Here is a 144,179-nt window from a genome sequence, read left to right as displayed (position 1 = left end):
TATTGTTGGAAGTGACTCGAATATGGATTGATATCGAACCCGGTTTACGACCCGCGAACGCGCTTATAAGGGCTGGTATGCGAGGCAGAGCCAGACTCCGAGACAAAGTTGGAATGCGAAGCTAGGCTTATGTCGGTTATTAGTGTTAGCGTATCCATGTGTAATTCAGATTTAGAGAGAGAAAGAGGCGGCGAGGCGGTGGGATTAGGGTTTAGTGGCTATATAAACTAAACCCTAAGGAGATATCAGTAGCACAATCTCACGAAATCTTTTGTGTAACTTGTTTGCTTATCATAGTGGAAATCATCGCGCCGTTGTTGCCGTGGAGTAGGTCTCACCAACCGAACCACGTAAATCTATGTGTTCTGTTTCTTGATTGTTCTTTATTTCCTATTGCTTCTGTTTGGTTACTCGTATTGATCACATTAAACCCCAATTGGCATAACAAGTATTTAAATTAAATACTACTTGACTTATTTCCTTTATCTAAGGATACATGTTTTTTACTAATAAAATTGCTTTTACTACTACATTATTTTCTACCAAGTTAATTAATCTTCACCATATCTTGTTTTTCCCACCAAATTAGTTGTAAAGTTACTACAACTATATTGTTTAAACTAAACCACCACCATTTCTGATAATCTTCATTTGTTTATGATGAGTGATTTAGTTCCCTTTTCTTTTTTGTGATACATTGCCATCATCAAGTAGATTTTTGGTAGATTTAACACCTTAATGTGTCTTCCATTATTATCTGCAAAATATTTACTACAACAAAGAATTAAACATTTAACATGGACTAACATTAAATATTTTTAGTTGTATTTTGTACACTTTTCAGTATACAACAGGGGTCCACGTAAGCAAGACCGATGCATTACGCCTTGAACATGGGAAGATAGAAGCGCGCCGCTTGCTTACCGACTTAATCCCGAATTTTCTTCAAGATCTCAGTCGGTTACGATCCTAAGTGTTTAACTAACTTGGGATTCAAGAGTCTCAAAGGAAAAAACATCTCCTAAAAGATCTATCAACTCGGCAGGATATCTACGAAGTATCCTTGAACATAGGAACTTCTATTTATCCAAGATACGAGATAAACTTAAAAGGAATCTCTAAATCTCCTAACTACCAAAGAGTAGTCTTAGTCCCGAACGGTGGATCAAACCTGCTTCATCTACATCGTCTATCACAGTCGGTCCACAGTAGTCCATAAAAGGGCATTGCATCACCTTCGTCAAGGTAAGTTGAATACGTTCCCTAAGGATCAACCAATACTCAATCTTTAAACTACAAAGGGCAATCTGACTGTCTTGAGCATCAGAGGGGTTTCTGAATTCTTTACAGGTTTTTCCCCTAGGTTTTCAAGAGCGGGAGCTAGAGGATAAGTATCATTCATCCAGACAAAGTATCAACCACTCAGAATAACTCAGACGCGATTCAGCATCAAAGTCTCTATTCCCTGACTGATATTCATAATTGCCATTTTTGACATCAGTAATTGGCGCTAGAAGGAGGGCTGAACTCCAACAAATATCATCAATTCGGTATCCCGAACCTTTGTTCAATTCTTTTTCAGAATTTTTTTACTAATTTTTTCTGCTTCGACAATGTCTTCGCAAGATGATCTCCTCGTGGGCATGAAACCGGACATTACCTTTTGGAGGAATTGAGAGGTGAGGTCAAACGCCTCAAAGCTGAAAAGCTTCACGATGAAGAAAATACGCGAAGTCTTCGCGAAGACCTTCGTGATGTGGCGTTTAAATGCCACATTTGAATCACTTAACTTCGATGAGTTAGCTCCTTTCGGATTTTATTTCTAACCATTTATGTGATTTTCTTGTTAGGTACCTTATTTGGAGTCAGACGCTTAATTTGGAATAAAACAAAGCATTTATCACATTTTCATCTCATGTGGAAGAGATCGGAAGGAAAGAAAAACACGGGTATTTTGGTCATTTTGAGAAAGTCAGAGGTTAAATGGAAAGTGGAGTCAATGGTGAGTCTGACGGCGAAGACGGAAGTCGAATCGGAGTTCGAACGGAAAAGTTATGAAACAAAGAAGTCGAAGGACATTTTGGGACTATTCTGAAAATTATAAAATGTAGAGACAAATTTGAAGTCACCCTTTTCGTTTCTAAATGAGAAGTAAAGCCCAAAACTCAAAGTTCAAAAGGCGAAGAAGAAAAAGAAAGAAAAGAAGGAACTTACAGGCGCCCATTTTATGTCCAAGTTATATAGTCCAATTGTGTTTACAAAGTCAAGGGTCTGTGTGGGTCTTTAGAAAAGAAAAGAAAATCAGACTTCAGATGATCTTCTTCAACCAACACTGAAGCTAGGGTTTGGGAGGTTTTGGAAACTTAGAGAGAGAAAGAGGAAAACAGAGAAGAGGAAGGTTAGTCGCCGACCAAGCTTAGGCCGACCAACACATTAGCCGGCCAAGCTTCGACCGGAATAACAACCATGGGACAGGAAGATCAGAGCACGGGACAGAGAAGCTCGGGCTTAACAATGGGCATCTCGGGAGCAGCTTGGAGCAGTTCGGGAGCTCAGGATTCATCACCTGTTGGACAGAAGCAGCTCGGGACTAGGCCGGACTGCAACAGCAACTAGCCGGGTCATTTCTTTGGCCGGAAAGGCCATTCTCTTGTCGGAATCCTCATGCTTCTGCCCGGTTCTATTTAGACTGATTTCGACCATCATTTTTTCCGGGAAGTTTAGGGGTTTTGTTCTCGAGTCTCTTGCCTTATTTGCCTTCGCATTTAATTTGGCTTTGGATTGGAAATTTTTAGAGAGAGAAAGCTTGAGCAAGCTTCAATGGTGGATTTATGTTATGAGGAAGAAGATGATTCTGCTGCTAAGGGGAACTCTGGTTCTTACTCAGGGGACACCTAATCTGCACTATTAAGGGGAAATCAGGACATTGCTAAGGGGAGATCGACAACACATACATATTCATATTTTTCGACGATCCTAGCCTTGCGCCATCATCTAAAAAGGGGGGTTTCAACCTTAACTTTTGTCTTTCTTTATCTTTCTCCCGTTTAGTATTTGTTTCGCCATCTAGCTAGCTCTTGTATTCGGGTACTCGTGAAACATGATTCGATATGTGATGAATGACTCATTGTTTATTAAATGTTAGTTTGATTAACTTTGTCTAATTTTATGAATTAGAAGCCTCGATCTTAATCGACTATTGACATATAGTTTCATAATACGTGCTTAGTTTGAAAATCAATGCTTAGTAACTATTGATCGGTTATACTTAGTTTGACGTATTATACTTATTAGTGCCATACTTGTTCATTGTCAACTTATTTGATAGTGCGTTATTAGTTTGATAGTCGATGCTTAGTAACTTTTGATCGACTATGCTTAGTTTTACACATTATGCTTAGAATTATCAATGTGGGTGATGTTAGCTAAACTTTCACGCTCTAGATAATTAGTTATTGTCATTATCGATCTTGTGGATCGAAGTATCCCTCTCAATTGACTCTTGCCCGATTATTTTTGCATCTCTTCTCCCGAATCTCTCTCACATTTAGTTTAGTTAGTTTTATTTATTTCTTTATTTGAAATCATTTTAAAAAACCTAAATAATTATCTTTCCATTTTTAGTCTAAGTTAGTCAGTGACACCTAGACCAGTAGGCTAGACTCTCTCGATATCCGAATTACGTCCCTATCCTCTAGGATCGTTCCCGGTCTTACCGGGTTATTACTTGACACCCGTATACTTGCGGGTGGATACCTTTTAGGGTAACCTATTAGGACCATCACTTCGCAAAGCTAAAGACTTGGGATCATATTAGTTTCTTCATTTTGAATTTGTAAACATGAAGAAAGTACGCGAACGCCTTAAAGCTGAACGCATCAAAGCTGGAGTATTATATTGGGACCATATTTGTTTCTTCATCTTGAATTTGTAAACATGGACTTTGTTCATGTAAGTGTTGGGAATTACATGTCTCTAAGACTACCCTAATCATCTAACTAGTGTTGGTAGCAGAATCTCAAACATCTAATGTTTAACACTAAGTTATCCAGGATCATATACATGAACTAACCATGAACTAGAAGGGAAGAAGAATACCTATATTCGTTTTCCCACGAACTAAATTCCGACAAGTATTCAGAAGATAAAGAGCTTCAACTGTAGCTCCACTACTTGAGACACCGAATGTATAACTTGAACTCCCTCCTTTCAGTCAGCTAGGACCTTATTGAGGTTGAGATGAAGAACTCCTTCTTCTAGACTTGATAGATAGAATGAGAACATTTTCTCTAAAATCTTCTTCTCTCTCTTAGATGTATGAGAGAGATGATTTTCTTCTGAGAAAATTCCACACCTTTTCTGAACTCTAAACTGGTCCTTATACAGGCATTACCTTAGTGGAGTCCCACTCAAATAAGGAATCCTAAAAGTCCCTCAGAAAAGATAAGCTTTAGTTAGAGTCCTATCTAAGTGGGATTCCTAATTAGAACCAAAGTCCCATTAGGCTTTCCCCTTCATGTGGCCGACCAGACTAGCCCTTAATGGGCTTAGTCTGTCCGGCCCATATCCCTCTTATGGTCGGCCAGGGATCTCCCCTTAAGGGATTTCTCTTGTCGGTCCAAAAAGTGGGTTTTGCTCCTTTTCGGGCTTCTATTTCGAGTCCAATTCTTTTCTATCTTTTAAGCACTATTAGACTGGATCATATCCATCTATATGCTAGTTCCCATTAGTTTATTCTCGGTGTTCAAGTTACCATTCTTATGTGTAACCCGTTGTAGGATCTGGTCTATGTTAGCCGCGGATAACCGAAGTGAACCGGATTGATTGATCTTCCAAATAAGGTCATCATTATCTTATGAGCCAAATCGTACGCATTGCCATCTTGGTCGAAAGAAATTCCTTCAAAAGGATATAGTTTCAGACCTTAAGGATATATATCCTTCAGTCTCCTACTCGTACTTAAACAGGTGCAATGCTCGATTCCCATGTATTCTCATATCTCATCTGATACGTCACACTTATCAGACTTTCTTGATCGAGAGGACAAACTATCAAATCAAATTATTAATTATTAATCTATTTGAGCACAACCATGCATTTCAAGTTGTCAAACCTCAAGTGGCCCAGAGATACTTTATCTTAACTTTCGTTAAGAAGACATATTCCATTCTTGTATTCCCACTCAGCTTCATGTCTATCCTATTTCACCTGGCCTCCGTTTTTATAATCTCCTTTTACGGCGCGACGTTTGACGGGACCAAGGCTCGACATTCCTTACATAAGATGAGTGAGTACTCATGTTTTGAGGAATCTCTCCAATTTGCTAAATGAGAGTCATGACGTTCATATCTTCAACTCTTGAAGCACTCTCACTCGGTGGGTTTCCAGTGTATCTCATACACCCATGAAGTTGACTTGAATACTCTTATTCCCATAGCCGAAGAAGCAGCGCTATCTTGTCAATCATTCATGCTAATCTTCTCAAGTCACTGTTGTCCAACCAATGACCTGGACTAGGGATATTATAATGGAATGTTTCCATGTTCACTTAGTAAGGTTTCTTTCATTAGATCACGTATCTAATAAACCTACCTGGAACTTCCCATTATATAGGACTGTCGTTTAAGTTCTAAACCACAATTTAGATGACAAAATAAATTAATTTTATTTCGGATAACAAAAGTTCGTAAAAGTGAGTTCCCCACGTAAACTCCTTCATGTGCCCAATTTTATAAGTCTCTTAGTGCAGTTTTTCATGACCCTTACTCCTTAAATTCGTGCATCTTCCATGTTCGATCTAAGGTGGCAGTTTAGTTGTAGATTTAATCCACATATCGTTTCACTTTGCTCATTATTATCATGTTGAAGAATGACTTCATCAACCTTTTATGATAATATCAGTTCCTAAAACTAAAATTTCCTAAGTCCTAATTATACTTTCTTTACTAGTAGAGTTTGCAACTTTTCATTGTGAAAACCCCTTTTCCACCTGGTTGTCCTTCCTAAGGAATTTCTTATCTTTCAGAAGATTGCTTTTATGACTTTCTTCAACTTTTACTTTCAGAGACTCACTCCTAGATGCTCCAAGTATCTTAGGAATCTCTCTGTTATTTATGGGCGACAACATCAAATACTTATGTATTTTTAGATGTGAGGGTACGCATCGATCATCTCGATAATTGATCTCATGTCTTGTTACACAAATTGCTCCCTCATGTGTGCTTTTGCTTATCAGAATTTCTAAATTCTGAGTTCTTGCTTAGCAGTGATCCATAGGAGATGGGTAGAGTTTTTCTCTAAGAGTATTTCTAGTTAGATCTCTTCAAAACTTCTTTTGAACGATTCTTATCATCTGTTAATCTATCAGTATATAGATTTCAATGCCCATTTAATTTTATTTACCCTCGTCTGGTGTCTTATTGAGTCAGTTCCTTTAACTGTTTCTCAATTTTGGTATGTCTCACATACAGGACGTAAAACTAACTTGTTTCACTCCCACTTACCCTCTTGTCCAACAAGAGTCTAACAATTCTTGTCAGAAAATCAACCCTTGAATTTCTTTTACGAATGTTTAGATACCAACTCTTACTTCTGATCCTTTTGACTCTTGGCCAATTTTCAGAGTCTGATTCTGCTATAGTTTTTGTTGGTCTTCTTAAGACTCGCTGGGATTTTTGAACAATATCGTAAAAACTTTTTAACTCTTCTAAGAAGTTACTTGGCGAGTTTTTCGTACTCCCATTTGTTATTCTTTTTGTTGCTTGCTTCGAATCAGATTCGAATATTTTCTCCCACTTGTCTTCTTCAATAACATCTTTCAAGGAAGACACCATCGAGAGCAACAATCTACTTTTGTTTCGATGTTTTAAGGGAAAACCCCATATTTCTTCTTTTAAAGAAGAAACTATGTTTGAAGTTCTCAGACTTAAATAAAAGACCTTTTAGAACTTCTTCTAAAATCCATACACGTATGGAGTTCTTTTATTTTCTATAGCAGTTTTAGGTTTAGTGGCTATGCAGCTTGTTTTAGACACTTTTGGTTTGGAAGACTTGTCATGACTAAGACTTTTGATCTCATCGGAATCTCCAGTCATGTGGATTCATTACCTGATTAGTACAAGTTTCTAAAAGTTTTCTAAATCCAAGTACTTAGTTGATTCTAGTCAGATTAACCATAATCTTATGTCTAACATAAGTATTAGTGATTAATTGACCTCTGTTTTGTCATAAGAGATCTTGTAAGACTAGTTAGTTTGAACCATGTTCATTCTAGTTGTCTGACTAGATTAGAATAACTAATTGAATCGTTTGGTGTTTATGTTTGTAAGTTGAAATAGGCACCTTTCTAAGAACATCATAAAATATTGAGACCAAATACTTTATTTTCTCATAAATCCAATTTTAGAGATGATGTTCAAAAGGAAAATACTAAAATCTAATAAAAGTAATGCCTATAGGAGAATTAAAAATCCTTCTTGAACCTTCTCAGCAACCGTTGCTTCTTCTGCTCTTGACAAGTTCGTCTCCTTTCAGTTAAATACTCAGTTTCCACTTGCTCCTGTCATTCATATTGAAATGAGCATTAGGTATCCAATACCTTTAAGGGAATGTAATTAATTGAATCAACTTTTAACATTTTTACCTTGGTCGGAGCTTCCAGCTCCGTTGGTTAGCTCTTCCTGGTAGCGTGGGCAATCTCTTGTCCACATATGAGATTTGCTACCACAGAATGTACAACTATGGAAGGATGGTTTTGGATCTTGGGACTCGCCTGCCCTTTCTTGTCCTAGAGCGTCTCCTTCTCCTAACGCCTTCCGTTCCCGGATTGGTACCTTCTTGAATAATAAGAATTTCTTCTGTATTTTCAGGTACTCTGTTTTTGCATTCGGCTACTTCCAGAATTTTGAGCAGTCTTTCGAGGGATATTATGCCAAACTTTTTGTCAAAATTGCATCTTACCTCGCTAAATCCATCATGTAGGGAAAACAAGATCGAGTCGACTGCAAAGTTGACTTCCATAGTTGCTCCCAACCACTTCAAGTCATTGATATGATAAATCATTTCTAAAACATGAAGACAGACAGGTTTCCCTTTTTCCTATCGCTTTTTCAGCATAGTTCTGGATATCATATATCTTTTTCTTCGACATTGTGTGCTAAACACTTCTCTTAGTTGTTGAATAATGTTATATGCATCAATGTCAATGAAATTACCTTGATATTCCTTTTCCATGGACACTAGCATCAGTCATGTGACTGGTGCTGACTTTATCATGATAATGTCAGCTTGTTCACGTTCCTCTTTAAAAGAGGTTTCTGTAAGTATCGGGATTGGTGTGTCTAATACTCAGCTCCTTTCCCGAGAACTTTTCTCAGATTTATTTCCCATTTAACGTAGTTTGTGTAGTTCAAATTTTTCCATCACCATGTAGAGGTTAAAGATATCGTCGAATGTTATAATTAAACTACATGTAAAGAAAGCAAAGTGACTTAAACTTGTTATCCTAGCAAAATTCTAATTCTGCCATATTATTCATGAATCTTGTACCTATTTGAATAATACGATTTCAAGATCCCAATTCTTCGAAGTTAAGCAAACTAGGGCACTGCCCTTAACTCCGTCGTCTTGGGTGAGTAACATCTTTACTGATCATACTCCTATGACTCTTGGTTGATCAGTTTCACACTTGACTGTCAAACTAATCCTTTGCCTCGAAATTCAAAACCATTTTGCTGACTCGTTGAGAATAACCAGTTAGACGCGTAGATCTTTTCATAGATCTACCCGTATTGTCCCGAGGTAAAAGATGGCACCCTGCGGAGGTAGACCCACCACCGATGAACAAGGGCTCAACAGATGTCTTATGCTGGGTAGGCTTATGCTCAAAATTCTTTTTAGGGATTATTACGTATTTTATCAAGTTTGCGTTACTGTGAACTCTATCATAACCATTCGTGACGTATACGTAAGTGTTTTATGTGGATTCTCGTAAGGTTTTAACTGAACCCTAGTATAGCCCCTTAAAAGATCTAATCTTTTAGGTTACTTCTTGTTCGCCTAATGGTTCGTTTGGATTATCATCCTTGAACCACCATTGATTACTCCCACTCGAATCATGATCTCATCATTCGATTCATCAATGGTTTCTATGGAACCTATACTCTAAGTATTATTCGGGCACATACTCGTTTGTGCTTAGAAACAAGAATCGATAACTTATGTAAAGGCAATACTATTCTAGGCATTCACATATACATATATACAAAATATGACAATCATAAGATAAAGTATGTGTCCTAGATTCGTTTATAGGTTTGCTATGTTCTATGTAGCTATTAGTGGGATATTGTAACATCTCTATGTCTTATGGGCTTTTAAGTCTATTTTCTTGAAATTCGGACTAATGGCCCATTTTCTTTCTTCTTTAATAATTTTAAAATCGATTTGGAAAAAACTCTGTTTTGGGCCCTCGAATGTCCCGGGTCAATGTCGGAAAAATATGTTTGGAACCAAAAAAGGCAAGAAAAATCTCCCGCTCAAGTCATGGCCCAATGGGCCCAAGCTAAACTCAAAAAGACTCAAGTCAAACTTGGTCAAAAGCCCTTTGACTAGTCTTGGTTAATGTTAGTCAAATTTCCAGACTTTAGGGACGGATGCCTAGACCGTCTCGGATTTTACATGCTAGACGCGTCCTGTGCATGGGACAATATTGTTTCATCAGGTCCAGAATCATTGGATTTACTATTTCATCCTGAGTTGTATGGAGTTGAGCTTTGAGTTCAAGAACAGAAGAAGGTCAAACTCTTGCAATGGCTTTGTGTTTCTTCGGCATAATAGATGATTCTGTTAGCCATCCTAATGACTCTACTATTACCACTCTCTTCTTCTTTCCTTCTTCTACCGCCATTAAAAACTAATGAGTATAAAATGGAGCGAAGTGATTATAAGTAACAAAATTGGCCTTTTTCCTAACAATTCGATTCAAAACTGGTTGAAACCAAGTAAGGGAGACGAAAAATTGGAAGAAATTTTGTTGATTGAAAGACAAGTAGCAGTTGATTAAGAGTAGATACATACACTTAGGTGTATAATTTTTTTAAGAATTAGGGTATCAGGTTGAAGGAGCATCCATTTTCTCTCTCTAGCACTGTGATACTTAGCAGGAGTCCAAAAGAGAAAAAAAGAAAGAGGAAAAAAAACGTTTTGCTTTTCCTTATTGATCCAACTCCCACATACTACTAGAAGAACTAAGAAGAAAGAGAAAAAGGATTTTTTTTAGGTTGCCGACCGACAAGTCAAACTTAGATCGAGGCATTGCCTCCTAAATATACATTGTCTTTAACCAGTGGCGGATTTAGGATTAATGTTTAAGGGAGGCTAAAGTAAACAAAAAAAAAAGACAAATTTTTATGGGGTTCGACGATAACTTAGAATTTTATAGGGTTATTTCCCAAATGGCCCCCAACTTTGTGACCAGCTTCCTGCCTGCCCCCCTACTTTAGCAATAATTCCCGTATGGCCCCCTTTTTCTGTTATCTTTAACTTTAAAAAAAAATGTAATATTTGAAGGTCGTCGGCCGAAAATTTGGCCGGCCGACGACCCCTGTCGGAGAAGATGATGATGATGTGGCGTGATAGGTGACTTGACAGAGAGAGAAAATGAGATGGAGGAGAAAGAGTAACGGAAAGTTAAAGATAACGGAAAAAAGGGGGTCATACGAAAATTATTGCTAAAATAGGAGGTCAGACAGGAAACTGATCGCAAAGTTGAGGGGCCTTTGAGAAATAATCCAATTTTCTATACTGCATTTTTAACTTGAACTTTTAACCTTTTAGATAGTTTTAAATTTTAAATTTGCAATAAATCATTTTGGTATGATATACTTAATTTCCTAAAAGTAAATTTTGAGATTGTTACAATTCCCTCTTTCAAAAAAACTTTTGGCTAAAAAACCAATAAAAAGAATAAACTTATATAAAAAAAAAAAGTTAGGAACTTTTTTTTTTTTTTTTTTTTTTGTTAAGGATAAATATATTAATAACTAAGCATTCAGAGTGGCATTACAATACATATGTAAAAGAAAATAGGGAATACAACTCCACGTTTTTTATCTCTCCTTCCTTCGAGCCCATTTAGCGAGTTTGTCCGCATGAGAATTTGCATTTCTATTTGTGTGACTAAATTTAACCTGTTGGATGTCACGCTTGATGTTTCTTATACTGCGAATATGTGCCAAAGATTGTCATTGCACTTGATGCCTGGGGTTATTAAGGTGTTTGATCAAGTTGATGTTGTCGCTTTCAATTATGACCTGCATGTGGTTATTTTCTTTAATCCAAATAAGACTGTTGAGAATGACTAATGCCTCACTTTCCTCACTGTTCCTGGCTCTAGCTGTATGCACGCTAGCAAATACAAATTTTGATTGAGAGTCATGTACTATGAAACTGGTACCGATGAGTTGTTCAACATTAACAAAAAATGCATCAACGTTTATTTTAATGAATGGATGAGAATGAGGTTTCCATCTGGCTACAGTCGCAGGGCGAGCCTTTAACTGAGCAGGATTAATCCTGGGAAAAGTTTTAATAAGATCTAAAATAGTGTTAACATTGTATAAGGTTTGCTGAAAGCAGTGATCACACCTGGTTTTCCATATGTGCCATAAAATTGTAACAAAATGTGTATTATCCGCGGTACAACTAAGTTGATTCGGATTCTGCCACGAAAGTATCCATTCAGATAGACAGGGGATATTAGTCGAGATAATGTTAAAATGAAACCAAATATTTTTCGCAAGGGGGCAGTACAAAAGAGCATGTTCAATAGTTTCTATTTCTAAACAATTTGGACACTTAAACATATCACCAATATACTTACCTATCCGCTGACGAACTGGAAGCACTTTAGTGCAAATTTTCCAAATGAAGAGCTGAATGCGAGGGATGGTGGGAATAGACCAAATAAAATTCCAGTTCACTTCCTCAGGAGGAGTAGACTGGTTAATCAGTTAGGAACTGACTTGGAAAACAAACATTGATAAAATGTAGTTGACGGACTCAAACTCGTGATGTCTGTTTAGAAGCCGAAATTACACTATAGCTCTTACCATCTGAGCTACAACAGATTCCATGTTTGTTTAGGAACGTTACATTATTTAGTCCTTTCAAGGGGCTAGATCTAACTTCTATTCGACTTTTGTGGAGGTGAGGTGAGGCTATACCATCGCCTCCACATAGATCAGCCACTGTCTTTACTCATATCAGGGACTGTCTTTAGCGAGATTGTTTTAACACCTTCGGGCATTGTTTATAAAACATCCTTATATTCATTGCAGCAAGAAAATCCCTTTTAAAAAAAACAGTCCACTTAAAACTTAAAAATCGGGAAAAACTCAGCATTTTTCTCTCTCGACTAGTATTCTCTTTTCAGACCCAAAATTTTCTCAAATTGTCTCTCTAGATCCTCCATTACCCTTTTCTTCCGAATCTCTCCTTTGCCCTAAAATATGATTCCATCTCTACATAACCCATCCATTGATGCCTGTCCTTCGAGACCCTCTTTCCCATCCCTTTCTCTCTCTCTACCTCTCTTTACTGTCTCTTGTCTCTAGAAAAAATTTCAGCTTCATTTGGGACGAAAATCTGACTTGGGTCTTCTCTATTTGATGAGATTTTTTGTGGGGAGGGGATAAGTAGATTGAGGGAGAGAGAGACCTTCAGCAATGGCACCCAGTTTTGATTTTGCAGCATCTAGTCTTCTATGTGGTGAAGCTAACCTCAGTCTTATGTGTTTTGAGGAATCTGAATATGGGTTTATAAATGATGATGGTTCTGATAGAGAAGTTTGTGAGGAAAAACCCCATCAAACTGATAATCAAAACCAGACCTTTTTCAATAGTGGGGGTTTTTCTTCGATGGGGTTTTCTTTACTGAGTAATGAATGTATGGTTTTAATGGTAGAGAGAGAATCCGATCATGCACCAAGAGATGATTACTTGAAGAGACTGAGAAAGGGGGACTTGGATATTGGGGTTAGAAGGGAAGCTGTTGATTGGATTAGAAAGGTGGGTTTTAAGCTTCTGATCTTGATATTTATGGGTTTTTCCAGAAATGGTGTATTTCATTCTTAATTGGTTCGTTGATTTTCTTAAATGGGTATTTTGTTTAGTGTTAATTGACATGATCCTGATCTTTCTATGTCTGCTTCAATGATGTTTGTGTAATTCACTTGATTTACTTTGTTATATCAAGTTTGGGTTTTTTCTTCAAATTCTAAATGAGGTCTAGTTTGATCTCATTTTCTTCATTATTTTTGGTGATTTGTTCTCTGATTCTGAAGGTGATCTTACTGCTCTCTCAGATTTGATTGTCTTTAACTATTTTGATGTAATTTCAATTGGATTTGATCTTCTCTAATTCATCTAGACATTCTTGTCAACTTGATGTGGTTTGTGAAATTGAATTTGCAGGTTCATGCACATTATATGTTTGCACCATTGACTGCGTATTTAGCTGTAAATTATTTGGATCGATTTCTTTCAGCCTATGAACTTCCTGTAAGTAATTGACATTCAAGTAGCTGCACAAATTTGTCAACTTTCTCCATCTCTAGCTCTTTCTTGTTTTGATGTTCATAATGTCTTCCCATCTGTAGAGAGGAAAAGTTTGGATGATGCAGTTACTAGCTGTAGCTTGTTTATCTATAGCAGCCAAAATGGAGGAAAATGAAGTTCCATTGTCTTTAGATTTACAGGTGAAGAAACAATCATGTCAAATTAGATAATAGTATTAGTTTCAAAACTATGGCAATAGTCCCACATTGGGAATGGGCACTCGGACAACCAAGAAAATAATGTCTTGGTCCTCCCCACTCACTCATTGCCAATTGGTTTTGAGTTGGATGACCACAAACTTAACCAAAAACCAGTATATGTTATTGAATTGATGAAAAATTGCTTTCTTTCTATCTATATCGGATTGTCCTGATAATATAAATGGGTTTATGATCAGATTTGTGAATCCAAATTTATCTTTGAAGCTAAAACAATTCAAAGAATGGAACTTCTTGTTCTTAGCACTTTAAAGTGGAGAATGCGATCAATTACTCCTTTCTCCATGGTAGATTATTTCCTTTTCAAGATCAACAATGATCAACCTCCACCAAATTCATCGATCGAGCGATCAGCTCAACTCATATTAAGCACAATTAAAGGTTTGTTAATTAGTTCTATTTGTAATGTGATGATAAATCACAAATCTAGAAAGAGTTAGGAAAGGGTCTGAACTTCTATTGTTGGTGATTATTAATGCAGGAATTGAGTTCTTGGAATTCAGAGCTTCTGAAATTGCTGCATCTGTTGCTATATCTGTATTAGGAGAAAACCAAGCAATGTTGGATTTTGACAAGTCTGTATCATCTTTCACCCAATATGTAGAAAAGGTAAAACCATAACTCTTTCTTCTGAGAAATGTTTCTTAACCTTGATTCTTAGTGAGTCAGACTAATATAGGCAATGGGGAAGCTGAATAAACTTGAGAACAATAAGTAGAAGCAATGGAAAACGATCATGAGTATCAATTAAGAGTAGAAGGCGAAGGAAATTTATGTAACCAAGATTTATTAAACTTCAATTAAGAAAAACAATTACAGGGAATCGGCTGCCACAAGCCTTCCTAAATCAAGAGAAACACTGATTTCCTAATTCTAATTAACTTTTAATTCCTAATTTACTTTAAAAGGGAAACTCTTTGGTTGCTGGTCCTCATCATTAACCTAGAATCTGATGTAGCATCTTCCTGACCCTCGTACTTTTATCGCCTGTTTGTTGAAAATCTGCATGATTTAAAACCAAAGGTGCAGACTGTGACATCAAAGCATTAAGTAAGATCTGGGTCAGCCTTTAAGTGAATGTAGCTCTTTTTCTGAGAAAAGTATATTGTGCCCGAACAGTCGTCTGACACTAGTCTAGTGGCTCTTGTGCCGAGTTACCACCTCCTGATTCCTGAAATGTGCGAAAAGAAGATGTGAAAAATGAAATTTGTCTAATTGCTAGCCAGGTAGTGCCCAAGTCCAAGTCAGGCATCTTGTTCAGGCACTATAACAAATCGGCCACATTAAAATTACCATCTGGGGAGGTCCCGTTTGATATCCAAAAACTGCTCAGCAACAGTCGGACAAGTGGGTAATGTTGGGTGAAGCAGAAAAGTTTGGGTAGAGCCGGATCTAAGTTCATTGGTTTTTTAGGGTGGTCCATAAAGTGTTACTCTTCTGATCTAGTTCTTGTGACCAAGTTGATAAATTTATGAGTTTTGTTTGTTTTCCTGTATGGGTTTGCAGGGAAAAGTTCTGAAATGCGTACAAGTAATCAAAGATATGTCGATTAAGGAATCTACTAAAGTTGGGACTGGTTCTTCAGTACAGTCTGTGCCTCGGAGTCCAATTGGGGTCCTTGATGCTGCATGTTTGAGCTATAAAACTGATGGATCAACAGGCGAGACATGTGGAAATTCGTCGCATTCAAGTCCAAATGCTAAAAGAAGGAGATTAAACAAGCCAACAGAAGTATAGTTCAAGTTATCAGAGATATAGTTTTATCATCTATAGCGAGGCAAGTAGTGGGTTTTCATTTCTAACCAAAAATCGTTTCAGCGTTTACTTTGTTTGAAATTTGGTGTGATTGTGAACATATGTAAGGAAAAGATAGGTTAGATTTGGATTAGCCAAAAAACCCAATAAAAAAGAAAGATAAAATTAGAACAGAAGAATAAATTGTGGGGATTGGTGTCAACAGTTCTAGTACTTATTTTTCAAACGGAAAGATTCGAACTCTGGTTTCTCCGGTGGAGAGACATATGTTACCACTCAAAAAAAGTGAGTTCACCCGTTGTTCTAGTGCTTTTTAGGGTGAATGGAGTTGCATTTTGAGCATCCATAGGAGAGAGTAGAAATATTTTGAAAACTGTTTGGAAGAATATAGTTTGTTGTAAGCTTCATTCCAAAAGAAGCAAGGGAAAGCAAATTGTGTGGGTGAGATTGGGGGAACATTTGCCATTTGATGGTTTTAGGGTTTTTTATCTCATTCTAGTTTTTTCTTTTCAATTTTTAGTGTTCTTTTCTTTACTTCTATGAAATTTGGAAGAAAAAAAAAACTCATTTCCTTGAGGAAGAAAAAGGGAGAGCACCCAAATAGTGAAATCAGGATAAATAGGGAGAATCTTTGTTTTATTTTATTTGATTTTTTTGTTTAAATTTTCATCTTTGTGGGTACAATATTATGGAATTAATACTATATGCCATTAACTTTGAATAGCTTCTTTCATCAAAAAAAAAAAAAAAAACTTTGAATAGCTTCTTTCTTTAATAAGTATTCAGGTGGCAATCTGTCATCACATATTTGTTTGATTGTGTGTCTGCTAGGAATCTGGGGTTTGCTGCACACTCTCTCACTTTTATGTGATAAAGGGTTAATTCTGTTTTCGCTTCTAAAGACTACTAGCTCACCAAAAAACAACTCAACCTGAGAGAGAGAGAGAGAGAGGCAAGTTCTTGTAAGAGAACCTGGAGTTCTTGTACCTCCATCACGACAGGTTTAGAGCAGGGGTGTACATTTAGTATCTGAATTGATTAATCTGATCCAAACTGGTTTGAGCAGTTTGGAGACCAATCCAATGATTATCCAAATTGGTTCGTATACTAAAAATTAAGACGGAGGGGTTTGGTTTGGTCCATGGATTTGTTTGACGGATGACCGACAAAATCGAACCAAACCATTTATCATTATCTTTTATATATTAGATATGTAAGCACATATGATTGCGCATGATGCGTGGTGGAGATTCAATTGTTTATCATTTTTTTAGTCTTTCTCGAATGTTAATAAACTATGTTGAATTAATCAAGTACATATAGACTTAATGGTTGGTGAAATAATACTAATTTTTAACACGTTCTGAATATAATTATAGCAGGTTTTAAAATCGAAAACTCAAAATTTTGTTCTTGGCAAAATTTTAACCTTTGGTTCATTCATCCAACCATTTATAACCCAATAAATTCATAGAGGGGTCAGGAGGAACAAGGGACCATGTTGCATTTCTTTGTAAAGCCTGAAACTCCTCTTTCATACTCCCTCCGTCCCATTTTGTTTGTAGTTTTGGGGAATCCAACTTATTAAGAAGACCTTATTTATTATTGACAAAAAAGATGCAATTTCCTAAACTACCCTCATTTAATATAGAGTATTTCATTAAATATTTCATTGGTAGAAGTGTAGAACCAATTAGAACCTTTTATTGGTATTCAAAACAAAGGGTAGTTTTGGAAGTCCCATGATTTTATTATTTGAATGAATGTTATAAAAGGAAAGTTAACAAACATTTTGGGACATCCATAAAAGGAATAACAACCAAACAAAATGGGACGGAGGGAGTAGCATTTACCCATTTTGGATCAGAAGCAGCCTCCTTGAAAGTTTAGGGTTCCTTATGATGAAGTAGTAGGGTAAGGAAAGATTGAGAAAGTGGGTGTCTGATTGAGAAATGAGAAATGTAATCAGGAATGCACTTGGGTTTAGAAATACCATTTCTTAATCTAGTAGTCATTCTATGACTTGGTTCAGGTGCAGAAGACTCATTTGCTGAGGTACTGAGATGTGGTGACTCTTCAATGATTGGAACACTAGCAACACTTGGAGCTATAGAAGCTAAAGGCAGTTGCAAAGTAATTGGTGGCTTTTCAGAAGTGGAAGTGGATAAGTTAGACTCAGCAAATGGAAAAGTAGTTTCCTCAAAAACCACATTTCTAGAGATATAAAGTTTTTGAGAATAGTCTAAACACTTATAGCCTTTGTGAGATGAACTATAACCAATGAAAACACACCTAGAAGACTTTGGACTGAGCTTGTCCTGCCTGATAGCTCCTAAATGAGGATAACACAAGCAGCCAAAAGTTCTTAACAGAGAGTAATCAGGAGTTTTGTTGAACAATACCTCATATGGAGATTTGCTTTGAAGAAGCCTTGTAGGAAGTCTACTTATGGTGAAGACAACAGTTGAGAATGCCTCAAACCAATAGCATTTTGGTGAGTTTGACTGACATAGCAATGAATTTCCCATCTCAGTGATTTGTCTATTTCTCCTTTCAGCTCTTCCATTCTGTTGAGGAATGTAAGGACAAGAGCTTCTAGGTAAAATACCACATTGATCCAAATAATTCTTGAAGTCACCCTTAGTCAATTCCAAAGCACCATCACTTTGAAAATACTTAATAGAAGTTGAGAAGAGATTCTCATTAGAAGACTTGAATAACTTAAAGTATTTGAGACTGTCTGACTTATATTTCAAAGGGTAAATCCACAAGAACCTACTGAAATCATCTAAGAACAATATGAAATACTTTTCACCATCAATACTAGGCTCAGGAGAAGGAGCCCAAATGTCACAATGAATTAAGTAAAAGCGGGATTCAGTATAGCTTTCTGAATTAGGAAAAGGTAGTAATTTACTCTTAGCTAATGAGCAAGGATGGCATAAGCTTTTAGAAGGTTTATCTTGAACTGAAATCAACTTATTCTTTGAAAGAAGATGAATAATGGTATCTGATGTATGACCTAGTCTAGTATGCCATACTGAAAAAGGAGCAGCTAAAGAGACTACATAAGCACATTAGAAATCATCTTCTTGTATCCCAAATATAATAGGATATAGATGATTTCTTACTGACCCTTCATTTAAAATGTCATCAGACCATAAATCTCTTATTTGATATCCCCATGGAGTAAATTTCATTGAACATTGATTGTCATATGTGAATTTTGAAATAGGAAGAAGGTTCCTTTTGAGTTTAGGAACATATAGCACATTGAACAAATCAAAATTGTAACTTTGAGTATGGAGTTGAGCATTACCTGTAGCAGCAATAGGAATGGACAGATCATTACCCACCATTGCAGAATCCGAGCCCTTATAGACTTGTTGATCAATGATAGTAGTAGGATCATTTGTCATATGGCTTATGGCACCAGTATCAGCCAGTTAAATTTTCTCAGTGACAGTGTTAAGAGCCTCATTAGTAATCAAGTCTTTTGAAGGTAATATGACCACCATATTAGCTTCTTCATTAGAAAAATCATCTGAATTATAGTCAAAATATGACTCATATAATTCCTCCTCTATTGGAGAACATTTTTCCCTTTTATCATTTTTACATTCTTCTGTACTCTCTTACAGATGGATTCCAGCAAAATTGCCCTTATTAGGCTTGAATTGCTGTGAAAATCTCTTTTGAGATTGATTGTTATCATTTTTACTTTGTGGACTTTTGATAGAGTCATCAGGAGCATATCTATATCTACATTTTGAGGCAAAATGTCCCCATCTCTTACAAATACCACAAGGCACAGTAGAGAAATCAAATTCAGAGGCTGTTTCTTCTGAATTTTGACTAAAAGAGGAAGATCCTTTACTAATATGAGGAGAAGATTTACCTTGATCTCCATGATATGAATTCCTATAAGGTTGATGAGATTGAATAGCTCGTTTGGAATTATATGTTTTCATATTTCTCATGTTTTGGTAAGTAACAATGGGTTGTTCAAAGAGCAGTGGTTTTGAAGATTGATGTGAATCCTTCAAAAGAATGTGGTAAGAGGGTGATGAGGGCGTTGATGATCAAGTTGTTAAGGTTGTCGGCAATGCCGATAAATTCAAACTTCAGATATATGACATCTATTTTTCTTAGCAAGTTTAAAACCCAATATCTTGTTGTGAAGTTGCACGACGAGAATCTTCTACTATTTGTAGGAACCGCCTCCCTTCGACAAGAAACAGTTCCTGGCATACATGAAAAATCACAAACCACTCAAGTCATTTTTAAAACCTTTCATCTTTCTCTTGATGAAGTGATTGAAACCCCAAAAGAAATTTCTCTATGTCATTTGATCAGTCCCTTCTACTAATGTTCTAATCAATTCTTCAAAGTCCTCATCAAAATATCTCTTTCCAACTTAAAAGGCAAAGATGATGATACCCTGTCACGTAGCACCGCTGCGACACTGAAATCTCAGAGTCAGAAAACCTCAAAGTGAGAAGATACCTTGTTGAAATTTTTATCACTGTATTTATGAAGACTCAAGAGAACAATGATGTCTTAGCCTATACGGATTTAAATTATAGAAGTTATAGTATATATGGATTCAAATTATTGAAGTTAATATTATTTTTTGTATAAGATGGATTCTTTTTTCCCTCTCAATTGTGTTTCAGTTGGAGCGTTACAGACGCAATTACGCAATTTTCATCCTTCCATTGCAATCATGAATGACAATTGGTCAATTGCGAGGCAATAGTAAACCTTTATCAAATCTTCATTCTCTCCGTCTTCACAATGCACTTTTTTCGCTCAATTTATGCTTCCTTCTTCAGCTTATGGCACCAGTATCAGCCAGTCAATATTTCTCAGTGACAGTGTTAAGAGCCTCATTAGTAATCAAGTCTTTTGAAGGTAATATGACCACCATATTAGCTTCTTCATTAGAAAAATCATCTGAATTATAGTCAAAATATGACTCATATAATTCCTCCTCTATTGGAGAACATTTTTCTCTTTTATCATTTTTACATTCTTCTGTACTCTCTTACAGATGGATTCCAGCAAAATTGCCCTTGTTAGGCTTGAATTGCTGTGAAAATCTCTTTTGAGATTGATTGTTATCATTTTTACTTTGTGGACTTTTGATAGAGTCATCAGGAGCATATCTATATCTACATTTTGAGGCAAAATGTCCCCATCTCTTACAAATACCACAAGGCACAGTAGAGAAATCAAATTCAAAGGCTGATTCTTCTGAATTTTGACTAAAAGAGGAAGATCCTTTACTAATATGAGGAGAAGATTTACCTTGATCTCCATGATATGAATTCCTATAAGGTTGATGAGATTGAATAGCTCGTTTGGAATTATAAGATCTATTACCATATTTTGGAGGAAGATTTTTCACATAATAAGCATAAGACTCATCATCATGAGATTGAGTCTTCATCCATTGTTCATGATGAATGATACGAGTTCTAAGTTCAGCAACGGAAATAGGTGTTTCTCTTTTGTTATGAATGGCAATAACAAAAGGACTATACTCCTTTCCTAAACCTTTGAGAACAATATGACTGAGTTCCTTATCGGACAATCTTTCATTAACAGCTACTAATGAATCAGATAATATCTTTACCTTTCGAAGATAATCTGTTGCAGAAGAATCGCCTCTTTTAATATGTTGAATTTGTTCTCGAAGTGAAGCTATCTTTGCTTCATATTCCTCAACATAATTTAGCTCAAGATATTTCCAAATTTCTCTAGATGTTTGAAGACCTAGAACATCAGTTGAGATTGAATGAGTAATAGTTGCCTTCATACATGATTGGCAAAATTATCAGTTTTCCTCCATTGAAGATAAAGAGGATTTGGAATTTCAATATGATTATCAACAATTGATTTTACTGGAATAACAATGGATCCATCAACAAAACCAAAGAGATCAGTACTAATCAAAATAGCCTCGAATTGATCTTTCCAAATCAAGAAATTAGATCCATCGAGTTTCTTAGAAACAAAACTAGCAATATTAGCTATAGATGTATTCGGTGAAGATAAATTTGGAGAAGAAACCGAATGTGATTGATGCAGGCGCATAAACGTGTGGGCCCACATCCACGCGTGCCCACATCCTATTTGGTATAATAGTAGTTTATTTAGTATAGGAGAAGTTACTTTAATTTGATATTTCTTTATTTTTAAAGTTTCTATGTTTGAGTAGTTTATTATTTTAGGAATTCTAGTTTGAGTCTATCTAGGAAGGTTTATTATCTTATAAAAGGAGATCTAGTCTATGTTATTATTCACCTTGAAGAGAAAAACCATTGAAGTTATTAAGAATTTAAGTTTATTTTATCGTTTCTTACAGTTTTCTTTAATTATTCTTAGTTTATTTTATTGTTCTTTAATTATTCCGCTGCGTCTACATCAAGTGGTATTCAGAGCCATTTTTTTTAACCAATCACAATGGTTAATCCTACCGTTCCTACTCCAACAATCAAAGAGAAGACACCAACTTTTGCCTCCGAATGGGACAACATCAACAAGAAGTTATTCTCGGTTACAAAATTGGAAGAAGCTTTCGAAAATTACAAGAAGGAAAATATGGAAAAATTCGATCAAGTCAATGATTCCATCATGAAGTTATCTAAACAACTCGAAGGCATATGTAAGTCTCCCTCTTTTACCACCACTCCTTCATCTTCTACTTCAATTCAAACATCATCACCACAACCACTCCCAACCACCACAAACTCAACCGTTGCAACCACCACACCAATTTCAATACCCCTATTCGGTCAACCTATCACTAACCCATACCCGACCACATTCCTCCCACCGATTCACATCAACACTACACCACCACTCTTACCGGTTTTCCCATTAACATACATAAACCCTACAACCACTCCAACCACACCACCTTTTTCCTTCAACGACCACCAATCTACTACCAACCCAAGTATAACCCAACCATACCCATTCCAGACCCCTCGGCAATATTATTCACCAAGCACCATTCCACTCGAAACCCACCACCAAAACCGCAACCCCGAACCCTCATCTCTACCGACACCACCACCATCCACCGCCCAACAACCCACTTCTTACCCGACTTCCATTAGTCCACCAACAGTACCCACCAACACTTTCAACATCCCAGGAAGTTCCAACACTTATGCCACTAATCCAACTACACACACACTCTTTGGTTTTACAATATACAACCCATGTCCCACAACACCCCCACCATTCCACTTTACCTACAACAGTATACCACCCACATCGTCTACACCAATTCAGACCACCAATAGAACTCCACACAACATTACTAGCCCCCACATAACCGCACCCTACCCTCCATTCTCAAACCCACTCTTTCTCGAATCTTCCGCAAAAATTGGAACAATTGGCCAACCCATGCTAATATACCATCACATACCCGACCATCAGCCCCCAAACCCTACTTTTTTCGAAAACTCACTACCCACTGCCACATACCCTACAACACCATTAACCACCCTGGGCCACTCAACCCATAACCAACTCAGCTTCTCCCAATTCAACTCTTATAACCACCCACAAGTTTACAATGAGGAACAACAACTACAAGCACCTCCACATCATCTTTCTCCACATTCTCTACAGGAACCCTTCTCCAACCAAACATTCCACCACACATATACAAACCCTAGTTATGTAGGCTACAACCCAGATTCTATAGGCACCCCTAGTTTCCCTATACATAATATTCAAATCCCATCTATAGCCACCACCCAAATAACCCTACCCCAATATCACCAACATGTTCCTGTTTCCCTCCCAATCTTTTGGTGTCAAACACCATCACCAACACAACAAACCTCTCCTTACTATTTCATATACCCAACACTTCTACCAGAAAATTTTGAATCTTCTCCTCAAGTTGAAACTCAGTTATCAACACACCCAAGTAATCAAAACCCAGAATTTAGTGAAGGAAAAGAAGAACAAAAAGCAATTATCAAAACCCATCACAACCAAGAAGAAGAACAACAAGAGAAACAATTAAGAAAAAGAGGAACAAGAAGAACAACCCAGAATTTTCCGAATCAATTATATCCCACATCGCCGCTTTCTCTATCAAATCTCTTCCTACCAAATTTTCTTCAAACAATTAAGAAAAAGAGGATCAATTTCCCAATTCTTATAATGAACCTATACTCAATGGTCAAAGATCACATACCAATTGAACAACTTCAATCTAGGTTTCACATATCAATTGAAGAAAATAAATAGTGGGCTCCAGGTATTGATCACGTTAGAGTACATAAACTACATGAAGATGAACTTGGAAAAGTCAATTTTGCGTGGCATATCTACACTACATGGTTCCATATCGATATCTTAGTTAGCGATGGTTATACTTATACTTTGGCTATTGATGAAGTATTTTGGAAATTTGTTACAATTACTCTTACTTCACACTTGCTCATAGTACTTCACACTTTCTTGCAGATTAAGTGGTTGTGCCTACCGTGGGAAGATGACGAGATGAACATTATTTATTCACTAAGGTTAATTTTGCGAGAATCATTGGCATATGAGTTTGGGTACGAGGTTGACGATTACTTGCACATTAGTATCCTTCCATTCCCGTGCAAACTTCGTTCGAAGTGGGAATTACGGATCGCCATGACAAAGTTCATCGTCTGCGGGTGCATCAACTTGTTTTCTTCATCGAAATCGGTTCGGGACGAACCTTCTGGGGACCAGGGTGCTGATGCGGCGCATAAACGTGTGGGCCCACGTCCACGCGTGCCCACATCCTATTTGGTTATAATAGTAGTTTATTTAGTATAGGAGAAGTTACTTTAATTTGATATATCTTTATTTGTATAGTTTCTATGTTTGAGTAGTTTATTATTTTAGGAATTCTAGTTTGAGTCTATCTAGGAAGGTTTATTATCTTATAAAAGGAGATCTAGTCTATGTTATTATTCACCTTGAAGAGAAAAACCATTGAAGTTATTAAGAATTTAAGTTTATTTTATCGTTTCTTACAGTTTTCTTTAATTATTCTTAGTTTATTTTATTGTTCTTTAATTATTCCGCTGCGTCTACATCAGTGATGATTGAGAAGCCATTTAGAGATCAAAGAGGAAAGTTCGTAGTTTCTAGCGAGAGAAAGTGAAAAATTGAAGAAGAACAGAAAAAAAAATCATTGGCTCTTATACCATGATAGAAACTAGAGAGAGAAAGATTTATTCTTTAATCACTGAAAAAGATTGAATCGAATTGTTGAAGTTATGAGCTTTTATAAGCTCTTACATTTTCAGTTAAAGAGAGAGAGAGAGAAACTGATTCGGTTATAACAACCATAACTAACTAGTTTGTTAAGATTAGTTAGTTATGGTTGTTATTCAGTTTCGGCTATAGGCACCACATGCACTTTTATTATTGTTACACTCTAATAACACCTTCTCCTTCATTCTTCTTAAGTAGACCAAACACCTTGCTTACACCTTCATAGTGTTCCCTGTCACCTTTTTTTCTAGTTTAGCCAATCATAGATAATCCGACTTTCCTATCGAGAACCATGAACATCGTAGAGATGGTGAAAGTTTTTGGATTTTTTTCAATTAGCTTCACTCGTGCTGACCTGGGTTGTGAGTGTATGTAAAATTTGACTTTGTCAAAGTAAATTGACTAAGTTAAGTGGAGTGTGAGTGTGACAGGTAAAAATGGAAAAAAGAAGATTTCCAAATTTGAGGTGCCTATAGTATTTCCCTAGAACATTTTGTTGATTGAAACTGATCAGATCAGAAGTCAACTTGGGCTAAGACTTTATATTTCATGATTTTAGCTCATACTGGAATTCCAATATTAGCTAACTTGTGAAGTTGTAATGACTAATGAGTGACAATGATGATGTTGGTTTCTTTAGTTCCAATGTAATGAGATTTCATCATGTAGATCTAGTATCTCCTCCAAACTACTTTATAAAAGCACGCTAAGTAGCTTAACAATGATGATGTTCAATTTTGTTTGATTGTTGCATTCAAGTTGATAATGAATCCAAATAACTCTGACGATTTAGATTCATGCGACTTACACGAATCAATCTCAAACACAAACACAAATACAAAGACAAAGATATAAAAAATCAGACGATATTGGTAGTAGTGGTTAGAGAAAGAAATACTTTTTTTAAGCCGCGGCTTTGGAGAATAAAAAAAAATTTCTAGGGAATAAAAATTCTCTACAAAATTGGTCAACCGAGATTGACTTTTTTTATATTTATTTGTTGTTATAGGGCTCCCAATTTTAGAGTTAAACAAAACTAAATTTTTAGAAGATCCTATAAACGAATTTAGAAATAACTTTTATAAATTTAAGCAAAATCTTTCTAGGGTTCTAAACCCTAAACTCTTTCCAAATTTCTTCTTTTCTTCATCTTATTTTTCAAAGCTTTGTTTTCTTCTAATCACTAAACCTTAAAAACATAGGAGAACAATCTAATGTTTAGAAGTGAATATGTTTTAGGGTTTCAAAATTAATTGATTTTTAGGGTTTATAATGTGTTTATCTTGGGGAGGATTAATGGAGGAAGAAACTTGCTTTGGACATCCCAAGGAAGATGTATTAAGAGCTTCAAAATATTTTGTTTGCTGATTTGTAGGGTTTAGAATGTTTTTTTCCTCTTTATCTCTCTAACTTTGTTGTTGATTTTAGAGAAATAAGGTTAGTATGTATTTGAGATTTGGGGAAGATAAGTAAGAGAAGTGATAGAAAAGAAAAAAAGATGAGATGATTAAGTTTTTTTTCCCGAAATGAAGAAAGAAGAAAGAAGAGGGGGACGAAGAAAGAGGTGTAAGTTATAAAAAAAATTGTATTCCCCATAAAAAAAATATTTCCTAGAAATTTCACAAAGAAACATGGATTCCCAAGAGAATTTATTCCCCGGAGATTTTTCTTTATTCCCCAAAGCCACGGCCTTTTGTTAATAAGGTAAGAAAGAAAATATCGACTAACAAAAATATATTTTTGGAGACTAAATTAGAACGGTGAAAAAAAATTTAGAAGTGAACTTTTTTTTTTAATGGTTTGAAAAGTCAAATTTTTTTGTTAGCCATATATTGAGAACCAAATTGAAATCAAACTGAAACTTAACTTATACTTATTAGAGGAACTCCAACTCCAGCCTGTCTTATTCCGAAAAATCACTTTTTTTATTCAAAATTTTCATCCTCAGCTCAGCCTAAAAAATTCAACTTCAACCCCAACCTCCCTTTAGGTCTAAATTTGTACACGTGGGAAACACATGTGTCGACTTTTTGTGGCAGTGCGAAAAACGTGTGTGACTTTGTGTATGTACGAAACACATGTTTGAATTGTTTTCGAAATAATTTTTTTTTCCAAGGTTGAAAATTATTCGGAAAACGACACGTTGGTGGGAAGTATTTTAATTATTAATGTATGATTTTTTGTTAGAGTGAAAAAAAACTAATTAAAGTTTTAAAAGTTAAATTAACTTAATTATATTAAAAATAAAAATAAAAAAATTGGAGAAAATCTTAGTCGTTGGATAAAATTCAATGGCTAGGACGAAACCCAACATGATCGTATGGGCTCCCAACAAAAATGTTCGGAAGCCTTCAGTCGACCCTAATGTTAGGGTCCACTGACCTTGGATGACCTCACATTAGGGTCGACTGAAGGCGTCAATTGGGGCTTAGCCCCAACCAACTGATCTTGGATGGCCTAACTGAGGCCAAAAATTTAAAATTTTAACCTCAGTCAATGTCTAGATTGGATTTGCTCTTAGTTCTTTAATCTTTAACTTTCGTAACAATTTTTGACAACAAAGAAAAAAAAACTTTCCGCAAAAAAAATGTTCAAGAAATTAGGCGGAGCCAAAAGTACAACTTTGTGGATCAATTTTGTTTGTAACAAAAAAATCAATTTTCTATTATTAGTGTTCCAAATCTCCCCTTAAAATTCTTTACAACAAATTGTCAAAGGCTAGGACGGCAGAATAGATTTTGTCATTAGATAGAAAGTAAGCCAAAACAAAAAAGATTAATGAATGGAATTAGAGAGCAAGCAGTTTAATTAGAGAGAGAATCTGAGAATCAACAAGAAGAAGCGTTCAAACTTTTGAATAATAATAAAAACAAAAACAAAGAGAAGAAGAAGAGAGAGAATGTTTTGGGGGTTGTGTTAATGATGTCTTTCTTCACGATCAAAAACCTGCCTGCCCAATATACCTCCTCTCTTTCTACCCTCTCTTCCTCTTTTCTTCTTCTTCTTCATCTGTGCTAAAAAACAGAGACTGGGTTCAGCCATTTATAGAGAGAGAGAGAGAGAGAGAGAGAGAGAGAGAGGAGAACAACCTGAGCTGAAGCTGCCAATGCCCTTTTATCATCTTTTAGTTGAGAAAGGATGGCTGACGATCTTGCTTCCCTCAATAACAAGGTAAGCTTCTCTTTATATTTCATTTTCTGATTCATGATTTTCTTGCTTTGATCTTTTTTTCTCTCTCTCTCTTTTAAACAACATTTTAACCTTTCTGGGTATATTTATAAAGATTTGATTTTTTTTTTTTTATATCTGAACAACTTTTGCATAAAATTAATAAATGGGTTATATCCAGATACATAAGTAGTTTTTAGTTCCATCTTTATGTATAAAATCATGTTATGAGTTATTTGAATGGGGATTTTTCATTTCTGATCTGGGTTTATGAAGTTAAGGTCTAATGGGTGGGAATGTTTGATACTTTTTTTTGCTTAAATTACCTAAACTAGAAGAAACCCACATTGCCCTTTGTTATTAACACCCCCTTATGATCATTTCTCTTTGTTGATTTGATAAATTCTGAGTTCATTTCTTCCTTAATTTCAATCTTTCTAGTTCTATCTTGTTGTATGAGAAATTGGTAAAGAAATTCATGTTAGAAAGGAGGAGGGCAAAGGCTCCAAAAGATTGATCTTTTCCTTTTACTTTATTAATGATCTTTAGCATTTCTAGGATAAGCTTTTATGATCTTTATAGTATTTTGTGATTCTATTTGATCTAGTGTTCTTTCTACTACTTTTTGATCTAGTTTATATGTAGTTTAACGACATGGCATTTGAATACAGGATCCCAACTTCATTATAAAACTTCCAAAGAAATCTCCAGTTGTATCAAGAATGGTTCTATTATTGTTCGCCATGGTTTGTAGTATTTATATTTTTTCGATATGTTTAAAACAAATAAACACTCGCTCGAACCCCAAATTCATAAGTATCCCATATATCGAACGGCCTTGTGATGCTTCTAATGTTGAAAAATCAGAGCTTCGCTACCTTCATTACCCAAAACCGAAGACCTATAAGAGGTAATATAAAATATCCTTGCTCTAGGAACTATGTTCCGTTCCGATTTAAATAATTCGAATATCTTTGTTGAAGTGAAGTTTTGAATGTTTGGGTGCATTATAGGGAAGAATGTAAATGCAATCCTGTTCGATTTTTCTCCATCTTATCAACCCAAAGATCTGGCAGTGGATGGTTTGAGACTTTGTTGAATAGTCATATAAACGTGAGCTCGAACGGGGAGATATTCTCTGTTAAAGACAGAAGGAGTAATATATCGTCGATCATACAGACAATGGATAAAGTTTACAATCTGGATTGGTTTAGTAGTGCTTCGAAGAATGAGTGTTCAGCTGCAGTTGGCTTTAAATGGATGCTTAATCAGGTGAGCTATGAATTTCCTTTTGTTCCTCTTGCCCGTAGTGACCTTTGATCCCTCTTGGGAACCTTATTCTTCCAATAAAGTTGATACCTGTCTTGCTTGCATTTCCTTTACACCGCTATTTTGATTCTTGTATCTGAGTAACACCTAAATGATAGACAAAATCTCGTTTTCTGAATCTGAGTTTTAATATTTATGTACAGTTTACTTGTACAATTTGAGTTCCCTTATGCATTTACTTCTCTAGTAAAATCGGATTTAAAACAAGTGGTTCTTCCCAAATTAAGACTCGTGTTTTATAGCTAGAAACACGTACATTGGGTACAAAGACTTGTTTTAATATTTCACTCCTTTAGAATGACAAAAGCATGCAAAAGCGAAACAATAAGTTATACACAAATTTGACTCAGATTTCAGACTTCAAAAAACAAACAACACGTAATGTCTTGTGAATTTTTGCGAACATTCATAGTCGAACTTATGATTTACTTTTCTAGTTCTTTAAATTTCTGAGTCCACTGTCCACATGAATTCTCGTGTGAATATAATTATTCATGTTTAACAATATTACAGATATTCATAACCTAGTTTGTCAAGTTCATGTTGGCTAACTATAACTTTGTTCAATAAATACCAACATAACCAGGGAGTATATCTATGTGAACTTCAAAAGGTATCAGGCAGATTCTTTGTTGCAAAACCTAGACACTTCTACCTTCCTGCTAAACATACTACTACTACATTTCGACATGTTGTTAAACATGCAGATGTACGCAGAAAATCTAAACCATGAGACTAAACATTTAAAATCTTGAACGGTGGTTCAGTGGATATGTTTTCAATGACAATTTAATATCTCAATATCAGTCAGTAAACCCAATTAGCTTTACTTTGTGTTGTTAGTTAAGGCCTGGGTCTGTTCTTCGTTGTTTTCATAGTTTTTATTTGAAACTGCTTGAGAAAATAAAAGGGAGTACTTTTTTCAGAAGCAATTGCTTTCCAAAGCAGATACGGAGAAGCAGCTCGAGGGATACCTGAGACACTGCTTCTTCTTTCTAAGCTTCTTGACAAAAAGGCGAAGTTAGAAATACTTCTATTAATAGTTGACTACACTCATGTTGTAAAATTTTTATTGTTGTCCGAACGGATTCAGTTCCTTTGCCATGGATATATACATATAGCACCATGTTTTACTCTTACATTTGTTTTCCGTTTTCCACTAAAGGCATTCAGTCATGTATGTTATAGGGCTTAATGGCTCACCATGAAGAGATAGTAGAGTACTTTAACAGAAGGGGTGTGTCTGCAATATTTCTTTTCCGAAGAAATCTCTTGCGTAGGATGATTTCAGTACTTGCAAATACTTATGATCGTGACGTAAAGTTGCTAAATGGAACTCATAAGTCTCATGTACATTCACCACTTGAGGTCTCTCTCTCTCTCTCATGTTTCTCATGGAAACCCATTTTTAGTATTACGAAAGATTTTGAACTTCTACTTCGATAAACATTTGCAGGCTGAGATACTTGCTAAATACAAGCCTATAATCAATGCCACATTATTGATAAAGGATCTGAAGGTTGTACAGGACAGAATGATCAAGGCTTTGGAATACTTCAAGAGCACTCGTCATACCATTCTTTACTATGAGGATCTTGTCAACAATCGTACCGTAATTCATCTCTCTCTTTCTCTGTGCGATTCTGTAATTTATGCTGAATTCTAATTTGTACTGGAATATTTGTTTATGTTGTAGAAACTGAAAGAGGTACAAGAATTTTTAAGGATACCACAACGAAAACTTAAAAGCCGGCAGGTGAAGATCCACAAAGGTTCGATGTCAGATCATATCCAGAATTGGGACGATGTCAACAAAACATTGACAGGAACTCCGTACGAGAGCATGCTTTACGCAGACTACAGACTGTAGTTCATCTCGGCACTCTGGTTATGTAAATACATTCCTTCTGTTTCATTTTTCGGCGCATCAAGATTCAGAAGTGCCTACACCTGAGTTGAGAATTTTTGGCCTGCTACGAGCTACTTCCCCATGTTTTTTTTCTTTTAACACGTACGGATTTTTTTTTTCATATTATTTTTTACCTCTTACTGTAAATTCCGAGTTAATAGATCGATTCAGGTGTTGTAATTTTAATTACTCTTATATTAATTGGATCAATTCAGGGTACTTTTGAAGTCACCTCAGGAAATTGTTGTTGCTTTTGTTCAGAAGTTCTATGACAGGCTCCTGGCCTTCAGCAATGAAAAAGGAGACCTAGAATTTACCAAAAAGAAAAAAAAACTTGTGATTTTACCTGCTAGGCGAATTTTAAATACACACCTAAATGCTTATACATATACTTTTCACTTGCCCTGGTCAATCAATTCCGTCCGAGTCAAGAGTTTTGCGAGACCATCTTCTTCCTCGATTTTCGCCAGAGAATCGTCTGCCACTGTCTCTCTCTCTCTCTTCATCGTGGTGATGATCTTATTTGAAAAGCTCAATTGTGTAGGGAGACGACAATCCTCAGTTGTTAGTATTGGCCAACGTACCGTGTCTGAGCTCTCAAATTGGGACACTGGAATGACACGTCGGAACGACGAAGAGCTGTCTATGCGCAACCGTACCTGAGCTCTGAGCTCTCAAATCGGGATACTGGAATGACACATTGGAACGACGAAGAGCTGTCTATGCGCAACCGTACCTGAGGTCCCAAATCGAGACACTTGAATGGCACGTTGGTACGGCAAAGAACTGTCTGTGTTGCGCGACTGTGTGGTGGTCTGTGACTGCTGGCCTTACATTTTAAGCCCAACACCCGTTTTCCCAGCAGCGCATCTCGCACTGCTGGTGCCGTGTGGGACTAAAGTTGGTTATGGAGAATTTGAACATCCAATCTCTATGTCACTTTCTAATCTAATCATACTTAATCATGTTGTGATACACGAAAAAGAGGTAAATTTTTCTGATTGTTCCTTGGTGGTGTGATGGTCGATCTCCAACAGTCATTCTAAATAATAATAATATATTTATTTTCGTAAATTTCCCATTTTAGATGAGTGTGGGTTGATGGAGTAACAGAAACACCCCGCGTAAAACATATGTCTCAAGAAGGCATCTTGTAAACATTTGGAAAGAATTCTTCTAACATATGTCACATCATTATTCATTAAGCACAAAATTAATAACTCATTTAATGTTCTATTTGGAAAGAATTGTTCTAACATTTGTCCTAAAGAAGAATGATAAGTCATTAATAGGAAGAGTTTCATAAGAGATTGGAAAAAAAAATTAGTTATTCAATGTCAAAGTCTAACGTGAATTACATGGTTGTACTCAAGTCAATGGTGGTGGTATTTGTGTTTTTCTTGAGAACTCATAATCATAATGGAGTAAGAGGAAGTAGCATCTTGTCAAAAGAGGAGGATATGGAACTTGAGAAGGAACTCAATAAGCCCCCAGTCAAGACTATTGAGGTTTTAATTTTCACTTTTCTTTTGATATTTTTCACTATAAATAGTTCAAACTCTTGTTGGAGATAATGTGGGAGCTAATATTATAATATTTCAGACAGAAGTAGGCGATATATACGATTGTATCGATATCTACAAGCAACCCGCATTAGATCACTTATTACTGAAAAACCACAAGATTCAGGTATTGCATTACTAAAATCTTTAAGAAATTCAGTTGTCATTGATTCTTTTTTTCCCAATTCACCTAAAACAGATGACTTGATTTAAAATATATGCAGATGATGCCAACTTCTTTGCCGAAAGAGTTTTCCAACACATCGGGATCAAAGTTCGAGTTAAGTAGTTTGTTAAGACCTTTGAATTGTCCGAAAGGAACCATTCCTCTTAGAAAGACTCGAAAAGAAGATCTAATAAAAGTCAAATCATTTTTGGAGGCTTATCCATCCAGTTACCATCAAATAAAAGTCCCTGGTGAGCATGTAAGTCATCAAAGAATTTGTTGTTTCATTCATGGTAATATGTTTCTTTAGACATCCGGGAACTAGTTAAAGAAAAAATAATTGAAGCACGGCCGACTTTTGATGAATTAATGAGACATAGATGAAAGTAATGAATGCCAAATATAGTTTGCTAAAAAAAAGAATACTCTTTTTAGTTTATTGGACGTGAATCAATACAAGATCCTGGAACGGTATTCTACGGAGCACGGGCAAGAATATAGGGGCCGACAATCCAATAGTTGGAGACCAGTACAGCGCAGCTCAGATTTGGGTTGAAGGTGGTCCAATTAATCATGTTAATACCATATATACAAGCCGGATGGGCTGTAAGTAATCGTCCCCGAATGCTTAGTTCTTTTTCATATTAGCACAGTAAGATTTGTTTTACGGAAACCTCGGATCCTGGATCCACTAGCACATATAAGGTATTATTTTTCACGATCCTTCTACTTGTAATATCACTTGTTTGCATCGAATGATAGTGTATCGATACTGTTCTCCATTTTTAGCACCATTGACATCAATATCATTGCTCTCGTCTTTTCTTTATGGACAAAAAGGATATATTGGTTGGCCGAAGGTTTTGGTAGAGTTACTCGGTGGCTAACACATCATACAAACCTCTCACATGAGATGTCTATATTTATAAATGATCAATTGACCGTCCTTATAAATAACGTTTGCTCTATTTTGAATCCATTTTCTCTCCTTGTTTATGTCAATTAGGACGGAGATTGAAGGACTGAAAGTAAATACCACCAATTTGTTGATAATATATTTGGAATTTGACAGGTTGCACCACAATTAATGAGAGATAATCGAACTAGACTTTTTATATATTCAAATGTAAGTGTTTCTTTTTTGTTTCTTTTTCGGATTTGGAGACCTCAATCAGAAAATCATCTTTAACATATACTATATATATTATGAGCAGACCGATGTGGAACATGGTCAGGGGTGTTACAATGATATCGGATGTCGTCGTTTTGTTCAAGTGAATCCAGATTACCCAATCGGTGCTGCTCTTTCTCCTATCTCTTCCTATGGTGGATCTCAATACCACTACCCGGTTTCCATATTTCAGGTACTAAGCACTTTTTTCTTTAGAAAACGAGAGACGTAGCACCTAGGTGTACCATCTTCTTGATCGTATCAAATAAGACAAAGGTTAAAATAGCAATTTCGGTACAGTCAAGAAGATGGTAAATGGGGATAGTATACCTATGGGCTTTGTTTTTCTTTTCTCAGGAACTTCACGGTTCTTAAGTTAAATTCTAACTTTATTTTAAACTTCAATTTCTTTTTTTTACTTTTGACTCTGTAGTTTTTTTTTTTTTTTGGAAATCGACTACGATCGTTTCAACAAAAAAAAGAAATCGACTACGATCAATGGTAGTCGTTACATTTGACATTGATACATCAAAGATGTGATAAACTCGATAACCGCCTACTCAAACTCGAACAAGACCGGGCCTATAGCCCAACTAGACAATGATCTAAAGCCCAACTACATTATTTATACCCTAATAATCCCAATTCAAATAACCAAAGATTCCTCTTTTGACTCTGTAGTTAAGTTATTTAACGAGTTATTTCCCAAATGGCCCCCAACTTTGTGACCAGCTTCCTGCCTGACCCCCTACTTTAGCAAATATTCCCGTATGGTCCCCTTTTTCCGTTATCTTTAACTGTCCGTTACTCTCTCTCCTCCATCTCATTTTCTCTCTCTGCCAAGTCACCTTTCACGGCCACATCATCATCTTCTCCGGCGACCTTCAAATATTAAAAAAAAAAAGTTTTTTTTTATTTTCACTCTCCTCTCACTCTCTCTAGAAATTTTTTTTTCCTCACCCTCTCTCTCTAAAACTCCAGCGAAGGGGTTTCCCTTCGCCGGAGCTAGGTCTGTTCGTGAGTAGATCCACTGTTCACGAACAGACCTTGAAGGTCTGTTCGTGAACAGAACAGCAAGGTATGTTCTGTTCACGAACAGATCTTGCAAGGTCTGTTCGTAAACAGAACAACAAGGTATGTTCTGCTCACGAACAGACCTTGCAAGGTCTGTTCGTGAGCAGATCTAGGTCTGTTCAACAAACATACCTAACTCCGGCGAAGGGAAACCCCTTCGCCGGAGTTTTAGAGAGAGAGAGGGTGAGGGAAAAAAAATTATAGAGAGAGGAGAGAGAAAATTTAAAAAAAAAAAAATTTTTTTTAATATTTGAAGGTCGCCGGCCGGAAATTTGGCCGACCGGCGACCACTGCCGGAGAAGATGATGATGTGGTCGTGATAGGTGACTTGGCAGAGAGAGAAAATGAGATGGAGGAGAGAGAGTAACGGACAGTTAAAGATAACCGAAAAAGGGGGCCATACGGGAATATTTGCTAAAGTAGGGGGCCAGGCAGGAAGTTGGTCACAAAGTTGGGGGCCATTTGGGAAATAACCCTTATTTAAATTGGCCAGCGCTTTGGGGAAAGCAAAATAGTTTCCGGGGTGTGAAGACTTGGTCAAAATTTGGTCAATTTTGTTTGACAATTTTATTTAGGGGGAAAGCAAAATAGCTTCTCCACCTCAGCTATCTCTCTCCACCTCACTTCTCTCCCTACCATTCTCTCTCTCTCTTCTCCGATTATGTCGTCAGTCGGAAAATTTTCCGGCCGGCGACCTAATCGGAGAAGGAGAGAGAGAAGTGAGGTGAAGTGTTTTTTTTTATTTCCCCGGAAAATTTCTAAAATTCTACATATTCCTTTTAAAATTTCACACCCCGGAAACTATTTAGCTTTCCCCAAAGCGCTGGCCTTTAAATTCAACATGTACACGATTTTTTTACTTGAATCATTTTGCTTTCATTGTCTACCTTTGCTCACCACCACCACCACACCTCAACAACATATCATTCCTTCACCACCACCATCACAACCACCAAAGAGGACCTATGGCGTGCCTTACTAATTCTCATATGTGCCACGATCTTCGGATCGGTTTCATTAATATTTTTTGGTTTTATTTGGGAAGGATAATGAAACAAAGCATTGGTGGTTGAGTGTTGGGGAGGATCTGTTTCAAAAGTATATTGGGTACTGGCCAAGAGATTGGTTTCCAGAGCTAAATAGAGGTGCATGGAGAGTGGCATGGGGAGGGTTAGTGAGAGGAAAAGCAAATGGGCCAAGTCCACAAATGGGTAAAGGCTATTATCCAGATCTCCATGACTACAGACGAGCTGGTTGGTTTAAAAAACTTCAAACAGTGTATCCTAGCTATGCTTGGGGTGACCATGACGATTTTAGATATCAAACATATACTGATGGTTCTTCTTGCTACCAATTATATTACCAAAGCAATACTGTAAAAGATGCAGGATTTTCCTTTTTATATGGTGGCCCTGGTGGACCTAATTGTGGCCCTTAAAAGAACCCTAGAACTCATAACTAAATAAAGACTTCTCTCCTGTACCTAAAGGGATGAATAAGTTGCTCTTGTAATGCAACTTCTCAATAAAGTTATCTTCTTTAAGTACTTTTGTCTTTTTTTTTTTTGCGGATATGCTACATGTCGCAGTTGTTTATCCTATTTTCCGTACAACTAACTCCACTAAATGATCATAGTCGGCACACTCTCTGAAAGTTTTGTTGTACGTGACCCATCTAAGACGAACGGCTAAGATATCCTTTGACTACGAAAAAATAGAAGTATTTTTTGCGAAGCCCAGCTTCTAAGTCCCTTGACTTCTATGTTCATTTTGGCACGAACGGCTAATATCGCCGAATATAGGATGATAGTTGGAACAAGAACCAAATTAGAGCCAATTGAGAAACAACTCTAAAAGATAGTAAGATTCCCTACTAACTAATCAAGTAAGGAAATACTACTTATTTGCTTAAACTGGTCCCTGAATATGCACTTCTTCATTAATGTACTAAAAAAACCATAATACCTACCCGGAAAGAGAGAAATGACACTTTCTTTCTTGTATTTCAAGTAAAAAGTAGAAAGGGAGAGAGGACCATAGAAAACATAATAATATACTCCATATATGTTGTTTAAACCCTAAAGTTAGTGATAAAAGGTCATTTTATAGTTCATTGATTAATACTTAAAAAGATCTGTTAAGTTATAAGTTTTATAATAGAATTATCTCAGCAGTCTCTCGGCAAAAAGCTATCTAGCACTAGTAAATCATTCTACGCCCTTACCTTTCACCTAACCCTCCAATTTTTGTCACTGGTGGTTGGAAATTTGAAGGAATTTTTATCGAGTTGTTAGTGAAAATAATAAAGTCTATACGTTGTAGGTGAGGTATCACTTCCCCATGCGATCCGTTTAATGACTTCCAAAATGGTATGGCTAGTCCAGTCTTCACCTATATGGCTAAATTGATGCAGTCAAGGTTAATTAGAGTCACCGCCAATAAATGTTGAGATAAGACTTTCAATTTTATCAACTAATCGGCCGCTTATGTACCCTTGCTATTGATATATAGACCTATAGTTTGTTAGGTTCTAACATATACAAGTTGTCATAAAATAAAAGATAGATACACTCATCTAACTAATAATTTCTTTTCATTCGATACTCAAGATTTAATGATATGACCTAACTAAAGATATATAGGATCCTTCGCCTTTGAAGGGCATGTCAATAGGGCTTGGGCAACTTGGTATCTAGCTAGCTTGTGACCCTCTAATGCATAAAGTTAGTATATACAATGTACTATACCTATAAAATTTGAAGACACTTAACCAATGCTGCTTAAATTCGATTATACAATTAGAATAAAAATAAAACTCTAAACAACAAAAAGAACAAGATCTACTAGTTGAATGTACTTAACCTATATATTTTGTAGACAGAAAGTACTTTTGCAAGCTAGGCTATAACTTTAAATTAGTACATGAATGCAATCACATTTCACTTAGTGGAATTAAACTATATTCCTCAAAGGTAGGATCACATGGTTTTACCTTTATCACTCCTTAAATAGTGAAGACTATTTGAAGGGTTTTGAGTACCCATCTTTCTCTTTCTTGACCTCTTTCTATACTATTGCATTCCTAACAAGTTTGGTGTCTTCATTATGAGTAAGATGACCAAGTTTACTTGCTTGTTTATTATTGTCCTCCTCATCAATTCTAACCATGACTTTCTCTCTGTTGAGGGAAGGCATATGAAGCTAAAGAAGCAAGTAAGCCAAAGCTTATATACTTTGAAGTCAAGAGGCAATAATGGTGTTAAGTTGCAGCATGAAATTACAACCATGGACGGAAATGTTGAAGCTTTTCGTCCCACGACACCCGGTCATAGCCCTGGTGTTGGTCATTCTGTTAAAAACTGACAAAAGAAAACATAAGCTTGCAATATTTGGTCATTTTTTTACTTAAACTGTATGATTCTTTTGTAATTTGTAAATGAATTTGGGTGTTTTCTACTATTCTATTTATTTTAGTTAGGGCTTAGTTTTTTTTTTTTTTTGTTGAAAAGTTAGGGCTTAGTTAAGGTGCCAACAACCATGCATTGTGAAATTATTCCTTTAGAGAAAAATATGATATCCTTCGATCATCAACACACCTTCCTTACCTACCCCTTCACTTCAAAAATTTGGTAGTCGTTAATCCCTCTCAACATCTCATTACAGGCAATCATTCCATCTCTCTGATTTTGATAGAGTGGAATCTGAAGAAGACAACGGATAGTATATATTTTCTCCGTATGTGCATCCCTCCTGCCATTGTATGGGCCACTTGGTTAGAGGGAAACAACAGAGTAATGGAGAATGGTAGTGATAAAGAGGCTTCTATGGAGAATATAATCTCACATGCGAAAAGTTGGATACACTATTGGACTTCTAACCAGCAATGAAGTAGTACCACTCCTTTCGGCCTTCATATTAGGAATTGGGATGCCATGAAGGGGCTCTAAGGTTCATCTAATTGCTTTTATATTTCTCTTCTTCGATGACTGGTTGGTTAATCACCTTGGTTTTCACTATGGTTGTGTTTTTGTTCTTCGTATGAATGAATTAATTTTACCCTCTCTGATAAAAGGATAAATATGCTATACACGTATATGGTAAAAAAAAATACTTCAGATTAAAACACTGTTTCCCTATTTCTGAAGTGATCTAAGATTTTTTTGATATACAAAATAGGTGAGGCAAAATACAAATCCTCACATATGTTGAGATTCCAACTAATGAGAGAAACTATATATTATTGCAAACTTAACCAACTAGTCACCCGCGACTTATAGCGAATTTTGTGGACATGTTTAATATACAAAAAGTGTTCGTGGCATTTAACTTAAAACCAATATGACATCAAAAAAAATATAACTAGTAAATTCAAGGTATACTTCCTTTATTCACGTGGTACCACAACCACTCTCCCTCTAACAACAATGCATCTAAGCTGAGAATCTAGAGGTTTTTTTTTTTTTTTTTGTTGAAAGAGAATCTAGAGGTTGGTGGTTTGATTCTTGGCAGATGAGAAAATCTATGATTTATTGAAATGTCATATTAAGGGTATAAACAATGACATGTAGGATAGTTTGTATTGGTTTTAGGGTGTACGAGCGCTTTTAGGAGAGTTTATGACGGTTATGAACATATTCCATTCTTATAATTTATCTAAGCGAAACGATGTATGATTGTTTTTTTTTTTTAATTGTTCAGCGTGTGCCTCGAACCCTTGACCTCCAAGGTGGAAGATTATACCTCTTACCGCTCCAACCAAGGGTCGTTGGCTACGATGTATGATTGTTTATTAATGTACTCGTACGATATTGTTGTTTCAAAAAAGAATAGAAGTACAAAGTACCAATCAACTCTACCAAAACTTAGTGGTGGGCTGAAATATTAGATTAATCCAAGTCCTAAAGTGCATATAGAATATGCTTGATTGTATCACTAACCCTATAAAATACTAACTTTGTGGTTGTATCTTCCCCAAGCCAAGGAGATTTTTCTTATTTCATGTTACCTTTCTATTAAACTTATATTTGTAAAAGGTTTTTGGAATTAGTTTGTTTTCTTGAAGGGTTGGACCTTGCAAACGGTGCCTATAGACCCTTCTAAGATACCCCTAAACTCATAAAATAACTCCTCCCCATTCCTTGTATCTCAACTAATGGTTGTAAAGTTAGATCTTTTGGGACAAAAAAGGAAAAGAAGACTTGAGTTCTTGAGAACCGCCCAACTTGTTGATTGTTCCGAGTGCCAATTTAGTTTAGTGGGAAGGTTGGTGTGAACAGTATATAGAAGTTCCAAGTGAACAACTTGTTTGATTTTCCTCTTTTATGGAGGTAGTTTGTATATTTAAACCATCTCTTGGATAATAGCTACCTCTTGAGCTCACTCAAAGAGTCAAAGGGAAAAATGTGTGTGGCTCTCTAGTTCTCTTTGATTCAAAATCCTTACTTTTAATCATATGTACAATAGAAATAATAGTTTTTTTAAATAGGAACCTTTCAATAGATTGATCACAATGTCGGCACAACAAACAAAAGTAAGCACTAAATTGTAATACAGATTAACTAAGGGGTAAGAAGAAGACTATGCAACACTTAAGTACTCAAGTTTGATGTTGTGAGAGCGTGTGCCACTGCTGGGAAAACGGTCCGGGAACCCGGGGTCCGGCCCGGACCGTTTTGACCCGCAGCCCGAGTCCTACCCGAGCCGGGCATACCCGGCCCGATGGCTCGGGCTTATTGGGCCGGGACTCGGACAGACTCTCAATTCCGAGTCCCGGCCCGTTAGGTCCGTCCGGCACCCGCCCGCGTAAACCCGCCTGCGTCAACCCGCCCGCGTCAACCCGCCCGACAAGCCCTCATCTAATATAAAAACCCTCCTCTCCTCAACAAAGAAACCCTAATATTAACCTAATCTCTTTCTCTCTCTGCCTCTCTCTCTTAGCCGCCTCCTCTCTCTACTCTCTCTCCCCTTCTCATCAAACATCATTACACCATAACCATTATTCCTTCTCATCTATTCAACACCATTTAGTGATGTTGGTTGATGAAGTTGATAAAATCCATGAAACCCTTGTTCTTGTTGATGAAGGTGAAGATGTGGGTGTTGATGAGTTAGATCTTCTTGTTGTTGTTGTTGTTGTTCTTCTTCTTCTTCGTTAGACCGAGATTATTAACTTGAATCCTTTCAAAAGATGAAGTCTTGAAGAGACAGAAAAACGGTGTGATACTACTTTGCTTTTGATAGATGAAGATCAGATCTATGTTAAAAAGTATTCAAGAGGCAAAGTCAAAGGAGTTCTTAGATGAAGAAAATTGATTTTTTTGAATGTTTCTTTTAATCTTTATTTGTATATATGTTTTTTTTTTTTTTGTTCTCTCCCCCTCTTTCGACCAGATTTGTTGTATAGAAGTAACGTTTAGAGATTTAAAGTGCAGATCTGGTCCTCTTCCAGTTTTTTATGATTTCTTAATGAGAATAACTTTTCTCTCTAAACCTATATAAACTACACAACTCTATTTCCATTCCTCTCATTTTCTCTCTCTCTCTCTCTCTCTAATCTACCCTATCTCTTTCTAGACAGAAAGAGAAAGAGATGAAGAAGGTAATCTGTGTATGATGGGTAGGGGTGGGAATTTAGGGTTTCAGAAATAGTTAGGTTAATTAATAAAAAAATCTTCTCAAAAAAAAAGAAAGGAAGAAAAAAAAAATCTCGAAAATCCGAGCCCGTCCGACCCGAGCCCGTTGGAACCCGCTCAGGCTCAGACGGGCTACGGGCACTTCAATTCCATGATTCACCCGGCCCGATCCGCCCGGCTTACTACCTCGGGCTCGGCTTATCTGAGCCCGATCCGCCCGGCTTACTACCTCGGGCTCGGCTTATCCGAGCCCGATCCGCCCGAGCCCGGCACTCTGTAGCCCGAGCCCGACCGCGCCCGCCCGATTCCCACCCCTAGCCACTGCCACATTGTTACAAATGCGGTGGCAGTTTTGTAATTTTGCATGAGCTGCTGAGATGAGCCCATGTAACTCTCCGATCTCTTCCTCTAGTCTACATGGGGACGTTTGGTAACCGTCGGATATTAAATCGACGAGTGATAAACAATCACTCTCGATTATAAAGCCTTGAAATCGTAAGCTTGTCGCCAGTTGAAGCCCTAGTGAGATACCTTGGAGCTCACTATGGAGCGGAGATTTTGGTTCAAACTCTCTGCTCAGACTACCAATGATCATACTTTCATGGTTTTTCGCCACCGCCGCTGCAGCCCCTCTAGTGGGTGTATATGCACCATTGGTGTTAATCTTGATTGTTCCTGGTGGTGGAGGGCTCCACGCTTCCATCTACAAGACAATAGGTTGGTGAGCTATTTGAGAGTAGTTAAGAGTAGTACCTGATATGATGTTGAATCCGGCGATGGATCAGTTGAGGTATTGTTGGAGTTCGGTTGAAATGAAATGGTTTCGGGTTTTCCACCAAAACCAGAGGAGATAAGTATACCCTATCCAAATTTTTTTCCTTGCTTTTAGCTTAGTTGAGTGTGTCTTTGAGGGTTCCCACCAGATTAGATAGAATGTGGAGTTGTATGTCTGAATCTGTTAGTTCTAGCAGTTCTTTAAAATTTGGTCACTCACTAAATAGATGATACTCTGTTTCAATCTCTGAGGTACAAAATAAACATGTTTGATCCATAGTTGGTATTTGTTTGCCTATATTAGAGAGTACGGCTAACCCATTATGGATGAGACGCCACATAAAAAGTTGGACTTTTGGATACATACTTAGTTTGCTTCTATAGTTTTGGCCATGGAAATTCATCATCATTTAGGTTGTTAGCCAGAGTCGGTATATTTTTGCCAGTAGAGTAACAAGACTTGGTTGTGAACTGTCACGTTATAGTGTTGCACCAGATGAGTCTGTCTTCGCTCGACTAGGAGGGGAGCTAGATTTCCATGATGGATAGTGGTTGAGTTGAAGTACTGATTTAATAAATTCAGATTCCAAATATGGTATGAGTTATCTGAAGGAGTTGAAGGAGATGTCCTTCGACCAAGATGGCAATGCGAGCAATATGTCGGCTAGGACAATTGATGAAGAAGATCATCAAGTCCGATTGATTTAGGGGTCGTAGCGTTTAGCTAGAAACCAACTACGATCGTCGAATTACGAAGTAATTCGCGGCTAACTTCGATCGGATCCTACATCGGGTTACACATAAGAATTGGTATTTAATCGGATGATATGACTAGTGGGAGTGTGATATAACATTGGGAATGTCCCATAAACATATCTCACAGGCCTAAATAGAATTTGGGCAAAAGATAGCAAAAAGGCCCGAAATAAGGGTTTTGGTCCTAGGCCGATTCAGGCACTTTTAGGGCTCGGATTGGGCTGATTTTTGGAGGGACGTTTCCTTATATTATGAACATTAAATCTGCCAATTTTGGCTGGGTTTGGACGTCATCTCCTTAGGGAATTGAGAAAATATCAACTAGTTGCTATTTTCGACTATTTTCCTAAATCTTATTCTAAAGGGTGTTTTAGGAAACCTAAAAGGAGGTGGATTCTTATTAGGGTTCTATATAAACACTCTTAGGGCAGAGAATAAGGTGTGGAATTTCTCTCTAAGCTTTCTTACTCTACCACATCAAGTAGAGAGGAGAAAGTGAGCTAATTCCCAAGCTATCTTCTAGTCAAGCAAGAAGAAGGTCTTCTTATTATCAAACCACCATTGGAGTGCTAGCGAGCTTTCAATGAGGGAGATTAAATACACTATTCGGTGTCCCAAGTAGAGGAGCTACACTTGAAGCTCTCGGTCTTCTTTAATCAATTCAACTAGTTCGAGGGAAAAGCGATTAAGGTAATCTAATATCTCCATTAGTTTAATTACTAGTTTTGCATGATGATCTTGGGGATACTAGTGTTAGACATTAGATGTCGTTATCCGCTATAAACACTAGTATAAGGGTATAAATACCTTCAGTGGCGTCAGAGCCTCTTGTAATTAACTAGTTTTTGCTAAGAATCGAACTAATTGATATTTGATATGCTTGATAGTTTGATAGATTGAGTTTATAAAGTATTTTTAAAAGTGTTTTAAAAGTACTACAAACTCATAATTTGAATACAATGAATATGATTCAACTAGTTTTTCAAATTAAAATCAAAATTGATGATTGAAAGTATTTCAAAACATTGAATTTCATTGATTTTGAATTGGTTTTCAAAATTGTTCTTGAAAAGTTTCAAAAACCTAGAATTTTGATCCAAAATTGGTTGATTAAAAGAGTTGTTTTTGAGTTTTAGGAAACTCCCAAAAACAAAAATTTGGAATTTAGAAGTGTTCTAAAGGAAGTGTTTTGAGTTTTAGGAAACTCCCAAAACAAAATTTGGAAAATTTTAAAAGTTTCTAAAAGTTTAGAAAAATTTTAGAAGTGTTCTAAAAGATTTCAAAATTTAGAAAGAGTTTTAAAATTGGAAGTTAGCAAATAAGATTTGCACAAAAAAAAAAAAAAAAATTGGAAACTAGGGTTTTGGAAACCCTAGTGTCCGGCCAGGAAGCTTCCTGGCCGGACAGAAGCTGCTGGTCGCGTCCACTGGGCGCGTCCAGAGCAGCTGCTGAGACGCGTCCAGCAACTGGGTCCAGAGCAGCTGGGACGCGTCTTGGAGACGCGTCCAGGTCGAGTCTAGGACTCGACCACCAGCTGTGATGGAAGCATCTGTACGCGTCTTGGAGACGCGTCTGGGAGGTTCTGGGTGTCTCGGACTAGTCCGACACACCTAGTGCTGGTCCGGTCCAGCACCAGACACGTCTAGGACGCGTCTGGTACATGGACTAGCGTCCTGGCTCCGGCCAAGATGAGACCAGGCCTTGATAGGCCTCGGCCAGGACATGCCGGCCCTATGGGCCGTGTTATGTCCGGACCTTGTCCGAGCCCTTTTGTGGGCTTGGGCCGGGACTTGTCTAGGACTTGTCCCGGGCTTTTTCGAGGCTTTTCGGACCACGAAAAGGGACCATCATTCGAGTGGGAGTTTTTGCCAAAATTTCTTCCGATTCCAACCAAATAATTCCAAAATCAATCCGGGCCATCCAGAAGGCCAAAACGGATTTCTTTTTAAATTGATTTATGAAATTATTAAAAATCGAACCAATATTTTTTCCGAAATTGACCCGGGCTTTCAGAATCCGAAACGGAGTTTTTCTTAAATATGATTTTAGAAATCATAAAAGATAAAACCGGAACGCACCATTAGTTGAATTCTTCGAATTTAGACTTAAGGTCCGTAATGTGACATGTGATGTCAACAAAAGTATCTCCCAAGATAATCATGCATATATAATTCTTAGCCTTGATATATTATATGATTGCATGTGATGTGAATGCGGGAAACTAGTATGGACATAGATTTATTTCTTTATTCTTGTTTTAAGCACGGATGGGTGCATGCTTTGTAATTAATTTTAATTTCAAGTTTATACGATCTGCGAATCGTTAGAGTCTTGTAATTAGAGTTTAGGGTCTATGAGTCCATTGAAGAAACTCGAGGATGAAATCCAAAGGCGAGTGGGAGAAATCAATGGAGGTTCAAAGATGGCGATCTAAGACGAACCAAAAGGCGAAACAAGAAGAAAACCAAAGAAGATTAGATCTTCTAGGTTAGGGGCCATACTAGGATCCATGTCTGCTTGATTTACTTTCTCGCGCGCATTTACTTACTTATTTACGCTTTATGTCGTGGATGTTAGTTAGGCTAAATAGTTCACTATAACAAACGCCAGACTAGCGTAAAAGTCCCCAAAACGTAATCTTGAGTAATCGCCTATCCAGATTAAGACACTCGTTGCGCCCTTGTTCGAGGAAGGTGGGTCGGCCTTCGCAGAGTACCTCCTCTACCTTGGGACAATGCGGGTAGGTCTATAGAAGAGGCCTACACGTCTAAATGGTTCTACTCAACGAGATCAACAAGAGAGTCTTGGATACTCGAGGCAAAAGGATAGATTAGTCATTCATTAATGAAATCTATCAACCAAGAGTCATAAGGTATGATCAGTGAAGTAGTTCACTCACCCGGAACGACGGAGTCAAAGGGTAGGGCCTTCGTCCGCTTTACTCCGAAGAACTGAGATCTTGGAATCACTTATTCAATCGGGGACGATTTTTATTGAATAATGTGGGAAAACTAAGTTTTTCAAAAACGATAACGAGTTTTAAAACTTTGCCATTTCTTTATGTAGAATTAAAATGACACATGAAAACGGTTTCAACTTTAAAATCACACCTAAGGGAGGTGTTGATCCACTTCCTAGAATGGAAGAATGAATCCGAGAATAGTTCTCAGATTCAAAAGGAAAGCTTACTAGAATACCCAATCCCAATGTTGACTCATACCGAAGAAGGTCAAAAGCCATTTGCAAGCAATCTTATAACATTCTCTTTGGAAGAGTAATGAATGCTAGCATGACCATTGAGACAAACTGAGGAAATAGTTCTTACAGAAGTCATAAATGGAGAGGCACGAGACCTCCGTGGCAATCTGAAAGTCATCCTAATGGAAGACAACAGAATTCATCTATCACCCAATTCAATATCGATTGAACAAAGATAGATAAGACCTTAGATGAGTCACTCAGGTTGTTATGAACAACTGAGCAAAACACACGGGAACATCGAATCTAAGAAACAGTTCTTAAGATTCGATGGAAGGAATCTAAGAAAGAGTTCTTGAGATTCAAAAGGGCAAAGGATCAGTCAAGTGAGACAAATATTTGATCAAAGAAAAGCAGTTGCCGAGTACATGATCAAGAGTATTTCTCATTACTGTAAATGTTTCCAAATAATGGTTAGACCATTTAAAAAGGAAACTACCTTTAGCACCTGGAGGACAAAAGGAATGGAATTATGAATTCCGGTTCCGTATACTTGTTAACAAAGTTAAAAACAAGTATCGTAAAATTCCTTCATCTGGTATTTTAAAACCGGATGTGCGGCTCGGTAAAGCTCAAGGAAATCACATACTTGACTAAAAGAAGTAAAGATCCAAGAGGGAGCAGAAGCAGTAATGCTAAGGTTGCTGAAAGGGATCGAAGTCTTCTCTTAGACACTGATCTAGCTTAAAACTTAATAATAATTTATTTGTTCTTCTAGAAACATGTGATGTTTTAAATCAGTGGTAAATTAACTGAAGGTTAACATTGATAATGGCTGATATCAAGAGATTCACACTCATCAACTTCAGCATTGTCGATTAGGTCTTGAGGACTAATTGACAAAGTCACCCTATCAAAAGGGCATAAGACTAGTAATCTACTAGGACTCATACAGTGTTATGCAAACCTATAAGTTTACTTGCAGAAGCTGACGAGATAAACTTCAAATATGTACTCCGACAACTTCATGAAGTATGGAAACGTACAAATCATAAAGTATAAGCCGGAGTGTTTGAAAGGTTCAAACAAAGTATAAGCCGGAATGTTTGAAAGGTTCAAACAAAGTACAAACCGAAGTAAAAGAATCATTTTTGACAAAAGAGTTTAAGTCATCCGATTAGATTGGAGTGATAAAAACTTGAGTCAAATACTTAATAACCATCAAAGGAGTTGAGAAAACGTTTCCCAACTCGCTTCATGGAACACATCTGAGGGATGGTGGATTCAGTGGGAGTAATCGAACATTGCTATGCATAATTCGATCAAAGATGGGTTTAAGCCAGTCTTCCGAATATTTTGGGACATATTCTTAACAACCATTGTTTTCACACTTACCAAAGTCCGTCTAACAGCTAAGCTTTTAAAAGCATTACAAAACTAGCTAATATCTGACGCAATTTCTTTTTGAAAGAAATTTGGGCTTCTTCCACAACCAATCAAGAGAACAAAGTGTTTATTCCTCATGATAGTATTCTTATAGTAATTAGCACACCTAGTAGTCTGGGAGAAAAGTACTAATTATTACAAGAATAAGTGGGAGAAAAGTACGAGTCGATTTAATTCGATCATGAGAAAAATCATGGAGGGTCATGAAGAACAATCATGAAACTTGTACAAGACGATTAAATTCGACCAAGAGCAACAAACTGCGGCTCCTCGGAAAAGGAAAGGTTAAAGATATGATCTTGTAAACCCACCGCACAAAAGCGAATGTCATTCGCAGGAGAACTCTCAAAGCGAGTGAAAGTGTCTCTAAAGGAATATCTCAAAGTAGTTGAGATAATTCCAAATTGTTGTTCACAAGCCCTGAAAGGTCAAAATAAAATCTTAAAGACTCAGAAAATAAAGGTTATTTCTGAAGAGATAAATGACCTCCGCAGAAACGGAAACTGACTCTAGATTTTGGTTAGAAGCCAAAATCATCGTGGAATCCATATCTCGTCAAGACATGAAGCTTGATAATTTAAGTCAAAAGAAGACCTAAATTGGTTTTCCAAAGTAGAAAACTGAGAAGGATGGAAACATTCATGTTTCCCGAAACTAGACAAGAAGAATAAGGTTCTTCCAATCAAGTTATGTCCATAAGCATGCTTCAGAAATCTATCGACGGATTAAAAGCACGCAAGAGTTAGAATCTTCGATTCAAAAAGGCAATCAAAGAAGTTTGATTCCTGAGGAATGAAGAAAATCTTGAATCACGAGTTTCAAGAAGGTAAGTGGGAGAAACAAACCTTCCGGGTCCGTATGCTGAGTACATACAAAAGATTGAGTACGACATAAGATGTTGTGTAACAGTGAACACACTGACTCAATAAAAGGACCACACACAAGGATGAAATGCCATTTTGGGCATCTGAAGATCTATAAGCATAGATCAAAAGGATGAATAGGATTGGAGAGACTCAGTACGCTGAGATGCTTGAGATCCGAAACAGAAAATCTAAGACTCGGAAAGTCTAAAAGAATTTCGACCCAAAACTCATGACTAAGAGCGTTGCTAAATCGGAGTTTGAAAAGACACCGATGTAGCAAACAAGCATGAGAGAGAGATTTATGTTCGAATACATAAAGTCAATCATATTGGATATGATTAGCATTTGAATATTCAAATTCGGATTTGAAAACCGAAACACTACTTAGAAACATCCTAGAAGGCTAAAGGATGAAGTAGTACAAAAGTTGAATATGTCATCGTAGCAAACTTCCAGACATGGAAGGAAAGTAGGCTAAAAGTGTTTTAAGCCGGGAACTGTTGCAAATACTACATAAAGAATTAAAAACCTTAACTCTAGTAAAAGTTACTAGAAATTATCAAGGTTGAAGATAACGGTCTTCAAATTAATTGATAATTAGCAAAGTTTAAACGGATTACATCCGTAGTCAAACTAAACTGTCACCTAAGACAAAGTATGAGAGTCATACACGAGTCTAAGGCATGAGGTATAACTTGAAACCTCGACAAGTAAAACTGAGTGGGTAAAAAGAGTTTTACGGAAGAGACTCAGATTTACAACTCTCGTTATCAGAAATAATAGAGTTATTTCACAAGTCGTCTAAATTTGGTTTAGTGTTTAAACGACAGTCCATTGATGATAAAACATTCTGAATAGGTTTGTCAGATACGTGATCTGATGAATGAAACCCTATTAAGTGAACTTGGAATATTTATTATCAAATCCCTGGTCCAGGTCATTGCATGGACAACAATGACTCACGAAGACTAGCACGGGAGTCGATGGGATAGCGCAGTTTCATGGGCTATAGGAATAGTATATTCTATTCGACTACGTGGGTGTGTAAAAGGTTTATACACTGGATAACCCTCAAATGAGAAGTACATCACTCGTGATGAACGTCAATACTTCTCATAAAGACAATTGGAGAGATTCCTCAAAACATGAGTGCTCCACTCATCTTATGAAAGGAATGTCCGACTTTGGCCTTGAGATACTTTGTAGAGAGGAGAAAGTGAGCTAATTCCCAAGATATCTTCTAGTCAAGCAAGAAGAAGGTATTCTTATTATCAAACCACCATTGGAGTGCTAGCGAGCTTTCAAGGAGGGAGATTAAATACACTATTCGGTGTCCCAAGTATAGGAGCTACACTTGAAGCTCTCGGTCTTCTTTAATCAATTCAACTAGTTCGAGGGAAAAGCGATTAAGGTAATCTACTATCTCCATTAGTTTAATTACTAGTTTTGCATGATGATCTTGGGGATACTAGTGTTAGACATTAGATATCGTTATCCGCTATAAACACTAGTATAAGGGTATAAATACCTTCATTATCGATAAGATCTGACACCCAACTTATGTTAGGAGGTAACTGGGTTGACAAGGTAGGTGTGATGTGAGGGTAATTAGGGATCCATGGGTCTGACAGAATGTTAATCTGAGTACCATTTCCCACTTTCCACTGTATAATTTGCCTCATAGTTTCTCTTACCTTGATGAAAGATTACCACAGTGGAGTAGTAGAGCCAGATGGGTTGCCAGTCCAAAAACTATTATGATGGAAGTAGTTGCTTTTTAATAGCTTTGCTCATGTGGAGTGAGGTTCAGTGAGCAGTCTCCAAATAAGTTTTGCCACCGAAGAGTCATTGACATGATCAAGAGATCTTATGCCTAATCCCCCGAGCTTGTTTGAGTTGCTGATTGTTTCCCATTTCAGAAAGTGAAATTTTCGATCCTCTTGGTTGTGTCTGGAGGATATATTCCCTCGGTCTGAAGGAATAATTCCTTCCGAAGGAATGTCCTTCGACAAAGATGTCAATGCGTACGATTTGGCGAATAGGATCATGATGACCTTAGACAGAAGACCATTAGTCCGGTCGGATTAGGGGTCGAAACGCTTAGCTAGAAGCCAACTTTGATCGTCAGATAACTTCGGTAATCCGTGGCTAACATAGACCGGATCCTACAAGGGTTACACATAAGAGTGATGGCTTGAACGGAGAGAATTGAGTAGCGAAAGATTGGCAAATAGGTGGATTGGATCCATTATTAGTAAGTTCAGATGGTTCGGAAGAGTCCGGGTAAAAGACATACATAACCGGGCTTAAAAGAAGCTCCGAGAAGGCTTTAAGAGGGTCGGCCATATGATGGCCGACCTAAGCAAGGGGCCGGCCATCTTATGGCCGGTTAAGCCCTAAGTGGGTCGGCCAAGGAAGCCCATAAAAGGCTATGTTGGCCGGCCACACTAAAGGTACCCTAAAAGGGTGTTTTGGGAAAATACCTTATAATTAGGTTTTAGGAATCCTAGTTTGGGTCAAAAACCTATTCTAGGGAATGCTATATAAGGACCTAATTAGACAACTTAAAGGGGAGAAGGAACAGTTTAGTGTGTTTTCTCAAAGAGAGAGAGAGAGCTGTCTGAGAAAGAGGGAAACCCTTAAATATCTAGTCAAGAAGGAGTTCTTCATCTCAACCTTCAAGAAGGTCCTAACTGACTCGAAGGAGGGAGTTCAAGTTATACACTCGATGTCTCAAGTAGAGGAGCGACAATTGGAGCTCTTATCTTTCGAATACTGGTCAGGATTTAGTTCGTGGGAAAGCGAATAGAGGTAATCATCTTTCCATTCTAGTTCATTGATTAGTCATGTATATCGATCCTGGTAATCTAATGTTAACGTATAGATGTTTGAGATTCCGCATAAAACATTAGATAGTGTATTAGATACACACCAAACCTTTTAGTGTCCCCACTAGAAAGCCCTTTCTTGATGTTCAAATTTTTGGATAGTGTTTCTGGGTTTTTTTCGTATGCTAAAGGGTTATATGAAATATGAGTTGAGAACCGATTTGATAAGAATAGTTCTTCCATCTTAGGAAACTAACTTACTCTTCCATCCAGCTAGACTGTTGTTGATTTTTCAATTAACCATTCGTAACTGTGTATTTTCGTTCCAGGTTTGAGAATGAGTGATCCAAGATATTTGGATTGGTCATCCATTGTGGGGGTACCCAGTTGTTGAATAAATATTTGTTTCATCTCCGGGGCGACGTGGGACCCAAGGTGAATGGAGGATTTATTGAAGTTTACCGCCTGACCTGAGAAAGTTGCATAGCTGGATAGTAATCCTTAAATAGCATTTAAGTTTGGTATAGTGGTTTTCCCAAATAGAATTAAATCATCTGCAAAAAGTAAGTGGGAACTCTAGGGATATTTTTCCATGCTTTATAACTTGTATAAGTACCATGTAACTCAAAAGCAATGATTAGTAAAGAGAGAGACTGGGCCATTAGGATGAAGAGGTAGGGTGACAGAAGGCACCCTTCCCTAAGACCCCCTAGACGATTAGAAGTCCCCGTAGAGACATCCGTTAATATTAATATTGAAATGAGGTGTGGTAACACAGTGCATGATTAAGCCAAGTACGGGTCATGTAATACCAGTAGTTACAAGTGTAGTCCCAGGAACGGCCAACTTACTTTGTCGTATGCCTTGGTCATATCCATTTTCAGGGCAAATCCCCATTTCTTAGCTTTAAAGGTGCCCATAGAATGTAAGAGCTCTTGGGTGATTATGATGTTGTCAAGAATCTGAGATCCGAGACAAACGCTTTTATGTCCAACTAATACAATTTTCCAAATAAGGTTTGAGTCTGTTAACTATAATTTTAGCGATGAACTTGTAAACCGTGTTGCATAAAGCAATTGACCGAAATTCAGAGGCGAAACTCGGTGACCGAACTTTGGAAATTAGAGCTAAGGTTGTACAGTTAATGTTGGGGTCAAAAGTACTTGTTGAGAAGACGGATTGAATGAAAGTTACCAGTTCAGCCCCAACTGTGTCCCAGTTGTGTTGATAAAAGTAGCAGGATAGTCCGTTTGGTCCAGGGCTCTTAGTAGATCCCATAAGCATGACAACCTCTTTAATTTCTTCTGCAATAGGGAGCCTTGAAATGTCGTTAAGATCTTTGGTGGATATGGCTTTCTATGCATTGAGGATCTCAGGGGAGGAGGAATCACTGGTTCTTCCTGAAACATGTTCTGAAAATGAGCTGCCAGTCAGTTGCAATGTCATGTGCATTGATAATAGTGTCTCCTGAGTCTGTCTGTAATTGCAATATTCATTTTTTGTGTCTCCTCTGTAAATGGAAGCGTGAAATGCTTTTGTGCTGCGATAACCATTCTTGGCCCATTTTAGTTTAGATCTTTGTTCTGCCTTTGTTCTTTGAGTTTCCTCAAGGTATATGATTTGTTCCTGCAAGGGTGATTCAATAACAATAGTAGATGAGGTAGGTGATATAGACTGAATGTCGCTAATTCTTTCTTTTTTTTAAATATGGAGTCTGTTTTTAATAAGGCCAAATGCTTGATTTTCAGCGACTATCAAACTCAAGACATAGTTTTAGGGGGGGGGGTAGTGGATCAAGACATTGGGGGACATTAGGGGACAATTAGAGACAAAATGTTCCGTGGACATTTCAAGACATTTCGGGACATTTGTCTGTAGACAAAATGTCTTTATGGACATTTCAAGACATTTGATTCGTAGACAAAATGTCTTTATGGACATTTCAAGACATTTGATTCATAGACAAAATGTCTTGGAGACATTTCAAGAATTTGGTTCACGGACAAATTGTTCCGGGGACATTTCAACATACTGAATCCATGGACAAAATGTGTAGTGGACATTATTATTATTATTATTATTATTATTATTATTATTATTATTATTATTATTATTATTATTGTTATTACTATTATTATTATTATTATTGTTATTATTATTATAATTATTATTATTATTATTATTATTATTATTATTATTATTATTATTATTACTATTATTATTATTATTATTGTTATTATTATTATTATTATCTCATCATTGAATGACAATTGGTAGATATTTATTATTTTAATATTGTCTAACCATATGAAATATATGATACTCCCTCCGTCCCAAATTAAGAGTCCCATATTGGTAATCCAACTTATTTTCATATTTTTTCTTCTTCCAAGTTTACCCTTATTTATTTGACAACTTTTCTTGAAGTAATTCAAGGATTATAATTTTCATTCTAGAAATACATGTTACTTTTCTTAAAGTAATTAAATTTTCTTGAAGTAATTGAAAGATTACAAAGACAAACCAACTTTTGTATTGGAAAATGTCAAATATCTTAATTAGCTCAACTAATGCACCACATATTGAAAATATCAAAGAAAGGGTATTCATGGAAAAGTAAGGGATTTTATATGATATATTAGGAATGGGACTCTTAATTTGGGACATCCAAAAAAGGAATAGTGGACTCTTAATTTGGGACGGAGGGAGTAATATATTTGTACTCATATTTCAAAAATATATTTTTCGATATTTGTGGACATCTGTGGATATCCGAGGACATTGAAGGACAATTGGTAGACATTTATTATTTTAATATTGTCATATGAAATAATATATTTGTACTCATATTTCAAAAATATAATTTTAGACTTTTGTAGACATCCGTGGACATCTGAGGACATTGATGGACAATTGGTGGACATTTATTATTTTAATATTATCATTATTGTATAATCATATGAAATAATATATTTGTACCACTAATCTGAAATATATTTTTTGACTTTCGTAGACATCCGTAGATATCTATGGACATTGATAGACATCCGTAGATATCTGTGGACATTAATATAATAATTATATAATAAAATAACATAATATAATAATAATAATATAATAATAATATAATATATTACAATAATAATACAACGATATAGTAATATAATAATAAGATAATATTATAATAATATAATAATAGCACAATATAGTAATGGTAATAATATCATTTTTACTATAATAGAATAATAATATTATAACATAATATAATATAATATAATAATATAGTAATATAATAAGAGAATATAATAATAATATAATATAGTAATATGATAATATTTTATATGTTATTTATTATTTTTAATCTAATTTGATAATAATAATTAGTTTTATTATCTTCCTCACTGAAATGTCCCCAAGTTTCCTCAATGTCTTCCATATTTTGAGAGACATTTTCTCTCCAAAAGCTCTCCAAATTTACACTAAAATGTCTCCAAATGTCCCCAAAACTAATTTGTCTTGAAATGTCCCCAAATTCGTGTCCCAAACGAATAACACGGACATTTCGGGACATTTAAAATGTCCCCAACCAATAACACGGACATTTGGAGACATTTCGGGACATTTGAAATGTCCCCAACCAATAACACGGACATTTGGAGACATTTCGGGACATTTAAAATGTCCCCAACCAATAACACGGACATTTGGGGACATTTCAAATGTCCCCAACGAATAACACGGACATTGGGAGACATGAAAATGTCCCCCAATGTCTTGATCCACTACCCCCCCCTTAGCCAAAAAAGTATGGTCTAAATAGGTTCCAACTAAAACTTCATTCATCTTATGGGGCGCTTGAAGGAGATGTCCTTCGACCAAGGATGCAATGTGAGCAATTTGTCGGATAGAAAAATTGATGAAGAAGATCATCAAGTCCAGATAATTTAATGATCATAGTGTTTAGCTAGAAACCAACTACGATCGTCGAATCACGAAGCGATTCGCGGCTAACTTCATCCGGATCCTACAACGGATTACACAAAGAGTGTCAACTTGATCGGAAGATATGACTAGAGGGGTGAGACATATATACATGGGTAAGACCCACAAGATATGTCCAAAAGGCCTAAAAGAACTTTAGGCAAAGATAGTACAAAAGGCCCGAATGGAGGGATTTTTGCGCTGGGCACCAAAGGGATGTTTTGGCCCGACAATGTTTGGTTGGGTGCCCTTGTAGGGTAGGCTAGATCTTCCCAAGGAGGCTTGCATGGGGCGGCCACAACTTAAGGGAAATAGAAAAAAGAAACTAGTTTCTAGTTTCTATTTTCAAGGGTTTCCTTAATCTTATTCGAAAGGGCTTTTATGAAAAACTTGGCTAGGGTTTTATTCTAACCTAGGGTTCTATATAATGTCTCTTGGGACTTGAATAAGGTGTGGAAAATTCTCAAAAGAGCTCTCTTATTCTACAACATCAAGTAGAGTAAGAAAAGGAGAATTATCTCAACTATCTATCTAGTCAAAGAAGGTGTTATTCATTTAACCACCATTAGTGTTCTAAATAGCAACAAGGTGGGAGATCAAGGTGATTGCTCGGTATTCCAAGTAGAGGAGCTACAATTGGAGCTCTTGGTCTTCTCAAAAGCGATTGGAAAGGTACGGAAACTAGCGATTAAGGTAATCATCGAACTAGTTAACTTAGTTGTCATTATTAGCTTATGCTTGAGATCCTGGGAAATACTGGTGTTAGACATTAGATGTCTGAGCTTCCGCTTAGAACACTAGAAGACACCGTAACTCAACAACGCCCATCATTGATTCAGTTCTTACAGTTAACATGTTAAATAACAGAGCTTTCAACATCCAGACAGATGTTATCTATGTAAGCAAGCCGACGAAATGCATCTAGTTTGCTTCTTAGTTGTTTTTTTTATGAGGTTTGGTCATATTTCAATCCGTTATTAAATACCCATCTCTTATGCAAGATTTTTGAAATCATTTTTCAATGTGGAAGCTTGTGATATGTGACACTCTAAAGGATTACCCTATGTGGTTTGGTGAAGCATTTGATAATTAGAAAGAATTACCATTTTTTACGATGTTAAATGCACTCCGGCTGTCATTGTGTTGATTTAGGGAGTTGATATAGTTTTAGAGAATACCAAACTGATATTTTTGGGAACACCCGCAAGAAATTTTAAAAACTATTGTTTTTTTAACTGAATTCTCGGGAACACATTGTTAGTGTGCAGTTTTTTCTAGATTGGGTTAATGCTAGAGCAACTCCAACACCAGTCAGTTGAGGCCCAATCAAAATTTGAGGCCTAAAATACAAATTTTGGGGCTTCAGAGCATCTCCAATGCAAGACTCGATCTTAAAATCGTAAGGTTCACCAAGGATTTTAGAGTTTTTTCTTTAAAAAACCTCTTCAATGCAAAACTCAATTGAGATCTTAAGATGACGTGGAAGCATTTAATTTTAAGGTGTCTCAATTACAAACTCTATTTTTGAGATCTCTTTTGAGAGTCTTAACTATCCTAGTCATCAAATTTAATTTTATAACCAATAGAAATTCTTTCTCTCTCAACTACCTTTTTCCTATTAAATGTATGTGTGACATGTGTAACTATTAGAGTTTTTTTAGTGTTGCATTGGAGAAGGACATGAATTTGAGATACTCAATTTAGCCATATAGGAAAGAGAATCTCAATTGAGACTTGACACATAAGCCAATTGTTTTTTAGTTTTGCATTGGAGATGCTCTCAGCCGGCTAGTCTAGCGGGAGTCTCTTGGGGCAAAGGGGGACTCCCTAACAGTCGTGTGAACTACCTTTGTTGGTCGTTGGATGTGCTCCAATGGCCTGATCTTTTAGATCTGGAGCCATATTCTTTTCATGTGATTACCTTTTTATTTTTTTAGATCCAGTTAGTGTTTTTTTTTAAATCTAATAAGTCTATTGTTTTTTTTAAGACAGGAAAATTGGGTCGAAGAGCCAATTTTATTTTATTTTTAGTAAAAAGACAAGTCATATTTAAAAAAATAAAAATCAAATTTTGTATATTTTTTGGTCAAAAATCCAAATTTTTGTATTTTGTTTGGCTAACATCCCAATATTTTTTTGTAAAGGTGGTGCAAAGTTGTTGTAAGGTGTTGCAAGGCGCTCCAAAACTATTGTAAAGCGGTTGCAAAGTTGTTGTAAGTCACTCCAAAGCTGTCGTAAGGCGTTAAAAAGCTGACACAAAGCGTTGCAAAGCTGTTGCAAATTACAAAAAAAAGTACTGAGGGAGTTGAAGACTAAAAAAATTGACTAATCTTTTTTAACCAAAGTCCAAATTTTTGAGGGAGTTTTGGCCAAATTTCTCAAATTAAAATCTAATTAGTTTTTTTAATCTAATTAATTTTTGTTTTTTAAAAAAAGAATCGAAAATAGTTGACACACGTGTTTCAAACATACAAAATATCGCACACATTTTTCGCACACCCACAAAAAATCCACACACATGTTTCCTACATGCACAAATTTTATGCCTAAACCCCGAATGCGTTGAAGTTGATTTTTAATCGTGAACTGAGCCTTAAAATTTTGGGTTGAAAAAATAGTTTTCTGGACCTCAGTCACACTGGCAATGGAGTTGCTCTTAGTCCTTTTCCTCCCTATTAATTAATGGTTACTGGAATTTGGAAAGGCTACAAGCCAAAACCTACTGTGTACTTGTGTAGACCTACACTCCCAATAAATGGTTGATACCTATTTATGTTTAGAGTAAATCTACTTTATATGTGTTTCTGTCATTGTTTTTCTTCTTCCTATTCCTAACTAGGTTAATCTTTTTACTAAACAAAAGAGAAACATAATCATGTCTATGGTGTTGAACAAAATAATTAGAATGGGTCCCTTATTCATTAGTTATGAAGTTAATAACACCTATAAGTACTCAAGGAGGATGGGTCTCTCTTCTCTCTATATATATCTCTATCCCTCTGTCTCCATACCAGCAAGTCCATATGCACTTGCAATTTAATTATTATTCTGATTATCTGGTCTAATGAGTTTCTTTCTATAGAAGGAAGTCATGTGATGTCTCAGAGAAAAGAAGGCAATAAGAACATTACTAGTAGTAATTGTGTTAGTTTAATGGCAATGCCGGCCAACACGATAGGGAGGAAGAGTGACCAGAAATACAGAGATCATAAAAACCATAATCACGACGGTCTGGAGACGAGAATGATGAAGACCCTCCAAGATTTTCGACCCACTGCACCTGGACACAGTCCTGGTGTTGGTCATTCCATCCTTAATTAATGGATGATGATGACGGAGATGTTCATGACCATGAAGACGATGACGATGTGTAGAGTGATTGAATTAGAGAGAACAGATAATGGAGTATATATAGAGAGTCTCATTATCGTTCTATTAGGTAAGACGACTAATTAAGATATCCTCTTAATATTACAATATATCTTTTATAAATACAATATAAAACAATATATTTGAAAGATATATAAATAATATCATGTTAAGTCTTCATCAATTAACGGTACATGTTGTTGATGTCTTCACGATCCGATGGTAGATATTAGCCTCATTTACATTCCTCCCTCCAATTTTTCCCTCCCCCAACCCGTCTGGTGATGTGCTTGTGCCACGTCACCAACCTAAAGGCAAAGAACAAAGAGAGAGATAGAATTACCGTGACTACTAAAATTTTGTTGGTTGAACTATTTCTTATCCCTATAATATATCCTTAATTAGAAACTAGTCCCCCTTATTTAGATTTAACCCTAATAGAAAGAATAAGATCTGGGGTGTTGAGAAGAAAGAATGGTCAAGATTAAAAGAGAAACTTTGTTCTTTGGAACCCTAACCCTCACTTCTCTTCTCTGTCGCTCCCTGCATCTTTTCTTTCTTCGTCCTGCCGGCAACTTGTTCATCGAGCCTGTAATTTTGCCTCGTTTCAGGAGCAAAAGGTACCCTTCTTTATCTCAACCATTATCATCATGACTACCTGAACCAATAACTATAAGAACCCACTAGTAATGCATTAGATATTAAAATTTTAATACAACATTGGAGTTTTAATTTTATGAATTCACATTGCTATATGCATATGTCCAAATCTGCAATTGCATTAGATATTTAAATTGAGTTATGTATTCGGTAAATTAATCTTGTTAATTATTAACTATTTTCTTTTAGAGATTGATTGATTTAGAAATCTGAATTTCATTCGGGAGGAACTAGGAAAGGTAGCTTCAACACTTTCTTCCTTCTCCAATCCCTCTCAGATTAATGTCTTCAAATTTTAACCAAGAAGCATCACCAGGTAGCTTCAATGTTCATCTTCTACATCTATCTTGATTTCTTGAACTCATACGTTACTATTTACTATTTGTATTGATAATTTATATATTATCTTCGTATTTTGAACTTATTCTTAGTTAATTATAACATATTTTTTTTTATTTTTTCTTTTGATTATTTTTCTTTGTTATCTTGTTAATACATATTTTGTACAGAAGTGCAATCAGATAACAATGAGAATGATGTATTTGAGATAATGTCTGAAGATGGAGGAGATAAAGAAGAAGAAGTTAAAATTGGAGAAGGGGATGAGCAACCGGTTCAAATTCCATCAGTTGGGTTACAATTTAGTCGTGTTGAGGATATTTATGAATTTTATCTCAATTATGCGAGAAAAGCAGGGTTTGCACTAACGAAAGGGCACGAAAAATGATAGATGGAGTTTTAAGGTATGTTATAGTAATCTGTGCAAGAGGGGAAAGAAATAAGTCAGAAAGAAACAATCTCGTACGACGGCAACCTAGTATGAAAATTGGATGTAAAGCCAATATTAGAGCTAAGTTAGAAAACAATGGGAAATGGAAAATTAGTTAAGTCTGTCTCGAGCACAATCACGACGTTAGTCCTGGAAAAGGTCGTTACTACAGATGTAATAGAAAGATTAATCCACATGTCCAGAGACAACTAGAAATCTCAGACCTGGCAGGTATTAAAGTTAGTCGGAATTATAGACAACACGTGGTGGCAGCTGGTGGACACGAGAATGTTACGTTTCGAGAAAAAGATGCTAGGAATTACATTGAAAAAATGAGGAGGTTACGCCTTGGAGAAGGAGATAGTATGGCGATTCAACAATATTTTCTATCTATGCAAGGGAAGAACAATGGGTTCATGTTCAGTATGGATTTAGATGATGATTGCCGCTTACGCAATGTTTTTTGGGCAGATGGGAGGAGTAGAGAAGCATACAAAGAATTTGGCGATGTTGTGACATTCGATACCACATATCTTACTAATAGATATAAACTTTCTTTTGCTACATTTGTTGGTGTTAACCATCATGGACATTCTATTCTACTTGGTTGTGGTTTATTATCTAATGAAGACACAGAGTCTTTTGTTTGGTTATTTAGGACATGGCTTTCATGTATGGGTGATGTGACACGAAAATGTCACATTTAAGGAGCCTAACATAGACTAATTAGTCCTTTTCGAGTGTTATCAATAACATTTTATGTGTTTTTCTTGTTTAGGTACCATATTTGGAATAAAGAACTTAATTCGGAATAAAGGGAGCGAATTATCACTATCATTTCATGTACCCAAAACGAGAGAAAAAGACTTCAAACAAATCAAATGAGAAGACGAGTCCAACGGTGAAAACGGAAGTCCATTCCGAGTTCGGACGGGGAAGTTGTGAAAGAAAGAAGTCGAGGTTCGGTCTTAAAACAAAGATTCTATGAAGGCACCCCCCTTGATTTCCAAGTGTAGATTAAAGCCTAAGTCTAAAACCCAAGAGCCTAGATATGAAGGAATAAAACCCAAGCCCAAAAAAGATGAAAGAAGGAAGAGATTTTGGAGGCACCCAATGGACCCAAGTTTGAGTCAAAGTCAAGGTTGACTAAGTCTAGGGTTGGAGACAAATACACTATTCATCTTCTTCATTTTGGATCATCTTCTTCACCAAGTTAGAGAGAGAAAAGGAGGCAAGGGGCTAGGGTTCTTCACCACCAAAAGAAGAGCTTGAAGTTAGAGGGTTTGAAGAGAAAGACAAGAGAGAAGAAGGAGGATCCGGCCAAAGCATAGGCCGGCCAGCACACTAGGCCGGCCTAGCTTTGGCCGGCCGAGCAGCAGCTCGGGCTGCAGCACAAGCAGCTGCTCGGGAGCTGCTCGGTCTTCAAGGAAGCTGCTGCGGGAAGCGTCCAAGGGAGCTCTGCAGCTCGGACGGCCAGCTGCTGTGCACTTGAAGAGCAGCTGCTTGGTTGCACGGGATGGAAGCTTCACGGGACGGTCGGACAGCAGCACGGGAGGTCGAGTAACTTGCACGGGATGCTTCCAAGATGGCACGGGACGCCTAGGGTTTACTCATGTGCGGCTCGGGAAGAGAGATGTGGCTGAATCTAGGGTTGGCCGAAATCCTCACTTCTTTGGCCGGATTTTGCTAGGTGTTCCGACAACCTTTTTGACCGGAAACCTTAGGGCTTTTGTTCCCCATCATCTTGGCTAGCTTCTCATGTGGTTTGATTTGATGTTGGGTTAGAAATTGCTAGAGAGAGAAACCTAGGGTTTAGCTTTAATGGAGGTTTGTGATAAATGGAGAAGATGATGGTGGTTGTTATGGGGAACCCAGAATTTGCTAAGGGGAGATCGGCTGCATCTTAAAGACTCATATTTTCCGACGATCTTAGCCTCGAACCACATCGAAAAGGGGGGATTCTCTCATCTTCTTTCCATTTCTTATTTAATCACCATGTTTAGCTAACTTTAGTGTGTCGATTATATGAGATGGAATGTGATGAATTCGTGATTATGTTTAATGTGATTTGATGTTTTGATTATAAATTGATGTTCATTTATTTCGATTATCATTTTGATCGTATTTTCATGTGTCTTGTCAAGCACTTCGCATAGTTAATAGACGAAACGAAGTATTCGATGTCGATCGTAGTCTAAGTCATAATTTCATATGTCTTGTCATGCACTTCACATAGTTAGGCGACTAGACAACACTTTCGTTGACTCGGGATTTACCGATTATGACGTTTGTTTGACTAAGTATGATCCCCGGATATACGTAGTGCTTATGGACATCACCTTAGGAGTCGAACATCGATTATACTTAGGAACATTAGATTGGATCATACATAGTCGTAGATTTATCATTATGGATTCTCGGTTCGACACCTCTCTCACTTATTTATCTCCCGACTCTTGTTGCCTCCCGACTCTTGTTCCTCCGACACTTCTCTCGAATCTCTCTCGCCTGTTTTACTTTGCTAATTTATTTTAGTTTTACTTGCTTTAATCTCTTAGTGTTTATTCATCACAACCCCCCATTTATCTTTGTTTTTCTCCTTTTAGTCTAAGTTAGCTTTTAATATCTAAACCGAGGGATAAGACCTTCGATATCCAAATTGCCTTCCTATCCTTGGATCGACCCCGGCTTTGCCGGGTTACTACTTGATACCTCCGCTTGGGTGTGGAACCTTTCGGGGTCCATCAATGGGTGATCGTGTTCCCGATGCCATTATTACTGATCAAGATAAAGCTATGCAAAATGCTATTAAGAAAGTATTTCCTGCTACGAGACATCGGTGGTGTCTTTGGCATGTAATGAAAAAGGTTCCGGATAAGTTTCGAAGCAACAAACAGTACCACTCCATAAACTCAGCTATTCAGAAGTGTATATACGAGACTTATAGTCCGGAAGAATTTTATTATAAGTGGGGTGATATGATAAGAAAATATGGGTTACAAGAACACGACTGGTTGGATAATCTCTATAAAGAGAGAAAACGATGGGTACCTGCATATGTGAAAATGAATTTTTGGGCGGGAATGTCTAGTACTCAACGCAGTGAAAGTATGAATGCATTTTTTGATGGATACGTGAACTCAAAAACCAGCTTAAAACTTTTTGTTGAACAATACAACGTCGCTTTAAAAGACAAAGTTGAAAAAGAGTCTGCAGCGGATTTTTTGTCATTTTCATTTAAGCTTGAATGTGTAACTCCATTAGAAATTGAATTGCAAATGAGGAGTATTTACACACTTGATAAATATAAGGGTTAATTCCGTTTTGGCCCCCGATTTGTGACCAACTGGCCGTTTTGGCTCCGAATTGTGTCCGGCAGTTCGTTTTGGCCCCAAAAAATTCCTAAATGGCCCCAAATTTTTTCAACCTCCCAATTTTACCCCCATGGAATTTCTGTAATTATCTTTTTTTCTTTTTCTTTGTCCACCTCATCTAACAATCACCACATCACTTTGTCCACCTTACCCTTCTTCTCCGGCGAAAAGTTGCCGGCCGGAATAAAAAATTCCGGCCGACCACCTTTACCAAAAAAAAAAAATCTTCATCTTCTTTATTTCTCTCTCTTCTTCATCTCCTTCTTTCTCTCTCTTCTTCATCTCCTCCTTTCTCTCTCTTCTTCTTCTTTATCTCTTCTCTCTCTTTCTTTACCTCTCTCTCTAACCCCTCTCTCTCTCTCAATATAACTCCGGCGAAGGGGCGGAGCCCCTTCGCCGGAGAACCAGACCTTCAAGGTCTGGTTGTTGCAACCAGACCGGGATCTGGTTGTTGCAACCAGACCGGGATCTGGTTGTTGCAACCAGACCGGGATCTGGTTGTTGCAACCAGACCGGGATCTGGTTGTTGCAACCAGACCGGGATCTGGTTGTTGCAACCAGACCGGGATCTGGTTGTTGCAACCAGACCGGGATCTGGTTGTTGCAACCAGACCGGGATCTGGTTGTTGCAACCAGACCGGGATCTGGTTGTTGCAACCAGACCGGGATCTGGTTGTTGCAACCAGACCGGGATCTGGTTGTTGCAACCAGACCGGGATCTGGTTGTTGCAACCAGACCGGGATCTGGTTGTTGCAACCAGACCGGGATCTGGTTGTTGCAACCAGACCGGGATCTGGTTGTTGCAACCAGACCGGGATCTGGTTGTTGCAACCAGACCGGGATCTGGTTGTTGCAACCAGACCGGGATCTGGTTGTTGCAACCAGACCGGGATCTGGTTGTTGCAACCAGACCGGGATCTGGTTGTTGCAACCAGACCGGGATCTGGTTGTTGCAACCAGACCGGGATCTGGTTGTTGCAACCAGACCGGGATCTGGTTGTTGCAACCAGACCGGGATCTGGTTGTTGCAACCAGACCTTGAAGGTCTGGTTCTCCGGCGAAGGGGCTCCGCCCCTTCGCCAGAATTATAGAGAGAGGGGTTAGAGAGAAAGAGAGGTAAAGAAAGAGGAAGAAGAGAGATAAAGAAGAAGAAGAGAGATAAAGAAGAAGAAGAGAGATAAAGAAGAAGAAGAGAGATAAAGAAGAAGAAGAGAGATAAAGAAGAAGAAGAGAGATAAAGAAGAAGAGAGATAAAGAAGAAGAAGAGAGATAAAGAAGAAGAAGAGAGATAAAGAAGAAGAAGAGAGAGAAAGAAGGAGATGAAGAAGAGAGAGAAATGAAGAAGATGAAGAATTTTTTTTTTTTGGTAAAGGTGGCCGGCCGGAATTTTTTATTCCGGCCGGCAACTTTTGGCCGGAGAAGAAGGGTGAGGTGGACAGAGTGATGTGGTGATTGTTAGATGAGGTGGACAAAGAAAAAGAAAAAAATATAATTACAGAAATGCCATGGGGTAAAATTGGGAGGTTGAAAAAATTTGGGGCCATTTAGGAATTTTTTGGGGCCAAAACGAACTGCCGGACACAATTCGGGGCCAAAACGGCCAGTTGGTCACAAATCGGGGGCCAAAACGGAATTAACCCTAAATTTAAAGATTTCCAAAAAGAAATGATTGGAATGATGGCATGTTACGTGGAAGAAGTTAAAGAATTTGGTGAAGCATTTGAATATGTAATTGTAGAGTGGAAGAAGGTTGGGGACTCTGAAATCACAAAAAAGTTTGCTTACAATGTTTTGTATCATCCAGGTGAATGTGATGTAAGATGTCGATGTCATTTATTTGAGTTTAAGGGAATATTGTGTCGGCATTCACTTATGGTGTTGTGTAGAATTGAAGTGAAGGTAATACCCGATAAATTCATCGTAAGAAGATGGAAAAAAGATGTGAAAAGGTCTCACACCAATATTAATGTTAATTATGGGGGTTGGGATACTACACCGCATCAGAAACGTTATGAGAGTTTATGTCAGAAATTGACTGAAGTGGCCGATATCGCAGCTGTGGATGAAAAAAGTAAAGCTCATTTGCGACAATGGATAAAAGAATATAAGTTGAAAAATAATAAAGATGATGCATTGACAAGTAAACCTAGGGATTCAGGTTTTACTGTTAACTGTGAAGACAATGCTCGTGCAGACATTCGTGATCCAGATTTTTGTAAGTCAAAGGGGCGTCCTCGAGTGAACGGATTGAAAAAGAAAACATACAAATCAAAGAAAAAGGTAAAGCCTTTGGTAGGTTGTACTCATGCTTGTAGTAGCTTATATTTTATTTATTTTTGTAGTAACTTATATTTCATTTATGTTTGCAGTGTACCACATCTCCAATTCATACAAGTGTTCCAATGAGTAATCTGATGTCAACTAGTAATGTGACGGCAACACATTATCCAATGCCAACATATGACCCGAGGCCAACATATGATCCTATGGCAACACAAGAAAGTGACTTACTTCGTCGTAATTTCCCGCCAAATGATGCAAAAGTGGTAATTTATATATTTTGAAATTCATGTTTTAATACATCATGATTAAATAATGATTTTTATTTATGTTTATATGTAGTCTAACATGGACCAGTCGTTGGGAGTTCATCATTATGATTACTATCTTCATGGAGCCTATAGCGGAAACGATGAGTCGGCAAGTACTTCAAATTATCAGTCAAGGAATGAGTAGAAATTCTTGGTTGAATACTCTGGATGAAGACTATTTAATTTTGTGACTACTTTATGTTTCAGACTATTAGTAGTTCAGATTTATTTTGGTTCATACTATTATCAGTTTTAGACTATTTGCAGTTTAGGTTCATTTTGTTTCATACTATTTTTCGTTTCAGTCTAATTGTTATTCGGATTTGTTTCAATCATAGTTGAATACTTTGGATAAAGACTACTTAATTTCGTGACTATTATCAGTTTCAGACTATTAGTAGTCAAGATTATAATTTTTTTGATTTCAGAAGATTTTAGTTTTTAATTTCAAAATATTCGTAACTTTTTTTTTCTACTCAAATCTTTCGACTCCGAAAAATTGCTTTATTTTCCAAATCACCCACCATTCCAATTTGAGAAACTTAGAAATTCAAATACTAACAAAACCTAAGACAAAATATGAAAATAAAAAGAGAAGTTCTCAACAAAAAAAAAAAGTTTCATACCAAAACCAGTTTTCAATGGGGTTGAGACCTAGACTCCAGTCATAAATCAACATGCAAGGTTGATTATAAATAGGAGGATTTGTTTGTAAATAGGTATATACTTTAGGGACCAGAAATAGATAACTCAAAGAACCACTTCTTAATCCCGTGATTCCGTCTCTCATTGTATTCCTTGCCCCCATGTTGATGACGTGGCAAAGCCAGACGGGCTGGGGGAGGGAAATATTGGAGGGAGGAATAGCGGCTTTGTATAAATTATACTTCTTGCAATTTGTCAAGTCCTCTTTAAACTTTGTCTCTGGGCCTTTAAATCCCTTTCAGTTTTTCTTTTCGAAATAGTGGATGCGGAGTTTTTATATACCCATGACAGAAGAAGTGGGAAATCAGAGTCAGATCAACTTCTTTTTTTTTTAACACAATTTTTCCCTTTGTTGTTAGAAAGGAAATCAAATTATAAGAAAAAATAGAAAATATGAGGTGGGCCTTGACTTCCGAAAATCTTAGTCAAACTCCTTTTTTTGTTGAGAAAATGAGAAAGAAAGAGGATTTCAGTAAGAAAGCAGTGAGGTCGTTGAAAACCCCACGAAAGAGATAGAGTTATATGGACTAATAAAAGAGAGAATATTAAGATCCAAGAAAATTATAACTGTAGAATAGAAGCCAGTACTTGTAATGAGATTGAAAAGAAAGAATAATTTGGAAGAATTTGATTTAATTTACCTCGATTAAGATATAACCATTGAAAATTGAATTCACGCATCCTCTAGAGAGCAGGAAGGTAAAGTAAAAAGTGAGAGATTGGAGAAATGAAAGATAAAAGGTAAGTTAGAGTAATCAAGGTTTTGATGCTTATAAATCTTGATGAACTTAATTGACAAATGAGATCAAATTGTTGACACTTGCAAGGAAGGAGTAACTTTGTAATGTAAGACATCCATAACTTGTTCTCTCTTTATCTCCTTTAGATCTTAAACATTCTTCTATTATGGAAAAGTAGGAACAATTCTATATCAAGAAGTTTATTATTCTTTTTCTAAACTAAATGATTGAAAGGAAACACAAATTTAGAAATCAGTAAAAAAAAAATTAATAGATGATGAGACATGAAAATGTCCCATCTGGATCTTTTAACTCGGGTTAGTTAGTCCAGTTCGAGCGGTTACTCTGATGAATTGCTTGTTTCTCTTTCCCAGGTGTCTTTTACGGAATTCGGTGTGAAAAACGGATAAAATCGAGAGAAAGACATGTTAGGGGTATTTTGGTGATTTATTGATTATGGTAAATTTGGTCAACATTGGTGCACGAATGAAAAGTACAGTCCAAGACGAACCCAACGGCGAAAACGGAGGTCAAATCGGAGCCCGGACGAGTAAGATAGACTGGGTCGAAGATTGGGTAGAAAGTCGATTGACCAAGGTCAGCAAATAATTCCATGATACACGTGTCGCGCATAAATTCGGTAGACCCTGCTCCGTGGAATCTTGCACCTTTTTTTTTTTTTTTGAAAGCAAATACATTAACTTAAGAATCTATTACAATATCCAGATTAAAAAGAAAACATAACAGTAAACAAAGTAATACAACAAAATACAGAATTGAGGAGTTGCGCAAAATAGTTAATAGTAGTGTAGCTTCCTTCATTCTGTAGCGTATACGCCTGACAACTCTTCAAGAGGATGATGAAAAAGTTGGTCTTGATATTTCTTCCGATAGATTGAAAGATGAAACTAGTACCTGCCTTCCTGTAACATTGAAGATGGATTAAACAAACACCCGAAGTTCCAGAACGAAACCAGGGTGTCTGTAAGGTGGAACCAAAAGATGGTTCCGAGTTATCCCGCCAGTATTCTCCATATGCAGAGACCATATCTTTTCGAGTTCCACAAAGTAGAATCTGATCAGATACCTGGAAATTGGGATCGCCGTAATAGCCCGAGTATAAATACTCTGCTAATCCGACAAAAGATCGCAAATGAGTTGCGAAGATGGGTGGAAGTGAGCATGTTAAGGACCTTGGATAAATAGTTAAATCTATTCGAACATCAAACACGAAAGAATTCGACAGAAATTGAGCTGAAGCGTAAGAAACAAAAGGTGGGGTACTTAGATGGACATAACTATTTGAATCGAAGTGTCTACCTGGGTCGAAAGGTAAATTAATACTAATGTTGAATCTCTTATAAGATAGGCGATATGAGCTCAAGAGCCATAAGGTTAAGCGATGGATCCAAATTAACATGAATTGATCCCCTACTATATAACCTTTCTTGGTGATGGACTGTAAGATGGTAGAAGATTGACTGAGGTTAAAGTAATTTTTAGGTAAAATAGAAGAGAAATTTGAACCTAAAGTATGATCATCGGTTAACCGGAGGGGGTTGTAAACCGCCAACCGATGTTTAGCGCTAAGATTGATCTCTAAAGAAGTACATCTAAAAGCCAAGAGATGCAGAAAAATAGACATGTCTGTGGAAGTACTGTTACGGACAGATCTAAAGAATACAAAATTCAACCAAAAAATGTAAAACACCATTCCAGACACTATAATAAGGATGAGAATAAGGCCTAGAATAAAGACTAGAAATATAAAGAAGATGAAGCTATCAATCTAGTTACCGGTATGGTACAGAAAAATCATAAGATAAACATGCATGATGTTAAATGACAAGAGAAAAGAGGTAAGAGGTGAGAAACTCCCTGATGTTTGAAGTGCAGATCTGTTTCGAAAGATCGATTCGCCGATTTATTTCTTTTCCTCAGCTAATGGTTGACGTGGTACGGATTAGTTGGAGATTCATACTTGAGGGCTAACTGATCTTCGAATAAACCCTAGCCTTCACTTTCCTGGGCTATTAGTTGTTCTGGTTTGAACTTTATTTGGGAGATGTTATGTGTTCGAGTTGTTTGTGGTTTTTGGAATTATTGAAATCATGTCCTCCCTGGAAGAGTTATTTTGGGATGGATTGAGGGGTTGTTTGATCTATGTATGTGATTTGAAGGTGGGTGAGAAGCTGTTGCGAACTTTTTATGTGATTTGGGGATGATTCAGGGTTAACTGAGTATATGAAAATTGAAGAGTGGAAAAGGGATGCGACAAGTCGTGACTGCTCCCGGTTGTTCTCTCCCAAAAAAACTCCAAATCTTCACAGCTAGAATCAAGATCTTTGAAAGAGTTCAAGCTTGTTTATCCAGATTCGAGAAATACTACTAAGAATTAGAGATTTGAGGTGAAGATGGTGGAATCTTGCACCTTACCAGCTTGCCATATCACGTGAATTCTAGTGGGGAATTTAAATCCAATAAGAAATGCATACGTGGCCCACCACCATCCCCATCTTTAAACATCCCTTTCTTTCTTTCTCTCACTTTCCATCTTCTAACCAAATATAAAGCTAGAGAGAGAAAGCAATCTTCTCATAAACAGATTTTTTTGCATATAGAGCTGGGTTAATATTGGCTGGAAATAGATGGAAGGAGATTTGGTTGGTTTTAGATAGAAATTAAAAGAAGACAACTTTCCTAACAATGGAGATAGAGATGATATGATATTCGTGATCGAGAGAGAGAAGGAAAGAAATATTTAAGCAAGATCAATGAGAAGATTTTAGGGCTGAATATATTTCTTAGATAGTGGCGGATTGAAGGAATATTATAGACAGAGAGGGACAACGGCAACTACTTCATTCTCTTATATATATTGAAGAACAGAGAGAAGGAAAGGATCTCATCTCGGTTTGGAGGGATGAGCCTCTCTTAAGCTCAACCAGAATAGAAAGACCAGAGAGAGAGAGAAGCTAGAGCAAGAAAAACATCAAGGGTCATCACCATCTTCCTTTTCTTCTTCTTCCTCTGTATATCTTTTAGTGAGAGAAAACAGAAACATAGATCACTCGGCTGACTTTCACCATCTTCATCTTCTATATTTCTTTTAGTGAGAGACAGGAATTAACAGAAGTTGTAGAGAGAGTTTAGCAAGAAACAGAGGGCTTTATTTATTTAATTCTTCAATCTTCTTCTTTGTGAGAGAGAAAGAATTGAGAAGAGGAAACCTTTACTGTTTTGAGAGAAATCAGTATTTGTAAAGAGAGAGAGAGAGAGAGAGAGAGAGAGAGAGGGAGAGAAAGAACAAACAGAGAGCATTATTTATCATTTACCTTCTTCAATGTTGATGTTCTGAACTGAAATTAAGATCAAAACAGAGATAGGAGAAGAGTGAAGAAGAAGACCTCGTTTGGTCTAAGATTTCTGCCGGAAATTTATTTTCTCAGGGTGCTGGAAAATATTTTCCTTTAGGACGCGTTTGGTTAAATCAGTGAGAAAAACTTTATCCTTCTTTCATTTTCTCTCTTATATTTCATGTTTAGTTTAATCTTGTTTCATGGATAGCTAAAACTCTCTGACTAGGGTTTATGATGAAGTTCTAACATAATATTTTTGATGATATTCCTTTCATGTTCTAATATCTTGAAGTGTTTTGATTTTTATAAAAGAATTATTAGTTTCAATGGACGAATATTTCTTCATTAGCTATACTTTTAGTTTGACACATCATACTTAGGTTAGGTCCTTTGATGGTGTGTGCTTATAGATTGATAGTTAATAGTTGCGAGTTCGATATTTTGATACTTTGAGTTTTGACTTTAGGATTATTCAGCTTTAATTCGAATATTTTTCGGGGTTTGGTACATTCGGTTACCAAAACTTGAGTGATAAAAAAGATATGAATGATTGGGTCGTCGTTAATACTTGTTAAAACAGATTCTAAAACCCCAGGTCATCTCCCCCCATTTGAGTTCATACATTTGTTTTAGTATTTTATTATTTTATACCAAAAACTCAATTTTAAAAAGAAAAACCGTGATACTTCCAAGTCTTTAAATAGGTTTCACTTAGTCTCTGAGGAACGAACCGGTCTTACCGGAATTTATTACAACTTGACACCCGTGCACTTGCAGGTGTAGACCTTTTAGTGTAACCTTTTAGGCCCATCAATAGACAATACTCTGGCGGACGATAGTCATTAATATTGGCTACCGCCGCCGGTTTTGCGGAAGCTCACTAGGATCTAATTCAATACTCGTTAGAGTTTTTAGGCTCTAGATACCATGATAGAATTAAAGAGAAGAGATAAATCTTATTCCATAACAATTGTTGATTACAACCGAAATATATAGTGTCTCGTTATCGCTCTATTAGGTAAGAAGACTAATTAAGATATCCTCTCAATATTACAATATATCTTTTATAAATACAATATAAAACAATATATTTGAAAGACATATAAATAATATCATGTTAAGTCTTCATCATCTAACGGTACATGTTGTTGATGTCTTCACGATCCGATTGTAGATATTAGTCTCATTTACATAGAGGATTATGATGGAGATGCCCATGACCATGAAGATGATGCCAATATGTGGAAGATGATAGTGATTATGACAATTCGATGATAATGTATGTAGTCATGTTGTTAAGTTTGTGGTCATCCAACTCAAAACTAATTGGGAATGAGTGGAGAGGACCTAGACATTATATTTTTGGTTGCTAGACACCCCTTCTCCTATGTGAGACTATTCTCACAATGTGGAGTTCCATTTGTAATTCAAAATATATCATAGGCAATGTAGTTTTCCTTCGTTTGTGTGGAAGTATTTCTTTTATCTTTCAATTTGGAGAAACAAATTAAAATTTTCTGATCAAAGCTACAAATAAACCTCTGAACTTCCGGTTGTTAGAGTAGATGCACAACTAATGGGCAAAAACGATATTTTAAGACCAACATTTTTTTACCCCCACGCCCACCATCTTCATCTTCACTTCATACATATTCATTTCATCATCACCTACACCAACAACCTCTAACCACCACATACAACAAAAACTAGATGCACCAAAGCACCAGCCTAAGAAAAAACTTTCTACGTAAAAATGGTGGGTTCTCTTCAAACTCTGGTCTTTTCTCTTCTATCAACCCCTTATCTCTCCGACAAATAATTTCATTTTCTTCATAAGTTGAAGCTATTATGGAGGAAACCAAGTCACCACTAACCAATGAAGTACAAGAGAAGAACAAAAGTTGTTTTGCATTTAAATTATATTATTGTGTTTAGAAGTTATTGTAATGAGTAAGGATTTATTGTATCAACCCATTGTACTTATCAATATCTTGATAATTAGAAGTTATTGTAATGAGTAAGGATTTATTGTATCAACCCATTGTACTTATCAATATCTTGATAAGTACATTGGCTTGAGGGGGAGTGTTAGAGAATAGATAGTCATATGAGTTATCTTAGATAGTCCCACATTAGATAGGCTATTATTAGTGTTGGTTTCTAAAGCCTATATAAAGGTTTCTAAAGCCTATATAAAGGTTTCAAGTGTAATAGCTAAGCATTCAACTCATTATCGATACAACTCTTCTTCCTCTCATATCATTTATCTTACATGGTATCAAGAGCTTATATACTCTAAAGAGTTCGATCTTTGGGTTTCCGATTAACCGGCGGCGGTAGTCCGTCCATGGCTACCATCCGCCGGAGTGTCACCGGAGTGTTGTCGGAATATTATCGGTTTTATTATCTAGTTTACTTTTTCAATCTAAATAAGTTAGATTTTTTTTTTAGTAGTCAAGTTTAGTTTGAAAGATTTTGATTCTTCATGTAAATCTTCAACAATGTATGGTTTTCACCATTAAAAGTTTGAAGGATTGAAGATCAATCTCTAACTCTTAGATCTATCTATCCCTACTTATTAATAGTAGGAGATGAAGATCTAAAAGAGTAAAGCAAACAACTATAATTTGTTCAACTTTCATGGTGGTCTTCTTTTAAAACCCACAATGTCAAACCCAAATGTAATGGCTTCTTTCTCTAATGGCTTATTTCTCTTCCAAAATCAAACCCAAATGTTGTTTTTCTTATTTTTCAAATTCTTGTAATGACTTCTTTCTCTTTTCCAAACCCAAATGTAAAACCACTCTCTGTAATGGCTTCTTTGTCTTTCATTCTCTACTCCATTTTTTCAAAAACTTTGTTCTAAAATCTCACCCTCTCTCTACTTAATACTCTTGTGTTTGGAGCTCTATCATGGTGGCTGCTGTCTTGGAGCTCAGCAAAAACAACAAAGATCGGCTTAATACTCATATTGGCTTTTCTATTTTAAATCTCTAAAAACCCCTCTTTCCTCTAAAACCCCTTTCTAAAGTTCTTCTCCAAGTTATTTCCCGCTCTTAAATGGTTCTTGTTCTTGAGTTAGAAAGGGTTTCGATTTTTAGATATGTTAAAACTTCTATGAGATCCAAGAGAAGTGGTTTCAGATTTCATCTCTCCTTAATATTTTCTCTTTCTTAACTTTTCATCTATCTCATCTTCTCTTATTATCTCTCTTGTATCTTCTTTTGTATCTCTTATTATCTTCACTTATTATCTCATCTTTTCTTATTATCTCTTTGAAGCGGTAAGGTTCTGTTTTTCTAACAAAGATGAAGCCATGATTTAGTGAGATGTTAGAGAGAGAAAGAGATAGTGGAAGAATATCAGCTTTAGCATTTGTGTTTTCTTTCTTATTCTTACCGGAAATGTCATGTTTTCTGGCGACTTCGAAAATTTGAAACATGGGTTAGCTTCGGTTCTAGTTCTTATTCCTTCAAAATGTGATTACATTGTTGGGTTTGAATGGTATTCGTATTGTTGCTATTCATGGTTTTGGGTTTTGTCTACTATATCATAGATGAGATTCTAGAAAGTCATTTATAAATGAGGAACAAGGTGAACTACTGTTATTGTGAATCAGAGAAAGAAGAAAGTGAAAAGGGCCCTAGGGTTTCAACTTCTAATTACGTGGGTGCCTATAAAATTTTGGATTAAAAAGGTTTAAAGTTGCTGGGCTTCTCTTGTGTGCTCCTAAGAATGATGTTCTCTAGAACTACTTGGTGCTTTCAAAAAACAATTCATGGGAATTGTGGTGCCTATAACTTGGGGTGATGATGTGTTCAAGTGTGCCTCTAAATTTTTTTTCATACTTTACCTTTCTCACTCTAAATTTCTTACAAATATTTCTTCATAAAGCCCAAATGGGCCAAGCTATTAAAGCTTTTCTTTTCGCTCTCAAGACCAGATGGGCCAAGCTATTAAGCTTTTCTTTTCTATCTCATGCCCAAATGGGTCAAGCTACTAAGCTTTTCTTTCAACTCTTTCTCTTTCAAGTCCAAGTGGGTCAAGCAATCAATGCTTTTTCATTTTTCTTTCTCATTCTCAAGTAGGCCTAGGTATCATGCTTCTTCTTTCTTTTTCAAACCCAAGTGGGCAAAGCTCCACTATTCTATAAGCACCAACACACACATTAAAACAACAACAACATTAGTAGTGAAAGAAATTGAAGCATCAAGGTGATATCTACACAAACTCATGGTCTTCCACACTTGCAAGTCCCATTAGTTTGAGGGGGAGTATTGTGGAGGAAACCAAGTCACCATTAACCAATGAAGTACAAGAGAAGAACAAAAGTTGTTTTGCATTTAAATTATATTATTGTGTTTAGAAGTTATTGTAATGAGTAAGAATTTATTGTATCAACCCATTGTACTTATCAATATCTTGAGAAGTACATTGGTTTGAGGGGGAGTGTTAGAGAATAGATAGTCATGTGAGTTATCTTAGATAGTCCCACATTGGATGGGTTTTTATTAGTGTTGGTTTCTTAAGCCTATATAAGGTTTCAAGTGTACTAGCTAAGCATTCAACTCATTATCAATACAACTCTTCTCCCTCTCATATCACAATGTGGGACTATCTAAGATAACTCACATGACTATCTTAGATAATCCTCAGATTATTAGTGTTGGTTTCTTAAGCCTCTCAAAAATTTTGTGGGAAATCTGTTTTCCAATAAATTAGGAATTAGGAATTGTTGCCAACACTTGGTTGTCTAAGTGATTGAAAGTGTTGAAAAAACTCCACAATTTTAGAGGTCCTAGATTCGATTCTCCCATGAAATGGTATAAACTAATAAATTTGTCAGGCTTTGTTGATCTTTTGGCCCTCAGATTATTAGTTTAACTTAGGCGGTTATAGTGTTTATCACATTTTAATGACGTATCAATGCCTTGTAATGACTAATGTGGATCATAGTCGATTTCTCAAAAATAAAATTATGAATTGTTTGGAGAAGTGATAGTAAATGTTTTTGGCACAAGAATGAGAGTGCCCACAGAACTTCTCAAATTCTAGTGAGTGCCTCATCCAAAAAATTGCTAAAGTTAAACCAAATTGGTCAAACTAAAACCCCTCTACCAAACTCTGTGGGAAGTGCTTTTAGATTTCCCAATATAGACAACTAAATGTACTATCTAGGGCATACTTCACTAAAATGGAAAATTGTGACATACCCACACAATGAATATTCCACAGTATCACTAATCATCAAAATATGCATCTCATCTAATGGCTAAGAATAGTCCACGTCTTTTAATCACTATATATTCCATCCATATTTTGATGCAAATCTACACCAAATTTAGTGAATATTGTCCCATCATTCAGATATCTCCTATACATGGAAATACCATGATCATTATGTCTGTCAGTCAAAATTTTCTCTCTCTAACTCGCATCTCGAGGAATCTTCTTTATAACTCAACGGTCTATATTTACGGAGCACGAACTACTAGGTTTTAGTTTAGAGTGGACATTGCCATCTTCTACTGTGAAACAAAAAGAGAAGGCGGCGTTTGATTGTGAAATTGCTTAAAACTCACCGGCTTATTGAATCAACGGTCAAGATTAAACTCAATTTATTAAATCCAACGGTTAACAAACAAGCCTCGCGTCAATTGAGAGTGAAAGTAATTCCCTAATAATCCTCTCTATCTCTCTCTATCTCTCTCTGGTGTACTTCCTTTGCTAGTTCTGGGTTTTGCCCTTTCTTTCTTCTGAACTTCAGATCTTTGTATTCTCTCTCTCTAGAAAAAAAAACCCATTTTTATCAATCAAAAAGTAGAGAGAGAAAGAGAGTAAAAAAAGGGAGGAGATAAGATGATGCAACCAACAACACATGGTGGTGCTGCTGATTCTCAACAGCAACAACAACAACAATGGATGGCTATGCAATATCCAACAATGGTGATGCAACATCCTCATCATCATCACCATCCTCAAATGATTCCTCAACCATTTCCTCAACCTTTTATCCCTTACCCACATCTTCAACAACAATCACAACAAGGATCAAATGAAGAGAACAGAACGATCTGGGTTGGAGATCTTCATTACTGGATGGATGAGAATTACCTTCATAGCTGCTTTATTCATACCGGAGAAGTTTGTGTTCTTTCTCTCTCTCTCTAACTCTAATCTTCTTTTACTGTTTTATATTTCTTGTGAACTTATCTCATTGATGTACATTAACTTGGGTAGTTTTATACTTAACAATTTGTGATTGATTGAATCTGTATTTATTTTTTCTTACCCATTGATAGGGTAATCTTGATTCATTTGAAACTCTGTATTAGATTTGTGAGTTCAAATTTGATTCTGTACAATTTTGACATGAAAACTCATAAACATGATTAGGGATCTGATATAAAGCATTAATGGTAAGATTAAGATTCAAAATTTATGATTAGATTAAGTTTAAATGGGTCTTTTAATGTGTCTCTGATTGAGTTATAGGTTGTTATCAATGATTTCTTCATTGGGTCTATGTCTTTTTAGTTATTCGTCGAACCGCCTTTTGATTTATTACCTTTTTGAGTAAACATATTAGTTTTGATGTTTAGTAATAGTATATGGAGTAGTTATTATCTGCGGATTTAATTGACTAATTTCGTAATCTATGTTAAATAATCATATCTGATATGTAATATAACTACGTAAAGTACCCGCCTTGTTAACTAATTTCAAACTATTCGGGATACCCGACTTTTCGCCCCTGACAACTTTCTGTTAAATATGGGTAAATTGGTTATATATATATATATATTATGAAGGGTTGTGGGATTGTGACGATAAATTGGTTTGTTCGCTACTTTAATCAGAATATTAATGCATAATTTTCTATTGAGCATGGTCCTTGTTTTTCGGTCTTTAATCTTTGGATCATTCATTTTGTAGGTTGTTTCCATTAAGGTCATTCGAAATAAGCAGACTGGTCAGTCCGAGGGATATGGATTTGTTGAATTCTATTCACGGGCAGCGGCTGAGAAAGTTCTTCAGGGCTTCAATGGTGCTGTAATGCCAAACACCGAGCAACCTTTCCGCTTGAATTGGGCTTCATTTAGCATGGGAGACAAGCGTTCTGATGTTGGTTCAGACCGCTCCATATTTGTAGGAGATTTAGCTTCGGATGTTACTGATGCAATATTGCTAGAAGCCTTTGCTAAATACCCGTCTGTGAAAGGAGCAAAAGTTGTCATAGATTCAAGCACTGGACGTTCAAAAGGTTATGGTTTCGTAAGATTTGGTGATGATAATGAGAGAACACAAGCAATTACAGAAATGAATGGTGTATATTGTTCTAGTAGACCAATGCGTGTAGGTGTTGCAACCCCGAGGAAATCATCTGGCTACCAACAACAACTACCTTCTCAAGGTATGAGAACAACCGTCTTCTTTTGTTTTTTATTGGATTTATTTCCATCTTTCGAGTTCTTATTTAGGCAATTTCTGTTTCCCTTAATCCGGATAGCTTAACTAATGGTTGTTATTATGAGCTCGTTATAGCCCTTCAATTCTTTAAGAACGTCGGTCGAATTGATAGATAAGCAATTCTCTAGACGGTTCAATCTTAGTGTCATTACTGAAAAATGGGAACAGGATCGACAGATCAACTGAGGATTTACCTACCGAATAGGCCTTAGATGGGAACGGATAATTTTTCCTTTATAACCAACTCCATAAAAGGAATATCATCAGCCGTCTTTTTCGTCGGAAAAGATATAATTCATTCATAATGGTTCGACATCTATAGGGTATGTAGTTAGTTTATTTGGAAACATTATAGACCTCTGTAGTTCTCTTCTCCTTCATAAATGTGTCACTGTTTATATATTCGAGTTCCATAATGTAAGTTGTTATATGCTTTATTTTCCTTCACTATACGTATTATTGATTTCTTTTCGCCTTTTTGTTGGTTTCTTTTTTTTGTAACATTTCTATTTCAAAAGTTTTGTTCGCTTAATTTTTTAACTCGAGTACAACACAACTTCTTAATTTGTTTCCTTCACTGTATGAAAGTAATTTGCTTTCTTCCTATCTTAACTTCATCACTTCCTCATTTGGCGTTACATCTTGAAAATTATCGCTATTTCTATCTTTAGACCTCATTCACAAGCTTATGTAGTGATAAAATTTTCCCTTCAGATTATCCAATACTTTTCCACTTATAAATGCTTAAACCTAACTATCCATAAGTATTTCTAAGACTCCCTAAAAACATTTTTCTTCATGCGACGGGTCTTTAAGTGAAAATCTTTCTAATTAAAGATCAAGACTTCCCTGAGGATACTAGCTTCTACTTTTTTTCCCATAATATCGACAGTTTTGCACTAATTAATCTGTTTGTGCCAGATGACAAGAATTCAGTAAATCGGTTAGTATGATTATCTTGATTCCGGTCCTAAAAGAAGTGTCTTATTTTCTTTAACTATATTCGGTTTGCTAGGTGGAAATGCATCAAATGGTGCATCTGCTCAGGGCTCTCAGTCTGAAGATGATTCTAGTAACACAACGGTTAGTTTGTACCTTACCTTCAGTTTACTAGTGTACCCATTACTATCATTAATTGTCGTCATAATGTAGATATTTGTGGGAGGGCTTGACCCCAGTATTACTGATGAAGATCTAAGGCAACCATTTTCTCAACATGGTGAGATTGTTTCGGTTAAAATACCAGTTGGTAAAGGATGTGGATTCGTGCAGTTCTCTAGCAGGTAATTTTTGGGGTTAAGAAGTAAATTTACCTTGTCGGATACCTCACATTCTTACACACGAAATCTATTTCAGAAGTAACGCAGAAGAGGCATTGGAGAAGTTGAATGGGACGACTATCGGGAAGCAGACAGTTCGGCTTTCTTGGGGACGTAATCCTGCAAATAAGCAGGTAAAGTATGTAGGGATAAAGATATTACAAACTTGAACCCCATGAGCATTTCAACTCAAACATGATAACTCGTAACTATCAGACCCATTTGAAGAAGTCACTCGTATCGCACGACCCACTGAAAGAAGACAGTCGTATCGGGTGACCCACTTAGAGAAGTCTGACAAACTAAAGTCACCCCTATGAGGTGACCCATTTAAAGAAGTCTGACAAAACTAATCTTATGTGTTTGTTCCATATACTAATCTGCTTGATATTGACACAGTTGAGAGGCGATGCTGGGAACCACTGGAATGGAGGAGCATACTATGGAGGACCAGTCTTTGATGGATATGGCTATGGTGTGGCACCTCCTCAGGATCCAAGCATGTATGCTGCAGCAGCTTATGGGGCCTACCCGGTATATGGGAACCACCAACAGCAAGTAAGTTGAGATGTTTCGGCTCGGGTTTTATAACATTCAAACTTGATCAAACTAGGATATTATCGGTTTTTCTTTTTCTTTTTTCTTTTTTTTTTCTCCATGACTGGTACGACGACTGGCACTGTGACAGAATTTTTGAATTTTGGCTCTAGGATTTTATTAACATTATTCTTATTGTACCTGAATATTTAAGTCTAGTATTAGAATAATTTTCAACCAGGATAAATTGTTTAGACTAGATGAAACCAAAATTGGGTGAAGATATGATGTAATCTAATCTCGGTTCTCAGATCCCCATCTTCAGCTGAAATTGTGTTGGATTTGTAGTATCAGATGCAGTGAGATTCAGTTTCCTAAAATTCACAATTAGAACTCATAAAGTTGAACCTGTCCTATCATGGTTGACCCTAACTTGACCACTTGGGTAAATTAGCCGCAAGTCTAGGGTTAAGGTGGTTCGAGTTGTCAACTGAACTAGTTAGGGTTAAGACTGATCTGACCCCTTGGCCATTGTTAGGCCACAGACTGGAAAACTGATTTAAGTTATGAATTCGACTTGGACTCTGCATATAACAGCCCTAAGCTATCTCGATCACTCTAAATTGGCTCGTTACATGGTAATGGAAAGTGATTTGTCTTGGCAATTTTAGTCGTGCCCGTAGGAATCCGCTTCGGTGGTAGGAGTCTCCACAGCAGCCTTGTTGGTCTATTGGTCTAGATAAACCTACTTCCAAGGATATGACTTTAGGAACTACTCTTAAGAACGATCTGGTTATCGTAGTTAGGATTTGTTTATGGATTGACTAATCTGCTCGGTGACTAGGAAGTTGTAGGGGGAGTTCCTTCATTACATCAAAGCATGGGTGACCATGTTTTCGTGAATTTTAAAGGGTTTACTTAGTCGATAAACTGTCTTTAAAATCCCCGCCGGGTTAGTGTTTCTATAGAAACTCTGCTACAAGGGCGCCCGTGGAAAATAAAGATCATTTTCGTAGTAATATGACTTTCGGCTTCTGATACTTGGGTCAATCTGAGTAAAGGCAAGCAATATGGATGTGAAAGTTGTTTTCATGAATAGAGTAAGCCATGGGTCGTGCATCGAGTTTGTAACTATCATGGCCTGGATCTTCTAATAACTAAAACAGACTCACTCTGATACTTGAGCAATAGTGTTGCATCTAATTATCGATGGAGCTTTAAGAGGGAAACAATAGGAAGAGTAAGATCTACTCAACCAGGGTTTTTGCAAATTATTTTTGGTAGGAAGAAAGGTTTTCTTTTTAGAATTTGGTAATTGGTGCACCTGAAAACCCAACTCCCCCATACAAATTGGAACTTTTGTTGGCTTACCAATAACAACTCATCCCTTATGAAAAGTTTCAGAGAGAGAGAGAGGGCATTGAACTTTTTAGATAGAGAAACATGGCAGTGGGACTTCCTACTTTGGGTGTTGTTTCTTTAGGCCTTTTCCCCTTTCTTTATAGCCAGGCTTTCATGTCTACATAGAAAAAGTGAGACAAGAATTGCAATGAGTGGTGTGGTGGGCATAGAGAAGAGATGAGGGCTGCTTTTTGGCATGTACTATTTGGTTTTTGTTTAGGTGTCGTTAGGCAACACTAAAATAAGTTATTTTTTTACTTATTTAAATAGAAAAGTCAAAAAGTTAGTTTGAAACGCAAAAATTACCGACTTCGTTTAAGTTAAAATTTGACTTACTTTTAAAGTTAAAATTTTTAGCTTTTGACTTTATAGTAAAGTAACTTTTTTTTTGAGACATGCATGAATTTTACTTGACGAAATATTTTTTTCTATCTCCGCTCCACTACCACAACTAAACTTCTATCATACCATTCTACCCCCACCACCACCACAACAAGCATTGCACCTCCCCCACCACCCAACCTCAACTACCACCACCACACCTTAATCACCACCTTCGTACCACCACCACCACCATACACCACAACACCTAAACAACAACCACCTCGTAGCTCCACCACCACCACGGTACCTTCACTACCACCACCACCACCATATCTTCACTGCCACCAAACCTTTACCACCACGGTACATTTATCACCACCACCACCATACCTCCATCATTACCACTTACATATCTTATTCACCACCTTTACCACCATCACCATACCACCACCACCATAACTCCGTCACTATCACTCACGTACGTTATCCAACACCAACGTATTTCCACTATCATCACCACCGTACTTCCACTACTACCATCATACCTCCACCACCACCCATACCTCCACCACAACCACCACCGCTGCCACCATCATACCTCTACCACCACCACCAATCCATCAAACCTCAACCACCACCACACTCCATAACCATACCTTCATCACACCACCACTATCACCAATATCACCACTACTTCGTATACGAGAGTAATCGTGGAAATCATAAACAAATTCAATTAAAATCAAGTATCTCTATGAGAAAGAAAAATAAAATTATCAAAGTAAATTGAGTTACCAAACTAACTTTTTGACTTTTTTACTTATAAGTAACATTTTTGTCAAATATATTTTTTGAAACTCTTTTACTTTTTTAAAGCAAAAGAACTTCTACTACAAGGTAGCAAGCGACACCTTAGTAGTTGGGCCATGAGAGTTGGGAGACATGTTCTTTAAACAAGTTTTTTGTGGATGATATATTCACCCTAGATCATATTGTGGTGATGTGGTCTAAAAATCTTTCACCCAAAAAACGTATATTTAGTTAATTAAAACGGAGTTTCAATAACATATTGGTTCTCAAGGTTGTTAAATTTCGTAAAAATATGAACGGACGAAATTGATATTGTTTAATTTATGAAATTAAAAGTTTTGTTTGCCACATGTAGGTGCGTAATATCTTTTTTTTTTACTTAAATACATAAAAAGAAAAAAAAAGTTTTAAGTGGGATGCAACTTTGGTTGTTTGATCTTCTTTTGGTTTGATTACATGCAAAGTTGAAATGGAAAGTTATAAAATGGTGTATAATTGCTTAGTTAAAAACAAACAAATGTGGGACTTGGGAGAGGAAAAGTGGAAGATTAGATGTACTATGTACCTAAAAGCTTGCTTTTATGATGACTAGACATTTGAGGTAATTTCAACAACAACAAAAACATTTGAGGTAGCAAATGAAGGAATCATTGTGAACTATAGTGGTGAGTTTTTGGTGGTCAGTCCCATCTCTTCCCACTAGTTAATTGATTTCACCACCAATGTATAAAGAAATTTTATTGGTTCTTGATTGTAGTTGAACAAGAACCATATCAAAAGATCCTAAACCACTAGTATGGTACTGTCTATTTATATGGAAGTATGTTCATAACTATGTTTTGTCTTGTTGTATTTGTTAGCTATCTTATTTTGTAGTGTTAGAAAAAAAAAATTTTAACATGGCAAAGTACTTAGTAATATAGTCTGTAGATTGTATCTCTAGTCTTGTTAGTCATACATCCTTTCGGAAAGAAAAATGAATCACAATCAGTCTTGTTAGTTATACATCTCTTTTGGAAATAAAAATGAATCACAACGTGACTGGGTCACTGGGATTCTAACGAAGATGTATTATAACAACTATCAGTGTAGTAAGATAGTCTAATTATAATAACAACTATCGCCTCATAACTTAGAGGTTGAGCATTCAAATCTAATTCTTAATCACTCAAAGAGAAATTTTTTGAATTGAAACTTGCAAAATATGTCTAAGTTGCATCACCATTTGCCTCCTAATAATATTATTTCCTTCTCATTAGAAATGGAACATATTGGCTTTGTAACTTTCTCTTCTTTTCCTTATTCTTTTAGGGTTGGTTCCACTTAGAGCATCTCCAATGGGGCACTCAATCTCTAACACTTAGAGTGCCACACATGATTTTTTGGAGTTTTTGTTAAAAAACCATATCCAATGGAACACTTTGTTAGACACTCTATTATGAGGTGGACACATTTATTATAGAGTGTCTAGAGAGAGAAACTCTAAAATGAGAGTGTCTACTTGAGATCTCTAAGTGTCACTTTAATATTTAAACCAATAGAAACCTTTTCTTTTCAACTACTTATTTTATATTCAATTTAAAAGTGACATGTGTATTAAGTAAGAGATTTTAGAGATCTCCATTGGAGACCAAACAAATTAAAAGTGTCTCTATATTGACACTAGGAAGGAGAATCATTATTTGACACTTGACAACTAGACTTTTAGAGTGTTTATTAGAGTGTCCCATTGGAGATGCTCTTATATCTTCCTTTATTTTGGAAGTATGCTTTAAACTTTAGATACATCCAAAAAGATTTTGATGGATATGTGTGCACCTCTAGTTTAATTACTGCATTTATTCCATCTTTAAGAAGGTGAGTTTGGTGCATCAATGATTCTTTTTTAAAGAGAAGTATGAACGGGCCGCGACGATAGAGTGAGTTAGTTTTGTTACCATGAAGGCAACGGAGGACAAGACGCATACTAGAAAGACAACTTTTACAAAGACACGTGAACTGATAAATACACATCAGAGTATAAGGCCAAGCAATCCAAACAAACAAAAAGATATCAGCTTGGCATTTTCTCAAGCATGGGATAGGCAATTGAGGAATTATATCAAAATATATTATAACTGTAACTTAATCACCAATGCTGGAATAGCTCAGTTGGTTAGAGCGTGTGGCTGTTAACCACAAGGTCGGAGGTTCGACCCCTCCTTCTAGCGATTTTTCTTTCTTTTTATCTTTTTCAGTTCTTCTAAATGGGTGGAATTTGATTTTCTTTCTTACTCCAAATTGGTTGATTTTAGTAAGCTTCTAGTTTCACTTACAATATCCAGCAAGATCACAATTATCTTAATTTGCAACTTGGGCCTCTAGCCTGAAAAGACCTCTAAAATTCAAGACCTAGTATGATTAATTTTTGGAGGTTTTTTTTTTTTTTTTCGAATTATTCAATGTAGTTGATAGGTACCGTGTATATGTAATAATCTGATTAAGAATTGTCTCTATAGACTATATAATGTTATAGAGTTCGTTATTGTGGATTTTAGAGTTCGTTATCGTGGTTTTGATGTATACACTCTACAGTTTATTAATGTATTTTATATTCACCAAAGAAGATTTTATTCTTATGGTCTGAACTTTACCAATTTTACGAAGATTAAGTCATTCTTATAGTGATTTTCATCTATTTGTCTTGGACATCTCTAATTATCTTGATGTACATGCTTCTAGTTTTAGTTACAATGTGCAACATTTTTAGTTCTTAGACTATAGTTTTGTACAAATTAATATTTTGTATACACTCTACAGTTTATTAATGTATTTTATATTTCACCAAAGAAGATTTTATTCTTATGGTCTGAACTTTACCAATTTTACGAAGATTTAAGTCATTTTTATAGTGATTTTCATCTATTTGTCTTGGACATCTCTAATTATCTTGATGTACATGCTTCTAGTTTTAGTTACAATGTGCAATATTTTTAGTTCTTAGACTATAGTTTTGTACAAATTAATATATTTTTTTCACGTTAATTTGAGTATTTTTTAGTGTTATTTATAAAAAAAAATTAAATTGAGAGATTATTATTATTATTATTTATAATTAGTTTATTATAACAACATAAATGGTTTACTCTTAGCAATACCCTCTTTGATTAATATCTCCTATAAGGAATATTTTCTTTTGTTGTTTTAGCTAGGGATAATATTATATTCACCAAGATCCAATTTAATTAATTAAGAAATAGACCTAAGGCTATAAGACTGGCTTGATTGTGTCTTCTAGGCCCCTTGGTCAAATAAATAGACATTAAAGGTGCTTCCCCTCCAATGGCCACATATATAATTTTAAATATGATATGAAAAGCATATATTAAAGGAAAAATCATAAGATGCCAAATGTGATATCATCATATCATATAATATCTAAATAAAATATGTACCTTGGTCCCATATATTTGTATATATTATTATCTCTTCATTGTTGTTAATTGTTAAGTGAAGTGGAGAAGTGATTTATGCAACTAGATTAAGACCAAATTAATTATTAATGATGATTATGGTGTTCACAACATCATTAATTTGTCTTGTATTATAACCACATTAAGTGAACATGTTTAGCTTTATCAACTTAATAATTTATTATTATATTTATTTATTGTAAAACTTTGTAAATTTATTTCAGACTTCACTAGTATCTCAGTAACAACTTAAAGATAATAATGTTAAACAAACTCCCAATTCCTACTATCATTTTTTGGTGGGATTATATACTCATGCACAAAATTCTTTAATACATATAGATAATAGTTTGGAGTGGATTAGTCACCCATCTCATTTAAGGCATTTGTAGTTTTTCGTCTATCATGTTTATTTATGTGTTTGCTAGTACTTTAATGACTTAAAATCTAATGAAATCTTAGCTATATTAATAATTATTTTATCTTCTTAGAAAGTAATTCGTAGGGTGCCGCTAAAAGACACCCCTCCAATTTTTTTTTTCTTCTGTTTTTGGAAATCAAACTTCATTTACAGGCCAAAAGGCTAATGAGAATTACATCATGAAATTTAAAATAAACAAAGACGCAACCAAAACCGGGTAAACAAGACAAGTTATGCCCACTTGGGGTGCCTCTAGAGCTGCCCCGTCTGACTGGTGGGCTGCTTCTGATGCAATCGTCGCTAACCATCTAAGGGTAGTTTTATAACTAATGCTTCTCTCACCTTCTTCTCTTCTCGTCGTCAACCGTCGGCGTGCAGATCTCCGGTTTGCGCCTCTGAATCCGGTACATCGGTAGAGAGAGTTGGAAGTTGAAGAAGAAACTCCCAATATTGGTTTATGATCCAAACACTCGACCTGAATAAACCGAAAAACGAAATGTTCCTAAAGACCAACAAAAGAGGCCCTAAAGACCAACAAAGAAACCTAACCTTTATTGTACTAAGTAAAAAAGAAAACTAGCAATTCTCTCTTCTCCCTTGCTCCACATCACTAACTGGATCGATCTTAGGTTCCGATCGAACGTCTATGATGTCTAACTTCACTTCGCTGAGGCGACTGGATCAAATTCCCCCAAACTCACTTCTTTCTCTACTTTCTCTTCCAAGATTAACTTGAATTCACTTGAGAAATTCTTTGTCTGGATCAAACTGCTTTTAGCACCTGACCAAAACACAAATTAGGAGTTGTCCTATTTGGAATTCGGATGTTAACAACACTTTGGACGGGTGCTTTTATCCCCTTCATAATATGTAGGGCAATAGAACGGTAAATGTCTCAGGTCGTGGTTTGTCCGGGTGCGAACAACAGTTTGACGGGTGCTTTTAGCGGCACCCTTTGGCAAAGCGGCGGCCTTAGGAAAAGCAAGGGGTATAAAGTGAGTCGGAAAAGCATCACATGGTTGTTGATGATGATGAGAAAGGCAGTGCGGAGATCTAAACTGCGCCAGGTGCGCATGCTTGCACTTTTATTCATCTTTACGTCTTACACGAAACTCCATAGTGTTCCCCTCTGTCATCCCCTCCATTATTTTATCAAGTATACGAGGCAGAGTTAAAGTATTGTGTTTTGCTTTTTAGAGAGAGAAAATGTTGTGTTTTTAGAGAGAGAAAGTTTAAAATTCACTCACTTTCTTGTTATCTGGTTTGGTCTTCATCTAGTATTTGTATTGTTATAAGTTCTTCTCTCCTTCTGTTTTTCTTTCTTCAATGAAGTTCTGCTCCATATCTCTGTCTTCTTCTACTGCTACATTTTTTTGGTTTTTTTCACCACGGAATTCGAGATTTTCAAGTACTAGCAAATCTGGGTTCAATTCAATTTTCCTTTTCCCGCTTTCTTTGAATTAAAAACTAAAGAAATAGTTTCCTCTCTCATCTTTCTCTCTCTCTCTCTATACCAAGAAATTAAAGATGAATACCAGAGTACGGACAACATTGCAGACCATGAAATCTCATACTATCAAACTTGATAAAGTAGGTGATTTTTGTCAAAAATCTTAACTTGGGTCATTAATTTATCTATCAAAAATGGATTCTTTTTTGGGTTGTTCAATCTCTTGAGTCATCAAATTCACTATAATAAGTTATTTGGTAGGCAGCTATATTCAATTCCCAAAATGGGTTTTCAATTTTTCTTATTAGTTAGCTGCCCTATCATGGGTTTTAAATCCTCTCTGTGATTTCAATCGTATTAGAAGGATTGAAGTTTGTTTTTCTGATGAAAATGTTTCCTGGGTATTTGATTAGTTTCAGAGTTTAATCAAATCCTGATTGTTCTTCTCTGTTTTTTTTTTTCAGTTGGAGAAGGAGAAGATGGAGAAGCCTCAAGGAAGAAAACAAATGATTGAAGAGAAACCATCTTCAAGTAAACGTCGTTCAAGTAGAGAAAGAAAATTGGCATTACAACAAGATGTATGAATACCCCTCTCTCTCTCTCTTTACTTGTCTCTGTCTCTATCTCTATATATCTAATTGATTTGTAATTGGTAGGTGGATAAGCTAAAGAAAAAGCTAAGACATGAAGAAAATGTCCATAGAGCTTTGGAGAGAGCTTTTACTAGACCTTTGGGAGCTTTGCCTCGTCTACCACCATATCTTCCTCCATATGTTAGTATACTTTTTACCCTTTATCTTCCACAATTTCACTTTTCATTTTCATTGGAAAACAAAATCCTCATTAGAGTGATAAAAATCTCATTTGTTAAGAAAAGTGATTCAATTTTTATATTGGAGTTTTGTTTTATCTTGTTTATAAATCTAGACATTGGAACTTCTCGCCGAAGTAGCTGTTTTAGAAGAGGAAGTTGTTAGACTAGAAGAACAAATAGTAAATTGTAGACAAGGACTTTACCAAGAAGCTGTTAAATCTTCATCTCAATCCGAAGGGAATTCGACAACATTAAGTAACTCTTTGGCTTCATCCCATTCGGTTACCGATCCAATTTCAGATCGAATTAGCCCAATTGGGTCTCATTCTAGTCGGTCCACAAACGGGAGACAATCCTTGAAGAAGCTCAATTCTCGTTCGCCTTTCTCTGAAGACTCTTTGGGTAAAGAGAATCAATCTTGTATTAACTCTACACAGATCAATAAACACTCCCCAAAACAACTTGGTTCAAGAATTAGAACTCCAATAATGAATGCTCCAATGAAAGACAATCCAGACCCTCCAAGATTACAGGTATAGAGAAAGAAATCTGTCTTTACATTGTATGATTTCTTCAATATAACGAGAATACTAACACGGGGTATCTGCAATTTGTAGCTAAAATATAGTATAAACCAAGATAGAGTTGAAGAGAGCTTCTCTACTAGTCAAAATCAAGTAGCACCAGATGAAGAGAACAATAGTCCAAACAGAATTTCGGAGGAGTTATTGAAGTGCCTATCGAACATTTTGTTAACAATGGCTATTCCAAACAACCAAGAATTGGAAGACTGTCAAGAAATGGAAATCGAAGATCCGTATGGAATTTGTAAAGAGTTTGGAGATAGAGATATTGGTCCATATAAGAATTTATGCACCGTTAAAACTAGCTTAATAAATCAGTCCCGGAAAACAAACTCTTTGTTTCTTATCCAAAGACTAAAGTAAGTTACTCGAATTTGTAATTGAATTGGTTTCTTTCTCTTCTTCTAGTAGGACTTGAATCTATGATTCTTTAGGCTTCTTCTTCGGAAACTTGCATTGGTTGATTTAAAAGGACTAACACATCATCAAAAGCTCGCGTTTTGGATCAACATCTATAATTCTTGTATGGTGAATGTGAGTTTGGTAACCTTGAAAACACCGTTTCTATATATCTTTCTTGAATGTCGTATGACTTAAAAGAATGTTTTTGTAGGCCTTTTTAGAGCACGGGATATCCGAAAGTCCTCAGATGATTGTTTCGTTGATGCAGCAGGTATGATACACTTACGAAATTGATCTCAAGTTTGTGTTTTTTTATGTTAACAAGTTAGAATTTGATGTGTTCCTTAATTTTATATTCGAGTATGTATAGCTTAGTCGTTTATATGATACGACAAGAGAGTTTTTCGCATTGATGTCATTTCTTTCTTATTAGGCAACAATAATTGTTGGTGGGCAATCATTGAATGCAATGACGATCGAGCATTTCATATTGAGACTTCCTTATCACTTAAAATACGTAAGTCGTATCGAACACTTTCTTGTTACTTCATTTGAGAATTGCTGAGCAACACGTAAACGATTTTTGTTCTAAATTTGAAACCGGTTAACTACCTATAGACTTACTCAAAAGGGGCGATGAACGAAGAGATGACTGCAAGGAGTCTATTTGGACTTGAATGGGCGGAACCCTTGGTTACGTTTGCTCTCTCGTGCGGAAGTTGGTCTTCACCCGCTGTAAGTTTGTTTTAGTGAATCATGATTGTGTCTTGGTTATATCAGAACAAACCTGGTTGTATTAGACCCCTCGATGACTGGGACAAATATCCCATCAACTCATCTCTTTTGTTATATAGATATTGAATTCGTAAACGAACTAACCGTTCAAATGTATGTGAAGGTGAGAGTTTATACATCCTCTGAAGTCGAAAACGAGCTTGAAGAGGCAAAGAGAGATTACTTACAGGCAGCAATTGGCATATCAGCAAGCACAAACAAGTTAGCCATACCCAAGTTGTTAGATTGGTATTTACTTGACTTCGCAAAAGACTTAGAATCTTTGTTGGATTGGGTATGTCTTCAGCTACCAACCGAGTTAAGGAATAAAGCGATTGAGTGCATTGCGAGGCGGAGAAACGGGCAAATTTCACAGTTTGTTGATGTAATGCCATATGAGTTCAATTTTAGGTATCTTTTACGGCGTTAAAAGCCTCCTGGTTTTCAGTTTACGCACAGTTTTTATGCCCATGGGCGAGGGTCTATAGGCATTCGATAGAAAAGGAAAGGAAAAAAGTTTGTATAAATATGAAGTTTTCCAATTTGTTGGTATAATGTATTGTTATGGTGACTTGGTGAGTGTATCCATAAGGGAAAGAGATTCTTGGTATTGGCTTCTATGTGTTTTTTTGTAGGATAAGATTCGAAAAAGAACAATACTTGATCACATTTTATATGACCTATGGAGAAAGGCGCTTCGGTCGGCCTTTGGAACCTCAACTATACTCAAAATTCCTCATCATCGTTGCTTCCTCATCGTTATATTTGTCAGAGCATAGCTTCTGTAGTTCTGTAAGACCCCGAGCACATAATGTAGGTACCAGAGACATCCCCCAATGACTCACAGACGAGACTGAAATTTAGTAGTCACACTTGTCGACATCATAAGTTTGTTTTCGTAGAAAAATTGCCAAGAAATCTGATGTCACTTTTACTTGAATTCCACTAAAATCTGTAGTGGGTAACTGAGATGACAAAAGGTTTTTGGATTTGGGGAGGAAAGAGATAACAAACAAGCAAACAAGAGATATGGAGATAAACTTGAGACAGTTGTACCTTTAAGATCTACAATTCATCACTTTTTCTTAGAAACCCCACAAGATTTTGGCTCATGGGGCTTACCAATAGGCAGAACAGGAGGGCTTATTGAATTTTCCTTGAAACCTCTCTTAAATAGTCATTTGAAATACTATAAACACTCCATAATTGCTAACCCAGCTCCCATTAGCTTATGGTAGCTGTTCACACAGTATTTTTATTCGGCCCACACATAGGTAAAGCTAAACTAGCCGAACAGATACTTTTCTAATTTCACCCATTCCTCTGTCAAATCACCATTTTTTCCACCGCCATCCCTCGACGAGGGCAGAGAGAGAGAGAGTGGGTGGTGGTGAGATTCGAAGAATTGTCAAATTCGTCAGGTGTACAAAAAAGAAACTTTCATAAGCTTACGATAGACTTGCTAAAGGGTTGCCTTTAGTTGAGCTTAAGAAGGATGGGTAGGCCTACAGAAACTTCAAAACTCTATGGGCACCGCACCAATTGTAGTAAATTGATCTCAGGTCCGCGTCAAGTTTTACAAGAGAAATTCCCTTTACAACTTTTCCTTTTTATGAAGAAGAAGGTGAAGATGAGAAGAAAGAAAGAGAAAACCTTCTGGTTTCGATTTTTAATCTTCGAATATTTTTTGTTGGTAGTTGGGCATTTAATTCACATTCCAGAAAGAATCATACTACAAGTATTTATTAATTCATGAGTGAAACAAACCCCAACCTCTAGAACTAGATTTGAAAATTAGAAAAAACCCACCAAACACACAACTCCTCATTTTTCTTGAAGTAATTCAACCACCTTAATTTTATGTGTTTTTCTTTAAATAAATCATTATTAAGTCAAAGAAATCTGCTGAAATTTCCACAAATCCAATGATTGCAAAATCATCCATCAAATTCAATATCATTTCTAGAAACATGTTGAACCCAACATCTCTCCCACACTGGCACACATACATATATATGAATATGTATTATTTGTTTCTTGACAACCACTTGATAAGATTATATATATATTTGTTTTTCAACATCTAAACTAAACGTGGTCTTTTATATTTATTTCATAAAAGTCGGGATTCTAGAATAACATCAATTACCACAATTTAATATGTTGAACCTTTTCGAAATCTACTCTTTGTAGTGGGTCATGGAATTTTCCTCTCATGGCTTTTACCCATACCTTTTTATGTTTGACGAAGAAAGAAAAATAGAAGATAAGGTGATAGATATAACTATACACGTTAATATATGTAACTATAGTATAACTAATACTTCTAAGAACCAATGGCATTACGATAATTAACAAACCCGCCACTCTTTATATATATATATATATATATACTTGTACCGAGTTGGTTGAAATTACGGCGTCCTTACTAACACAAATTGATATAGCTAAATGTTAAAACAACTTTCCTTATTAATGAAAAGTTACCAATTATATAAGTAAATGAATTTCTACTTGCTTTTGTCAAAAGACAATGATGGCAAGTAGGGGTGGGAATCGAGCGGGCTCGGTCGGGCTCGGATTACCTAGTGCCGGGCTCGGGCGGATCGGGCTCGCATAAGCCGAGCCCGAGGTAGTGAGCCGGGCGGATCGGGCCGGGCTAATCAAGGACTTGAAGTGCCCGTAGCCCGTCCGAGCCCGGCTACCCGAACGGGTTTCAACGGGCTCGGGTCGGGCGGGCTCGGGTTTTATGGAATCATTAAAAAAAATAATAAAAATAATAAAACAATAATTTAATTAAAAAACAATAATTAATTAAAATACTAACCATTATATATATGATTATCAGATTATAACATAATCAAAATTACATAATCACCCATTTTAATAACAAAAAATACATTTCCCTCCAACATAATCAAAAAGTCCAAAATATAAACAAAAAGTTACATTTCTCTCCGTCGTTCATTAATCGAGCAATTGAACTTGAGAAATGCTAGGACTAGGAATTGGTTCGGGAAACCCGTCGTTTAACGGATCAAACTCCTTCAAAGTAACATTGAGCTCATGTTTCCACCAATCCTTAAGACAAACACAACACTCTAACATTTCCGGAGTTAGGCTACTTCGATAGTCCCCCAAAATTCTTTTACCTAAAGAGAAAGCCGACTCGGAAGCAACAGTCGAAACCGGGACAGCAAGAACATCACGTGCTATTCGGGACAAAATCGGATACCTCTTCTCATTCTCACTCCACCAACCCAAAACATCGAACTTTTCAATATTATCGACCGCAGGATCTGGCTCAGACTCATATCTAGATATTTCTTCGGAAGCGGTAGCTATAGGATCCTTTCGGACTCTCTTAATGCTTCTCCAAAAAGCACCACGCCTAGACGGTCCATCGAGCTCACTCTCGGGTTCATCAACAATAGACGATGAAGAAGCGGTAGGCACACTCAAATCAGCCGTATACTCTTTAAACAATTCACGTAACTTGCCGATCATGGTGACAGATTGCTCAGAAGAACACTTGATAACATGAGCCGAAGTATCGAAACAATTCTCAAGTTCGCGTAAGAGCATATCAACTTTCATTTTGATCCTTGGATCTAAAATACATGCAACACCAAACAATACGGGAGTTTCACCCCAATACTTGCAAAATTTAGCCTCCATCATATGAATAATGCCCGCAAACATAGGATCATGTCGATTATCCAAAAAAACCATCCCAATATCAACCAAATACTCCAAGACGGAGTTAGAAGTCACATAATCAACACCAGAAAAGAAGTTGGTTGCCTCATAAAAAGGCTTCAAAAACTTGTACAACAAATTGGCATGCTGCCAATCACTACCCGATAAGACAAAAGGTGGAGATCGATCAAGTAAAAACGAGTCAATCGGATCCCTAAACGGAAGGGCACTTCTCAACATAAGATAGGTTGAATTCCAACGATGTTTTACATCCAACTGCAATTTCTTAGGAGAATAGTTCTTTGATTCACAATGTGTTCGAAATTGTGCATTTCGAGTCTCCGATGCAGAGATATATTCAAGACAACCTTTCAGCCGTGTAAGCATTTCTTTAAACTGGGGAACTTTAAAACCATCCTGAACAACTAAGTTCAAGATATGACAGCAACATCGAACGTGAAATAGTTCGCCTCTCAACGGTAGATGAGGCATTAACTGGATTAAACGGGAAACAGACACAGTATTTGCACTAGCATTATCCATTGATAAGGAAAACACTTTGCCAGATATCATCCAATCATTAGTTAACTTATCATACAAAACATTGGCAATGTGTTCCCCAGTATGAGACTTGTCCAACAAAATGTAAGAGATGATTCTCTTTTGGACACACCAAATTTCATCAATGTAATGCGCTGTTATGCACATGTAACTAAGCCTCTGATTCGAAGACCAGATATCAGAAGTAAGAGCAATTCGACCAGGAGCACTAAGTAAAGCATTTCTAAGTGCATCTTTTTCTTCCTTAAAGTATTTAAGGATATCGTTTCTAACAGTGCTCCTAGAAAATGACTTAAACCCAGGATGGAAGGAATCAGTAATATAAAATTGAAAGAAAGGGTCCTCCACAAATTGCATCGGCAACTCGCGAAGGATTAAAAGCTTGATCGTGTTTTTGCGAGCTCTCGCCTGACTAAACTGAAATGATCCCATATTTCCACTCTCTGGATCTTGTACCAACTTTGATTGAGTTAAGTCGATTTTTAGTGCTGCAGCACACTTAAATGTGTGTCTCTTGAAATGTGTTGTCCCATTAGAAGACTTCGAATTTCGAGACACACCACAAAAGTTGCACTTGGCCATTTTAACGATCTTGCCTCCATTTTTAGGGTCAGGAGCATCATGAAAGGAATAAAAGTTCCAAACCTTAGATGTTCTATCTCTCGAACAGGTTGATTTTCCAGTCGGCACATCTACTTCGCCTGCGGGAGAACCAGCAGGAGCAGACACACCAGGAACAGGAGGATCAGCAGTACCAGCAGGAGATATTTCTCCATGAGCACCAGTCTGACTCTCCGTCAAATCAACCTAAGTAGAACCACAGCCAACATAGAAAGTCATTCTACTAAGCTGAGTTCAAGTGAAGAGATCTAAGATAACGAAATTCATCATCGGTTTGTAGGAACATCAATATTCGTTCGGACATTCAATTTCTAACCAGCTTCCTTGAATCACCCATTTTGGTTACTGTGTTCTAACAACAAAGAAGTGTCCACAATTGAGAGAACCATTTAGGTTCTTCATCAATTCGGTCCTTCTAAGTGTTTAAACAACGCACCAAAACTGGAATGACAAGTGATCCAGTCTGAAATCTTGAGTCCTACAGAGAAGGTAAGAAACATAGAAGTCAGAAATAGACCAGTTTAAGAACTTAGAAGATAGAAAAAAGAGAAAAGAAAAGAAATGTTTTGTAAAAACAGAGAGAAGAAATGTAGTTTAAGAAAAGAAAAGAATTGTTTTTAAAAAACAGAGAGAAGAGAAGTTTTTAAAAAAGAATTTTTTAGGAAAAATAGATAGAAGAGAAGTAGTTTAAGAAAAAAAGTTGTTAAAAAAAGGAAAAGAGTATAGTTTTAGAATAAAGAAGAAAAGGAGAATAGTTTTAAAAATAGAAGAAATGGAGGCAAGATCATTATGTTGGCTCAGATCTCATGAAGTCTGACTAAGTTGTTTGAAGTTGTTTAAAAAAAGAGATTCGTTTAGAAGTTAGAACTATTATCAATCACCTAATGGTTCTGAAACAGAACACTCGGATCTGTTTAATCAGACAGATCGATAGTCAGATGACTCAGATCTGTCTGATTAAACAGATCGAACTCAAATGTTTGTGTTATGTTTCAGAACTAAAAATAAGATTATTATCTATGAACTATGATCTATCATCTTGTATCAAACTATCAAAGAGATCTAACGGTTCTGAAACAGAACACTCATTCGAGTTTGATATATTTAATCAAATGAGTGTTCTGTTTCAGAACAAAAAATAAGATTATTATATATGATCTATGATCTATCAACTTGTATCAAACAGATCTAACGGTTCTGAAACAGAACACTCATTCGAGTTTGATAAATTTAATCAAATGAGTGTTCTGTTTCAGAACAAAAAAAAAAAAAAAAAATTTCACTATTTTTTTTGTCTGTACATGGTACATCTTACATCGACTTTCATCAATCACCAAAAAAAAAAAAAAAATTACAACTCTGATCTGATCTATTCGATCTATTTGAACAGACCCTAATCCGATCTATTTGATCAGACAGATCAAAGGTTTAGAACTCTGATCTGTCTGATCAAACAGATCTATTAACATTTAAAGATTAAACTAACTATCTAAGAAATAATAACAATATAACAAATCAAATCAAATAACAAGATCAAATAACAAGATCATAACAGAAAAAAAAAAAAAACCTATCTAAGATCATAACAGAAAAAAAAAAAAAAAACCTATCTAAGATGAGTTCGAGGCTTAACCGCTTCATTTGATCTTAAAGATCATCAGCGTATACCTTAACCGAACATCATCTGAAGTCAGAAGCAGATCCCTTTCTCGGTTTCTCCAAAGTCCAACTCGAAACCCACGTCGCATGCATCATTAGAAACAGTAGAAGACTAAAATAGAGAGAAGATACTAACCATTTTTTTTTATCCAATCGGTTGGATGATGAAGGTAAGATGACCGGCAACCTTTAATGTTTCGTTGGCTTTAGGTTTTCGTTTTCGTTTTCGTTTAGGTATTAGGCTTTCGGGTTACTTTGATGGTTACTTTAACCTAGATGTCTAGATGATGATGATGGTTTAACCTAGATGATGATGAGAGAAGGGTGGAAAGAGAGAGAGAGATCGCCGGAAACAGAGAGAAAGAGCGGCGGAAGAGAGAGAGGGCATTAGGGTTCGGCGGAAGAGAGAGAGGGCATTAGGGTTTTACCTGGGAATTGAGGGGTATTTATAGGCCCGATAGATTTAATCCAACGGCTGAGATTACATGTAATCTCCGCCGTTGGATTCATTAAAAACACGCGGACAATTTCGGGCTGATCGCCGGGCTACTCGTCGGGCTCAACTAACGGGCAAACTATCGGGCTACTTATACGGGCTACTCATCGGGCCAGTCTTCGGACGGGCTTAACGGGCCGGGACTCGGAATTGAGAACTTGTCCGAGCCCGGCCCTATTAGCCCGTTTAATCGGGCCGGGCTAACCCGGCTCGGGGCTGCTTCGGTCATCGGTCTCCCACGGTTCGGGCCGAACGGGCCGGATCGCGGGTTTCCGGACCGTTTTCCCAGCCCTAATGGCAAGTAAAGGTGTGTAAAATTGTGGAACTCACATTGAGAAACTAAAATTTGAATCTTAACCGTTTAAAAGAAAAAAAATGTGTAATTACAGTTATGGAATTTCACTTTGAATTCATTCGGCTCCATTGTATATAGTGTATATGACTACTCGGATCTCAACATTTAGTTGTCCAAGTGGTTAAGTGTGTTAACATAAACTTCAAAATTTTAGAGGTCTCAATTTCCATTCCAAAGAGAAGTGGAACTATAGTAAATTTTTTTTTTTGTTGATCTAGTGGAACCATAGTAATTGGATTTAGTAGTCCATGTTCTCCTACCTTGCGCGCTAGTAGATTAATTCTACCGATTCAAAAAGATATCAGTACCCTTTCTTTTGAGTTAATTCCTATTTGGCCCCTACTTTGTGACCAGCTTCTTTTATGACTTCCAAATTTCTGTAAATTCAAATTTGGTCCTCTATTTTCATGAAAATAACATAACTATTTCTCTCATTAATGTATTTTCAAAATAATTTAATTAGTAGATATCTCTCTTCACCTCACTTCCACCTCACATCCCTCTCCACCACACATGTCTCTCCACCTCACCTCTCTCTCTCCAATTCACATCTTCTTCTCCGACGAAGGTCGTCGGCCGAAAAATTTTCCGACCGTCGACCTTCAAAAAAAAAATTTCTCTCATCTCTCTCTAAAAACTCCGGCCGACGATATTTAGAGAGAGAGAGAGATGAGAGAAAAAAAAAACTTTAAGGTCGCCGCCAGGAAAATTTTCCGGCCCACGAACTTCGTCGGAGAAGAAGATGTGAGTTGGAGAGAGAAAGGGGTGAGTTGGTAAGAGAGGTGAAGTGGAGAGAGATGTTTGGTTGAGAGGGAAATGAGGTGGAATTAAGATTTTATTTTTCATTTTATTTTGAAAAAGTATTTAAAGGAAGGGTAGTTAGGACATTTACATAAAAAAAAGTGCCATATTAGAATTTACAGAAATTCGAGGGTCATAAAAGAAACTGGTCATAAAATAGGGGGCCAAATAGGAATTAACTTTTTTTTTTAAAAAGTAAGGATATCACTACCCACAAGTAGGTGTGGGAATCGGGCGAGCGCGGACGGGTTCGGACAACTATGAGCCGGACTCGGGCGGATCGCGAATAAGCCGAGCCCGCGATAGGGAGTCGGGTGGATCGGGCCGGACTAAACTCTCACTATAGGAGCCCGTAGCCCGTCCGAGCCCGGCTGCCAAAGCGGGTTCCAACGGGCTCGGGTCGGACGGGCTCGGGTCGGACGGGCTCGGGTCGGACGGGCTCGGGTACTTTTATTAACAAAAGTATTAAAAGAACTGAGTAAAAAAAAACCTAAAGTTCCAAGTTCATACTTGTTCTGGAAACTAATCAATCAATTGATAACAAATTTATTATGGTACTGAACAAATCTATCAATGATATATCAGAATCTATTCATGATTTCAACAAATCCATTCATGATTTCAACAAATCTATTTATGATTTCGAATTTGCTATAAAATTTACAGAAGAAAAAATAGAGAGAAACAAGAAAACATAATAAAATTACTTCTATACAAGAATTAGGTCTATCAATCATCAGTTTCTTAGATGAAGTAGTAGTTGAAGAAACAACAAATGAGAGAGAGAGAGATAGAGATAGAAGAAGCTTAGGAGGTGAATAGCTAAGGTTTAAGATTTGGGGCTTGTTTGGGAAATGGTGTTGAAGAACACGAAGCACCACGCTAGAGATTGAAAGATAGGGTCTTCCAGGAGGACAAAGACGAAATAAAGTACTCTCCTTCAAGTTTTGCTTTGATCAAGTCAATAAATCTCTCTCTAATCTTTGGTATCTGAAATCTTCAAATAAAGGATGCTACTTCAAGATAACAGAGAAGGAAGGCTATGTATATATGTTAGGGTTTTTGTTAATAAACGGCTGAGATTCACTCTTAAATAGGATATAATCTCATTCGTTGAAATTATTTTATTCGCACGCGGGTTCCTACGGGCGGGTTCTCGCGGACGTCCGTCGGAAGGGCCAAACGGGTCGGGACTCGGGATTGAGGGCCTATCCGAGTCCCGGCCCAATAAGCCCGAGCCATCGGGCCGGGTATGCCCGGCTCAGGTAGGACTCGGTCTGCGGGTCAAAATGGTCTGGGCCGAACGGCCGGATTCCGGGTTCCCGGACCTTTTTCCCAGCCCTACCCACAAGCCACAAGGCCACAACTCTCCATTTTTTCTTCCTAACATTCTTCAATAGCCCACGTTGGTCTTGAATTCAAATATTAAATTGTTTTCTTTTTGGTAATAATTACTATATTGTTGTTATGTCACGAAGAGACACTTTTCAGCTGATTATGTATGCACTTTAGGACTTACGAAGTGAAGTTTAGTAAGACGCCCCCAATACTTCCTCAGATGAATAATATATCCCTAACGAATTTACAACCTCAATTTCTCTAACTGTGGCGTCTATATTTTGATTAAATCTATGTGCACCGACATGATAATTGTAGTATTGAGATAGGTGTATAACACATGTGTGTAGGTGACGGATCAAGAAGAGGAGATCTGACAGTCATGAAAAATTCAGAATATTCAAAGATATTTAGAGATATACGAAGATCAAGAATATTAGTATCTTTTATTTAATATATATCTTGTAACTATCTAATGGTAATATTAGATAGATCTTATAACATTTCCTAGTTTAGTTAGGAGAAATTAGGAAATCCTGAACCCTAATTTCTCTATAAATAAGAGAGGGTTGTAGGAGTTAGATCATCGAATTATGTCTGACCAATGTAACCGATCAAACCCACGAGTTGTGGTGATTATTAATAAATCAATTATTTCTCAGTGGACGTAGGTCGTGATTATCCGACTGAACCACGTTATATTATTGTGTTATTATTTCAATGTATTATCCCATGATCCTACTCTTTTTAATGTTAAACTTATTGGGAATGAATATGTTAGTGAAGGATTTACTCAACAAATTCCTAGAACAATAGGGGTGCCTTGACGAATTTATCAACTTTTCAAGGGTGTCTTACTAATAAGATGGTAAAAGGAAAATGGCGGTAATTTAAAAGGTAACTAGATGGCGGCTCAATTAGTCAATTCTGTCTTTCATTTGCTCCTCTCCCTCCTACTACCTTCCCCTCCATATTCCTCTCTTTCTCTCTCTACTTTCTCTCTCTATCTCTGTCATAGTCTAATCAATTTATGTATAAATTTCAGAATTCATCAACCCACAACTACTTTCTCCACCTCCATCTAATCTAGGATATATAGAGAGAGAAACGTGAAAACAAGATCACAATCTTCATCAACAAAAACAGAGTAGTTTTGAAATTGAAACCCTAAGATGGATATCATGATACCTTCACCAGCAACAGAATTCAACTTCAATAGTACTAATTCTACTCCATATGCAAGTGCCCCTTCAAGCCCAAAACGTTTTGGTGAATATTACAGTGCTCCAACTAGTCCAATTCGAGCTTCATCCATTTATAATGATTTCAACAGATTTAGTGGTTCTGCTTCAGTAATCCCATTTGATTGGGATGAAAATCCTCCAATACCTCCAAATTCCAACGATTCTGATGATGATTTCGCTTTCAATTTGGTTTTGAACTCTGAAAATTCCTCTCTTACAGCGGATGAACTCTTTGATGGTGGAAAAATTCGACCTTTATTACCCCCAATTCGACTCAGTCATGAATCTAGTCATAGGATGAGAAGCCCTATTTCTTCACCAAGATCACCCAAATCACCAATTGCACAAGGGAAGAAGATGTTTTGGAATGCTATTTTACCATCTTCGGTAGCTACCAATCAAACCCAAAGTAAAATAGAAGAACAAAATCGAGGAAGAGGAAGAACCCCTGTTTCTCTCTCTACAAATTCAAAACGAAGAGAAAGCAGATCTCTTTCTCCATTAAGGGTAGCTGAATTTGCGTGGGAAGAACAAAAACAACAACAAAATTCAAAACCCATCTCTGATTCATCTTCATCTTCATCATCATCTTCAAGAAGATGGAGATTTAGGGATTTGTTGTTATTCAGAAGTGCATCAGAAGGTAGAGCATCTGATAAAGATCCGTTAAGAAAGTACACAGCTTTACCTAAGAGAAATGAAGATGATAAGAAGTTTTACAGTTTCCGGTCGACCGAGTCGAACACCGCCGGTTCAAGTTCAAGAAAGAAAGAATCGGGTTCAGCTCACGAGTTGCATTACAAGGTGAATCGGGCAGTTGGTGAAGATTCAAGAAAGAAAACCTATTTGCCCTACAAACCAACATTGTTAGGATGCATTGGATTCAATCCAACGGCCTACGGATTATCACAAAGGATTTAGAATATATATAGCACGTGGATGGTTGAGATATTTCTCTTAGATTTAGATCTACATTATTGCTCTGTAATTATTTTGTTTATGTTAGGGTTTTGTAAGTCTCCATTACCCCTAAATTTACATGATAAAGAAGAAAATGAAACCAACTTTTGAATTTTCATCAAATGAAACCAACTTTTGAATTTTCATCAAATGAAACGATCTTTCAACTCTTGATTAACATACAATTAACTTAGGAAAAGTCATGTGCTAATAGGTAAGCAAATGAGAAGTTACTTGTTACGTATGAGTCACGAATCCATAACGGATAAAGAGAGTATAACTACTAGCAAGAATCGTGTCAACTGGGAGATACTACTTTCTTTACAGATATAAGTGCAAGTTTAGCTGCGTGAAAATGACTCGTTGGACAAAATTAAAAATCTAAATTATAGGACATGATATTGTCCATCCCTTTCCAAATTTGGTTGAAATGGATTCTAGAACAATTTAAGTAATTTCACATTCACTGATTCACAAAGATAAAGATGAAGATTTTCCCAGAATATATAAAGTGAGGAAAGAAATCTTTCAACAAAAAAAATGTGAGAATGAAACACTGTGCCATAAATAAGATTTTCGTTAAAGTGGTAGGTTTGTGGGTCTTTTGTTTATTGTACCTAAACTAAAAGATAAACAATTATATTTGAGGAGCAATAAACATATGGAAAATGGCAGATTCTATATCACTTGTGGACACTTGACCTTTTCTTTTATTTGTTTTACATTTTTGACAAAAAATTCAGATTTACAGGACAGTCACAGTCGAGTTATAAGGCTTCTTTGTTGCGTGTCCAACCTCTGTGCTTACAACGCACTGTGTGTATAAAAATAAATGAGTCAGTAGTGCCTGATGATTTGCAACACAGTACTTAACTATCCAAATGACACACAAAAGAGAAGGCGCCGAGAAGTTATTGTATTCCATTACCAATCTCAACCGGACAGTCACTCTTTACATCCTCCACTAATTGCTAGGTAGATTTGTCTAAAATCCGAGAGGCACGCTTCTACTCACATTTCAACTCAGATATAAATAAAGTGAAGTCATTCTTGGATCTTATCATGGTCTTTAAGAGTGATGTTGTGGCCATTAGTGCACTCCTTTAACTTTTAAAGGTCCTAAGCGTTCTCTCGTTCATCTGTCATGTATTCACATGATATAATTAAAGTCACGTTTTATTCCATCATAAATGAAATGAAAGTTTCCTTCTGAAAAAAAAAATCTCAATTAATGAGTACATCGACAAAATTAAAATGTTTGAAATTATTCCAAACATTATTGGTCAAGTAAATATTTATTTAAAAAATCTGACGAGTGGTCTATTGAAAATGAAACAATAACCTGATCTACTGAGTATAATTGTTCTTGTGCAATATCGTACCACTAAATGTGTGGGTCTTCATCTTTCTACTACATGTCATAAGGACACATATTGATGTAATGTCTTTACATTATGAACAAGTAAAAGTTCAACATTTTTGTACTGTGAGGAATTTATTCTAACTTCCTTAGTAACATGAGATACTAACAAAATGTGCCACACCAAATTTGTGCAGAGATCAACAAATGTAAAGTTGATACTTTAGCTAAGTGTTCTAGACGATTAGGTCAGATAAATTATGATGTCTGTAACAGAAGAGTATATAGTGCATTTCTTTTTATATAAAATAAAATAAAATAAAATGATATCATATTGGTTATTGGAAGAATATCCGTGCGTAGTAATGAAGGGCGCACGTGTAAACTAATAAGAGGAAATCTGCAGAATGAGCACATGAAATGGTTGGGTGAGTAAGGATCCAACCACCGCCCATCACGTGTGGAGTATTACAAATAAAAGCCGTCCGTCCCACATTTCTTTATTTCTCGCCGTCTTCGTTGACTGATCCTTGACTCTTCTGAAGCAAACAAATGTTTGATTAGTCAAAGACTTGGACCAATTGACCAAATACAATAAGATTATAGAGATACTTCCGAAAAAAAATTTTTTATAGAGATGGGTTGGGTGTTTCATGCGTCTCTGACACTCTGTATCATTTGCTCACTATTTCTTTTGGATATTTGATGCAGGGCCAGCCCTATAAGTTATGAAGCCCAAAGCCTTTTATAACTTATAAGTTGGGGGCCTTTAACAAAAGTTCTTTCAAGCTGATTTAAAAAAAGTTGTGACTTTGGGAAATAAGGAAAATCTTCGGGAAATAAAATTTTACTACAAAATTGATGAACTGAGATTGACTTTTTTTTTTATTTATATTTGTTGCTCTAGGGCTTCTAATTTTGGAGTTAAAAAAATTAAATTTTTAGAAGATCCCATAAAAAATTTAGAAGAAACTTTTATAAACTTAAACAAAATCGTTGGATCTAAATTCTAAACTCCTTCCAAGTGTTTCTTCTTTTCTTCATCTTCTTCTCCAAAGTCTTGCTTCCTTCTAATCACTTAACCCTAAAAATATGAAGAATAAACCTATTTTACCATTTTAGCTTTTTCAATAATATCGTAGCAATGATTTTGTGATCAAAATCTTGATCATAATTTTTATATCTAACCACGATTTTCACCATTTCACAATTTCTATCCTTTTCAATAACATCTTAAACACCTATTTTATGATGTTATTAGGTTTTGTATTAAACACCTAAAGGTATCTTGCAAGGTTACTGTTAATGAGGATTAACCTAGTTTTAGCTACTGTTGATGTATTAAACACCCATTTTATGATGCTATTAGGTTTTGTATTAAACACCTAAAGGTATCTTGCAAGGCTTTTGTTTAGGTTTTGCTACAATTAGGTCGTTTAAATGATGCGCAAGACCTGCTCGACGAAATGCTTCAATGAGCTTGCACTGAGTTCCACACACCTTGCACAACCTTGCAAGCACCTCGCACTGCCTTGCAAGCACCTTGCATTGCCTTGCAAGCACCTTACACTGCCTTGCAAGCACCTCGCACTGCCTTGCAAGCACCTTGCACTGCCCTGCAAGCACCTTACACTGCCTTGCAAGCACCTTGCACACACCTTGCACTGTCTTGCAAACACCTTGTTAATTCTCGTTTATGTTCTATAATTAGACAATCCTATAATATCTTTGTAAGGTTTATAATCTCTCGACTAACTATAAAATTCTTTTGATGGACAGTATGGGTAAAGCAGAAACAAACAAAAAACGAAAGAGATCAAATGCTAAAGCGATCGTAGAAAGAAAATTATCAATTCGGTCAAGCTTAAATGGATTATGCAACTGCATATCCGAACTGAAGGGCTCGATAAACTTAACCACTATGGAGATACTCAAGGAGACCCCATTTGGGAGGTTATTTGAGGTGATTTTTAAGAATTTAATTACTAGTAGCAACAAAGACAAAAGACAAAATTGCTAGTTTTGTGGATAAAGTACTCAAAATTTTTTATTTCAATAATTTGGATTTCAACATTGGAGGCCGAAAGATAAAGTTTACGGTAAATGATTTTCCATTATTGTTTGGAGTTCCAAATCTTGATGAATGAATGAATATTTTTGTTAATATTTTGTTGATTGGTTGGATATGATAATTAAATTTTGAACAATGTTTCTGTATTTTTATTTTCATATTATCTTTACATGTTTTGAATAGATTGCAAACTCCTTGTAGTGTCTTGCAAAGTGATTGCAGTGCCTTGCAAACACCTTCCCATAGCCTTGCAAAGTACTTGCAATGACATCTAAAGTAACATATTTTTTGTATGAGTTGTTTCAAACCACCGTAAAAGAACGTCAACAACATTTACAATATAAATGTCGAATTCTTAAAATTACATTTTTATTCATTTAATTATATTATTTTTATAAATTCCAAGTTACATATTTATGTATGAATTGCTTTGAAGGTTTCTTCACAGAAACAGGGGCTCCGCCCTCGAACCCCTGTAAATAGAAGGTCGTCAACAATTACAATATAAAGATACATATAAATCTCTTCAAACAAATGGGGGCTCTGCCCCCGAACCCCCCTAAAAAGAAGACGAAAATGATGTGAATAAAGCTCATGGTTATTTCAAGTGATTTTGATCAATCATGAGAAAAATTTCCAAAGCTTTGTTAGAGCTTGCATAGTACTTTTTTTTTTAACTTGTTTCATATATTAAACAGCAACGTTATTACAATATTTATTTACTAACAGACATGGGACATTCTTCCACTTTTTACTTGCGTTCTTCTTCCTCGCCCATTTAGCTAATTTGTCTGCGCTGGAATTGAGATCTCTCTTAATGTATTTGAATTTCACCTCCTCAAATTCTTTTCTCCTCTCTCGAATTTTCTGGATGTGTATAAGGGATTGTCAGTGTAATGTGTGATGTTTATTATGAAGATGCTGAATGAGATTGATGTTGTCACTCTCCACGATTATTTTCTTGTGATGGTTTGCTTTTGCCCATTCGAGGCCGAAAGAAATCGCCATCGCCTCTCCTTCTTCACTGTTTCTGGCTCTCGTAGTTTTAACCCGCGCTTCTATGAATTTTGATTGTGCATTGTGAACAATAAAGCTAATTCCAATATTGGATGTTATATTAGTAAAAGATGCGTCAACATTCAACTTAATAAAGTTTTGAGGCGGAGGATGCCATTTCTCCGTAGAAGTTTGTTTGATTTTCTCTTGTTTTTTGTTGGTTTTAGGGAAGTTCTCGATCATTTTGATGATTTTGTTAAGATCATTGATTTCATGCTGGAAACAGTTGTCACATCTCACTTTCCATAAGATCCATAAAATGGTCGAAAAGTGAATATTATCGTTAGTATAGCATAGATTAGTATTGTCTTCCCACGAGAATATCCATTCCGATATAGACGTGATATTTTGAGATCTGATATTATAGTAAAACCAGATGTTTTTCGCCATAGCGCAATGTAAAAGGGCATGTTCAATAGATTCAGTCTGAGTGCAACTAGGGCAAGTGGTAATATTGTCGATGTATTTTCCGATTCTTTCTCTAACAGGAAGAGTTTTGGTACAGATTTTCCAAATGAACATCTTAATTCGCGGAACTGTCGTAAGAGACCAGATGAAGTTCCAGTTCTGACTGCTCGTGATTTGATTGCTATTATTAATACTGAGGTGCTGATACATAGAGGCTACAGTAAATTTACCCGATTTGGTGAGTTTCCATTTGAGCTGGTCTTTACCTTCGCTGTTAACAGGGATGGTTCTTATGAGGTTTTGGGTATTAACATCAAAATTGTCTCTGAGCATATCAATATTTATCGTTCGAGATAAGTTATGCTACTTTGGTGAGATCAGATTGATTATTGTTTTGGATAGTGTCATTGATCTCAGGGATCCAGTTGTCAGTCTAGATGTTAATGTCCTGTCCCGATTGCACTTCCTAAGTAGTAAGATCTTCAATGAGGCTAAAGTGCTTTCGGAGTGTCTTCCAATTCCATGAGTGATGAGCTTTAGCTGGGCCTGGGATGTCGAAGTGCGGGTAATACTTGGCTTTCAGTAATTTGACCCATATTGCCTCTGGTTCTGTTTTGAGTCGCCAAGCCATCTTGAAAAGAAGTGCAGTGTTATCTAGATCTGGCAGGTGAATCTCTAGACCTCCTTTTTTCCTAGGGGTGCATATAGATGACCAAGCTTTAGTGCATATTCCTTTTGACTTACCCCACCAGAAATGTATAAGAATTACATTTTTATTCATTTAATTATTTTTTTGAATCAATTCTAAAGTTACATATTTTCATTCTTGATAAAAATTTCCAAAGTTTTGCTAGAGCTTAGAAGGCTTTTGCAAACATCTTACATAGCCTTGCAAAAACCTTGCGAATCCTTGCAAACACCTTGTAGAGTCTGCAATTATGTTACAGTTGCTGCCACAATGGTCTGAAGTTCACCTACTGTCACAAACAATTACATAAACATAATTCATCAAAAAAAATGAAAGCAATAGTAAGTGAAAACATAATGAAAACTAATACATGAATTAAGTTGGCAAGTATTCTCGGTAGAAAGTGAAACATAATGAAGACTTATTCAAACATCAAGTTTACTAGTCTTGTTGTTGTGACCACGTGTATGGCATAAGCTACACTTTATCGACCTCTTCTGTAACGTCCCGTGCTTTCGATTCAGAAAATATAAGACTAAGGTTAGGCGAAGGGCCATTTGAAGTTTAGAGAAAGTTAGGACAAGGACTAAATAAACAACTGGTGCAGAATTTAGGATGTTTTCTGCGACCAGGAAATATTTAGGGGCTGCTTTGCAAGTTGATAGAAATTGAGGGACTAAACTGTAAATTCGAGTGGATAAGTTGTAAACCAAAAAAATCAGATTTTCTTTCTCTCTTTAAACCGACTGAGATTAGGGCTTAAGCTCAAGGGAAGAAATTGATTAAGATTGAGAGTTTGGGTGAATTTTAAAGAGAAATTTTGAGTTCAATCAAGAAGTAAGTGTTGTTCTTAAGCTTTTTTGTTTAGGTTTTTGATGGAAACTTAATTTTCTCTCTCTATGATGTTGAATTGAGTTTTAATGGTAGTTTTCTTCATGATTTGAAGAACTTGGTGAATTGAGGAGGAATTACAAGAGACTAATCAAGAGGAAACTATCTAAATCAATTTTATTGGAATCAAGGTGAGGAATTTTGATCCCTATGGTTGTATAATGAATTTTTAAGGGTATTTCCTTACCTTTATGTGTGATTCTATGATGTTAGTTAACTTAAAGAGTTATGAAGTTATGTATGAAGAATCAAGTGGATGAATAGGTCAAGACTTGATGAAAAACAGTAGGTTTAAGAACAAAACTGCTACTGTTTTTGGGTGTTTAGACAGTCTTAAAGGCTTCGGAAGAATTTCGAGTCTTCGTAGATATTATAGCTCGTCTCGTTCCGATTCCAGAAACATATTATAATGATTATTCGGAGTTAGGATGAGGATGATATGATGGTTAGAGTATGCAGCATACGAGCAGTAAAACTGATGCACTGCTGCGTATCTTTTAGGTTTTTCCGGCATGTTTTAGTCGTAATTAGGAGAAGACACCTGAGAATGAAACGCTAGGAGTGAAGTTAAATTTCCGAAAACTTAAGAATCAGTTGAATCGGATTAAGGACTAAAGAGTATTGTTTGTTTGAGTGCGCAGTGCGCAATTAAGACTACTTTGTGTGTTTATGCATTTTGGATACGGTTCATTCGGATTTTAGCAAAGAGAACCGATAGAACATGTTAAGGGCATAAATATACTTTAAGCGATATATGATTCAACTTAATTGAGTATGACAACGAAAGTTTTTAAATGGTCGAAAGTACTCGGTATAGTCGATTTCGTTACAAGGAACAACTTCGGAATAGTTTGGTTTATAACGGAACCTAATATAGGTTGGATTTGTATATTAAGGGTGTGAATAAGATATTCGTGTTGTCAGAGTGAAGGTGACTCTTGTGACCTCGGAATCACATAATAGACTTTATGGAATCGTCCAATGGTTTAGGACGCAAGCTAAGTAATGAATGTTATATCGTTTATGGGTTCTTCAGATATATTGTCTTCTTAGTTTGCAAGATCTCCTCAGACAGTTTTCTGACTGTCAATTGATCTTCTTGTTCCTTGTACTTTCAGCAGGAAGCGAATACTACGTAGAATAGAGACCCGAGGAGTCCGAATCTCAGGTGGACGACAACGAACCGGAAATGTACTACATCTGAGGTAGGATCCTATGAATCTTACTTGGAGCACGGGTATTCCCCGTTACACCATTTTATATATATATTTAGTTTTTATCTTTTTCTTTTTTTTTCCGTTCTTTAGTTAAAATTATGACATAATATGCTATGGTGGGAATGTATGTGGTGTGTTGTGTGTTATGGATGTTTATCTTTTAAAAACAAATTGGTTTTTCTGAAAACTAATCACGTGGTGGCGGAATCGCTTGAACTGCGTGATCTTTTTGTATGAATTGTGAACACGTGGTGGCGGAATCGCTTGAGCTGCGTGTATAACATGGTGGCGGAATCGCCTGGACCGTGTTACGTGTAATGATTGTTTGACGCCGGGCATTGGTTGGTCCCCTTGTTTATTTTTCTGTTATGGATTAGCCATGAATTCATGTCAAGGGTTACACTCGGTGCATGCGCAGCCGTTTGGTAACGACCATTCCAGTTTACCCAGAATGGGGTCCGAGAGAGATTGGGAGTTGGGGTATTCCGACCCTTGGAGTGATTAGGGGACTGACCAGTGCCATGTTTGTTTATTTATTCTGATAAGCCACTGGTGTTTGTGGTTTGAATTCTGTGTGATATGTGATTGATACTTACAACATTTTCACCGAAATGAAATAGGGTGCTTACCCGAGTTTTCGTAATAAGAAAATACTTAATCCCTGAAAGTGGAAACTTGTAGAAGCTTGGCTTTAAACAGGGTTTACCCTACCTTGAGATGCGAGAACGCTCTTCTCCTTTGGTGGATGTTACCTGTTAGGAGATCTCTGTTCTTGTAGCTTTGGGAGTCACTCAGATCATTTAATATTATTAAAGGTTCATGCATATGTTTGGGTATTCTTCGAATGGTTAATGAGTTACCTTGCGAGGGAGCGTCAGATCTGGCCGGAGGTAGGACGCGCCTCAAGACGAGATAATTGTATCGCCGTGAGTATATGGCTCTACTTCACGACGATACTCTTATAGTCGTCTGGGTAAGTCATAGCATATTCTAAGCGTATCGTTGTTTGAGTGGGATTTATTATTCGATGCGTATTGAGATCACAAGTTAGCCCGATGGGCGATGATGACGAAGGGAGAGTTACGGAAGCTCTTACCGGGGTATTACGTGGATCCATGTGTACACTGCAGTAGTCAACTGTTCGATAAGGCGCCGCCTGCCTACGTACTAACAAAGGCCTAACGGTTCTTCCTAGCCGAATAGTAGGTGACCCCGACTGAGGGCGTATTCAGTCGTGATCTTGGTAAGCTAGAAGAATTATCTTGCTGTATTGCCTTGCTTGATGTGCATAATATCTATTTGTACTATTGTATCACCTAAACTATTGTTTTATTAAAATGTTGATGTGTGGTGCGGGTAGGATGTCTAGGTATCCTACTGAGCTAACTTTCGAGTTATCTCACTCCTTCATTTGTTTTTGTTCAGGTACTATAGTTCCAAATCGATCTAATCTTGCTTGTGAGCAACTGGTGATGTGAGATCGATTTGTTTTTGTATATTTTGAAGTTATGTATATTATCAGAACGAAGAATATATATGTATCACTGTAGTATATAGTAGGTGCGAGATGTTTGGGGTTTGTAGTTTGTTTTGTCGTGATATGAGTTTATGTGCATGTATATATGTATATTTTGGCAGGTTACAGGTTTTATAGACTCAATTTACAGAGGAAACTCTGCCGAAATTTAGTCTCGTCTTTTTGACTTTTAATTCGTTTTCAAAAACTATGATTTCTTATTAGATTTCCGCTGCTTCATTTTGTTTGTTTGATAACAGAGATAAGTGTGTTGGCTTTGGTTTATTTTAGAAACTTTGTTTAAGCGAGACTGAGACTTAGTTTCTTTTATAAACTGTCGGGCAAACCGTGACTCGGAACACGGGGCGTCACATCTTCCACTTTGATCGACTGTTTTGGTATCCTCTTTTGCCTTGGTCTTGAAAGACTACACATATGAAATTGATAGTGTTTGAAGAACAGTACTATCACCTTCAATCTTGAAACAAGCAAAATTACGTTGATATTGAAAGACTCCAATAACAATAGGCAACATAAAACTGTAAAACAAAACAAAAAACTGAATCAATGTTCCCAAACCACTGCAAAGAAGTGCACAATCAATGTAAACTATTTGCAAGATCTTGTGAACCTCTTCCAAGCATAATAATGTTTTAAAATATAAATTAAAGATAATTCATATTTGTTCTCGTGTATACTAAAAAGTTCACATACACCTACCACTTCGATTGTGTGAGTAACTTTTAAATCTTTTATTAATTTCCGTGAGTATACTCGATTTATATTCATATTTGTAAACACGTATACTAAAAAGTTATGTATGCATTATCTTGCAAAGTCTTTGCAATTCCTTCCAAACACTTTACAGAGTCTTTTGCATCTAAGTGGGAAACAACTTGCACTACAGACAATTAAGTTATAAAGTTAAACTGTAAATCTATTGTAAACTATTGTTCAATAGAAATATTTGCAAGATCTTGTAAATCTCTTCTAAGCATAATAATGTTTTAAACAAAAATTTTGGCCGGGTCCGCTGAAAAAAACAATAAATTTCAGCCGAGCCGGCTGAAATTGTTCTGTTTTTTCATCCGCTCTAGACGAATTTTGTTTAAATTTTCAGTAATTCTGGATGAAAATTTTCACTATTTTCATTCATGAATTTTTATTTAAGCTAAACGAAATTCTTTTATGAATCTTCAAAAGTTACTTTAATCAATACTAAAACCCTAAAAATTTATGGAGAAATCAAGCAATAACAAGAATTACAAACCCCTCTATGGAGATGAGTGTTGTGTTAGTATCTTGGGTTTAGGTATCCATCTTTATCTTTGTCTCTCTTTGATCGAAAGAAACAGATTTAGAGACTTTTCTTTCTTTTGGTTGAACAGGTTTTAAGGGTACTAGGTTTCGTCCCCGTCCTACGGACGGGGAAAATCCCTCTTGGCTAACGCCTTTGAGGAAGAGAAAAATAAATTTAAATTACAACATAAATTACATTAACTTCCCTTAATTTGTAAATCTTATTCCAAAATCAACAGAGGAGAGAGGGAAAACTGTATTTATCACTAACAGAAAAGATTTGATGAAAAAAAATTGGGAGATTTAATATCAATTTTAAGTGAAATAGTTAGAAGATAAATTAGAAAGATATGGGAGGGTTAGTTATTTAGATCTCTCCCACGATTCTCTACAGTAAAGTTGGTAGTTTATGTAATCCGTGGGAGAAAAGAATAGGGAGAGAAACACGTGGGTAGTTATTGTAACCAATTTTGACTGATTTACATAGATACCCTTCTTTTTTGAGTTTACTCCCTCGCCACTAATGAGTAATTGAGTCTACCCCTCTCCATAATGAGTAATTGAGCTTACCTTTAGATTTACTATTTTTGACAAAAAACATAGGTTGTGTTTAACATACGCGAAATAGATGACTACCAAGAGCTATTATCCTTCAATATGATTCATAGTAGTTATTCTACCTTACTTTATTGTTTGATTTGTTCGGGAATATTATTAGTATCGATTGATTTTGTTTATGTATTATGTAATTTATGATTTTATTATCGCATGTCAAACATGTCCTTAGTAGGTTTGATAAAAATTCTAATTTCAAGGGGGTAAGTCCAATTACTAAAGGGGGCAAACTCAATTACTAATTGGTGTTGAGGGGGTAAACTAAAAAAGATTTTATATTATCCGTGGGATGTGTTCCCAACTAAATCTCTAAAATAAAATGGACGACCAGACTTGTCCTCTGGATGACCGACTGATCTGTTTTAATATAATAGATTTATCTCGCTTTGATCGACGAACAGGTTTTTGATCGAACATGATCTTTCTCTCTTCTCCATCTTTTGATCGAAAATAGTTTCAGGGGAGGGACCAAAGTTTAAAGTTGGTATATTTTAGAAAATAGTATTCATCTCTCCCTATTCTAAAAAGAATGCTCTCCCTCTTTAATGCACTGTCTTTGCTAAAATTTGCTCTTCCTATACCGAAGGTCATTGCTTATTAAAGCATGAGAGGTTGGCTTAAAGCATGAAGGGGTTGGGTTAGAAGTTTTGGTGGTGTCTTTAGAACTTCCCGACTCCTCTTAATGAACCTTGGGTTGAGCATCATAGAGTTCAAATCCATGATGGGAAGTCCTGTAGGCACCACAAAAATTACGGGAAGGCAGCTCCAGGTGCCAAAATATGGGTTCATTGCTTCACTCAGATTTCGCATTCGCTGATCATAAGAACTTCTAAGGTGAGTTTCGCGTAAGTACTTTCCCTCGAACCATCACAGATCGTTTTTCCTTTCAATTATGTTAAGGTGTTAAATTTTATCTCTTTGTACTGCTGGTATGGAGTGGCGATGTACCTATTGTGACCTATTGTGAATTGTTTCTTGACTAAATATAGTGAGTGCAGGGCGGAGCTAAGATCTCAAGTCAGGGTGAGCTTTTGAGTGTAAGTTTCTACTTGTCACGTATATCTATTTGCAACCAATAATTTAATAACATTTTCTATACAATATTTTTTCATTACGATTTAACATATATCTTAACTTCCCAATTCTGTTTAAAATTAATCGAGAAATCCGATTGTTCAACTCTAGCTTTAGACATCCACTCTCTTAGCTCTTGATATTGAAGTGTAAAGTTTTTCGAAGACTTTCGGGTTGTGTTTTTTCTGATTGTATTATTGATACGGTTGGTAAAGTTTTTTTTTTTTAGTATGGTTGGTAAAGTTTTCAACTTTAGGTAAATCATGCACTATTGTGTTTTTCCCTTTTTGTATTTTTAATATGGTTAAGTAAAGTTTTTTTTTAGCTTTAGTTAAGTACATTGTTAATATATAAATTGGTATACGTGTCAAACGAAGGGTTTTGCTTGTGTGAAAAAGAAATTTTCATATGCCTAATGTCCAAAAGAATATGTAGATTGTATGTTGTTGAAATGTTCGGGTTTCGACGCAGGTTTAAGACTTGATCTTCTCATATACTATGTATCAAATTAGGCTTAAGTTTTCTTTTAATGGATGAAAGAGAGACAAGTTGACACAAGAAAAGTTTACCAAAAAATTGTTATTCCTTTAGCTACACAAAAGAACTATTGGTACAATTAAATTAAAACAAATATAAGTAAGATTCTTTTACTGTGGACACAGTTGATTCACTTCATTTTCTTTTACTGTTTGATATTTTCATAACTTGTTCATAAAAGACTCTTAACCCCAAAAATGTATATTTGTTTAAGACATTAATTTATCCCTGGACTTTGCCAATTAGAATTTTCGTAAGACTACCTTTCTCCGTTATATTAATTTCTTGGGTGTTAAATAACACGCAATATGTAATATTTTGTACTTCGAATGTTTTCACATCATACAATCAACGTATTATCTCTTTTAAAGCGAATCAATAGTCGTTGATGATGCGTAATTGTTTGTAGAATCCAAACTAATAGCCCACTCGATTAGAATCCAAATAAAAACTTTAGTGGGCGTATTATTATTTTTCTTAATCTAATTCGATTAACTGGTCTTAATCTAATAAATTCCAATCATCCACATCCAAAATTAATAACTCGTTTGTATGAATTAGACATCAGTATCAATCAAACACAAACTATTTAAAGCCTCTCCCAACACAATTGAGATCTCTAATCCTAGTTTAAATCTTGCCTACGAAAAAAACAAAAATTCTATTTATCCCTGCATTTTGGTCCCTCCCTCAGCCCTCCGTCGATGTGGCAACATATCATTAGAGTGTATTTTCTCACAAGTCTCTCTCCAATTGCTCCACACTCAAGTGATACGTTGCCACATTGGTGGAGGGCTGAGGAAGGGACCAAAATGAAGGGATGAATAGAATTTCTCACGAAAAAAACACACGCATTTATCGGCGGACAAATTTGAGATCGGATAGAAAAGCCAACTTATGTTATAAGGGACTAAAGTGTAATCTCTCATCAGTAAAAACAAACAAAGTCGGTGTAAGAAAAAAAAAAAAGTGATATCCAGCTGTGTCTATACAAACCTACAAAAATCACCTTCCAACTGCCCAACTGCTTCCGTACTTATAAATTCTAACGTCACCCCTAACAATCATATCGACTTTATTATATCAACCCTACGATCTTCACATCTAAATCTCTTATCCTCATCTAACGGATGGTTGTAAAAGAAGTACTGTCATCCCTTCGGCTGACGGTAATAAAATAGACCCCAAAGTCAAAATATGAATAAATAAAGCCACGTGGGCGACTCTGAAAAAGAAGTAATGAGTGTATTTTAGCGTAGTCCTTAAGCTCTGGTGATAGTTATATTAAAGTCAAACCGTGTGGATGGAGATCACGTGAGATTCTTCCAGCCTGTACTAGGGTCCCACCTTACGTGGAATTTACCCGTCGTTTTCCTCGTCTTAGATTAAGATATTACTAATTAAAGTAAATTAATCTCAGCCGTCCAGTATATGCTCTTGACTCTTAATTATAGAGATTTGAACCACCAGCTGTAAAAGCATGAGATTAAGAGCTCTTTGGTCAAAAAGGTAGGGCCCTTGGACCCTAGATTTCACCACTTGTCTATTTTTTACTGTCATGTTTTAAAAATTTGTATCTTTTCCACATCTTTTGATTAAGGGGGGGGAGGGGGGTTGTGGAGCAAGACTTTCGCGGACTCTGGGGGGTTGTGGAGCAAGACTTTCGCGGACTCTTGAGAGTCCGCGAAAGTCTGAGGCATTCAAAACCAGACATTTGAGAGTCCACGAAAGTCTGAGCCATTCAAATCCAGACATTTGAGAGTCCACAAAAGTCTGAGGCATTCAAATCCAGACATTTGAGAGTCTATGAAAGTCCGAGGCATTCGATTGTAGACAAAATATGTCCCAGACTTAGGTGGACTTCATAGTTTGATGAATTTGTGAAGGATTTGGGACAAATTTGGAAGCCAAAATGTCTTTCAAAAAACAAGAGACATTTGAAGTCCATCATGTGATCAAACAACAATAATAATATTAAAATAATAAATGTCTACCAAATGTCCATCAATGTCCACAAATATTCACAGATGTTTACGAAAGTCGAAAAATATATTTTTGAAATGTTAGTATAAATATATTATTTCATGTGATTAAACAATAATAATAATATTAAAATAATAAATGTCTACCAAATGTCCATCAATGTCCACAAATATTCACAGATGTCTACGAAAGTTGAAAAATATATTTTTGAAATGTTAGTATAAACATATTATTTCATGTGATTAAACAATATTAAAATAGTAAATGTCTACCAAATGTCCATCAATGTCCACAATATTTACAGATGTCTACGAAAGTCGAAAAATATATTTTTGAAATGTTAGTATAAATATATTATTTCATGTAATTAAAAAATAATAATAATATTAAAATAATAAATATCTACCAAATGTCCATCAATGTCCACAAATATTCACAGATGTTTACGAAAGTCGAAAAATATATTTTTGAAATGTTAGTATTAATATATTATTTCATGTGATTAAATAATAATAATAATATTAAAATAATAAATGTCTACTAAATGTCCATCAATGTCCACAAATATTCACAGATGTCTACAAAAGTCGAAAAATATATTTTTGATTAGCACAAATATAATATGCATTACACATTTTGTCAATGGACTCAAAATCTTAAAATGTCCTCAGGACATTTTGTCTACGGATCAAATGTCTTGAAATGTCTATAAAGACATTTTGTCTACAAACTCTCAATGTCTTGAAAATGTCTATGAACACATGTTGTCTATAATAACTCATCCGAAATGTCTTGAAATGTCTACGGGACAAATGTATGGATTTCATTACATTTGTCTACCATTTACACATTAACATTTGGAGGGCACTTGTACACATTCGTAGAGTAATCAATTATATCGATAGCCCACAAACATCCAGGTAGTGTGACCTCAATGATAAATGTGAGAATTTGCCGAACCAACAACTGTTTAGTCTGTTCGTCAAAAAAAAAAACTGTTTAGTCCGTTACGTGTACTTCGTATTCTAAAAATGCGAGAATAACTATGTTAACAAAAACAATAACATGTTCATAATTTTAGATTGAAATCTGAAACGACTGAGAGAATAATTACAAACTTCCGAATTTTCTGCTCATTCTATAAACTTTCTTTCAGGAATGTTATGTTTACAGTTTGTAAAAGAAAAAAAAGTCTGCGAACCTCGTAGTTTGCTTGAATTTTCCGTCACTTTAAGAGTGTTTTATCTTATTAATATAAAATGTCCCACTTTCAAAGAAAGGTTTTTGAAAGTGAAAACTGAAAAAGGAAAAGAGTCCAATTATGTAAATGCAAAGAAAACGACAAAAAACAGAATGCCTATAAATTCAACGCACCTGTTGCAATTAGAATCCCCACCACACTAACACTATGACACTTTCCAAGAACCTTACATAAGTAACCAACCAACCAACAAAAACCCTAAAACCCTCTCCAAACCCAACTAATTTTGTATATAAACAAGAGAATTTCTTAGCTTTCTTGATTTCATCTATCCATCCAGTTCCTCAAACTTTCCCTCTCCACAACTATTTATTTCTCTCTATAGCTAGACCTAGCTAGTAGTACTCATGGAATCAAGACCTAACAACAATAATACCAATACATCTTCATCTAATACTACATCTTTATGTTCGTCTTCTTCTGATTCGTCTGAGTCTGACTTGTCTAAAGAAATCAAATCATCCCCATCAACTACAAACAAGAAATCCGTCGAGAGAATTAAAGGACCATGGAGTTGCCAAGAAGATAAAGTATTAACTAGACTTGTTAATGAACATGGAGCTAAGAACTGGTCATTAGTGAGTCGTTATATACCGGGTCGATCAGGTAAATCGTGTCGACTCAGATGGTGTAATCAATTGTGTCCAAATGTTGAACATCGACCATTTTCGGAAAATGAAGATGAGATTATTTTGGAGGCTCAATCGAAATATGGAAATAGATGGGCAACCATTGCTAGATTATTACCTGGTCGTACTGATAATGCTGTTAAAAATCATTGGAATTCTACCCTTAGGAAAAAACTAATTAGACAAAATTTACAGTCTTTTAGTAATGGTGGTGAACCTGGTAATAGTATGGGGTTTGGTCATAGGGTGACGACCACAATGCCGGAAGCTGATGACCCACCAACTAATCTTACACTAGCACCCCCGGGTACTGATTATTTTGTGCCGGAGAGGAATCAGACGCCGGTAATGGGCCCAATGGTGGAGGAGAATGGTGTACAAGATGGTGGGTTTTGGGATGTGATGAGAGATGTAATTGCTAGGGAAGTTAGAAATTATGTTTCTTCTACTTTATCTGATCATAAGTGATGAAAATCACTGTTACTTTGCACTTTCTCCTTGTTAGTCTATGTGTTTTCTATTTAATTAGCTAACTGTTTGATAGAAAAAAGAGGAAGAATGAATTGGTGGGAAAAATTACTACTAATTTGAGACAGAAAATGAAAAAAAAATGATCTTGTTGCACACAAAATTTCAAAACTAGATTAATATCGATCATTTTATAGAGTTAGTAGTCTCCTACTCTCCTTCTATTTTGGATCGAGAAATTTAGTCAAAACACTTTATAAATTTTTTGTTTTGTGAAAAAATATCAGTCAATTTTTTTCGTCTTCAACTCCGTAGGCACTTTTTTATTTTGCAACAACTTGCAGCAGCTTTGCAACACTTTGCGACAACTTTGCGACACCTTGCAACGCCTTACAACACCTTGCAACAACTTTACAAAGAATGTTAAGGGGGTGGTAATGGTTCAAGGGTCAAGACATTGGGGGACACTCATACGCAAAATGTTCCGTAGACATTTCAAGACATTGTAAGACATTTATCTAAAGACATTTTTGATTTCCCCAAACCCTAGAGAGAGAGAGATTTTTTTTGAAGTATAAAAGTTGTTGGAATTTTTGACCGGTCATCGACTCTATAGGAGAAGATGATGAGGTGGCGAGAGAGATGACGTGACAGAGAGATGTGATGAGATGGAGGAGAGAGAGTAACAAACATTTAACGGTAACGAGTCTGGCTATTTTTGATAAAGTAGTAGGGGGCTTTCCGGAAAGCTAGTCACGAAGTAGGGAAATAACCCAACATCAAAATATGATGCCATATTACACCACACAACTTGCATATCAGCTGTGGAAATCAAGCTAAGCTGTAAGATAATTAAGATAATGAAGATTAGTCAGCATTTTTCTTTGAGTAGTTGCTCCCTTTTCAAGTATTTAAAATTCTTGTATAGTTAATTACTTAATTTCCAGATATGCTAATAAAGACTGGATCTCTATTGTTTCTTGACAGGGTTAGAAGTCTAACTAATCAAATAACATTTGCTTTTTACATGTAAGATTAGTTTAATTTGTTCCTGGAATCATCTCATTGTAAGAATGTAGTCCTAATGGGATTTTAAAATTCAAGAAAAATTCTGAAGTATCTTAGCATCATATAGACATAGTATAGTGAAACCTCATTTAAATAGTCATAAAACTTACATGAAACATTGACAAGAGACTCTAAAGCTAGGGCATGTTAATTAACTTTTAGACTCATTAGTAGCTATTTTCAACTTTATTTATACCTAAAACAATACAAGAGGGTAAACCGAAAACTACAAACGCCCAAGTATATTCACGACCTCCTAGACTTTGGAAAAGCGTCGGAAAGTTAATACACTTACTTAAAGGCCAGCTTGTGGATCACCTGAACCTGCAGCAACAACCCCCATTCCACCTTGACTATCTACTGTAACTCCACTGTGTTCCTGTTCTACATCAACCTGGCTTACAAGTTCATCAATCTTGCGGAATTGATACGGCCAACTTGAGTTGTAGAGAAACTGGCGAAGATCGAATCTATTATCATCTGGTGAATAACTCTGCAAAACGAGGAAAATATTAACTTTGAATATACAGTTAGGAAACTAACAATAACTACTCAGATATAATCTAAGAAGAAGAATTGAGATACCTCGGCGTGATAGGAAGGCGTTAGCACTGTCATTTTGTGTCGATTGATCGAGTAGTATTTAAAAAAGTGCTTCACCTTATTACTTATTTCTAGTGGACTCAATCTTCCACCCCATTTATAGCAGAGATTCTGAAACAAGGGGAAAGAGGGAGGTGGGTCAGAGGAGAACCAAGTATAAATGCTAGAAGAACACCGGAGAATGGGCAAAAACGAAAATAATGACATGTTTTTGGGGTTTTCCTATTTCGAACTCAGATTCGGAACTGTAAAATTTTAATATTCGTACTTGAGAGTTTGTAAAGACCCATGTTGATGGCTTTCTGCACTAAACGGAAGCAGACTATTTACTTGGTTGAACTATGTAGATATTATTCCTCCTATTTCAACCATTTGATAGTCACTCGAATCAGGAGATTGGTGAAGGTTGAAAATCCTACCTGAAACATCGACACAGGACCACATCGGAAAATCTTCCTCATTCGCCCATAGACAGAGAGCTCTTCATAAGTCATTCCCATGTCCACTTCATCCAACTATTTTACAGACAAATCAAACATATTATATTTTCCGTGAAGATTTCACAAATTGAATGGGCTCCAATAACAATAACCAGTACCTGGTTGTAATCGGATCTTATAGGTTCCAATTCAGCAGTTGGAGGAGCAGCTTCAATTTCAGCTAAAGATGGATAGCCAAGGTTGATGGCAGCCCATTTCAGAAATGCACGAAGGTCCTGCTTACTGATACTCCCGATGGGATTTATATCAGCGGAGCTGCAATCATACTGTAGAAAAGAAGGAAATCTATGTTCTCAAAATGAAAATATTAGTGTTTCTTTACCATCTCAACTATAATAAGGCTGTAACCGTGCTCATAAACCAATGTGAGGAAAAACTAACTCGAAAACCAATATAACTCATCAACTTGATTCAACATAACAAATATATAAGCCGAGTATTTGAGGTAGTGGTACTCAAGTACTGGAAATTCCAACACTAAGCAGTAATCTTGATTCGAAATGACTCAGTCTTACGAATATGTATGGGTTTTTGGTCCAACGGAGACAACATACCATTGATCAAAAAAATATCTCAATAATCGCAAGAAAACTCGAAACTACTTCAATGCTCGCGATTACTCTGAAAAACTTTGCTTGAGGACTCAATACTGAAGTAAAAACGGAAAATCAAGGACATGATAACGGAAATTCTAATGGATGAGGAATCCCGAATACCTTCGTTAAGTATCCGCGCAATCCTTCGTCCACATTAGAGCTTCCCAATACAAGATAAAACCCAGGTTTGCTATGAACCCAAGGTAGAAGAGATGCTAACATGAACGCCAGAACCATTCTAATCCGAGCTTGAATATTTTGTAATCCTAAGTTCTCTGCATTTGATCCACCATCAACCTATATTAACAAATAAGTTGTTAAACTACATGTAAATGTGGTTATGCATTTTCTTTTAGCAAGAAAAAGAATCTATATACTAAAATGAGAAAAAGATACAAGTATAGGAAAAGATAAAGCTGGCATAGACCATAGAAAAAGAAATTGTGGTTATAACTTGATTTGTAGAATATACAAGCTGCCATAAACCGTAGTAGCCATAAATAGCACTAGTCTCGCACGCACTGGGACCTGGACGGCTGTCTTCCCTCTCCACAATGGGGAGTGAAAGACTTTGGTAAACGTGGCCTCTGATACCATTGGTAGCCCATAAATGCAGTGATCGGTCCTTCTTTGCCCCCAAATGGTCTCGGGGTTACCTCACCCCAAAAGCCAGCTCAAAAGGCCAGGCTTTCCCTCTCTTATAATGAGAGCACCACCCCTTCCACAACCAATGTAGGATAAGTAAACAAATTTTTTTTCACTACGGTCATGTAGATAGCACAATTCACAGATGTAAGACATCTACCAAAAGTCGAAGACAATAGACAGAAGCACATGTTAAGAGCCTTTGTTTTTGCATAGAATATGTAAAGAAACTTATCTTGATTTTAACTCTTAAGTATGAAATATGAAGCTAATAGAAGCATAGTTTTGTTGAAAGTAGATCTACCTTATAGCGTGGGCGCTTTCCTGTAAGTGTCTGGAACAAGGATAGTAAGGAAGATATGACACTGTCTATGGAAACGTCAAGATGCCAAGAACCAATTTCATCTGCCAGTAACTTCGCACGTGATCTTGTAGCATCTGAACTGCAACGAAAAAATTAATCTGATACGGTTACCTCAACTGTATCAATTTGAATCAACACTTGGTTGCCCAAGTGGTTGATAGTACTGTTGACATAAACTCCAAAACCCTGGAGGTCCCAGGTTCGATTCCTAGAGGATGTGGAATCCATGGTTATTGAATTTGGGTTATTAAAGGTATAAATAATAAATAGTAATAAATTGGCGGGCTTTGGACTCTATGTTCTTGGGCTTTAGGCCCCTCTAATTATTGGTTTAACTTAGGCGGTTATCGTGCTTATCACATCTTGATGATGTATAAATGCCTTGTAATGATTAACGTACATCGTAGTCGATTTCTCAAAAAACAAAACTGTATCAATTTGAAAAGCAAATGTGATTCTGAATCAAAGTACAAGTTGCTTACATCATGGGTATACCAACATCTATAAACTAGTATAAGTTGGTTAATTATTTTCCATGATAAGAAGTAATTGGTAAACCGATTAAAGCTATATCTTTCTTAGTCTTAGAAAATAGAAGTTGTTGCATTTTCTTAAATATAATCTCCGTCATGGTTCAGAGTTTATGAGAACACTACGCATATGTTGGAGGCCACACATTAGGCTTATCCATCCAAATGTCATAATTCCAATACCTTTCATGGGTACACAATGCTAACGTTCTCATCAAGATATAAGTTAATGGTAAATTAAAAGGACAGTAACTAGAGTATTAAACTACACGAAGAGTTGCAAGATAGACTCAGAGTGAAGTTTTAGCAATTGCACAAATTTCGGGCCATGTCAAATCTAAGATGTGGCTTAATAAGTGACTCTGTATTTAGTAAGTCACTTGCTACGTACAAAATGGTCTTGGAAGGCATGACGAGTCTAGGTTCCGTCAATTGATATTTCACATCTGTGCCGAAACAATTAGAAATAAGTTTCAATTTTAGGTGTAAACAGAAAAGTTGGGGGCTTGATATGATAGAAATATAAAAAGCTGACTAGTGTTTATGTCAATAACAAAATTCTTGTTTTATATCAAAGCCCCACCTGTTTTCAGTTCCCATGAAAATAGTGTAAAATATGCGCTTGGCGAATTCCTTGCTGTCAGTTGGAAATTGTCCATCAGTATAATGACCAATCCTTATTGCATCAGCTTTGACTTGTTCATCCCCCTTTGCAATTTCTGTACATTATGCCCATTTGTGTTTAACCGCAATGAAATAGAAGGGCGAAAGATCATATGTTTTAAAAACTGAAACACTTTAGCCTGATAAGTTGAATGAGGAAGATATGTTATGTGATTTCTGTCGATCATCCTCTTCCGTAAAAGAATAACCGAAGTAGTCACATGTGAGGTGGATACAAATCCATATCCAGGCCCATTAAGATTACATATGGCCTAGCCTTATATATGTTTCAAGTTTCAACACAAGTATTGCAGAAAGATGATGGAGGAACAATTCATAACCAAAGGTATTTCTAGATATTGGTTTTCCATTTTGACTCACTGACTGGGCTACTACTATAGTGCAAGATAGTGGTCTAATTAGCTAAAAGCATTATGTCTATCAACTATTACATTGTATTGCTTGTGGGTAATCAAGATTAAGTAAATGATTAGTGGTCCTCAGCGAAGTGATCCACACATGAATCTGTCCAGATGTTGTAGAAAGAATGCCTCACCATTTTGTTAAATAATCATTTCTCAACCTACTATGCGGCATGAGTCCAATGATGTGTCAAAATCTATGAGTTGCAACAGTAGTTTAGGACCGAGTGTTTACCTTTTACAACAAGCTGGCACATGCATCCAACAATGGCAGCGACAGAAGAACTGTCAGCTCCACCAGATAGTGGTAGCAAGAATCCAGAAGCCCCACTTCTTCTTAGATAATCCCACATCCAGCAACCAGGACCGAAGGCTATTTCCTCTTCAGGGGAATGATATTTAATCTGTATCATGAAGACATGTTTATACTTTATAGCTAAATAGCTAACAGCTTATAAACACAAAATTTTTAATTAGGCAAGAACTGACACCAAACTCAGTTGATTTCCATCAACAACCTTAAGTGGGAAAGTCAAAAATCAAATGTTACTCAGCCATATTGCATATTGGCTTCATAAGGTTAAGCAAATCAATAATTACGAACTGTAACTCTCTTATCTTTTCAGTTTCAGAAACCTTACGCAGCTAGTTATGTGTATACTCGAGTATGTGTTTGTGATGGTAAGGTGTTTTTGGGTTATTCCTAAACCTAGCACATGGTTGTGTGGATTTAGTCGCATCACGGAGGATTGGAGAAAAAAGAACAGGATTTGTAGCCTGTGGCAGCATGATTCGGGTGTCTTCAGATGATAAATGCACAATAAAGGCCTAGCACTAAACTCAAGGAGAAGTAGAAATTGTGGTGAGTCTAATAGACAGTATATCCGTACAGCTATAGGTGGCTAATAGAAATCTAGTGCAAGGAAGGCCAGTTCTTTTGATGTTCATGCACGTTCTCGGGTTGAAAACGAAGCCTTAATGATTATTGACCAAGGAGACTTACTTTCCTGGTCCGGAAACCCTCTTTCGAACATGACAAATTTCATAAAACTAGAATATCAATCAAGTCGAGGTAAATTAGCGTCAAATGTCTCCACATGATGAGTTAAAATAGAACTTTGTTTTGAGATACCTGTGATTAAACAGAATTCAAGTTAATACCCTTGAATGGTCAAAAACTGACCTTCAGGGGACTTGCAAGTGACGCTTTGAGAGTAAAAGATTGACAGAGCTTATATGGTGCTGCTACTGATGCAACCTTCCTCTTGCAACTTGCTTGTTCTTGAAAACTGCTTATTGATCCTCTAAGACTGGCAACCTGCCAATTCCCAAATGCGTACATAAATGCCTCAAATTAGAACTTTGTGGCACACCTTCAAATTGCAGTAAGGAAAAAAGCAGTTTGAGATGCAACAAGGTTGAATTAGTCAACTGACTGAAATAAGGAACCTAGTCATTCTTTGTTAGAAATTAACTATTTATAATAGGAACGCACAAGTCAAATGTGAACAAGAGAAAGGAATGCAAAAACTAAATCTTACAGCATCTAGATCTACTTGAGCAACCAAAACCTCAACATCCTTCAAAGAAAATTGAGACCCTTGAGCAACCACATCTCCATTCACAACCACACAGCTACACCCATCTGCCATGAACAGAGTATTATACACTTCATACTAAAAAAGTTGAGTTTTCATTTTGGAGTTTGGTTGAGAAAAATAACGATGTATTACGTTTAATAAGGAGAGTATGCGGAAAAAGGGATACTGAATACCATAATAAAGGCGACCACCATCACATCCTTGGTGATTACTATACATATAAACCCCTCCACGAGCATTGGTAGCACCAAGAAAAGCATGAAGACGAACGTCAAGCTTTCTTAGTTGGTGGTGACTTCCACTTGCATTCATAAACACTTCCACACCATTAAGTGCGAGCTCAGTATGAGGAGGAATAGGTGTAAAAAGCTCTTCACATACTTCAGCAGCAACAGCTCTGAGAAGAATAGACAACAACAATGAATAGTTCATGATACAGACAACCAACACCTGTAAATTCAAATTGCACGAAAAGAATGTACTTTTCTAGTCCTCTAAACTGATTTTTGCACACTTACGAATTATTTACGAATATAAGCTTCATGTCATAGTACCAAATCAACAATGACCAACTAATTAAAATATCTGAAAGAGTGGTTTTAGCATTAACATCACAAACTTGACATATATATGAACCTTCTTCTTGTCCTCGTTTTGCATAATAAAAGCACAATGCAAGAATTAATATTGCTCGCGAAAAGCAAAACGAAAATAAGAGAAGTGAAGGAAAGCATGTATGGCGCTAATTCGTGAATATTTTGGTGTTATAGAAGAAATTGGTAATGTCCTTACGTGTCAAGAAATTGAATATATCCATAACCGAAAGGCGCAGATTTCTGAGACAAGGCCTCCGAAATGTCAGTTGGAAGCTGGAACTCTTCAAGCTGATCTTTCTGCTTCCATGCAGTAAACCATCGTAATTCTCTATAATTTCCATCATTTGCAAGCCACATCTTTGGTCGAATCATAACTATTTTACGATTCAAGCACAGAACTTGACAATTGTAACGCTCTGAGCCTCGAATAACAGGCATTCCAATACTACATAATATGTCATCAGTCCAATCACCAAGTAATATCTCCTTCAAACACTCCCATCTACATAACAAAATCAAAATCTCTCCTCAATTTCTTACTTAATAAAGCAAATTTCAATTCAAATCAGTAGTTATAATCAATTCAATCACTATTTCTCAATTGATAATGAACGAATTGCAAATTCCATATTTGAAGTATCTGAACTGTTCTATTCAACTCCAAAATGTAAAATGAAAATCGCGATTTAATTGAGGCTGAACTAGAAACTTACGCATGATTGATGGTATCGAGTTCTAAGAAATGATCTTCGCATCCATAACCAGTGATTTCGAGCTCTGGTCCAAGTCTGATTACTGCTCCAGCTTCTTTGGATTTTGTTATTGATTCTTTTATGTTTCTCAAATTGCAATCGAAATCCATTGCCCATTGATTCAAGTTGCAGGTTGCGACCTTGAGCAACCTCATCTTCTTCAATTTTTTGTCACTACAAACTAACTACCTCTGTTGATCTTGGATAGATCAAAAGAAAAGAGAGAGAGAGAGAGACGTCTAGGGCTTTACGTCGAAATGCTAGAAAGAGAATTAAAAACACAATTTGACGAAAATACCCTTGACGGCCGTTCCCCCAGTTTAAATAACCGTCATCTCTCATTTTCGAACTTTTCTTTCCTCCGGCTTTCGATCTGCCAAAATCCATTTTAATTCCTCTCTCGCGCCAGTTGGATTTTTGAAACGAAGAATCATTCATGGTTTCTATTGCTCTAGTATAGGATGTCTTCATCATCATCGTCATCACCTTCTTCTTCTTCGTCTTCTCTAAACTGCGCTAGATTAACAACATGGATCATAGTTGCAGTTTTGCTGCAAATCTTTGGTCTTACACTCTTCGTTCTAGGTTTTTTTCCTGTCAAACCGGCACTTTCAGTCGTTAGGTATGGTGAATTTAATCATTTCTGTGTTTTTGATTCTTAGGTTTTCTGCAATTCAATGACGCACTAACTTTTCATACATTGCTTGGTTTAAGTGGCCCAGAGAGTTATCGAACTCCAATTTCTCAGTCCATGGAAGATCATCAGGAGATAAATCAACTTGCTCCCGATCAACTGAGGTCTTTGTACACGGTATTCATTAGATCTTTTAATTATTTTTGCAAATTTGATGATGTTTGTTTTTTGAATACTTATTTTAGCTGATTTATAGTGAAGAATGAGTTGAAATAGTTAGATTTGACTAATTGATAGTGTTAATTACATGTCTTCTGAATGTTTGCTGGAAGAACAGTGTCTTCTACCATTCCTAAATTCGACTCCACTAGGTCTCGTAGTTTCCAAAAGGAAGATTTATCTTTGTTAACTGCAGAAATTAGATGTTCCTGTTTGCTATATTTGTTCTCCGACATTTATTTGGAAGGCCAACAACGTTGGCTTTAGTTGCCCGGAACTTAGTTTTTGGTAAGTTTTGTGTTCATCCAACTCAAAACCAATTGACAATGAGTAAACATAGAGATTATATTCTTCGTTACTAGATCACCCTTATCCCATGTGGGACTATTCTCACATGACCCCTCACGTGTGGGTTTATTTGAGCCTAACGCGTGTTTTTTTTTTCGGGTGACGTGGAGCACGTGTGGCTTTTAAACCTGTCACGTGTGGACCTGTCTCTGACACCATGTAAAGTTTGTGGTCATCCAACTCAAAACCAATTGGCAATGAGTGGAGATGACCTAGATATTATATTCTTAGTTACTGAATCACCATTCTCCATGTGGGATTATTCTCACAGTTTCCACCCTCTAGGTCTCGGGTTCGAGGCGTTCTAGTTTCATCCTCCTCTGAGAAGCCTGCGACCAAATTTTTTGTATTTGGAACTTAGGATTTCGCCAATTGAGAATGTTATTTGGTTATTTCTGAGGAAAAAATAGGAGTTTTTGAACATTAGGAAATGCATAGATCATTCACTGTTGGTATATTGCTATGTTTGTTAGGGTTTGAAAGTTCAAAAATATTAAATGAACAAAAGAAATCTAGTGGCACCACTCCTCTACGTCGCTTCTCATTAGCTAGAGCACCCGATGGTTATCCGGTTAACCCAGATGGAAGTAAGTAATGTACAACCTGCTAATGATGATCCAATGATGTAGGACAAGAAAGGGGAAAAAGAATTGATGAAGAAAATAACATTATTACAAGTCTCTCTAGCTTCTAGGTAGCTAGCTAGGTATAATGTACAGTACATATGTGCTACTCTTACATTCCAGTATATACCTTTACTTTCAAACAGAGATAGGTGGTCCAAAAATGATAGAGAGACCAAAAAAGAAGCCGAACTCAAACCCACACTAGGCAGTCGACAGGCCACGAGCTTCGTTGCCTAATACCGAGGAGTGATGCTAGAGAACAAGAAAAACTAAGTACACGCTAGTCTTCGTAAAAGATAGGAATCACTCCTAGAGCTCTTAGGCATCACACCTTTGGGTATATTTGCATCATACAAATAAATAGCTGCTGGAAACTCTCTGTATGTCCTCAAAAAGCAAGAATACAACCCTTATATAGGCTAAAATTGAACCTTAACATTCTATACTGCCTGTACTTCTAGACTTTTAAACTTCTAAACTGCTAGGACATTAAAAAGACATCATTAAAGACAGTACAGGCATTAAAGACACTTGACCATCCTAATTAATACATAGAAACTAGTAGAATTTCCACAAAGATATGTGGATCAAGCCCACATTATTCAAGGTTCTAAGTCATGTAAGACATCCCAAATAAGAATTTGGGCCTTGGAATCTTTCTTTTGACGTCTCTCATGTGCCTTTAACAGTTGTTGCCATTCATCTCTATCATCCACTTTCTAGGCATATTAATTGAGTGAAATACTTGTTTTCTTGTTGCAGGAGATGTCTGAGATCCCACCTTCATTTGACCGATTAATTCTAATGGTATGTAAATTTTTCTTATTTGCTTGTATTCTGTATATGGCCATTATCCAAGATCCAGTCACTTGGTTATTGATGATAATAGTCTATTATTGTGCCAATATGGAGGACAAGTTTCACATGTCGACTACAACCATGTCAGTTTAGGTTGTTGATGGTCTTCCAGCAGAGTTTGTGCTGGGAAAGCTTGATCAGCCTCCAAACAAGGCTATGATGGAAGCTATGCCATATACTCAATCGTTATTGTCAAACGGAACAGCAATTGGATACCATGCTAAAGCTGCACCGCCCACTGTTACTATGCCTCGGTTAAAGGTGAACTACTTAAAAAAAACTTGCAAGAGACACTGAAGCAGTGTTTTCTTGTGTTTAATCCGGATTACTTATGTTACTGCATTGATCTTTATCTTCAGGCAATGGTTTCTGGGGCCATTGGGGGATTTCTTGATGTGGCATTCAATTTCAATACTCAAGCTCTCTTAGATGACAATTTACTAGGTCAGTTGGATTATGCGAATCTTATAAGTGAAAAACAAAATGAAGATTTTAAAGAGCCAGTTTTTATTTCTCTGGGTGACGCTGTTCAGGTCAGTTTTATAGGATTGGTTGGAAAATGGTGATGCTTGGTGATGAAACATGGATTAAGTTGTTTCCCAGATTATTTACAAGGCATGATGGAGTTAGCAGCTTCTATGTAAGTCTGTACACTAATACATTACTAGCGTTATTAGGGTTGAATTTGCACCCTTGTTTGGTTATCATTTACTAGCGTTTTTGGGGTTGAGTTTTCACCAGTGTTTGGTTATCATTTACTGCCCCAAATCGACTGGTTATTCAACACTATAGACTCAATACTAATGTGCCTTTGATCTTATTTTTGTTTTTAGGTCAAAGATACCGTAGAGGTGGATCAAAATGTTTCTCGGCATTTAGGACCTGAGCTTATGGCAAATGACTGGAATCTTTTGGTATTTCTCTTTTACTCTTGTCACTATTTTCATAGACCTGTAGTTTGGATTGGTTTAGAGGAACACACTTGCACTTGTAAGAACAACTTAACATCTTTGCCATCTATTTTCTGTTTCCATATTCAATTTCTACAATTGTATCAATTTAGCAAAGAACTAGAAGCAAAGAAGAGAAATATAGTGATGCAATCCTAGGGTTTAGAAATGTAACGATAACAATGGGAGTAAACCAGGAATTCAACAATTAGCAAAACTATATTAAACCCAAAGTCAATAAACAAACAAAAGTAGTAATCAAATTACATTCAGGTAACAATCAATAAGTCTTAGCAGTCACAGCCTTATTACCGAACACCGACTCCTAAACGTAACCAACTTAGGATGAGAACTGGACAACAATACTTGGGTAAACAACAAGCATAACATATGGAAGTGATCTTTCCTGCCAAGAATTGGTATTGCGTAGAAATAAGATTCCATCTATAATCCATAAAAGATAAAGAAACCAGCAAGGCAGAAGGGTATGAAATTCAGAGAATAGAAAGAAAAATTGAGAGAAACGAAGGTAGACTGGTAGAGAGAATAGAAACTAGATGAGAGGGAGGGAGGCAGCTATAGCTGGTTCTTGCTGTCCACGTTCTAGAGATTTTTAGCTGCTGTACAAGCCTTCCTAAGTTAGATAAAAATAACTCCTAACTATTTTAAATACCAGATAAGTACCAACAACTAACATAACTAACTATTAGACACACACATACACACTACACACACACACCACATGACTTATCCCGCCTGCTACATCATATAGCTTGGTTGACTTGGTTTGTCTAGGCTTTCAAACATTTGTATACTTCTGATCAGCAAAAAATCTTCTACTTGGAGAATTTCAAATCATCTAATATTTTTCTATTTTACTCAAATGTTCTTGTTCAAATAATGAGAAGTGTGTAATTGTCTTTTTTTAAATGCTCGATAACTACATCTGCACAAGGTTCCAGTGTGACATTCTTGGTTGTGATGCTTTCAGGTTTTTATGTGTTTGTTGTTCATCAATTTACTGTGTAAAATATCTCACCCATGTAGATACATTCCAGTCTCTGATTGTTGTGTCTTCTTATTTCTACGGGAACTTCATTTCCTTACTCAGAGCTCTTTGTTTTAGATCCTTCACTATCTAGGACTGGATCATGTTGGACATATTGGTGGGCGCGGTAGGTAATTGTTTTCTTCTCGTACTCTATGGTTTAAATCGCAAATTTGATAGTTGATCCTGTTTGTTCTGATCAAAAAGCATAATTGGATTTTTCCTACAGTGTCCTGATGATACCAAAGTTGAATGAGATGGATGAAGTTATTAAGACAATTCATATGAACTCAGTCTTGCATCAGGACCATGGACGGACACTATTGGTTTGTATTTCTGTAGTCGTTTTAAAAGTGAAAGCCTTATTCAATTTGATCGACTTGATCAATTCTATGCTATCTGGAATTTACCACAGCTAGAGACAAGAAGGCAGTTTAGACGTTATATTGATGATTTAATCTTACACTCAATGCAAAAAATAATTTAATATTACAGATTCAAAAGATAAATAGTATCGTCTTAATATAGTGGTTATTTTTGTTAACTGGATTTATTACCGTTTCTTTCTATATATCTTATATATCTTATATATCTTTTGCAGTTGGTAGTCAGTGACCATGGCATGACTGAAAATGGGAACCATGGGGGATCTTCATATGAAGAAACTGACTCCCTAGCTCTTTTTATTGGTTTAGGATCCAAAATCCCATATCATGCATCGGCGACCCCTAATGCAGCTTTCCAGGTAACTCACTTCAAATAAATCTGATTTTGTACTATAATAATTATTTTGTAGATCACATTTATCGTAAGTGCTTGTATTTTATTTCATATAAGCATGTTCCTTGCTTTTTTTTTTTGAAAAAAAAATTAGATTAATGCACATCAAAGTGGGAGCGGCAAAGATGCTCTGTTATGCTAGCATTAGATTAGATATGATTGCGAAATCATATTACTGCCGTATTAGTGATATGTATGGAATTCCCATTTATCGATCATATAAATACATTTGTTGTGGAAAATGTACAAAGTTTGTTGAAGAAAATTATGAACTGCACATGTAGAAGCTATGAAGAAAAAGTCGGGATTAATCCCCGAGTACACCCCGACTACTCCTCAGTCCCCATCTTGCCGACTCGACTAGGAGCCAAAACCCTAGTCCCGTGGAATTCCGAGTAAATCCCCGACTTGGTCCGACTAGGACCGAGTCGACTAGTCGGGCCAGTCGGGATTATTTAGCTGAGCCTTTTTCTCTTTTGCTCAAATCGACAAAGGTGGTTTAGGATTTGCTCATTCGGCTTTTCACCCTTCCTCTCCCCTCCAAATATCATTATAACCAGATTGAAGTAATTTTGAAGTTTTCTTGCTCTCCAAACAAGATTCCAAGTTTCTCTATCTTCTCAATCTTTTTTTACTATTTCTTTTTAGAACCCATATTCTACTCTTTTTCTCTATTAACTCAAATAAATGTTAGTTGTTAGTGTTTTATACTTCATTAATGTTGTAGAACTTTTTTTTTTTGTTGAACTTAATTTTGTAGAACTTGTTGATAATTATATGTGTGCTTCTTAGGGATGCATTTTTAGTGTTTATACTTCATTAAGACCAAATACTTATATTTATACCTATATATAATTATATATTTATATTCTACGACTAGTCCCGTGTAAATACGACTAGTAGCGACTATGCCTAGTCCCAAGTCCGCCGACTAGTCCCCCTTGCCGACTTTTCCAACATAGTGTAGAAGCCAATATGAGTCACTAGAATCACTGATGTGTGATGACTACTTATCATCAGATGTAAAAGTAGCAGTCGAAGTAGGAAATTTAAGATATTAATATTGGCTGTACTTTAAAACAAACCTGTTCCTCTCTAAATAAATATTATATTATATTCGGTAATTTTTCCTGCTGACATTGACCTTATTTTCTATAGCAGTTTCCATGTGACCTTTGTCGATCTCTTTTTTTGAAATTTCCTTTGTCGATCTCTTGCATCTGATGTTGAATTCATGCGTCTTATGTGCTGCTAATTATTATTTTCGCTAAAATAAAAACATGTATTTTACTTGTGGATTTCAAGTTACTATTTGGTTGGTGCCTGAACAATATATACAGCTAAATTCTATTTTGAATATGCTCCTGTCGTTCTGCCCCAAATTGTTGGCTGCAGAATTGTTACTTCGGCATGTTTGTCTTACTGGCCTCTTATTCGTTTCTCCAGGTAGACATAACTCCAACTTTAGCTCTTCTCTTTGGTGTCCCGATTCCAAAAAATAATATTGGTGTTATGCTTGCGGAAGCCTTTGAATCTCTCACAGGTCCAGCTACTTTTTCTTCTTTTTTTTGTAATTAGCAGAGTGATAGCAAGCTCATCTATAGTCCATTGAAAGTTAGAGTTAAGAATAAAGGCTATTCTAAATCGACTAGTTGGATCAATGCCTAGTCGTGCTAGTTTTATGCTCTTAATGGTAATTGTGAGTTAACTCACCAAGTAGATCTGAAACGGATGAGAACTTTAAAGTAGGAAACCATATAAGTAAATTGCTACTTATATGTTATGTAACTTTCATAAGCTACCTGCTTGTTGGGATCATCTGTTCAGTTCACCTTTAAGCTTTTTGTGAACTTGGAAGAACCAAACGTACGAAATTAATCAGTAAATATTGTCAAGTGGCAGTAAAGCTACTCGATACTTATTTATATACTATATACTATGTTCATATATTACTTCTTGTCTTACTATTTTATTATCTTTTTCGAAAAATACAGATGGTCAGAGGTTGCGAGCACTGGAGTTGAATTCCTGGCAGTTTTTTCGATTATTGCAAGCACAACTGCCGGGTTTAGTTTGTGGCAATTTTTCATGCAGCGACTTTGATGATGAACAATGCACAGAAACTAATGCATGCAAAGTTAGTATAGAGCAGAAGTTTTGCTGCTTATATGCAAAAGCTACAACCCTTCATAGTTCTTGGGCATCTCAGAAAGATAGAAGATCCAGGTGTAGTATCGAAATTTTTACAACCCATATAAATCTCATGAAGTAATTTTTTTGCAATCCAATGTTATAGATGCTTTGTTGGCCTCTTGAATTTATAATCAGGTCCAATATCGTCAACTTTAGGAGCATCGTGGCAGCATATAATAATTTCTTAAAAACTGCAAGTGAGTGGCTATCTCATAGAGTAACTGATGTAAGTAGCACTTCCTATAATATGAAGTACTTGTGTTTGATTCACTTTCTAATCGATGATACCTGTTAGTTAAGCGTTCTTTTGTTGTTTGGGAAACTAAACAGTCAAATTCTGATAGTATCAACTTTGGCAGAAACCTCCTGAATTGCTGGCTCCAGGAATTGCCATGATGGTTATATCATGTTCAATTTTATTGGGCATTCTTTTCCGATCCCGCAAAGGTTTAGATCGGCTTGCTTCAGATAGTTGTAACTATAAGTGGAATTTACATGAGGGTTTCACTTCATCAGTGATTGTGGTTCTTGTTGTGAGTATGGGTTCAAGTTCAATGGTGGAAGAAGAGCAATATATTTGGCACTTTTTAACATCCACATTGTATTTGATATTTCTCCGGAAAACAATCCAGAGCCCTTCTGCAGAAATAGCACCTAATTTGCTAAGTGTTACACCAAGACATATTTTGAGCAAGAAGTCTCGGACATGTTCCATTATTTTGGTGCTTATTTGTGGGAGGATTTTGAGAGGTTGGCATCAAGGTGGTGTTAATTGGGTTCATCTTCCTGATATTTCGAAGTGGCTTGAGCAGACTAGTCCTCACATCATAAGATCCATTCAAATAGTTGTGGTTCTTCTCGTGATTATCGTTAGCTCTTTTGCTCTTTATCTGTTAAACTTCAAGACAAGATTTATTCGTGTGCTTCACATCAGCTTGTTTATATCCGGATTACTCGTACTGATCCACATAATGGAATGTCAGTTTCAGACATTTATACCATCAAATTACAGTTCCACTTTATTAGCTCAGATTATTTTTGCAACCCTTGGTACTAAAGTAATGGTGGCTATCTTCGGGGCACCATGGACTATACCTATTTCAGTTAGTGAAACTCACGAAAAAATGAACATCAATTTCAAATCTGATCTGCTACAATTAAGATATTCTTTATTCGTGATTGGATGGGCATGTACAGCATGTTGGTGCCTTTTGCAACTTTTACTACAACAACCCATAAACGCAGTTCCTGTTTTGTTGCTATACTTGCAAATTCTGGGCAGTGTGCTTTACTTTTCAGTTGGTGAAATAAATGATAAACAATGGGTTGAGGTAAGTTATCATTTCTTCTTCTAGTTGTAGTTTGTCATTATATATATATATATATATATATAGACACACACTAGGTTTCACCGCGTCCTACGTATGCGGAAGATCCCTCTTGGCTAATGCCTTCACAGAAGAAAAAAAAAAAGTCAGTTTCTTGGAGAAGAAAGTAGAGAGTAGAGAAAAACGTGGATGGTAATTGAGTAGCTTTGATTTTTTTAGTAGAGGGAGGGTTGTAATCGTTGGAAATGTGTAGTTTTTTGCAGCTACTTCCCCTTTTCCTTCGCATGATATTAAATGACTTAAATGATCTTTGTTTGTTCCCAAAATTATTTGAAGAGTTAGAAACTGTATTTTGTCAAAAAAAAATTCCCTTAGATTTGATCTTTATCAAACTCCTAACACAAAACGGACAGCCAGACTTGTCTCTCCCGTAACCGACCGGCGGACCGGCTGTTTTATTCTATAAGATATCACATATCGTACATATCAAAACGGGTCAAGCGGTTATGTGAGAGATAAGTCTGACCGTTTTTTTTTTAGTTTGACAAAGATTAAATCTAAGGGAGGAGGATTTGTTTTAAATATACTTTCAAGTCTTTGAGTAATTTTGGGAACAACCAAAGGTTGTTTAAGTCATTTGAAGTAAGTTCTTCATTATGAAATTGTAGTCTAAATTTATATTTTCCTCGGTGAAGGCGTTAGCCAAAAGGGAATAAGGGATCTACCGTGACGAACGCGGTGGAAACCTAGTATATATATAATTTTTCTTTTGTTGAAGATTTGCATTTTTAGATGTCTAATAGTGAACTATAGGTTGCTGCATTGTACTTTCTGGGAATGGCAGGCCATTTTGGTCTTGGAAACAGCAACACTTTAGCTACAATTGATGTTGCAGGAGCTTTTGTAGTAATTCTCTCTCTCTCTCTCTCTCAATGTTCGTTAACAAGCTACCTTCACATGCTTTTGTTTTGCGAAAACCAGAAAAAGAAAGAATAAGAAGAGGTTCAACAAATTTAACATTTAAATTTCCTTAGCGTTTCTTTCATTGTTTGGCAGGGAATCTCTAGTCACTCGACACTACTTTCTGGAGTTCTAATGTTTATTATAACATTAGCTTCTCCACTACTGTTCTTTCTTAGCATGATAATTTATATATCCGTGAAGGACGCTACGCATTTGACATCTTCACAGAACATAGGCTTTGGTGATCTTCTTCGGACGATGATTTTCTTTCCATGCATTGTTCCCTTGGCCCTGAATTCGGTTATATTGACTGCATTCACCATCGTGTTGGTGTTCATGAGGAACCACTTATTTGTTTGGAGTGTATTTTCACCAAAGTAAGTCCCAGTACTAACATTACCAATACAAGGTAATGCGTATTAAATTTCGATCTCTATATAAACTTTGGCCCAACTAACTAATATTTCGGTTAAATCCAAAATAGAAATATTTCAATCGTTTCAGTGGAAATTTGCCGAGATGCAGTATGATTTTGCCGGAAGAATTTTACGGTATAGGCATGCACATAGGAGTTTACACCTCTTTGCATGTCTTCTATTGTCAATTAATTCTAATAGAATGTTTACTCTTGCAGATACTTGTATGTAGTTGCCACTACCATTTCTGTCTACGCCGGGGTGTTCTTAATAGCTTCAACTGGGGCATACGCATGTATGGTATTCTTAAGAAAAGAGAGGATGCTTGGCTCTAAAGGAAGTGATACAAATAATAAAAAGATGATCTGATGTGAAACTCGGCCATGTCTTATTGCAAGAAATGGTATACAAATCATTTACCTTTTTCCTTTTACACTTTAATATAAGAATCCTTTAAGTTCAAGATTCAAGAGTTAGCGACCAACCCCTACATACCTGCTTATATTATCCTTGATTAGACGCGCCACCACAAGGCCTGAGTTTTGTTTCTAGTTCGAGATATCACCTACATGCCATGGTATGATTATTTTGACATAAGTGATGTAGGAGTGGAAGTTGGGACTAAGTCTGGTCTACCACACGTGACATTTGCATGTCGGTACTGAATACAAATTTCTCAGCACACTAGGCTACTGCTACCCGTTGTGATTGTATATTATGAATGTTAAGTTTTTATCATTGGAAGGCTGGATCTGCAGTTTTTCTAATGAACCAGAAACAATTTCTTTTTCAGGGTTAACAACAATATGGAGCAAAAATTGGATTTGTAATCTTACACCTGCCGAAAGAATGTAAAATTATGGGGCCAATAGGGTTACAGGGAATCGCGATTTGTTTGGGAAGAAAGTGAAAGATATCATTTTGCTGGTTTGGCCCTTTACACAGATCAGTCATCGACCAAAATCGTTGCTGATTTGAGAAACTAAAGTGCTGCTGTTTTTTAATCGAGCAGCAGTTGGAGAAAGCTTCAATTGAATTTATATTGCACCACGATTTCTTCTTTCACTGGAAACTATATATTGTTCTTTCCTCCTAAATCGAAATACTAAGAAATGATTTTCTCACTATTAGATGAGATGACAAGGTAGTCATTTGAAGAGTTATATTCGCTTTGTCCTCACTGACTATCTTCCCTTTTAATTTTGAACTTTGATTGGCACGTGAATACCTGTTAAACGATGATAAATGGACAACGAGATGAAATAATCTATTATACAAAGAAGATCAATGTGACTAGGACAGTATTAATATACATCAATCTGATGTGGCAATCTGACCAGTGGCGTGGCTGAAAATTTAGGGGCCCGGTGCGAAATTTTTATCGGGGCACTTATATCGCAAGAAGACAATAAAAAAAATCGTGCAATCTAAATTGTTATTCAAAATAAATTTGATTGATAAAAAAAATCACAATTTCATTATATGAATTATAATAGTATTCATATCACAAACTAAACATATGATTAAAGAGTTTACATCAAACATTGATTTCTTTTACTTAAACATAATTAGAAAAACAAAAGAAGAAAAATACTAATTTGATAGAGAAAAAATTCAAACCTATTAAATTTAAGGAGTTCTTTCAATACAAAAAAGAAATTAAAGGAGAAGTTGAAGAGAAAGAAAGATAAGAATATGGACACGAAGAAAAATTGAACACTCAAATGTTCAGTTTTGCTATTTTATGTTTGATTCTGTATTTGACTTATGAGATAACAAAGATAGATTATTTAGAATTATAATAGAACCAACTAACCTATTAACCGCTATGAAGTTATTGCTAGGGGTCTGTAAAGTATTTTTATTGGGCTTTACAAGTTCATAACCCAAGTCAAGTCTTTGTTAGTTCAACAAAAAAAAAAAAGTCTAAGTCTTTGTTGCCTCATAAAACAAAAAACAAACCAAAAGTTACAAGCTAATAGATTCGAACTCGCGACCTCCATAGGACGCGACAAGTAACAAACCAGCTGAGTCAACTTCCTTCTAATTTTTGTAGCAGACTTCTCCCTATATATCTTGTTCTTGTTTAAATTTTCTAGAGAAGAGGCCCTTTGGGAGAGGGAGGCCCGGTGTGACTGCACCGCCCGCACCCCCTCACCCACGCCCCTGTCTGAACTGTTCTATTCAACTCCAAAACCTGAAACGAAAAATGCAATTTAATTGAAACTGAACTAAAAACTTAGGCATGATTAATGGTATCGAGTTCTAAGAAATGATCTTCGCATCCATAACCAGTGATTTCAAGCTCTGATCTACTGCTCCAAATTCCTTGGATTTTGTTATTGATTCTTTTATGTTTCTCAAATCACAATCGAAATCCATTGGCCATTGATTCAAGTTGCAAGTTGCAACCTAAAGTAACCTCATCTTCTTCGATTTTTATCACTATAAACTAACTACCTGTGTTGATCTTGGATAGATCAAAAATATATATAGAGAGAGAGAGGCATTTAGGGCTTTACGTCTAAGAGAAACACTACACTTACAACTAGAAATCTAGAAAAAATGTCTAGATCCTACGATGGTAACCTTGAGAACAAAATTGCTTATAACACCACATTCTCACTTCCTCAAGAGAAATGCCACACTTACAACTAAAAATCTGGAAAAAACGTCCAGATCCTACGTGGTAACCTTGGTGTACAAACTCGAATGTTCTTTGGCAAATCACTGACAACATCATTATTAGTCAGGAGCTGGTCCACTCTTTCAAGAAACTTCGAGGATCCAAAAGCTATTTCAGTCTTAAACTCGATATGTCTAAAGCTTTCGATCGCATCGAGGGGGACTTCCTTGAAAGTATCATGACCAGGATGGGTTTCTCTAACCATTGGCTTCGTCTCATTCACTCTTGCCTCACTTCCTCCTCGACGGTGGTTCTGATCAATGGTCGACCTAGGCCAACCTTCAATGTTAGCAGAGACATAAGACAAGGAGACCCCCTATCTCATTTCTTATTCACATATGCCATGGAAGGCCTGAGTACTCTTTGAGAACAACGATCACCCCAACCAGTTCGTGGGTTTCCCCATTTCAAACTCCAACATCATCATGAAACATCTTCTCTTTGCAGACGATTGCATCATCTTCGGCCAGAACACACTAAATAATATTTATAGCCTTAAGCAGATCCTCAAAACCTTTAATGATGCCTATGGCCAAATGATTAACTACGCAAAATCCATCATCTTTCTCTTAAAAAACTCCCACCCAAAATTCAAGAGGATGATCATCCGTAATCTCAAAGTACGACAATCTTCGTCCCTTGACAAATATTTGGGAACCAATCTCTTCATTGGTGCTAACAAAAAACAAGCTTTCTCCTCCCTTCTTTCGCAGATTCAGAATAAACTTTCTAAGTGGCAAAAAAAATCTCTTGTCCCACGTTGGTCGTTCGGTGGTTATCTCCACTATTGCAGCGGTCGTTCCCCGATACCAAATCCAGTGTGTTGTCCTCCCCAAAGGAATAAGCAACCGCATCGAGACCCTTCAAAGGTCTTTCTAGTGGAGAAAATCCAAAACCATTCATACCATTAACCGGTCCTCCATTTGTTCTTCCTGCAAATTGGGGGGACTAGGTTTCCGCCTTCCCCATATTGATAACCGAGCCTTTCTGGGCAAAATGGCCTGGTGTATGATTAAGAACTCTCAGGGCCTTTGGGCGAAATTGCTTAAAGCCAAGTACTTCCCAAAAGAGCCAAAACCCTACTCTCCCAAACCTAATCACTCTTAGATTTGAAAATCCATTTGTAAACACTTCAACCAGTTTCTGGCCTGATCTTCTGGGATGTCAACCAGGGCATACATATTGATATCTGGCATGATCACTGGACCCCGGATCATCCCCCTCCTATTCCAAACATCAGGAACGTCAGCCTCAAATGGGTGGCTCAACTCATACATAGTAACACGTGGAACATACATGTAATAAATCACTGTTATACTAGTGATATTGTTAATGTTATTCTAAGTATTCACCTGCAGGAACACAAAGAGGATACGACGATAAGATGCCGCTAACGAAATCAGGTAACTACACGATCAGTTCTATGTATTATAACATGAGGATTACAGAGTATACAAACTAAAACGGGAGTTCGAAGGAATTTTATCTGGAAGATCAACACGACACGTAGATTAAAGCTTTTCTTATGGAAATGTTGTTTTACCAGTTTGAGACAAGATTGGTAAACTTATTGGTAATTATTATATGTGTCCATATTGCAACCAGAACGAAACTATTAATCATGTTTTACTACACTGTAACTTTGCCTGACCGACTTGGTTTTACTTCCAAATTCTAACAGGTAATATTACCAGTGTCAAGGATTGGATTCTCAACTGGAAGGATCTTAATGATGATTTAATTAACTTTTATGCTAAAATCTTATGATTTATTTGGAAGGCGAGACGTGAAAAATGTTCCTCCTTGCAGTCACCAACCCTTATGCAGGTAATTAACAGAATCAACGCAAACCCAACTAAGATTATGAAATCAACTGCCGAAGTAGACATGCAGAAGAATCAATTGAAGTGGACCCGCCAATAACATTATTTCTCAAAATTAATGTGGATGCATCTTTCACTAAGCTGGCAGAGATGGCAGGCATCACATATATTATGCATGACGACAAAGCAAATTTAGTAGTAGCATTATCAGATACAGTCAGAGGAAAAAACTCGGAAGAATGTGAATGCTTAGCGTTTTGTTATGCTATGCTTTAGGCGAGTGAATTAAGGATTGATCATCTCCACATTAAGAGCTATAATCTTAATGTGATTATGCATCTCCACGGCTCTAGTAACTCAGTTCAACGGCATCCAGGCAAGCATGCATATGGAAGACATCCTTAATCTCAAAGATATCTTCACCAACATCATATCTATTATATAAAAACAGCTCAGTCGGTTATCCAGGGGATAAGTCTGACTGTCTATTTTATTTTAAAGATATGGTTGGGAACACATCCGACGGATGATATAAAATCAGTCAAATGCTTTTCCCCATTTTCTATTCCTCAAATCTCTCCCTCAACCAATTATCTACCCACGTTTTATGTTTGGAAAATAACCACCTAAAAAAGATTTGTTCAAAGTAACTCACCCACCGTTCTTTCTCATTAATAGTTAGATAAAGAGTTACAAACTACCTCATGCTTCCCCCCCATTTTCTATTCCTCAAATCTCTCCCTCAACCAATTATCTACCTACGTTTCTCTTCGAAAAATAACCACCTAAAAAGATTTGTTCAAAGTAACACACCCTCGATTCTCTCTCATTAATAGTTATATCTTTCCACGCAAACCAACTCGAAACTTCCCCTCCCACGAGCCTATACATACACTACTAACTTGCGGTTCATAAAAAGAATGTGATTTCCTCTATTTTTTTTAAATGATTTGGTTCTTTGACTTAACATTTGCTCTCTCTGAAATAAGTCTAAAGGTTAATAGTGATATTTTGTGATTTCATGTTAGACGGGGAAGACGTTGTTTGCGGTTTTGCTTGGAAAGTAGCAACTAATTTTTGTTGATTTCATCAAGAAGT

At 36.4% G+C, this 144,179-nt stretch overlaps 9 protein-coding genes, 1 long non-coding RNA gene, 1 other non-coding gene and 1 pseudogene across 17 annotated transcripts; 11 read left to right on the top strand and 1 right to left on the bottom strand.

Moving 5' to 3' along the window:
* The first annotated feature begins 12,341 nt into the window (after positions 1-12,341).
* LOC147545065 (cyclin-D4-2-like) lies at positions 12,342-16,102 on the top strand. Its single transcript, XM_086636793.1, has 6 exons — positions 12,342-13,067; positions 13,473-13,559; positions 13,658-13,756; positions 14,014-14,215; positions 14,316-14,443; positions 15,341-16,102. Exons 1-6 carry the CDS (start codon positions 12,726-12,728, stop codon positions 15,569-15,571), a joined length of 1,089 nt encoding a protein of 362 aa, XP_086492919.1. The 5' UTR covers positions 12,342-12,725; the 3' UTR covers positions 15,572-16,102.
* Positions 16,103-27,430: 11,328 nt separating this feature from the next.
* Positions 27,431-31,514, top strand: LOC147545064 (uncharacterized). The gene is made up of 6 exons (XM_086636496.1): positions 27,431-28,048; positions 28,717-28,955; positions 29,059-29,317; positions 30,563-30,742; positions 30,831-30,986; positions 31,071-31,514. Exons 1-6 carry the CDS (start codon positions 28,016-28,018, stop codon positions 31,242-31,244), a joined length of 1,041 nt encoding a protein of 346 aa, XP_086492622.1. The 5' UTR covers positions 27,431-28,015; the 3' UTR covers positions 31,245-31,514.
* A 1,958-nt stretch (positions 31,515-33,472) lies between these two features.
* On the top strand, positions 33,473-36,731 carry LOC147545063 (uncharacterized). The gene is made up of 4 exons (XM_086637270.1): positions 33,473-33,716; positions 34,084-34,137; positions 34,226-34,375; positions 36,302-36,731. The coding sequence occupies exons 2-4, from the start codon at positions 34,099-34,101 to the stop codon at positions 36,692-36,694; spliced, it is 582 nt and encodes a 193-aa protein (XP_086493396.1). The 5' UTR covers positions 33,473-33,716; positions 34,084-34,098; the 3' UTR covers positions 36,695-36,731.
* A 23,316-nt stretch (positions 36,732-60,047) lies between these two features.
* On the top strand, positions 60,048-63,851 carry LOC147545062 (protein FAR-RED IMPAIRED RESPONSE 1-like). The gene is made up of 4 exons (XM_086635787.1): positions 60,048-60,081; positions 60,275-60,378; positions 60,738-61,215; positions 63,271-63,851. Exons 1-4 carry the CDS (start codon positions 60,048-60,050, stop codon positions 63,849-63,851), a joined length of 1,197 nt encoding a protein of 398 aa, XP_086491913.1.
* Positions 63,852-76,650: 12,799 nt separating this feature from the next.
* LOC147545061 (polyadenylate-binding protein RBP47-like) lies at positions 76,651-80,938 on the top strand. The gene is made up of 6 exons (XM_086635071.1): positions 76,651-77,448; positions 78,241-78,718; positions 79,790-79,857; positions 79,927-80,057; positions 80,131-80,227; positions 80,493-80,938. Exons 1-6 carry the CDS (start codon positions 77,164-77,166, stop codon positions 80,658-80,660), a joined length of 1,227 nt encoding a protein of 408 aa, XP_086491197.1. The 5' UTR covers positions 76,651-77,163; the 3' UTR covers positions 80,661-80,938.
* A 4,363-nt stretch (positions 80,939-85,301) lies between these two features.
* TRNAN-GUU (transfer RNA asparagine (anticodon GUU)) lies at positions 85,302-85,375 on the top strand. Its single transcript has one exon. It is a non-coding gene; the product is annotated as a tRNA-Asn (tRNA).
* Positions 85,376-87,982: 2,607 nt separating this feature from the next.
* LOC147545059 (uncharacterized) lies at positions 87,983-91,680 on the top strand. Of its 2 annotated transcripts, none has more exons than XM_086636301.1 (10): positions 87,983-88,628; positions 88,953-89,066; positions 89,145-89,261; positions 89,416-89,835; positions 89,920-90,245; positions 90,321-90,420; positions 90,500-90,559; positions 90,722-90,805; positions 90,907-91,023; positions 91,187-91,680. In XM_086636301.1, the coding sequence occupies exons 1-10, from the start codon at positions 88,566-88,568 to the stop codon at positions 91,490-91,492; spliced, it is 1,707 nt and encodes a 568-aa protein (XP_086492427.1). In that variant the 5' UTR covers positions 87,983-88,565; the 3' UTR covers positions 91,493-91,680. The 2 variants fall into 2 exon arrangements, with proteins under 2 accessions (XP_086492427.1, XP_086492428.1); XM_086636302.1 differs by having other exon boundaries at positions 88,197-88,745.
* A 9,855-nt stretch (positions 91,681-101,535) lies between these two features.
* LOC147545058 (uncharacterized) lies at positions 101,536-102,963 on the top strand. The gene has a single exon (XM_086638578.1). The coding sequence runs from the start codon at positions 101,765-101,767 to the stop codon at positions 102,755-102,757; it is 993 nt and encodes a 330-aa protein (XP_086494704.1). The 5' UTR covers positions 101,536-101,764; the 3' UTR covers positions 102,758-102,963.
* A 6,145-nt stretch (positions 102,964-109,108) lies between these two features.
* Positions 109,109-112,106, top strand: LOC147545057 (uncharacterized). Its single transcript, XR_015224099.1, has 4 exons — positions 109,109-109,216; positions 109,326-109,401; positions 110,389-110,475; positions 111,913-112,106. It is a non-coding gene; the product is annotated as an uncharacterized LOC147545057 (long non-coding RNA).
* A 6,812-nt stretch (positions 112,107-118,918) lies between these two features.
* On the top strand, positions 118,919-120,032 carry LOC147545056 (transcription factor MYB73 pseudogene; annotated as a pseudogene).
* Positions 120,033-120,956: 924 nt separating this feature from the next.
* LOC147545055 (carbon-nitrogen hydrolase family protein) lies at positions 120,957-128,818 on the bottom strand. 2 transcript variants are annotated; one of them, XR_015223671.1, is made up of 14 exons: positions 128,171-128,818; positions 127,654-127,959; positions 127,035-127,258; positions 126,802-126,905; positions 126,444-126,578; positions 125,496-125,664; positions 124,759-124,894; positions 123,586-123,724; positions 122,757-122,933; positions 122,139-122,306; positions 121,960-122,055; positions 121,523-121,651; positions 121,165-121,430; positions 120,957-121,121 (listed from the first exon to the last, which is right to left on the bottom strand). XR_015223671.1 is itself a non-coding variant. In XM_086636299.1 (13 exons), the coding sequence occupies exons 1-13, from the start codon at positions 128,362-128,364 to the stop codon at positions 121,233-121,235; spliced, it is 2,175 nt and encodes a 724-aa protein (XP_086492425.1). In that variant the 5' UTR covers positions 128,365-128,813; the 3' UTR covers positions 121,010-121,232. The 2 variants fall into 2 exon arrangements, 1 of the variants encoding a protein (XP_086492425.1); XM_086636299.1 differs by having other exon boundaries at positions 121,010-121,430; positions 128,171-128,813.
* On the top strand, positions 128,440-139,752 carry LOC147545054 (uncharacterized). Of its 5 annotated transcripts, none has more exons than XM_086636294.1 (18): positions 128,440-128,831; positions 128,924-129,020; positions 130,799-130,843; positions 130,988-131,155; positions 131,254-131,338; positions 131,428-131,534; positions 131,728-131,808; positions 132,971-133,023; positions 133,122-133,218; positions 133,494-133,637; positions 135,119-135,215; positions 135,667-135,898; positions 136,001-136,091; positions 136,225-137,196; positions 138,007-138,099; positions 138,250-138,533; positions 138,791-138,975; positions 139,366-139,752. In XM_086636294.1, exons 1-17 carry the CDS (start codon positions 128,671-128,673, stop codon positions 138,939-138,941), a joined length of 2,958 nt encoding a protein of 985 aa, XP_086492420.1. In that variant the 5' UTR covers positions 128,440-128,670; the 3' UTR covers positions 138,942-138,975; positions 139,366-139,752. The 5 variants fall into 5 exon arrangements, with proteins under 5 accessions (XP_086492420.1, XP_086492422.1, XP_086492423.1 ...); XM_086636296.1 differs by having other exon boundaries at positions 128,788-128,831; positions 131,007-131,155; XM_086636297.1 differs by having other exon boundaries at positions 128,788-128,831; positions 130,983-131,155.
* Positions 139,753-144,179: the final 4,427 nt, after the last annotated feature.

This window comes from Eschscholzia californica, unplaced genomic scaffold (genome assembly GCF_041429995.1).
Source record: "Eschscholzia californica isolate CP2 unplaced genomic scaffold, dmEscCali1.0.p SCAF_4, whole genome shotgun sequence".
In the NCBI taxonomy this organism is placed as follows: Eukaryota; Viridiplantae; Streptophyta; class Magnoliopsida; order Ranunculales; family Papaveraceae; genus Eschscholzia; species Eschscholzia californica.
This window is presented reverse-complemented; position numbering and strand designations above follow the sequence as displayed.

Bases quoted from the DNA above. Each gene is read 5' to 3' on its own strand.
- LOC147545065 (XM_086636793.1), top strand. From the start codon at position 12,726: ATGGCACCCAGTTTTGATTTTGCAGCATCTAGTCTTCTATGTGGTGAA. The intron at 13,068-13,472 runs GTGGGTTTTAAG...TTGAATTTGCAG, and splicing joins CTGTTGATTGGATTAGAAAG to GTTCATGCACATTATATGTT. The intron at 14,216-14,315 runs GTTTGTTAATTA...TTATTAATGCAG, and splicing joins CATATTAAGCACAATTAAAG to GAATTGAGTTCTTGGAATTC.
- LOC147545064 (XM_086636496.1), top strand. From the start codon at position 28,016: ATGGCTGACGATCTTGCTTCCCTCAATAACAAG. The intron at 28,956-29,058 runs GTAATATAAAAT...GGTGCATTATAG, and splicing joins AAACCGAAGACCTATAAGAG to GGAAGAATGTAAATGCAATC. The intron at 29,318-30,562 runs GTGAGCTATGAA...TGTATGTTATAG, and splicing joins TTAAATGGATGCTTAATCAG to GGCTTAATGGCTCACCATGA.
- LOC147545063 (XM_086637270.1), top strand. From the start codon at position 34,099: ATGAGAGATAATCGAACTAGACTTTTTATATATTCAAAT. The intron at 34,138-34,225 runs GTAAGTGTTTCT...TATTATGAGCAG, and splicing joins GACTTTTTATATATTCAAAT to ACCGATGTGGAACATGGTCA. The intron at 34,376-36,301 runs GTACTAAGCACT...TTATTTGGGAAG, and splicing joins ACCCGGTTTCCATATTTCAG to GATAATGAAACAAAGCATTG.
- LOC147545062 (XM_086635787.1), top strand. From the start codon at position 60,048: ATGTCTTCAAATTTTAACCAAGAAGCATCACCAG. The intron at 60,082-60,274 runs GTAGCTTCAATG...TATTTTGTACAG, and splicing joins TAACCAAGAAGCATCACCAG to AAGTGCAATCAGATAACAAT. The intron at 61,216-63,270 runs ATGTGACACGAA...GTGGAACCTTTC, and splicing joins ATGGCTTTCATGTATGGGTG to GGGGTCCATCAATGGGTGAT.
- LOC147545061 (XM_086635071.1), top strand. From the start codon at position 77,164: ATGATGCAACCAACAACACATGGTGGTGCTGCTGATTCTCAACAGCAA. The intron at 79,858-79,926 runs GTTAGTTTGTAC...GTCATAATGTAG, and splicing joins ATGATTCTAGTAACACAACG to ATATTTGTGGGAGGGCTTGA. The intron at 80,058-80,130 runs GTAATTTTTGGG...AATCTATTTCAG, and splicing joins TTCGTGCAGTTCTCTAGCAG to AAGTAACGCAGAAGAGGCAT.
- LOC147545059 (XM_086636301.1), top strand. From the start codon at position 88,566: ATGAATACCAGAGTACGGACAACATTGCAGACCATGAAATCTCATACT. The intron at 89,067-89,144 runs GTATGAATACCC...TGTAATTGGTAG, and splicing joins AATTGGCATTACAACAAGAT to GTGGATAAGCTAAAGAAAAA. The intron at 90,806-90,906 runs GTAAGTCGTATC...AACTACCTATAG, and splicing joins TTCCTTATCACTTAAAATAC to ACTTACTCAAAAGGGGCGAT.
- LOC147545058 (XM_086638578.1), top strand. From the start codon at position 101,765: ATGGATATCATGATACCTTCACCAGCAACAGAATTCAACTTCAATAGT.
- LOC147545055 (XM_086636299.1), bottom strand. From the start codon at position 128,364: ATGAGGTTGCTCAAGGTCGCAACCTGCAACTTGAATCAATGGGCAATG. The intron at 125,665-126,443 runs GTCAGTTTTTGA...TTCATGATACAG, and splicing joins CACTTGCAAGTCCCCTGAAG to ATTAAATATCATTCCCCTGA. The intron at 123,725-124,758 runs GTGGGGCTTTGA...TTTTCGTTGCAG, and splicing joins TTCATGGGAACTGAAAACAG to TTCAGATGCTACAAGATCAC.
- LOC147545054 (XM_086636294.1), top strand. From the start codon at position 128,671: ATGTCTTCATCATCATCGTCATCACCTTCTTCTTCTTCGTCTTCTCTA. The intron at 131,809-132,970 runs GTATTTCTCTTT...TCTTTGTTTTAG, and splicing joins CAAATGACTGGAATCTTTTG to ATCCTTCACTATCTAGGACT. The intron at 135,899-136,000 runs GTGTAGTATCGA...ATTTATAATCAG, and splicing joins CAGAAAGATAGAAGATCCAG to GTCCAATATCGTCAACTTTA.